Source organism: Hemicordylus capensis, chromosome 3 (assembly GCF_027244095.1).
Source record: "Hemicordylus capensis ecotype Gifberg chromosome 3, rHemCap1.1.pri, whole genome shotgun sequence".
NCBI lineage: Eukaryota > Metazoa > Chordata > Lepidosauria > Squamata > Cordylidae > Hemicordylus > Hemicordylus capensis.
Genome location: NC_069659.1, coordinates 276,395,296 through 276,539,474, shown reverse-complemented (window position 1 = coordinate 276,539,474; position 144,179 = coordinate 276,395,296). Strand labels below are relative to the sequence as shown.

General features: G+C 43.1%; 1 protein-coding gene across 10 annotated transcripts; it reads left to right on the top strand.

Moving 5' to 3' along the window:
• The first annotated feature begins 25,206 nt into the window (after window positions 1-25,206).
• SHOC2 (SHOC2 leucine rich repeat scaffold protein) lies at window positions 25,207-137,832 on the top strand. Of its 10 annotated transcripts, XM_053308631.1 has the most exons (11): window positions 25,622-25,831; window positions 26,684-26,713; window positions 70,902-70,964; window positions 75,024-75,991; window positions 84,383-84,520; window positions 113,527-113,657; window positions 121,209-121,397; window positions 124,799-124,921; window positions 127,620-127,757; window positions 129,318-129,435; window positions 130,687-137,832. In XM_053308631.1, exons 4-11 carry the CDS (start codon window positions 75,289-75,291, stop codon window positions 130,893-130,895), a joined length of 1,749 nt encoding a protein of 582 aa, XP_053164606.1. In that variant the 5' UTR covers window positions 25,622-25,831; window positions 26,684-26,713; window positions 70,902-70,964; window positions 75,024-75,288; the 3' UTR covers window positions 130,896-137,832. The 10 variants fall into 10 exon arrangements, with proteins under 10 accessions (XP_053164604.1, XP_053164603.1, XP_053164609.1 ...); XM_053308628.1 differs by lacking the exons at window positions 25,622-25,831; window positions 26,684-26,713 and adding an exon at window positions 25,212-25,332; XM_053308630.1 differs by lacking the exons at window positions 25,622-25,831; window positions 26,684-26,713 and adding an exon at window positions 25,466-25,535.
• Window positions 137,833-144,179: the final 6,347 nt, after the last annotated feature.

Below are 144,179 nucleotides of genomic sequence, written 5' to 3'. Positions count from 1 at the left end.
GCACTGTAAGATATTCCCCTTAGGGGTGGAGCCGCCCTGAGAAGAGCAGAAAGGTCTAAGTTCCCTCCTTGGCTTCTCCAAGATAGCACTGAGAGAGATTCCTGCCTGCAACTTTGGAGATACCGCTGCCAGTCTGTGAAGACAATACTGAGCTAGATAGTCTGACTCAGTATATGGTAGCTTCCTATGTTCCTATGTCACCGCCCTGAGCTATTTTTGGAAGGGCGGTATAGAAATCGAAATAAATAAATAACAACAACAACAACAATAAATAACAATTAATAACAATAATTAATAATTATTATTATTTAATAATAATATAATAATAATTAATACTAATTAATAATAATAGCAAAAACATTCAGATATTTATTAAAAAAGCAATGAGCATGTGGAGTACACAGTTAACAATCAATGGCAAGACACTTGGACAGGTTAGCATTAGAAGAGGCATTTTCCAAGGGGGCTCACTATCCCCTCTGTTGTTTGTAATCGCCATGACCCCACTTTCACAAATACTAAACAAAACAGGCCTCGGATACCAAACATCTAAAACACTGCTAAACACTGTCCGTATATTCAGTAGTGATATAGCAATGGAGTTTGGACTAGACAAGTGTGCTGCATTAATAATGAACAGAGGAAAATAAGAAAAACAGAAGGAATAGAACTGCCCAATGGAAGCAAGATCAAGAACCTGGAAGAGAAAGAACATTACAAATATTTGGGCATTCTCCAGGCTGATAACATCGCACACACTGAAGTTAAAAGAAAAATTGGAAGTGAGTACATCAGGAGAGTTTGAAAAAATCCTAAAGTCCAAACTCAACGGCGGGAACACCATACAAGCCATAAACACCTGGGCTATACCTGTTATCAGATACACTGCAGGAATAATAGACTGGATCCAGGCAGAGCTAGAGACGCTGGATTGTAAGACCAGGAAAATCATGACCATCAATCATGCTCTGCACCCCCGCAGTGATGTAGATAGGCTATACCTCCCTCACAGCTCAGGTGGAAGAGGAATGCTGCAAGTCCATCAAACAGTAGAGAAGCATAAAAGAGGCCTTGAAGAATATATCAAGGACAGTGAAGAAGATGCACTTAAAATGGTCAATAACATGAAACTATTCACCACCAATGGAAGAAAGCAGGCCTACAAGAAAGAACAAGTCAAGAACCGAGCAGAAAAATGGAAAAATAAGCCCCTGCATGGTCAATATTTGCACAATATAAGTGGAAAATCAGACATCACCAAGACCTGGCAATGGCTTAAGAATGGTTACTTGAAGAAAGAAACAGAGGGTTTGATACTGGCTGCGCAAGAACAGGCACTAAGAACAAATGCAATAAGAGCAAAAGTCAAAAAATCAACAACAAACAGCAAGTTCCGCCTTTGGAAAGAAGCAGATGAACAGTGGACCACCTAATCAGCTGTTGTAAAAAGATCGCACAGACTGACTACAAACAAAGGCATGACAAGGGAGCAGGGATGATACACTGGAACATCTGCAAAAAATACAAGCTACCTGTAGCCAAAAATTGGTGGGACCATAAAATTGAAAAAGTTGTAGAAAATGAAGATGTAAAAATATTATGGGACTTCTGACTACAAACAGACAAACATCTGCCACACAATACACCAGATATAACTGTAGCCGGGAAGAAAGAAAAACAAGTTAAAATAATCAACACAGCAATACCAGGGGATAGCAGAATTGAAGAAAAAGAAATAGAAAAAAATCACAAAATACAAAGATCTACAAATTGAAATTGAAAGGCTGTGGCAGAAAAAAAAGACCAAAATAATCCCAGTAGTAATTGGTGCCCTGGGTGCAGTTCCAAAAGACCTTGAAGAGCACCTCAACACCATAGGGGCCACAGAAGTCACCATCAGCCAGTTACAAAAAGCAACTTTACTGGGAACAGCCTATATTCTGTGACGATATCTATAACAATTGACAATAAAATTCTGGCATCCCAAGTCCTTGGGAAGGACTCGATGTCTGGATAAAACAAACCAGTCAATAACACCTGTCTGACTGTGTAAATAAATAAATAATAATTAGTTTGTGCCTTTGAGTAAAAATTCTGGATTGATTTGTTCTATGATCCATTTGTTTGTTTTTCTGGCTGTCCATGGTATCCTCAAAAGTCTTCTCCAGCACTAAAGTTCAAAAGCATCGATGTTTTTTCTATCTTGCTTCTTCCATCCATAGAGTGTCACGGGAAAACCCATTGTCCGAAAGTTTCTAATCTTTGTAGTGTAGACACATCACAGCATCTAAATATCCTTTCCAAGGCCTTCATTGCAACCCTACCAAGTGCTAGTCTGCAGAGTATTTCTTGACTGCTGGATCCTTTACTGTTGATGGTCGATCTTAAAAGGCAGAAGCTATCCACCACTTCATTGTCTTCATTATCAATTCTGAGGCTGGTTGTTGTACCCGTTGTCATTAGTTTAGTCTTCTTGACATTTAGTCGTAGTCCCATTTTTTCACTGTGCTCCTTAACTTTCATTACTAGAGCTTGCAGATCATCCCCATTCTCAGCTATCAGAGTGGTGTCATCAGCGTAGCACAGGTTATTACCAGTAAAGGTAAAGGTATTACCAGACTGGTTTTTGTATATTTCCTAGTGCATCAGCATGACTACTTACGAAGTCTGTGTCTCTGATAGGCAGTACCAGTGCCAGCCACAACAGGCCTTTTGCAGACTTCCCTTAGCAATGGTTGGGTGTGTGGCAGCCATGCTGGCAGCCAACCCATGGGCTCTGATGAAAACAATGGCAGCCGCCAGTGCAGGCACCAAGAAATGTTCCACACCATTGCTGCTGCTGCCAAGGTAAGCCTCCTTACAATCCCCATTGTAAACATAATGTCCCGACAACCACGGGATGCAACTGTGGGGACATTGCTTTATATGGAAAGGAAGCTGGCAGTGCGGTTGCTGAAGAACACTGAGCTGCCAACACTGCTAAAGTAAGCTCCCGTGAGGATCTGGAGGAGGCTTCCCTTGGCAGTAGCAGCAATGTTATGGAATAGTTCTTGGTGACTGCCACTTTTCTCACCAGGGCCTCAAGGGACAGCCATGTGCCCTTGATGGCCCTGAACTCTCAACCAGTGCCCAGGGCGGCCGACACTAGCCCTACCCCCTAATAATTTTGTTTTGAGGCATAGGTTGACAACATTTAATGTTGGGGAAGAAGAATGAGCAGGTGCCAAAAAGTGGAGTGCATTTATACACTTCTGTTTTGAAAACAATGCTACATAGGCTCTGCAGACTGTCACAGAAGAGGGTGTGTTTTCCTTCCTCCTATTGGTGTTTTTCTCACATTTGTATGTGTATTGGGCACAGAGTCTTCTGCAATCTGGGCCACAATCTTCATATAGTAAATATTGTTCTTTGACTTGGATGTCTACAGTTGAATGAGGGAAGGGAATGACACGGTCACTTTAGGGAACACAGTTTTCTGCTGTCCAATTAAAATCCACTTATTCTTATGGCATGATAATACTTCAAGCATTTGATTAACATGGCTTTAGTCTGTGACTGTTCATGCCACAATAAATCAAATACATATCTATGATTTGTACATTCAAACATGATTTGTTAGATTGTTTACAATATGTTTATGAAATTGATTGTTTCAAAGTCAGTTGTTGATTTTACTTGTGATTTTACTAAAATTAGCATTGTTTGACCTATATAAATCTTGATGTGTGTATATCAAAGCATAACCTTTAGATATTGTTTTTCCTGTCGCCTTTAAGGGGCCATAGGACTTGCTGTTGTAGCAACAGACCAACTAGCTATCTTTCTGGAGTTTGTAGGGTGGGGTTACATTGCTTATGATTTAATGGGAAGTCTTGTTTTTTAAACATTTCTTAAAAGCAGCATATCTCTCCTAGGTAAAACTTGAAAAACTGGTATCTTGTTCCTAAATTAGCTTATTTTAAAGTAAGCTTGTTGAAATAAATTGAATTTATTCCACCGAAATGAGTTTTAGGAATGAGCTGTAATATGCAGCCAAATTATATGCTTGTTTACTTGGAAATATGCTACTGAATTCAGTGGGATTTATCTTAACGGTTACTTGTGTTGTTTTAAAAACTAAGATGTGAATTGGAAGCTTCTTTTATTATGTTTCTACAATAATTGTTGAGTGACTCATGTAGTGTTATTGTAATTTTGATATTGTGATGGCTTATGGTGAAACACAATACAAATATGACACATTTATATTCTTATGTAAATGTGTTTAGGATTGCAGACCTAAAGATTCAATCTGCAATCCTATGAACTCATAGCTGGGAGTAAATTCAACCAAATTTAGTGGGACCTTCTTCTGAGCAGACATGCATAAGATTGAGCTGACCTAGTGTTAATTTATCACCAATAGGTATTCAGTACATCACCTAAAGTGGCTCAGGGGAAAAATGCTTGACTAACAAGCAGAAGGTTGCCGGTTCAAATCCCCACTGGTATGTTTCCCAGACCTATATTGGGCATCAGCAATATAGGAAGATGCTGAAAGATATCATCTCATACTGCGTGGGAGGAGTCAATGGTAAACCCCTCCTAACAAAGAAAAACCACAGGGCTCTGTGGGCACGAGGAATCAAAATTGACTTGACCGTACACTTTACCTGTAATGATCCATTATATCTTAAAGCTGTGCTCCCTGAATTAAATGGTGAAAAAGAAAAAGGTATCAACAAGTAGAGTGTATATAGACATCTATATATTTAATTCTCTAAGGCATACCCATGACTAATCCCATGTGTGGCAGCTCTCGCAAGAGTTCGTGAGCAAAAGCACTAGGGAGGAGGAGCCTGTGAGAGCAGAAGCACCATGGTGATTGGGCAGTGGGAATTTCATATGCAGATAGGGAGGTGGAGCCTGTGATGGTTAAGGTCAGTTGGAATTCAACTGTTACTGGTTGGAAGATGCTCTTCATTGTAGAGGAGAGGAATTTATAGATAGATAGATAGCGTGCAGTGGTCTGTGAAGAGAGGGGTCATGAGGGAGGAAAGAGCCCCTTCAGGAGAAGGAGGTTGCTCTTGTGTGAATTAGAGGAGGAAATAAGATCTGTTAACTCAGGAAGGGAGAGGGAGAGAGAAGAAGGGAGGGGAAGAAAGACGGAGGGGGAAAGCAAGTGGAGGAGACAGGAGAGAGAAAGAGAGAGAGAGAAGGGAGGGTGAGGGACGGGCCCGAGCCTGTCAGTGGCCTGAGGGGAATGAGCGGCCATGGTAGTGGTGGCAGCAGTAGCAGTGAGGAGGGGCCCGGTCAACTGCTGCTGCTCCTGTGGGGAGGAGCAGGAGCGGGGTTTGGGTGGGGATGGGGAGGTCTTGGGGATAGAGGATTGCAGTTTGGCCAACAGGTGCCTGCAGCACAATGGGAGAGACCCATGGGAGAGACCTATTCTGATAAATCATTAGGTTCTATGATGTCGTATGCTGTAGTCTTAAGAGCTTATGTATTTGGTGCAATGATATGGGTATGTTCCTGACTTTGTGTTGTACAAGTATTACATGTGACATCATCTGAATTTTATGTTTGAAATGTATGGCAGTGTCAGGAGTATCAGCAAAAACATATGAGAAATCATCATTTGGGTGTTCCATCATCTGTAATATGGGTTCCATGCTATTTGGGTCTAACACGATCCGTAGATCTTTCTGATGTGTTTCTAACCCAATACTGAGATTCCTTTTGTGACACATACACTTTTCCTTCTGCTGTACACCCTTTGTATCCAGGACAGGAATGAAGTATCTATTTATGGCAATAGGGGAACCTCCATATCCCCATAGGTGGATGTCTGAAGGCTGCAGGTGCAGCAGATCCGATGTAGTAAAGAGTTTCTTGTAAATCAAATGGGAAATGATAGTGTATGGAGCACCAGAATCAGCCAGCATCTGCACTTCATGGCTATCAAGTTTAATTTGACAGTGTGGAGAACCAGGCTCTGATTCTCTCATACTTAAAACACTGTCAGGAAACGGTTTGTCAGCCTCATCCTTATCATATGGTGAATCAGTAATGGAGTGGACTTGCAAACCTTATCAAAGTGTCCCCTTTTTTTGCACCTGTTGCAAGTGACCTTCCATGCAGGACAGTGAGCAAAATTGGCTTTGTAGGCAGAGTCTCCACATCGGTAGCAGTGGTAGTTGCTCCTCTCTTGTGCTGCCACTTCCTGGGGCAGGGCCATATGAGAAGATTGAGTTTGGAAAGATTTAGACTGAACAGCCTGGATTTCAGGAGGTGGTTTGGGGGTACTAAAGAGAGCAATTTGGCACAGTGAAGAGAACTCTCACCCTCCTAGCCATCTTTATAATTTTATCCAAGGCAAGTTTCCACTCCAATAGCAGTTTTTCACAGAGTTTGGAGCAGTTGTTTTCCCCCCATACCAATCTGATCCCTGATCAGTTCATCAGAAAAGTTGGCAAACTCACAGGTTACACTTAGGGCACACATTGTTGTGACATACTGATTGACAGATTTACCAGGCAATTGGAATCTAGAATACATCTTGTAACATTCAGCAATCACAGTCAAAGAGGGTTGAAATAATCATCTAAGGCTTGAAGAACAGCTTAATGAGAATTGGCATCCCTTTCCAAGTTGGCAGGAAAGGGCAAATGCTTATACATTCTTTGGCCTTCAGGGCCCAGGTAGTGAAGCAATATAGTCACCAGCTTTGCTGGAATAAAACCAGGGGTCTTTATAGTGGGAAGGTAATTGCAGAAATAGGACCTCCATTGTTTCCAAGGAAGAGCAGGTTATCCTGGAGTGGGCAAGAAAAAAGGTGGTGTTGGGATCTGAGCCATGCTGCAGTGGATTCCTGGAGTCCAGGATTGATAAGGGAAAAGTACCTTCAGGGGGTGTGCAGGTCAGGGAGCTGGAGAAACAATCATCAGCAGCAATAGTAAAAAGCAGTCCAGGAATGTAGCCCCAGTGATGCAATGAAATGAAGCTGCAGGAACATGCACAAGCTTTGCAGGCTCACACACTTACCTGGTTCAAAATCTCATCACGAAATGTTTTATAGCTACTTCCCTCACAAACATAAAGTAATCTTATATAGATCTAACTACTAAGAATTTATTCAGAAACAAGTCCATTTTCTTCTTCTCTTTCTCCTCCCTTTTTCTTTCTGACTCCACCCACCCCACATGATCTACAGGATCTCCACTGGGACAAACTTCTAAACAACAAAACATAAAAGATACTGGATAGAATTCATATGCAACGGAGCCAGAAATGCCTTTGGTATGACAAATGAGCCTCAAGAGTGACAGGGAATGGTTCTAAAAGTAATTAAACACAAACTAGCTGAACTAGCTGACACAGCATCTGCTGTGACAAACTAGCTGACACAGCATCTGCGCCACTAGTCTCTCCTCACCACTTCCCCCCTCGCTCCACCCCAGTCTGCTCCCCATCATTTTCGCCCGCTGGCCGCCTCCTCAGCCGCTCTCCCCCCTCCCAGCCCCCATACCCACCACAACAACCCCAGTTGCTGCGCCAACCTCCGCCCAGCCATTTTTGGGAGCCTGCTGCTGCCCCTCCCAGCCAAGCTCCTCTCGGAGGCGTGGCTCAATCTCCGGCTGCCTCCTCTCCTTTCGCCACCCTCACTAGCCATCCCCAGCCTCCGGAGCAGCACCCCCTCAGGCTGCCCCTCCGGGACCCCCCTCCGGGTTACTCCAACCCCCAACCGATGTTTCCCTCAGTCCCAAACTCTCACAGCGTGTCGCGAGAGTTCCACCACCAAATCCTGGGCATGCATGCCGGTTAAAAGAATTAAATATATAGATAATATTAAGAATGGTTGAATTCCTGGGCTAGCTCAACCATTATGTAAGCTTTGGCAGCAGGAGAAACCATACTGCATCTCAGTCATGTTAGGGAATCACTTTTGAAAGTGCTTCTTTCAGCCATGTTTGTTTCACGGAGTATCTACGCAAATAATGGTTATTTTTGTTTAAGTTATTTGGATTACTAAACTGAGTATACTATTAAGTGTGAAGTTGCTACCAAATTCTTTAAAACTCCAGTCTTGACATTAGACTTTGGGTCTGGCCAGGCCAAAAACCACCATAGTATTCAGAGGACACTTTGTGAATTTCATAGTGAAATTCAGGAAGTGTTCCCTGTGTCTGGGATAGTCCCCTATTATACCAGACCATACCAGGTGTATCTGGAGGTCTGATGCTCTGATTATGTCTATTGCCTGGCACCTGGGCCTAGAAGTCTAGTCTGGTTATCCAGTAGCATAATAGATGCTGTTGTTGGATCAGTAGGAGACAGAGATGGGCAGTATCTAAAATACATGTATTTTAAAATATGTATTTCCAATACTTTTGTATTTTGTATCTAAAATACAGAACATTATTTCCAGAACAGTATTTTGTATCTAAAATACATTTGTTCAGGTATTTTGTATTTTTAAAAATATATTGCCAAAACCAAAATATATCAGTCAATCTTTGCTTTGCTTTTTTTTTTTTCTGCTTCAGGAGCTGCCTTTTTATTGCAAGCAAACAGCCCATTAGCATCAGCAAGCTTGTATGCTCATGTTCATCAGTCAGTTGAACAACCCAGTCAGTCCTGTGTTGTCTTTGTAGCAACAAAACAAGCAAGTTCTTCGGAGGCATGGCCTTTCACTCTAGGATTCTCTGATTAGAAGTAGTATAACAAGGAGACAAGCAAGTGATAACTGGCTTGACCAATTTGAAATGTCCAGGCTAATGTCTTTCAATGATCAGTGAAACCCACATTGGGCTACAGACTCCACTCCCACCTCCTTGGAAAGTGGGCACCTTCTTTGACATGTGGATTAATTGAGATTTGCCTACACATTGTCCTTCTCTGGTGTACAGTACAGCAATCAGCAAAGCACAGTTAGAAAGGCAAGAGGTAAGTAATTGTTTTATCTTCTTAAAAACTCTATGAAAACACTTTGGGCTGTGGACTGGCTTGGAATCCAAGTCTGATTCCCAGCCAGCAGCTACACTGTTTGTCACGTGTGTGTTGTTGTTTTTTTTTGGTGGGGGGTGTTCCATCCCGGGTACTGTATTCTTTTGTAGGGTTATGGTGGGGGAGAGAATGGGAGATTTTCAATTGCTTCCTAATTGCAAAGAGGTGAGAGAAACTGAGAATCCTTATGTTTGTGTGGCTGGAAAAGTCATATGTTTTCTATGTGTAGGGTCCAGTACCTATCTAGTCCAGTGTCCCATTTCACACCTCTGAGAAGCTTACAGGCAAGAGCTGAGGGCATGCCCTCTCTCTTGCTGTTGCTCCCCTGCAACTGGTATTTGGAGGTATCTTGCCTCTAAGGTACCTGGAGCTGGCTACACACAGCCTTGTAGGAATAAGAGAAATGAGCCACGCAGAGCATCTGTGCGCTAGTGCACTCAGCCACCGCTCTCCCGTTCCTCCCCCCACCCGCTTGCCCATACCTCCCCTCAACTGTTGGCAGTTAAGGACTTTGCGCTGTCTCGTCTCAGACAGTGGAGGACAGACTAGTAAGTCAGAGGGCTAGAGGGTCAAGACATTGGTCATCCCTTCTCCACTGCTCTGACACTATCCCTTTGAAATGTAGATTGCTAATCTCAGGGACTAACTTCCTCCCTCTCTCTCGCTTCCCTACCTGCCCTTCTACCTTGCAACATGGCAAGCCTCTCTCCCTGCACCATATGTGCAGAGAAGATGCAGAATCCATCTGCATCCAGCTAGATAGATAGATTAGAGATCCTAACTCCTCACTTTCCTATCTAGAATGGAGTTCCTTAATAAATGCCTTATATATTGACTTGAAACTATGAATTGGCTCCAAGTTACTTTACTCTCAGCATAAACGCATGCCTAACTAAATCCGCTGTGTTGTGCCTCTGTGCACTCTGCTATAATGAGAAAGGGATTCTCTTATCACAGAGAATTTCCAACATCAACTGCTTGCCCATTATTCCCCCCACCTGCTTGCCGGTTACTCCCCGCACCAACTTGCTGCTCAGCTGTTTGTCCCCCCACCATTCGCTAGCCTGGCAGCTGCGGGTCTGGGGTCACACTGGGGCTCATTCAACCTGCGATTTGGCCAGCAGGTGGGCCTGGAGAAGGAGGCTGCGCTGCCCTTTCCTCCACCTGCTCGGCCATCTCCTCACCTCTCTGCACAGGCGCAGAGAGGCCTCATTAGGCTGCAGGCTGTGTTGCCCTCTCCGCCACCTGCTCGGCTGGTCTCCTCGCGAGGACAGCTGTAGTCGAGTTGCTTGCCCACTGTTTTCTCTCTCTGCCCAGCCAGCCACTACCACTGCCCACTGCTTCCTCTCCCCCCTACCCCACTCGCCCGCCTGTTCACCTTTTTTGTGCGGCCATCCTCCGCTTTATCTCCCCCGCCACCGCTTTCCTCCCTCACTGCTGCTTTCTTCCCCCGCCACCGCTTTCCTCCTCCCCCCACCATTCCCCCCCCAGTTTCCTCCTCTCACCACCGCTTTCCTCCCTGCCGCCACCACTTTCATCTCTGCCTCCCAGCAGCTCGCTCACAAACTCTTGTGAGAGCTGCCACACATGGAATTAGCCACGGGTACATCTTACAGAATGTTATTTATATAGATGCTTATATCTGTCATTGTAGATTGCTGAAAATGCTTTGCTATGTTTTTTGTGTGTTTCTTTTATGGGAAATGTTTGGGGAGCTGATCCTGTGTATGTTTTCTACTTTGTTGTGCTATTCCTAGTATGCACTATAGGCTATGTAGGCTACAAGATGAGTTAAGAGTCTAGTATTCCCCAAAACCCACTGGCGATGCTTAAGCCATCCTGAATGTTTGGATGTTGTGTGTTATCCCATTTTCAGCAGTGTCCAGCAGCAGAACAAACAGGTTGGGTGGGGGGAGGAGGTGACAGAATGGGCCTTTTTTTCTTAAAAACAGATTCCAGCTTCATATCAGAACTTCCCTCAATTCTAAAAGCCAATTTTGTCCTGGGCCCACACCCACCACTTTTAAGAACATCTTCAGCAGTTTGAAGAGTAGAAGAGAGCTTTAGATTAATTATGGATTTGTAAAGAACAGGTTTTGCTCTGTCTGAGCTTGGAACAGAATTTGAATTCCATTCCGAGCTCAGAGCAGAATGCAAATCCCCAGAACGTTCTGTCAGAACAACTGGGCAAGCCCCATTCCAAGTGTTCCAAGTGCCATTTTGGCAGGCTGTTTCCTCCCTTGCTTCCTGTTTTTGGCACTTGCTTCTTGTTGGAAGTGAAGGACTACGAGCTGTCTCTTGTCTCAATGACATACGAGGACAGACTAGTGAGTCAGAGGGCTAGAGGGTCAAGACATTGGTCATCCCTACTCTACTGCTCTGACACCATCCCTTTGGAATGTAGATTGCTACTCTCAAGGACACTTCTTTCCTTCTAGCCACTTCCTTCTCTTCCCTTCCTTCTACCTTGCAACATGCAAGCTCCTCTCCTCTGCACCATGTGTGCAGAGATGCAGAATCCATCTACATCTAGCTAGCTAGCTAGATTAGAGATCCTAACTCCTCACTTTCCTATCTAGAATGGAGCTCTCTAATAAATGCCATTTATATTAATTTGAAACTATGAACTGGCTCCAAGTTACTTTACTCTCAGCATACACGCATGCCTAACTAAATTCCGCTGTGTTGTGCCTCTGTGCACTCTGCTATAATGAAAAAGGGTTTCTCTTGCCAGAGAGAATTCCCAACAGGTTATGGGAGCCCAGTATTTTGACCTGCATGTACTGCAACTAAAGAGTTAAGTCTGTTCCAAGAGATCCAGTGAGATCTAGCGTGGACAATTTGAATTGCTAAACTACAGCAGCTGCCCTTTTACGGAGCTCAGTGAGGATGGCTACTTACCTAGAGGGAAAGCTCAGGCTGACTATCCTGAACCCAGACAATTACTTGGAATGGAAAACTCGACTGAGGATTGCATTGCGAGCTGAAGGACTACAGAAAGTCACTGAAGAAGATCCCCCCACGGATGGAACCACAGCTGCTGAGAAAACTGCTAAAGAGGCGTGGCAACTCAAGGATGCAAAAGCTCAAGCTTTGATAGCTGCTTCTATGAGTAAAAATTACCTTTTTACCATATGTGATCTTGAGTCCTCAAAGGAAATGCTAAGCAATCTAGATTCCTTGCATATGAAAGAGGGGTGGGCATACACCTTTAACTTGAGAAAGAAAATGTAGAATCTCCAGTATAAAGATGGAGGCTGTTTTGCCACGCATGTGGCACTGCTATGGGACTATTTTGCTGAATTTAAAGCTGCAAGAGAGGAATTTACAGAGAATCAGAAGCTGGAAGCTCTGTTCCTAAGCATGCCACCCAGCTATAGCAATATAATTGGCCAATTGGAAACCCACACCACTCTAACCTTTGAGAGAGCTGTGGAAACTATCTCTGTTGAAGCAAGCAAAGGACAAGTTTTGAATTCTCGATATGAAGGTGAATTGGCAAATAACTTTGCTCTTAAGGCAACACTTGGCCATTCCAGAGGAAACCCAAGGTGGGGAGGGAATGCTGCAAGAGGAAATTGCATGGGCCCCCAACATTTGCATACAAAAAGGTCTGGCTCCATTGCCAAGGGAACTCAATCCAAAGAGTGAGGTCACATGACCGCCAGCAGGGAGACTGTTCCTGGAATGAGGCCAACTAGGACTAATGCCTTTAGATGTTTTCTGTGCAACCAATTTGGCCACAAGGTGGCAAACTGTCTCAAGAATCAGACAAGGAAAGATGACTTTACAGAAAGAGATTTAAATAAGGACTTTAAGTGTGCTGATTCAAATAAGATTTTCAGTGTTTCCCTGTTTCAAGGAGATGGAAAATTCATATTAGACACTGGTTCCATGGTTCATATCTCAAACCACTTAGATTTCTATACTGAATTGTTTGATATTCCCGAAGAGATTGTTCATTTGGGCAATAATACTACAATTAAAGCAAAGAAGAAAGGTGAAGGAATTTTGTATTGCAAGTTACCCCATGGATCCATTAATCAATTTCTAGTGAAAGATGTTTTGTATATCCCTGACTTCTCAAGCTCCTTGATTTCAATATCCAAGCTAGAGAAACAAGGCTGTGAACTGTGTATTAGAAATGGACAATGTGTTGTTACCCAGAATGGAGAAGTTTGCCTTGTAGGCTCTGAATGCAAAGGCCTATACAGCATGCAGGAGCAATCTGTATCAAAGACAGACAGAGAAAGACCAGCCTGGTCCAAACATGAAGCATACCAGCCCAATGAAATGAACCTTGCTCAGTCATGCTCACGTTAACTGCTTGCAACTGTGGCATAGATGTCTAGGACACAGGAGCTATGAGTCAATCCAGAACATGAAGGAAAGAGGATTAGCTGATGGCATTGATTTTGTACCATGTGACATTGTGACTAACTGTGTTTGTTGTCTTGAGTCCAAAGCAGTTAACCAGCCATTTCCTAAGCAGAGTGAAAGGAAGACCAGAAGACCCCTGGAGCTGATCCACAGAGATATATCTGGACCACTACCAGGAACCATAGGTAATTTCAGATATTTTCTCACATTCATCGATGATTTTTCATGATACACAGTTGTCTCTCTACTAAAGGAGAAATCACAGATGCTCGAGAAACTCCAAGACTACGTGGCCATGGCAAACAACAAATTTGGCTGGAAGCCAAAGATCCTGCTCACAGAAAATGGAGGAGAGTATATGTCCAGTGCCACACAGCAGTTCCTGAGAGAACATGGAATCATGCATCAAACCATGGTAGCTTACAATCTGTCACAAAATGGAGTCCTCCTGGACAAACAGAACCCTCCTGGACATGGTAAGATGCATGCTTGCTGACACACACCTCCCACAGAAACTCTTGGGAGAAGGCATCATGACTGCTACATACATTCAAAACAGAATGCACACAAAGCCTATAGGAACAACACCATATGAACTTTGGCATGGTCATAAACTGTCCATGACACATTTGCGTGTCTTTGGAAGCACGGCTTACTCATACTTCCCAAAGGAAAAAAAGGACTAAGTTAGGGGCTAAGGCCACAAAAGGGATTTTTGTAGGCTACTCAGCACAATCCAAAGGCTACAGAATTCTGGATCCTGACAGCAACAAGATAACCATAAGCAGATCGGTGTATTTTGATGAGAATGAAAGAGCTACATCTTCAGAGGGGGCCTACACCGAAGCAAGCAACCAGACCAAACACCCTGACGACGGGATTATGCTTCATGATCTCAGGGGAATTGAGGAGGAGGAGACAGCAGATCCAGATCCAACCACGCTCGACACAGAGACCCTCAGCGATCCACCAGATGCACCTGAGATAATGGAAGGGTCCACAGAGGGTGAGGTGAGGCAATCAACGCGCGCAAACAGAGGTGTTCCATCCCCGAGACTGTCCTACCTAGCAAGAATGGTGGAACCAGAACCCTCATCATGGGAAGAAATACCCCAGCTACTACAACCAGAAGCCCAGAAGTGGAAACAAGCTGCAATTGAAGAGCTTGAGGCTCTACAGAAAAACAAAACCTGGACTCTTACTAAGTTACCTCAAGGGAGGAAAGTTATAGGCTGCAAATGGGTTTTCAAACTCAAACATGATGCTGATGGTGAGATTCAGCGCTACAAAGCCAGATTAGTAGCAAAAGGATATTCACAGAAATATGGAGAAGATTATGATGAAACATTTGCACCAGTGGTCAAACACACCACAATAAGGACTCTGTTAAGTATTGCTGCTAGCAAAGGAATGCATGTTGAACACCTAGATGTGAAAACTGCATTCTTGCATGGCGAACTAGAAGAGGACATTTACATGCAACAACCACCAGGTTTCTTAGAGAAAGGCAAAGAGGACCGTGTATGCAAACTGCAGAAGAGCATTTATGGTTTAAATCAGGCTGCCAGAGCATGGAACACAAAACTAAATGATATGCTGCTTCAAGCAAACTTCAAAAGAAGTGAAGCTGATCCCTGCCTGTACACGAAATGCAGAGATGGCAAATGGACTTACATTTTGGCGTATGTTGATGATTTGATTCTTGCCTATGAGAATCCAGATGACAGCAAGGGAATAAGGCATCATCTGAACAGAGATGTGGAAGTCAAGCAACTTGGCAACATTGCACACTACTTGGGCATTCAAGTACAAAGAGAGAAAGATGGAAGTTTCCTCATCAACCAAGAACAGAAAATTAAAGACTTGATAAACCTGCTCAGACTGGAAGATGCGAATCCTACACCAGCACCAATGAAAGTGAACTACATAAAGCAAGAATATCAAACTGAGCCACTATCTGACAACCATAGATCAGGGGTGTATCTAGGGTGGGGCAGGCAGGGCACGTTCCCTGGGCGCAACTTGAAGGGGGTGCCATTTTTTAAAATTTAAAAAAAAATTAAAAATGGCTGCTGAAAACAAAATGACCACTGTGCATGCTCAAATGGCCTATGTGAGGCCCTAGGCCATGCCAGGCCTCGCAGAGGCCATTTAAGCATGTGCGGTGGCCATTTTGTTTTCAGCGGCCATTTTTTTTAAAAAAATTATTTTTAAAAATGGCCACTGCACATGCTCAGATGGTCCCTGTGAAGCCCTAGAGGCCAGTGGGGGGAGGGGGAACCTTTGCATACCCCCCGGCCTTTAGGAAGCCCCCCAAAGGGGCTACAGGTAAGGGTTTTTTTTACATTTTTAAAATATAATATAAGTCACTGTATACATATTCAGATTGGCAGTATGTACAGAGAATCAGGGCTTGTGAATACTGAGCTGAAGCTTATGAGCTAGGATTGTATTCATTTCCTCTTATTTTGCTTCTTGTGATGAGTTAAATGTTATTTCTTAATAATATGGCTATTAATGGTGAGTTTGTCTTTCAATCAGTGTGAAATCCTTAGTATTAAGGCCCACTGTGAGTTTCTTGCTCTCTTTCTCTCATTTTAACTGTCTTTCTGAAAGACTAGAATATATTCCAAGCAGTGACACAGTTTACTCTGCATATACTTTAATTATTTTCAGAGTATTTGGGAAAAGTCAAATTCTTCATTTATTTTTAAAACTTATGTAATAGTGATGCTACAATGCATAGTAGAGAATTAGACAGGCACTTCTGTTTAGTTTTCCAAGTACACCTCCACATAGTATTTGGGTATTTCATGAGCCCCAGCATACTGAAATTTGTAGTTTTCCAGCATTTTTTGGTCTGGCTACATCCACTGCTAAATAGTTTTTGAAAGATTAAAATGAGCTTGACTTGTATTTTTGAGCTGATATTATGGTAAAGTTATCTGAAAGATGGGTGTCAGATGTTTGGACAGGGGGCGCAATTTCAGTGCTTGCCCTAGGCGCTATTTCCCCTAGATACGCCTCTGCCATAGATATCGTGAAGCATTAGGTAAGCTTCTATACATTAGTACACTCACTAGGCCAGATATTAGTACAGCAGTTGGCTTACTTTGCAGAAAGACTGAATCACCAACAGTCAAGGACTGGATGGAATGCAATTAAGAGACTTGCTACGTACCTAAAGGGTACTGCACACTTTAAGCTCAAGCTGCCAGCTAACAGTGAACCAAAACTCGAAGCATACGTAGATGCAGACTGGGTTGGAGACCTAACAGAAAGGAAATCCACCAGCGGTCACATAATTTTCTATGGAGATGGAGCCATAAGCTGGTCAAGCACAAAGAAAGACATAACAGCATCATCAGCCACTGAAGCAGAATATGTATCAGCTGCACAGGGCTGTCACGAGATACAATGGCTGTGTCAACTACTGAAATATCTAGGTATAGATGTACCACAGCCCATACCATTGTATGAAGACAACCAAAGCTGCATTCAACTCTCCCAACACGAAGATGTAAAGAGGCATACCAAGCATATTGATGTGAAGTATCATGTAGTGCGAAATCTGCAAAAGGATGGACTAATCAAGCTAATCTATTGCCCAACAAATGAAATGCTTGCAGATCTACTCACTAAGCCACTACCAAGACCCTGCTTTGAAAATCTGAGAGAGAAAATGAATCTTGTGAACTGAATCACGAGACATCGAGGGGGTGTGTGTGTTGGAAGTGAAGGACTATGTGCTGTCTCTTGTCTTAGTGACAGTGGAGGACAGACTAGAGAGTCAGAGGGCTAGAGGGTCAAGACACTGGTCATCCCTTCTCTACTGCTCTGACACTATCCCTTTGGAATGTAGATTGCTACTCTCAGGGACACTTCCTTCCTTCCAGCGACTTCCTTCTCTTCCCTTCCTTCTACCTTGCAACATGCATGCTCCTCTCCCCTGCACCATGTGTGCAGAGATGCAGAATCCATCTGCATCCAGCTAGCTAGCTAGATTAGAGATCCTAACTCCTCACTTTCCTATCTAGAATGGAGTTCTTTAATAAATACCATTTATATTGACTTGAAACTATGAATTGGCTCCAAGTTACTTTACTCTCAGCATACACGCATGCCTAACCAAATTCCGCTGTGTTGTGCCTCTGTGCATTCTGCTATAATGATTTCTCTTACCAGAGAGAATTCCCAACACTTCTGACTGGCTTGCAATCTCCTTGCTTCTTCGTTGGCTTCTTTCAACAACTTGCTTTGTATGATAACAAGCCAACCAAGAAGCAAGGAGATCGCAAGCCAATCATAAGCCAGTGCCAAAACCAGGAAGCAAAGGAAAACACCCCGCCAAAATGGTGCTTGGAATGGTCTGATTCAGAATGGAGATGTTCCGTTCTGTGCTTGAAACAGGGCCTTCATTTGAACAGCATTCTGTTTACAGGGCGGAACACTCAAAACAGCCTGTTTGAGTCAGAACACTCTGAACTCAGAACATTTTGCGCACCCCTAAGATTAATCCTTTCTGGTCTGTCAATATTATAAAATTGTGCAATTACTTCTGATCAACAGGGCAAGGTAAGCACTGAGCAGCATTTCATTGTATAGCCAGCACAAACATACTTCCCATGGGGTCCTGATCAACTATACAGGCCAGCTTTAATAGATATGGAAGCCTGCCCCCTTGTGGTCTCAGATATAACAGCCATCGTTCCTCAGATACTTTCATGAACCATAACAATTGCCCAGACAATTTATCTGAGTCACTTTTTGTGATAAATACATTTGAGGCAGCTGCCATATGAAGCAAAGATGCTCACTGAAGAGGAACAATTTTCATGTATCACAAATCAGCTCAGATAGAGACTACATGGAGCTGATGTTGTGATGCAGAAAAACATCTGTTTTGTTCTGATGGGCTGCTTAGCCCATTGGTCCACACTGGGCCACTTAAGAAGGCCTTAAGAGAAATATTATGTGATTTAGAACCCCACTGATAGTCATATATGCCATATTCTTCTCCTTGGATCTTGTCTTCCTGAGGGGACTGCTGGTCTTGTGGTAGCAAGCATGACTTGTCCCCATAGCTAAGCAGGGTCTGCCCTGGTTGTATCTGAATGGGAGACTTGATATGTGAGCACTGCAAGATATTCCCCTCAGGGGTTGAAGCCACTCTGGGAAGACCAGAAGGTTTCAAGTTCCCTCTCTGGCTTTTCCAAGATAGGACAAGATTTTAGGAGAGGAGAGCTGGTCTGGTGGTAGCAAGCATGACTTGTCCCCATAGCTAAGCAGGGTCTGCCCTGGTTGCATATGAATGGGAGACTAGAAGTGTGAGCACTGCAGGATATTCCCCTCAGGGGATGAAGCCACTCTGGGAAGAGCAGAAGGTTTCAAGTTCCCTCTCTGGCTTTTCCAAGATAGGGCTGAGAGAGATTCCTGCCTGCAACCTTGGAGAAGCCGCTGCCTGTCTGTGAAGACAATACTGAGCTAGATAGACCAATGGTCTGACTCAGTATATGGCAGTTTCCTATGTCCCTAAAGGTTGGTGAGGTAAGATTTACTTTTGCAGAAGCCATGCTGGTTCTCCTTTATCAGGGCCTGTTCTTCTATATAGACTCCTATATAGGGTCCGTCTAGCCACTGTTGTTTACTCTTACTGGCAACAGCTCTCCACGATCTTAGGAATGGGTCTTTCCCACCTGCTTTTGCATTCTCAGTTCAGAATGTTAGGGGACCGGGGAACTTCTGCATACAAAACAGTAGGGATGTGCCCAGAACCATTCCAGAGGCGGCGGGGGTGTTCCATTAAGGGCAGAGTAGGGTGCACTTACCCCTCCCACTGCATTTCCCCCACCAGTGCTCTGTTGTAGAAAAGCCCCTTGGGGCAGCAGCGTACCTCCCTGCCACCCCGTTGCCATCCTAGGCCAGAAGTACCGGGTGCGTGTGCGCCCATTGCATGCACCCATCGCGTGCACATGTGCACCTGTCTGCCATGCACGCGCAAGCACGTGACAGGCGCACAAGTGCCAGTACTTCCGGCCACTTACGGCTGAGGACAGCAACGGGGCACCAGGGAGGTGTGCTGCCACCCTGAGGGGCTTTGCTACAATGGTGCACCGGTAGGGAAATGTGGCGGGAAGGGTAAGTGCACCCTCCCCCGCCCTTAAGGGAGCACCCGCCACCTCTGAAAGCCAAAATGGCCCCGGTGGCTGAAACATTTTGGAGGCCTCTATAATGGCCTCCAAAACGTTTCGGGCTCAAGCCTACAAAACAAGTATTCTGACACTTGGCTATTGTCCCTCTCTGTCAGAGCTATAATGCAAATGCTGTGAATGTGCATCAAAAGGCAGGGTCTGCTTTAGAAATGTAAAACAAAATGTGGTTTCCAGTTATGATGTATGACAGGGCCGGACACTCTCATAATCGTAGGCCCCAATAGTTATAAATAAATATTTGCATGTAAGTAATTCTTTATTTATGACCCAAGGTCAGCCAAATAAATATTTGCATGGTGTACAATGTATATTATGTCCCATAATATGTCTCATGTGTCAGAATGGGCATATGCAGGGCTGAATACACAAGAAGGTGAAACACACAAGAAGATGTATTTGGGGGGCCTAAAACCTTTTCATTGGCCCTTGAGAGCTTCGTAGGCCCTAGGCACTGTGCCTATAGTGCCCAATGGATAATCCAGCCCTGCACGGCCCTCAACCTTGACTCATTGCCTTTTGTGGAGGTGAATGGCAACAAGCCTTCTGGAGCCCCTCCGCACCCTGGGCCCCTGAACTGACACTGATGTTGCTGAAGCCCTGCCTCCTTTGCTGCCTTGGCCCTCTTCCCTCTCGCTCACCTCAAGAGAGGTGAGGCTGGGGACAGCAAGGGAGGGTTAGCAAAGGGATGAGGTTGGTGAAAAAACCCAAGACAGAGGGCACCAGCAGGGGAGGAGAGGTGGGGTAGTAGCAGCAAGCAGGTAAGGTGATGCCTGGGATGGGCAAGGCATCTCCACCCTGGGATGCACTCACCTCCTGAGGCATCACCTCACCTGACCTCATGGGGAAACCACCCCTGGTAGCCCTTATACTCCTGACACCTTGGCTGTTTGGTTGCCTGCTTTAAAAAACACAAAAAACTGTCAAAGCTTCAGTGCCTTTCACAAATTGCCACCCAAGCAGAAGTTTGTCAGATGAAACTTTTCCTAGCTTGCAAATGAAATTATAAGAAAAGCTTTACCTGCTACATTTCTGCCTATCAAAGGCTGGCCTGTTCAAAACACAGGAGCCCTGCCAGAAACAACATTGGCTGTAGTTAGGAGACACAAGACAGTCAGCTGTGCTGTATACATTTGGCTGAAGACTCTACATTGCCAAACTAGTATCGTGGGAAAACAATTTATGACTTTTTCTGTTTAAATATTTAGAATCCTTTGGGGTTGATCAGTGTTATCCTCTCTCCCATCTTCTGGTTCTTTTTGCCTGTTTGTTGACATTATATTTTCATGATGGATTCAAAACAGCTTTTGCTTATGTAAGCATTCTCATAATCTAGTACTAAACACAGAAGGTTATTCTGTCAAGTCATTCTATACAATACCTCAGAGAAATGCAACATCATAAGAACAGCCATGCTGCATCAGGTCCAAGGCTCATCCAGTCCAGGCTCATCCTGTTTCACACAGTGGCCCACCAGATGCCTCTGAGAAGCTCACAGTTAAGAGATGATGGCGTGCCCTCTCTCTTGCTATTGCTCCCCTACAACTGGTATTTGGAGGCATTTGCCTATGAGGCTGGAGGTGGCCTATAGCCACCAGATGAGTAGCCATTGATAGACCTGTCCTCCATGAATTTGTCCAAGCCCCTTTTAAAGCCATCCAAGCTAGTAACCATCACCACACCCCGTGGCAAAGAATTCCATAGATTAATTACACACTGTGTGAAAAAGTATTTCCTTTAGTTGGTCCTACATTTCCTGGCCTTCAGTTTCATGGGATAACCCTGATTCTACTGTTGTGAGAGGGGGAGAAAAATTTCTCTCTGCCCACTCTCTCTAGTCCATGCATATTTTTATACACCTCTATCATGTCTCCCCATAGTTGCCTCTTTTCCAAACTAAAAAGCCCCAGATGCTGTAGCCTTGCCACATAAGGAAGGTGCTCCAGGCCCCTGATCATCTTGGTTTCCCGATTCTGCACTTTTTCCAGTTCTACAATATCCTTCTTAAGATACAGTGACCAGAACTGCACACAGGACTCCAAATATGGCCATACCATAGATTTGTATAAGGGCATGATAATATTAGCATTTTTATTTTCATTCCCCTTCCTAATGATCCCTAGAATGGAATTTGCTTTTTTCACAGCTGCTGCCTACTGAGTTGACACTTTCAATGAGCTGTCCACCTTGACCCCAAGATCTCTCTTCTGGTCAGTCACTGACAATGAAGACCCCATCAGTGTATATGTGACATTGGGGTTTTTTGCCCCAATATGCATCACTTTACACAGATGTTGTAATGTCACACTGATGTTCTGATGTTGTATCAGGGATATATTGAGTTATATTTCCCAAGAAAGAGTCAATTTGTAAAATATCATGAAAGTCCTAGACATTCTAGCTTTCTAAACACACATGACTTTAAGCATGGGAATGTTTAGGTGGTATTTAAATGTAAGTGATCCTTCTTGTTACCACTTTTTTAAAAATATCACATTGTGGAACAGTAATTAGGGCTTGGGTGAAATCTAGATCCTGCTTCAGTCATTGCTAATGACTGGGACAAGGATTTAATCTAAGATCACTGAATGTTTCCACTTTGTGAAAGTTATATCTTATGTTTGTTTCATGTTTAAACTGGTTTTGCTTTCTCTGCTTGCTCACACAAAGTCAGCTCTGCTCAAATACCTGTATCTTTACCTTGCCCACAATCTAAGGGTCAATCTAGGGATACAAATATCCACCACCCCCAGGAGTGTAACAAGGTTGGAGTGGGCCCTGGGACAAAAGTGAAGATGGGCCCCTCCTGCCCCCTTGCCATCTTCTTTGGAGAGGTGGAGGGAGAGAGTGAAGAACAAGCTTTTGCTCAGCTTATGGGCCCTTCTCCCTTAGAGGTGCAGGGACACTTGTCCTCCCTTGCTCAATTATAGCTACACCTCTGTTTTCCCCTGTTGATGGAAAAGCTTGCATTTGAGTGGGAAGACAGCAGTAGGAGAAAAGCTTAACTAGCTCTCCTCCACATTCTTCTGCTTACATTTGCAGCCTTCTAGGATGCTTTTGGCTTAAAAAAAAGTCTAAGAGTTTGGCCCAAGACACAAGCCTAGGCCACCAGCAAAGGGCATAGCTCAGGGATGGCAACTGTGAGTGGCCTGGGAGGAAAGGAAAAGGTTGAAACGGCTCACATACCCAAACATCCCCATCCTGTCTGGAGGTTGTTGACATTCCTTGGGTCTGGGCTGTATCACTTCAAAGGGCAGGTGGTGACTCACATGACTGAATGCTTCTTCTTCTTCTTCTTCTTCTTCTTCTTCTTCTTCTTCTTCTTCTTCTTCTTCTTCTTCTTCTTCTTCACAGAAAACCAGCATATCAGGAAAGGGGTAGGTCTATAATCTATATCCATATGGAAACTATGGGACCCATTTTACTTTATTGTATTTTCTATCATGAGCCTCACAATATATTAGTTCCTCCCTTTTAATCACAATTGTCAGGACAGTCTGAGGAATTTACGTTTCATTTCTGCTGTCTGATAAGCATGCACCTATGACTTATAGCGTGGCTAAATTTTGCTCTATAGCATGCAGAATTCATCACAAACTAAGAAAGGCTCCACCCATTTTGTAGACTTTAGTCAATTAGAGATACAACATGAATAAGCTTATGATCAGTTTTCTTTCTGGGGTTTGGTTATTCATATAATGGATTGTATTGTATTCTAGTCATAGACTGTAATAAGAATGAACGAATGAATATAGATAGATAGATATTTAAATGAAAAGCAACCATGGCAATTGGAGAAGAGAGTGGAGAGAGGCTGCTTAACCAGTTTCCTTCTCACAACTTGTCTCTCCGTTCAGTTGCCTTCCCAGACTGTAAAGCACTGCATGTGAATGATGCCAGACTGGAACTTTTTGCAAGGAAACAAAAATCCTATTTTGATATTCCGCCCACACTGGATGCCCTCATACTGCATGCACTAAAAGTGCGCTGCATACCAGGCAGGAATAGTATGGGGCCAAGCAACTGCAAATATAGCAAGTAAGGTCCTGCTGAATGAGGATGGACAAAAGAACAAGGTACATGGGAAATTGTTTGGACAATAGTTCCACCTGTTGCGGAATGCTGCAAGGAACGTAATATATGTGCTTGCAAAGCTGACTTCAAAGGAAACTGACTGCAAGGGAAGGTAAATGTTTCTTAACTGCACTGGACTGTGTAGCTTTACATTCTTGGATTAGAAAGCTATTCAATGTCTTTCTCTTATTTCATTAATCCATTGAGTTTTTCCACTACTTAAGTTATTTGTCGTATATTACAGTTATGCTGATAAGAACCAGTTAAAAAGCTGAGCCGTGTATACTAATATAATTACTATAATATTATAATAGTAATTACTTTTGATTCAGATATTGGTTTCATTTCAAGTTGAATTTCATAATCAATTTGTTCTGTTGCAAATGCTGATGCGTAATGATGCTTTTGCTTAATTTCATCAAATAGAATACATTCCAAACAATTTGAACATCTTTTTTTTCAATTTAATATGATTAATATTACAATTATAATGCTATTATATGTAGGTAACCACCTTTATATAGGCTCCATTTTTATTTCACAATGGTTCTTTTTTAAAATTAATATTTGTGATTTATTCAGCGTTCATGCTAATTTCCATGCTTGTTGGAAAAAGTAAATAATATCGTCCACTATCTGCGTACTACTAGGCAGGGGACATATTTACCCGCTATAAGAAATGAGCTGGATTTTGGACAGAAGTCTGAAAGAGAAAGGGAAAAGAAGCGTTTTCTCTTTGGCTCTTCATTGAAGCTGAGAAATAGCAGAAGGGAAGCTCAAAGGTGTCTTTTGATATTCTCTTTGAAAACGCCACTTGTTAAGTCATTGAGACAGTCACAACATGGCAATGAATTCCATACGATACTTCAATGACGTGTTGAAAAAACGGAAGACGTAACTGGAATATTCATTGTTTGATTTTATTGTTCTGTAAATTGTTTTCGTCTCCCACCGCCCCTCCCCCGCAAAGTGTGTGTTTTTGCCTTTTGTTTTGAATAAAAATATTTAATTTTGAACAAATATATTGTGTTTTCGGCCTTTGAATAAATATATTCTGAGTAAGCCTGGCTGGTTTATTCGGTGGTAGGGGAGTATGAACACAGTGCTTGCTACATTGTGCACTCTTGTGACCCTCACGACCAGCGGCCAGTAAGCAGCGCAGAATATTCTGTGTGGCAGCGATCATGCTTTGTACTCTTTGTGTGGTAGCTACTAACTAGCCCTGCATTTTTAAAAAATATCTACGTGATAGGAAGAGAGAGAGAGATGTTTTATTTCCAGTGTCGCTACGCAGCATACTCCTGTATCACCATATTTTAGCTTAGAGCTCTCACAAAGAAATAGATACTTTAAAAACAAAACACACACACACACAAATACTCCATTGACCGTCATGCCCCATTCTCAGAGATTTCCCCTTCTCTGTTATCAGTCTTCTGAACCCTGCCCGTCCGTTGCCAATAGTAACAAAGACTTTTTTTTGGCCCCGGCCAATATGGCGGCACCCAGACGATGAAGCCGGCGCGCCGCTCCACCTGCCATTCGCCGTTTCTCTATGGTTACCGTGGAGGTCTGTGGGCGGGGAGTCCCGTGACGGGGCTCTCTATGCGCGGTGACGGCGGCCGGCAGGAGAGGCGAAGGCGGCGAACGGTGATCGGTCGAGGGGGATGGCGGAGCCTGCCCGGTAAGAAGGGCTTGAGAGTGGGAAGAGGTCTGACGAGATGGGTGTGCGTCGAAGGGTTAGGGAGGTGTGCGGGGCGGCGGGAGCCGTCGGGCTGCAGCTGGAATGTGGAGGGAGGGAGGGAAGTAAGTGCGCTGGGCAGTGCATTTCGGGGGTGAGGCTGCTGGAAGGGTCGGGATATTTGGAGGAAGGCAGGAGGACCCGAGGTATGGGTGACACACGCCCCAGGAGGGGATTCCGAGGTGGGAGGAGAAGGGAGGGGAACTGGTGGTGGCTGCGAGCAGCTCCAGGGAGAGCGAGAGCGCAGGGAGGGGGGAAGGAGGCTGGCTGGCTGGCTGTGGAGGAATGTGGGAGGCAGACGCGGCTGGAACCGAGGGGGGTCCTTGGCAGCTGGGTTGCAGGAGGCGGGCGGAGAGGAGCAAGAGAGGCTGGTGCCGGGGCTGGGGTGTGTGTGTGTGTGTGTGTGTGTGTGCAAGAAAGAGGGCATTAGTAGTGGACACTGGTAAGTTCACAACGGTGGAGCTGCCAGGGAGAGAGAATGGGGCCGGCGAAAAGAGGCGGCGGCTGCTGTCAGCCCAGGGAGGCTCGGGGGACGCGAGTCCACCCTCAGCGGGCGAAGCGGCGGGGGCTGCGGCGGGGGAGGCTGTGAAAAGAGGAAGAGAGCAGCGCCGCGGGAGGCCGGGCCCGGAGTGTGGGGAGACGGGAGAGCCGGGGGGCGGGTGGGCGAGGGGCCTCCAGCCTTGCCTCTGCACCTGTGCAGCTGAGGGGGCAAAAGCCAGCGGGGGGCGGGGACGGCCGAGGCCCAGGAAGAAAGCCCAGTCGGCTCTAAGGGGGAAGCCCTGGGCTGCAGCTCAAAGCAGTGGGTGGAGTATGCCGGGAGAAAGGCTGGAGTCGGAGGCGGCGGCGGCGGCGGCAGTAGTCGTGAAAGGAGGGGAGGGTGTGCATATGCGCGTGTGCAGTGCTGTTTTGCTTTGCTGGCTGCGGCTGGTGCTGGTGAGAGCCTGTAGGTGGAGAAGCCTCTGCTCCAGACTGGTCTAGGGCTGCTGTTGCTGACAGGAGGCAGGCAGGGGTTGGGCCTAAGAGGCCACAGCAGAAGGAGAAACAGCAGAAACAACAACAACAGCAGAATGAGAGGTGGTAGTGAGCAGAAGCAGGAAGCTCCAAACACACAAAAGCACTGACGCTCTTTACTATCAGGTATAGCTAGCGTCGGAGATGCAAGGAACTTGGGTTAAGTGTTATGAAATAAAATGTCTAGTGTCAGTGAAAGTATAGGTTAGGTGTGCTTAATAACAGCTATAAACATAGTGTAGGCTTCTATTAGCGTTTTAATAATCTCGACACTCCTTTCTAGGGAACCGTCATCTCGGTGTTTTCAACTCTGGTAGGAGGCAATAAGTAGTATTGTATTTTTACGAGTATTATGCTTGTTGCCCTCTTGCTTTCCAACTTGGGCAGTATCAGCTATCCTAGCAAAACAGGTGGGATAGAGTTGTATTTCCTGTGTATTGCTACTGAATTTCTGCAGTCTAAATTGAATTGTTGTAAATGGGTCTCTTTGCTCCTTAATATATCTGCTTTTCCTTAGCTGCAAGCAAAAAGCAACAAAAAAGCTTATTTAAGAGCTTTTCAGTATTCGTAGTGACCATTGTTGTTTAGGGGAATAGAGCAGCTAAATTTTTAATACTAAATATTGTGTCTGAATACCTCTTCTTTCAAAAGAATGTGTGACTCTTTGCATATTTCACTGTTCCAGTTCTTTTGGAGCTATGTAAGATGTTACTGTTTTTAATCAGCTTGGTACCAAAGTTAAAAGAATGATTTTAAACACTTATAGTGGTGGTGTGATAAATATTACATAATTTGAAGCCTGTCTACTATGGTGATGATCACTTGAACAAATTTATATATAGAAATTATATTTGAATTGGTGAGTGCATAAATACATTTTAGTTTTATTATTTATGATGTAATCTTTATAAGAAAGTTAAAAGATGACTGCAGTTTTAAAAAAAGCCTGCATGCTATAATATTGAGCTAACTTCAGAATATAGCTTGAGATGGACTGAAATTCAGTTTCAGTAACTTCATGAACAAAAATGCTTCCATGGACAAATAGTAATTATGGGTGAGTGTTAATTGTGTACTGTAGTCTGTCTCTGCGTACTATAGTCTTCCTCCATAAAATTACTGAAACAACTTAAGATTGCTTTTTTGCAATTGACTTGGTGCTTTAGTCACAGGGGAAAACACACACCAAAGATTTCTACTTGTGTTGTGCCTTCATTGAATTTTTCATTTTAAACTAAGGAATTAAAAGTAATGTTGGTTATTACAGAAGTTATGCAATGTATGCAGCCATACTTTAGGCACAAATATTTTAATGATCTGTGGAGTTTTATCCAGTTATAAATGGCATAACACTTATTACTGTATTTTACGCTAGATAAGTTGAATTTTAAAAATGCATTGTTGGCATGGGTTTAAATATTTAGATTTTCTCTGTGATTGATCTTGAGCAGCCAAGCTCTTAGCAAGTAACAGCGCAGATTACCAAATAGATGGCAGCTGAAGTCATTTTGAGTTGTGATAATCATCACATGTAAATTGATTTTGTACTTATTGAGTTTCTCAAGGTAGAACAAGCAAAATGCTGTGGAAACGCATATGATTTAGGAAAGCAGTAGTGTTCAGTAAAAATATTTTGTGCTTGGACTTCTGTTTGCAATCGATTAAAATTGAGAAGCATGGTCAGAAGTACAAAGATAATACTACAGCATCTTAGTAATTCATAGACATAGAAAGTCATTCCTTTATATCTGTGCTATGGATAATGGCAGAAGTAAGGTTTGCAAACTGTGCTAGCTGTGTGTTGAACTACTTCTAGTTACAGTTTTTGCTTAATTTGCAGGTGTCATGGGGGAAATTATGAGGGGCATTTGTGCATATTATCTTCAGTTATATTGACAAGCAAGTTCTTGTATAAGCATACTAGATGGCTGAGTTTTCTGCCATTTATTTCTGCTACAATTTTGGGGTGTATTTAAATTTTATAATTCTTTTAGTGTCTGTGTGAGTAGACCTTTTGTTTCATGATACTTCCTTTGAGCCCTTCTGTGAAAACAGTGTTATTGCTTGACAGTCTTCATTAGTTTGAGGGGATTATAATGTGTATGTTTTGTAGGGAGGAGCGATATACATTGTATATTGATTCCATTCAGAGATTTGTTCAGGAATGATAGCATTTGGCTTAGTAAAGACTGTTGGAAAAGACAGACCTATATTGCAATATACTGTAGACATGTTTGCTTTAGCTTGTTTAAAGATTTAACAAAAGGTTGTTAGCTCATTTATCTGCTTTTGTCCAAGCAATCTATGGTAGTTTCAGGCAGATACTTCATTTGATATAGAATGAAAAGGGATGGCAAACTCCATTTACTCCCAGCTATAATGCTGATGATTTGCTCCACTATTGGTTTTTTGCTGCTTTCCTTTACTCCTCTGTCTAGGGCAGGACCAGGAGCTTGCTCAAGTACTATCATACAATTTCAGCCCTTGTCCCTTGTGCCTGCTAGATTAGAAAATGCCTGTGCAGTATGAATTTTGGCATTAGATGCTGGTTTATGGTGGTAAAACAAATATGCTGATTTCTTCCAATCCTAATGTTTGGACAATTTCTATGCTGTTAACAGGATATATTGCAGACAATGAGGGAGAATATAAATAGTTAAGGTACTGCTTTCATATGAATCATAGTAACTATTTACAGTAACAATTTTAAAATGTTGAAAGCACAGCTTTCTGTAAGATCAACTGCTGTTGGTAAAAGATAATTCAAAATAAATGTAGACAAAAGTATCTCATTCTTACAGTTTTGGTTCATGTTGTTTATCAGCAGTTTTTAATGTAGGCATCTTGTCGTCCTAGTGGGAGCACATTCTATGCCTCGACTTCAGCATTATTTGATTTCTGTAATATATTAATTTTTGTTCTTTTCTAGAGTCTTAGGACATTTAGCATAATAACATATGAAGAGGGACAGCTCCTTATCTGTCCTGTTGTTTGTCCCAAGGACCCTTACACACTGGATGGGATTTGCTCTTTAGTGCTCATATATTCTTTTCTCCTTTTAAAAACCTTTCCAGTCTTTCAGTTTTGATAGATGGACTGGAGAAGGGCCGAGGGGTGTGTGGGTAGGTGTGTGCGGCGGGGGGTGGGGGTAGGATAGGGATGGAGAGACTAAAAGGGAAAAGAATGTAGGGAAAATTAACCAGGAAACCATCTCATGTGTGAGCACCCAACCAATTGTCTCTGTGTTTGAATTATTGTGACTTGACACAGTGATTGTACTTCCTTTTTAAATTGCTATATTCCTGGCATTTTAAGAAACTGAACAGTTTTAGTATATTCCTGGAATTCTAAGGTAGTGTAAGAGGTCACAACATTGTTTATTTACCTGCACTACCTAGAACCCACATTCTGTCAGACACAGCTACAGGGGTATTTTCCAGTATAACACTCTTTTCAGCAGAATATCATCAACTGTGTTTTCCAGTCATGAAGAGGGTATACTAATTAGCAATTGTGTGTTGTTTTAGTGGTGAGCTTTCCTAATTTTTTTTTTAATGTTAGGGATAACATTGGTTCTCTTCAGCCCTACAGAATTCAAGAGAGCTTATACCACAAGGCAGTAAATATTGCATTATGAATTAGTTTACATGAAGTATTAAACTTGTTTGTGGGATGCATTTGTGGTATTTTGGAAAACTTAGTTTGTAATGTTTAAATGGTACGACACTTATTCTATAGCAAGTTTTTGCATTGGAATAGTTTACTGAAACTCCTGAGCTTAAGGGTCCAAAGCACTATAATGGATGCTTCTAAGAAAGAGCAGCTTTGTTCCAAAACAAGATGCATACCTCCCCACTGGAGACTTGGTTTTTTCCTTTTTCCTTTTTGCTTTTCCCCAGGATGTGGGGCAGGGGGCATCCTTATTTATTACACTTATATCCCACTCCTCCTCCAAGGAGCCCAGAGCAGTGTACATGGTTAAGTTTGTCATAACAACCCTGTGAGGTAGATTAGGCTGAGAGATAAGCGACTGGCCCAGAGTCACCCAATGAATTTCATGACTGAATGGGAATTTGAACTCTGGTCTCCCCACTCCTAGTTCAACATTCTAACCACTGCACCGCACTGGCTCTCCTTGGTGCTTTGGTATACAAGAACCTTTAAATATTTATCCAGTATTGGTGGTTTAAATTATACAGGCAGATGGAGACTAGGTATGTGCACGAACCTGTTCGGAATCCCTTTTACAGGCCTCCAAGCAGGTACGAACGGTGGGGGTGTGCATCAGACTTTAAGGGTGGGGGAGGGTGCCCTTACTCCTCCCCTTGCTTTCCCCCCTCCAGTACTCGGTTCCTGTAAAATCCACTTCTGGCTGAAGAGGGGAAGGTGCGGCAGGGAGGTATGCTGCCGCCCTGAAGGATTTTACAGGAACGGAGTGCCGGCTGGGGAAAAGTGTGGGGAGGAGTAAGTGCACTGACCACCCACCCTTTCGAACCAGCCCCACCCGGTTCCGTGCACATTCCTAATGAAGACTTCTCTTTTAGCACATTTGGGACTAATAGTACGGGGTGGGAGTGAGGGCTGGGGCCAACTTATTGTTTTGGACTGCTGGAAGGAAAACTACTGTTCACAACACTGTTGCCTAGTAATTAGTTAGGCCTGGTAAGGTATGTGTCTTGGGTTGAACAGAGATGGGGAGGTGGGGGATGACTCTGGGGCATCTATGCCAGTGGTGGTGGAGAATCGCTGAAGATATGGAGTTGGTAGGCTAGCAGGCCATTACAGGGGAAGGGAATTCAGAAATGTAATTGTTGTTTCCTCTTCCAGTAGTCCTACCATCTCTTTGACCTTGGAGAGCAGTGTCAACAACCCACAGAACCTCACCTTATTACTTTGTGCTAGGTCGGTTCAAAATAAATCTGAGGTCGTCCATTACTTAATTATGGATGAAGGAGTCAACCTGGTATTTATCACAGAAACTTGGTCAGGAGAGTTTAGTGCTCCAGTTTGGGCCCAGAGTCCCCTTCTCCCGGAGGGTTACTCCATGGTGGAGCAGGTGAGGGGATGTGGGCAGGAAGGTGGGATGGCTGTGGCATATAAGAATGCCATCTCCCTGTCCAGGATCCCTGCCATGGATTTGGCCTATTTTGAATGTGTGTACCCAAGTCTAGGGACCAAGGATAGACTGGGACTTCTGCTGGTTTACCAACCATCCCGCTGCCCAGCGGAGTCGATAATTGAGCTGACGGACCTGGTTGTAGGGCCTAGCCTCTTGATTGTGGTGGATGTCAATGTTCATTTGGGGACCGGGTTGTCAGGAGCGGCTCAAGACTTCATAGTGGCTATGACGACTGTGGACCTATCGCAACTGGTCTCTAGTCACATACTCGATTTGGTCTTTTGCTCTGATCGGGGTGGTGGTCCATGGGTAGGGACTCCTGCCATTTCCCTGTTGTCATGGACAGATCACCATCTGGTTAAGGTAGAACTTACAGCCACACCCCATCTCTGCAGGGCTTAAGGGCTTATTAGATTGGTCTGTCTGAAGAGGTTATTGGATACAATAGGATTCCAAGAAGCCTTGGAAGGGTTTAGCGTTGGCTCTGCTAGTGATTCTGTTGATGCCCTTGTGCAAACTTGGAATTATTATTATTAATATCTACATTTTATATCCTGCTCTTAGTCCAAGGAGCCCAGAGCGGCATACTACATACTTAAGTTTCTCCTCACAACAACCCTGTGAAGTATGTTAGGCTGAGAGAGAAGTGACTGGCCCAGAGTCACCCAGCAAGTATCATGGCTGAATGGAGATTTGAACTCGGGTTTCCCTGGTCCTAGTCCAGCACTCTAACCCCTACACCACGCTGGCTCTCACTAGAGCAGTAGACACAATCGCTCCTAAGCATCCTCTCTGGCATGCTTGAAAGACAGCCCCATGGTTTTCGGATAAACTATGGGAGCTGAAGCGGCGAGGTAGATGACTAGAGCATAAGTGGAGGAAGACTTGATGTGAATCTGATCAGGCATAACACAGAGCACATTTGAAGATCGGTGCTCTGGCAGTGGAGGTGGCAAAGAAGTGGTTCTTTTTTGCCCGCATTGCTTCCACAAATTCATATCCAGCTGAGTTGTCTAGGGTTGCGAGGGGGTTAGTATGTACTCTCTTGAATTTAATTTGGAACCATTGGTCACTTGACGCTCTTAATGACTTTTTTGCAAGTAAAATCTCTCCTATCTGGGCCAAGCTGGATTCCACAGTTACTACAGAGTCTACAGTGGTGGTGTTCAGCAACTCCTCTTGTGGGATTAGATTGGATCATTTTCAGTTTGTGACTCCTGAGGAAGTGGACAAACTGCTTCCGACTGTGCATCCTACAACATGTTCTATTTACCTTTGCCCAACTTGGCTTATCTCATCTGGTAATCATATTATCAGAGAGGGTCTGGTAAATATTATCAATGCTTCTCTGCGGGAGGGCAAGATGTCTCCTTGTCTTAAGGAGGCTATTATTAGACCACTTCTGAAGAAACCTACATTGGATCCCTCAGAGTTAGCTAATTACAGACCTGTTTCTAATATTCCGTGGTTGGGCAACATGATTGAGCAGGTGGTGGCCTCTCAACTCCAGGCAGTTTTGAATGATGCAGATTATCTAGATGCCTTTCCAACTGGTTTTCGTGTGGGCTTTGGGGTTGACACTGCCTTGGTCACCCTGATGGATGATCTCCAATTAGCTATTGACAGAGGGAGTATGACTCTGCCAATCCTTTTGGATCTCTCTGCGGCTTTCGATACCATCCACCATGGTATCCTTCTGTACTGCCTGAGGGAGATGGGATTGGGTGGCACTGTTTTACAGTGGTTCTGTTCCTACCTCTCTGATAGATTCCAGATGGTGGTGTTTGGACGCTGTTCTGCAAATTGAGAACTAAAGTATGGAGTTCCACAAGGCTCCATACTGGCTCCAATGCTTTTTAACATCTACATGAAACTGCTGGGAGGAGATCATCAGGAGGTTTGGTGTAGAGCGTTATCAATAATGTGATGACACCCAGATCTACTTCTCCGTGTCAACCTCATCAGGAAATGACATATCTTCCCTAAATGCCTGCCTGGAAATGGTAATGAGCTGGATGAGGGATTAAAAACTGAAGTTGAATACAAATAAGATGGATAGAGGTACTGGCTGTGGGTTGGGACCTGAGAGATGGTTTAGATCTGCCTATTCAGGATGGGCTTACACTCACCCTGAAAGATCAGGTACATAGCTTGGAAGTGCTCCTGGATCCAAAGCTCTCCCTAGTTTCTCAGGTTGAGGCAGTGGCCAGGAGTGCTTTTTACCAGCTTCAGCTGATATTCCAGATGTCCATTTCTGGAGGTTAATGACCTTAAAACAGTGGTACATATGCTGATAACTTCCAGGTTTGACTACTATAATGCACTCAATGTGGGGCTGCCTTTGTACATAATCCGGAAACTACCATTGGTACAGAATGAGGCAGCCAGATTGGTCTCTGGGACAACACAAAGGGACCACATAACACATATTTTAAAAGAACTGCACTGGCTGCTGATATGTTTCCACGTGAAATAGGTGTTGGTTATTAGCTATAAGGACCTTAATGGTTTGGGCCCAGGGTATTTAAGAGAGTGCCGCCTTTGTCATGAACCCAGCTGCCTGTTATGGTCTTCTGGAGAGGTCTGATAAATGGTTGTCACCAGCTCGTTTGGTAGTGACCAGGACCTGGCTTTCTCTGTGGCTGCTCCGGGGCTTTGGAATATGCTCCCCGCTGAAATAAGCACGTCTCCTCTTTTGTTTTCAGGAAGATTCTCAAGACTTACCTACAGTGGTCCCTCTAATTTTTTTCCATCTCTGTGTGGAATGAGTTTTGTTCTGGGCAACAGTATCAAGGCAGTGTGTGCGCACCTGCATTCAGAATGAGGCCTTCCTGATTCAACCTTAGTGGGATCTAGAATTAACTGAGTGGACATCCAAAAACTTGTGAGCGTGCACACACCTTAGAGGGAACAGTTCTCACTTGTTCTCACAGAATTTTAATTAGAAATATTTTTAATTATTTGTTTTGTTTTATGCAATTGTTTTTATTGTGTTGTGGATTTTAATGACTTTTTATATTGTGTTAAATTTTGTACACTGCCTAGAGATATACATATCAGGTGGTATAAAAGTAGCCCAAAATTACTTAGAACATAGGGGTTCTTTTTCCAGTGCCAGATAGTCTGGTGTTCCATTGCCATCAATAAGGGTTAGATGAGCCCATCTAACACAGAAGTGATTTTTGTATGTGTATCTGTGTTTGTATTCTTAAATAGTCTTTACCTCCTAAGAACTTAAACAGTCCTTAGGTGCTAAAGACTTTTAAAAGAATATAAATGCAACTACACATACAAAAATCACTTCTATGTTAGATGTGACTGGGGAAACTTGCAGTATGGCTACAACTCAAGAAATCTCCTGTAGGAAATGTTTCGTATTCTGCCTATAATTTATATGCAAGGGTGCCCCACTAATGAGTTAAGGCGAGGCCATCTCCTCAAGCAGTAGATAGGCAGAGGTGGTAGATTGTCCGCTTCTGTGGACCTACCCCTGGCTGCCTCACCATAACTGGATGTGGTGGAGTTCTCAAAACATTTTTCCCCTGTGATGTGCCTGCCACTGCTGTTGTTGAATGTTGCTCCTCCCACCCCTTGTGTCCAGTCCTCTGCCTGTTCAGGATGCAGAGGACAGGCAATTTTAAGCACCCAAAAGTGATTAAACACACTTCCTGCCACTCCAAATTCCACACCACCTACTTTTTGAACAGGCAGATAGTGGGATGCAGAAAAGAAGAGGAGGACTGAAGCAGCTGCTGCTACAACCACCAGATAGAGAAGGCTCACTTTGCCTCCAAGGGCTTGCATGGGTCAGATGGGAAGCTCCTGATCTGGCTATTGAAAGTCTTTACAAGGGTGTTGCAGGAGGAGGGAGGCTGCTTCACACAGCACCCTTACTGCTTCACACAGGATGCTTATAAAGGTAGGATCAGGACTCTGCATGAAGAGGGAAGGTTTCCAGCACAGCAGATGGGCGGGCACGCGCGCGCATGACGGGCACACGCGCGGTCACAACTTCCGGCCACTTCCGGCCGATGAGGGGAGCGGGGCGGCAGGGAGGAATGCTGCCACCCCGAGGGGCTTGGACTTTGAAGAGCGCCGGCGGGGGAAACGCGGCGAGGGTGTGTTTGAGTACACTCTCCCCCGCCCTTAAGAGCTACCCCCGCTGGTGCCGAAGAGTCTTCGGGCACATCTCTAGCCAAGAGACACCTCCCCTGCAAATTTGGTGAAGATCCGTTGGAAAAAAGCTTAGGTAGAGCAGTGGCTTAGGTAGAACAGTTTAAAGTTTTTATCTTTTGAACAAGGTTTTAAAGGGTTAGGGACCTTTTTTTGGACTGAGAAAGTGTTAAAATGATTTAGTAGTCCATTTGCATAGTTTCAGCCTTTTGACTGCATGCTAGAAAAGTGCCTTTTGTATGTTCCCCTGGGAGCCAATTGATTGTTTTACAATGGATCCCAAAGCTGGACTTTAAGAGGCCCACAGGCACTATAAGAGTTTACAGTGCCCACAGCACTGCCCACAATAAACATGGCAATTGACTCACTGCTGCCCGAGCCTGCTGCCCCGCTCCTGCCCATGACTCCCTTCCACAGCTCCATCCTGGTGTGCGCCCCTCACCCTCTTGGATGTGCTCCTCGCCCCAGGAAGCTGGCATTCTCTGCTGGCTGCCCTGGCCTCTGCCCCCCAGGACTCAGATGGGCTCTGCATATGTGGAGGCCATCTGAGCCCTGGGGGATAGGCAGCTGGCAGGGAATGCTGGCATGCCAGGGCTGGGAGGAATGTGTTGGAACAGGTGAAGGGTATTAGTGCTTATGTACCTGCATGACCAATAGTCAGGGATGATGGGAGTTGTAGTCCAGCATCTGCAGGAGGGCTGAAGTTGTGCAGCCTTGTATTGATGATAAATTGATTTCAGTCTTACCAGCATAAAGCGCAACATATTTAAACACAGTTTAAATGTATTGGCATTCATGCAGCCCTGTACTAGAGGAATGCTGTTGCGCTCACACAGGGGTTCCCAACCTTTTTAAACATATGCCGCCTTCTGTTCCAAACTCTCAGCTCAGGTACTCCAAAGAGATTTTTACTGTGCATGCATGTATACAAATTTAAATGTTACCATTAGGAGATAGGCTACTCCAGTCACTGGCTTGCATGCAGACTAAGTTACTCATGAGTACTCCCACTGGAATTAATGGGACAACTTTATCTGTCCCATTTATTTCACTGGGAGTACTCGGTGCTAATTTTCTGAAGCCTGTCAGTCAGGATGAGGAGAAGGGTATACTGAGCTTCAGCACGTAGTCAGCCGATCAGCAACAGAGGAGGAAGATCTTTACCCTTCTCCCTCCCTTTCCGCAGCAGACACATTGCTGAGGATGCAATGACTTAAAGCTAGCAATCCTCAGATGGGAACAAATAGTGCAGTTGCAGTGTGGGGAGACAGAATGGCTCTGATTACCCCTTGGGAGCCCTTCAAGTACCCCCTGTTGAGAACCTCTGCACTAACTTTTCTTGGGAAAGGAATGTCAGTTCCACACTAGTTCTTCTGTTAGGGGAATATGTTTCTGCATTATTATTTTTTTGCATCCTTGTTCGTGTACCAGAGAAGGCCATCTGCTATTGATTGTGGAACACTATGGTCCAGCACAACTTCATAAGCTCTTCAAACTTCTAAAGTGCATGCACCTTCTCTTGCTGCGCTACTACAGTACTACCTGGGTTTTAGTCTTGGGCACTGGCCCAGGACCATCAAAAGGACTGTGGTTAGAAAAAGATAACTCTCAGCCTGATTGCTAAGAAGCACTCTCTTGCTGCTACCACCAAAGTAAGCCTCCACACTACCCTTGTGGGGACTTATTCTAGAGGTGGCAGTGGTAACAGCTCTGAGCACTCTTCAGCAACTGTGTTAGAAGCTGCCATCTACCTAGAATTCAGTGCCCCTGCATCCAGTAACACAGTTGTGGGGACATTTTATTACAGGCAATAAAGATGGTAGTTCCCCATGTGGATGCCCTTGCTGCTACTGAGAGGGCCCACAAAGGCCATTGGCTGAAAACTATCACAAATCTCATACTGGCAGTGACTGAAGACTAAGTATTTGCACAGAACCAGTGGGGGCCGGTTCGACGGGGGTGGTGGCTTTAAGGGTGGGGGAGGATGCACTTCCCCCACCAGCACGCGATTACCTAAAAGCCCATTGAGGTGGCAGTGTACTTCCACACTGCCCTGTTTGTGTGCGCGATGTGCGCAGTCGCAGCTACTACTTCTGGTTATATCCGGTAAACATCAGGATGGTGTGGCAGGGAGGTACACTGCCACCCCGACAGGCTTTAGAGAATCACGTGCCGGTGGGCGAAATGTGGCAGCGGGGTAGGGGTGCAACCTCCCTTAAAGCCACCCCCTGCCATCGAACCTTCGATCCAGCCAGAGTTCAGACCAGTCCAGAGGCCCGTAAAATGGCCTCCCAACTGGTTCGTGTGCATCCCTACCGAAGACATCTGCTCACAAACTGGGCACTGTCTTAAACATGTGATATTAAATCACTTTAGATATTAAATCACAATTTCAATAATCATGACAAAGATTGTATTGCCATAAGATACCCTGGCTTCTCTGGCAATACAACTTCCACTACATGTACAGGTTGTTGTCTTTCCATGGATAAGTGCTCAATAAATGCTACATGCATTTTCTAAAATAAAGACCTTAATTTAAAGTTTTTAAGTTCTTGGGTGGAAAATGTTGTTTCTCTGGTCTAATTTTTTTACAACAAAAGACAGCTGTGACATTGTCGCTAACATACTAGCATTGCAACACTAAATCTAGATTAATGCATCATTTTAAAAATGTTATATCTATAAAACACTTGTAGTTATCATATGAACATGATAGGAACTTATTTCTCTAAGCAAACAGCAAAACTATCTTGCTGATCGTGATATAAAGTCAGATGACACATCTGCAGTATGATAATGGTTGGCCCCCCCCCCCGCATTTAGAGGTAAGGGGGGATCTTCTTTGTCTAGTTTTGCTGTGTTCCTTGTCTGCATTCATATACAGTACATGACTTGAAGCAGCATTATGGGGTTTATGCAGCTCCATGATATTTTGGTGGGTGTTCAGCCACATAGTAAAAAGTAGAATCTGGCATTAATCCACCACCTTCTTAGAATTCTTGTAGAATTAGCAAATTAAGGGAGGGAGTTCCTTTTGTATTTCTATAAATGAGGATTTGGTTTGTTGGGGTTGTTTTTTGTTTGTTTTTGTTAGTGGAAAGTGTTGTAATGGAGAACAGAACTTCTCGTATAAAACAGGGCACCATAAAGCTTAGGGACGACATCAGGTGGTTTAATATATAAACAGATACAGGTTTTTTTTTAAGTTCTGAGTTTTACAAATGGTGCTAAAAAGTAAGTTTCTAAACAAGGCAGTGTAAAGTTACCAGAAAAGTACTACATACAATAGTATCTTAGCTATCCGTGATTCTGAGATCACTGTAGAATGTGAAGAACTTGCCTGGCAAGCCCACACAGTTTCTGATAACAGGGATTTTTCAGCCCACATTAGCAACATACATTTGTTAGTTTGCTATCAGATTTTCTTTTTTCTTAGCAGTGTCTGTATAAACAAACACCAAAGTGAAATTGCTAGTCCTTCTGTCTACATTTTACCTTTTTACCTTATTACCTTTTAAAAAATGAAGCTTTACTTCAGTTTGCTTAATATCTAGCACAAATATTTATTATTATTATTATTTACATTTATATCCCGCTCTTCCTCCAAGGAGCCCAGAGCGGTGTACTACATATGTTTCTCCTCACAACAACCCTGTGAAGCAGGTTAGGCTGAGAGAGAAGTGACTGGCCCAGAGTCACCCAGCAACTCTCATGGCTTAATGGGAATTTGAACTCGGATCTCCGCAGTCTTAGTCCAGCACTCTGACCACTACACCACACTGGCTCACATATGCAGATCAGTTAGCATTAAGTTCACAGCTAAGGAACTGAAGATCTTCTGATTCATATTGAAAAGGATCTTAAGTGGTATATATTGCACCTAGACCTAGTTGTACAAATCTATGTGCCTTTGTAGTGTTACTGCTCAAGTAATTGTTTGACTTAGCTTGAGAAGTGAGTTTGAGTTTAATTTTTCCAAAGCAGGAAATGTTTCCAGCATTTTCATCTATTTTCATGATGATCTCATGTACAGTCTAAAAGTGTACCATGGGCACCATTTAAGCATTGTAGATCTAATTTGTTGTTTCTCTGCTTTCCATGAAATTGGCTCCCTTAAATTCTAGTCATAGAAACTATGTTGTCTGTACCACAGATGAAGTAGCTCATGTGTGCTACTTCATCTGTAGTCTGAGACGGTTGGGTTAGCAGCAGTTGGATACTCAGCTATCCCTTTTTTCAGTTGTCTTAGCTGAGCTGAACCCCCATTTTGTTAAAAAAAATAAATCAATTCTCACTTTAAAAAAACCCGTATTTGACTGATGATTAATAATACTATGTACGCGCAACCATCTTCTGAACTTTTCAGTTAGTCTCCAAGTGTAGGGATGTGCATAAAACCGGTTCTCCCGGTTCGGTTCGGGTCCGAACCGGGTCCGGACCGGACCGGGGTGGTTCGGTTTTGGTTTTGCCAGACCACCCCCCCGGTCCGGTTCGGTTTCGAACCGGTTCGGATCCGAACCGAACCGGTTCGGATCACAAAAAGTGGCTGGTTTTGAAGGGGACATTGTGTTCTACCTGCCACCCAAATTTCAAGTCGATTGGACCTTCCTCTGATTTTTTACAAATTTTTTTCAAAAAATTTTTGCCCATAACTCACAATGTGGAGCCCTTAGGGGCAAAAAAGCTGGGGTGGGTGGTAGCCACCCATGGGTGTCCTCCACCCCAAAAATCCCAAGGCAATTGGTGGCTCCTAGTATTATTGGTGAATTTCTGAAGAAAATTTTTTTTTCCCATTGGCTAGAATGGGGGTTCGGGGCTGCCCCAGACCCACCTCTGTGGGGTGGCAGCACCCCCAAAGTGGGTCCGGGGCCATGGCAAAAATTCCCTCAGTCCCTCCCAGCAATCCCCGTAGAGATAGGAGTGATGGTTCTGTTGTTTTTCTGAGGTATTCTGAGTGTAGATTCTATGATAGCTTATGAGATTTCCAATGAGACACCATGAAACCACTCTCATTTGCTATCACAGAATCCACACTCACTCAGAACACCTCAGAAAAACAACAGAACCATCACTCCTATCTCTATGGGGATTGCTGGGAGGGACTGAGGGCATTTTTGCCATGGCCCCGGACCCACTTTGGGGGTGCTGCCACCCCACAGAGGCGGGTCTGGGGCAGCCCCAAACCCCCATTCTAGCCAATGGAAAAAAAATTTTTCTTCAGAAATTCACCAATAATACTAGGAGCAACCCAACAATTGCCACCCCATCTTTTTGGCGCCTCTCTCTGGGCGCCCTAACACGTAACACCTAGTCAGTCCATCTTAATGCCTACCTACTACCACCACTCCTATCCAAGCAAGTAAGAGGAGGACACTCAGAGAGACAACACCCACTCTCTGATCTAACAAAAAGGCCACTGCTGTGCTGCCTGCCAGCACAGCAGCAGCAGCAGCGGAGCAGCACACTAAGCACAAGAGCAGCACACACAGAGAAGAAGCAGGAGGCGGAGCAGCAGAGCAGCAGACCTGCCGCTCTGCATGATGGGTGACGTGATGCCCAAAGAAACCACCGCCTCACTCAGTGCCTGCCACTGACTAGGCCCGACAGACAGAAGCCAGCCAACCTGCTCTGCTCTGCTCTGATGCTCCCCATGGATGATGCACACACACCCTACATCTGCATCCCAATGACCAGACCAGACCAGACCAAGTGCGCAGAGTCAGCACAGGCCAGCAGCCACCAGCCCAGCAACAACAACAGCTACTACTGCTACCACCACAACCAGTGTTGCCGCTACAATAACATTCCCAGTCCAGTCACGCGTGCCACAGCCTGAGCCTAGCACACAGCCAACAGCTGCTGCCAGCCAGTGCCTGGCAAGCCCAGCCAACATGAGGAGGAGAGAGCTAACAAGTAGACGGCGCACGCACATCACCAACCCATCACGACGGCGCAACTGCAAGGGGAGAGGGCACAATTACAGGCAGGAGGAGGAGGAGGAGGAGGAGGAGGCGGGCGAGGCAATCCTAGCACAGATTTGAAAGTTTAAAATCCACCAGGACATCTTCTAGAATCTAGACTTCTGTTTTTTCTACCACCAGCTGTAGTGTCTAGTTAGTCAGTGTGCTGTGCAGCTGAGCTGAGCTGAGCTGAGCTGCATGTGAGGAAGGGTGATTGTAGCTAGTTCTTTAGTTTCAGCAGACTGAGCATTGAGCATGGGCAGTGGCCTTGGGAAGCAACACAATTACACGACACTCACCTGCTGCTGCTGGTTCTAGAAGTTGCCTCTTCTCGTCTTCACCTCTTCGTGTGTGTGTGTGTGTGTGTGTGCAGTGAGTGCATGCCTTTTGCCTTGCTGGAAAGAAATGCTTCTCTGGTCCACCACCACATATCTGCTCAAGGACACAGAGGCCCAAGGCAGAGGTGGTGGCACCAGTGTGAGTGCATGTGTGCTGGTGGTGTTTGCCACCACAGGTGTTTTGTGTGTGTATGTGTGCGCTGCTAGCTAGGAGGAGGCAGGGAGGGAGGCTGGGAGGCAGGGGGGAGGAAAGGGGAGGGGGAGAGGGATGTAGAGGGGATTGAAGGGGGGAGGGTCCGGCTCAGAGTTGGTCAGCCACATATTTGTGCACACACGTGCTCACGTGTGTGCTTCGGTGGGAGAGACCAGACTCTCATCATCTGCCAGACCAGGGTTGGGGGCAGGTGAGGCGGTGGTGGGCTGGAAGGGAGGGAGGATGGAAGGTGGTGAAGAGGAAGGGGAGAGGATGAGAGGGGAAGGATGGAGGGAGGCATGGGGGGGAGGAAAAAAAACATGTAGACAGACACACACCACACTACACACAGAAAGCATCCACACACAGAGACAGTGCTAGGCATCCATTCACACAGACAGACAGACAGACAGACACACAACAGGAAGAGACAGACTGAGCCTGCACCACACACACACACACAGACCCAATTCCCCCCCTGCACAGTTATCAATCAATATGTTGTGTTGGCAGCCAGTTCATTGCTATTCTGATGGTTTTGGGTTTTTTGCCATCAGCCAACATCAACAGTGACCACAATCAAGATGAACATAAGATGATAATAATTCATTCGTTTCATTTCAAAAAATCACCCAATCATTTTCTCCATGTAAACCAAGCCCCCCACACATGATTTCTGGTGACATTTTCAATAAAATCAATTCATTTGGCATTCATCATTTTGTTCTCCCTTTGTCACCTTTTTTTCTTTCTTTTGCATAATTTTGAGGCTTGATTTTGACATGGGGTTTTTAAAGAAAAAATTATTTACATGTTTATTTACATACAGTATTTACATATCTACACTGCATTTTTGAACGTATACCCGCCGCTGCCGCTAAGTCTAGTACTCCGTGGGCTGTGCTACTTTGGGGGGGTGTGCCGTGCCCACGCCAGGTCCCCAAATGCTGACAGGTGGATAGATAAAGGGCCTGTGCTGGTCAGCATTGGGTTTCTTTTTAGGTGGGCGTGGGCATTGTAAACATCTGGCCAGTCGCAGCACTACAACTACTACTACAACTGCATCTCTGTGTGGGCACACTACACGCTGCGACTGGCTGGCACGGCTCAGCATCTGTCACGTCAGCTCAGCTAGAGGTGGAAGGGGGGAGGGTAGGGATAAGCACAGAGTTCGAGCCAGGCAGGTGACCAACCATGGGGCAACCCACGGTAATCACTCGCCCGTCTCAAACTGCAGCTTGGGGTAGCCCAACAGGGGGAGGTTCACCTTAAGGAAGACCAGCTGCTCCACCAGACCAGGGTCCAAGCGGGAGCGAGAGGGTGTCACCACGTCCCCGGCACGTGAAAACACCCGCTCGCTCTGGACACTGGTTGGGGGGCAGGAGAGGAGGCGCACAGCCACCACCGCCAGGTCCGGCCAGACTTGGCGGCGGCTCGCCCAGAACTGTGCGCAGTCCACGCCGTCTCCCTCCACAGGCTCCTCCAAGTACTGCGCAACGCATTGCTCAGCACTGGAGGGGGGCCTGGCAGGTCGAGCCTCCCGCATACCAGGCATGGCGCCATAGCAGAACCGCTGAAACCACTGGGCGGATCTCGAGTCGGTAGCAAATGGCTGCTGCGATGGCGCCGCCTGGGATGCCGCGCTGCTGGACTGGGAAGAGGGAGGGGAAGGGGAAGCTGACGCCGGCTGGCCGCCCATGCTGCTGCTGGGTGCGGGTTGGGCCGCGAGGGCTGCCCCCGCACCACTACCAACACCCTGGTCTCTGCGGGCCCTAGCGGCCTCCTCCTCCCTAACCTTCTCGACCAGGATGCCCTTCCACCTGGGCAAGTCGTCGGCACTCACGGCATTGCCCTTGAGGGCTGGGTGACAGAGACAAGCGAGGACATACTCCTCCCTGTCTCCCAGCACATCAACGAGCCGCTTGTCAACCCCAGACCTCAGCCTCCCAGCCAGAGCACGCCCCTCTGGCGTGGTCAGAGAGATATGGAGTCCACCCATCAGCTTCTCGAGACCAACAGCTGTGGGCAGCGCCTGGCTCAAGGGAGTGGTGTCGCCACACAAGCCCTTCGTGGCAAGCTGGAAGGGCTCGAGTGCCGACACCGCCTCGGACATCTGCTTCCACTCTGCGTTCGAGAAGTCGCAGACATCCAAGGACTCGTCCCTCGCCAGGGCGACAAGGGCTCTCTCCTGCTCCAACAGGCGCTGGAACAGGAGGAAGGTGGAGTTCCACCGCGTCTCCACATCCGTAGGGATGAGATGGCGAGGAAGGCCAAGGTCATCCTGCTTCTGGCGAAGCAGTCTCCTGGACTTCTCGCTGCGGTGGAAGTGGGCGGCCAGCTTGCGGGACTTATCCACAAGCGTGGCCGTGGCAGCAACAGCACCTGCGATGGGGCGGGCCCCCTTCTCCTGGGACGCCCTCAGCTCCTTAAGGCCAAGGGCGTCCCTGACGGTCAGATGGAGCGTGTGTGCCATACACCGTATGTTCACACAGTCCATGACTGTCTCGACAGCGGCGGTAACGTTGGCTCCATTGTCGGTGACAATGAAGCCGCGGGAGAGGTGTGGACACCCGCCAATCCACTCCTCTATCTGGCGGTCGAGTACGGCCGCCACCTCCTCCGCGGTGTGCGTCGTGTCCATTGTCTCCACGTGCAGGACGGCCCACCTGTGCCGTAGTGCATCGGGAGCCGCGCCGGACCCGGAAGCATCGCCCGCAGAGGTCCCCTCACTCTCCGGTCCCCACCAGTGGGCAGTGAGGGCCAGGAAAGAAGCGTGCATCCCACTGACACTGGTCCAGAGGTCAGTCGTGAAATGCACGCTTGTCCCGGCCGGAGCTGCACGCAGCTCGGCCGACACGAGCTCCCTGCACCGGCGGTACAGGGAGGGGACCACGTTCCGGCTGAACGTCGTCCTTGAGGGGATGACGTATTCGGGAGCCAGGTATTGGAGAATACGGCGGAAGCCGTTGTTCTCGACCACCTGAAACGGCTGGTCATCGGTGGAAATCATCTCCCCTATGAGGCGGGTGAGGTGATGATGGTCCACGCGAACAATACGCTGGCTGCCCGAGGACTGCGTCCACCGCTGGACGGGCAGTGTAGCCTGCCTGCTGGCTGGCACACTGCCGCTGCCCGCCCTAGTGGCAGATGCACAAGGCGCACTAGCACTGCCAGCCTGTCCCCTGAGACCTGGGTGGTGACGCTCTAGGTGTCTCCACATAGGCGTCGTACCCAGGTGCGCAGGGTCCCTTCCACGGCTGACAAGCATCCTGCAGTGGACACAGCGGGCGTGAAATGGGGCATCTTGAGGGACCTCAAAATGCACCCATGCACCACTGCCCTTGGCCTCCTGCGCCCTGGGCGCCGTCCTAGGCCGTTTCTCGCAGGGTGGCTGCAGTCCTAGGGGGGGGGGCGGCCGCCGCTGCCTGCCCACTGCTGCCACCCAACCCGCCCCTTCCGCCCTCCACAGCGGAGGAAGGGCCCGGCTCAACTGGCATCGGAGAGGCAGGCCTCTCCTCCACCACCTCGCCAGACCGCTCCCCACCAGAGTGTCGGGCTTCACGAGGGGGGCCCCACTGAGCGGCGAAAGGATAGGGGGAAGGGGCCCCAGAGGGAGGGAGAACCTGGCTGCATCGCTGCCAGCCGCACGGTCCTCACCGCCCTCTACCTGCTCTTCCAACTCCACAGTCTCCTCCACCTCAACAACTGGCGGTAGCTCAGCAGCACCTGGTGCCGCCGGCGAGGAGGGACCCGCCACAGCCCTAACAGTGCCTCTGCCTCTGCCGCGATTGGCGGCAGCAGGCGTGGGGAACTGAATCCTGCGCACCAAAGATGGGGCCGGAGCAAAGAATTCTCCAATGGGGAGAACTGGGGTGTCCTCAGGCTCCCCGCGTCCTCTCCCTCCCCGTGCCGCAGGCGCACCCCGCACCTGGCCTCTCCCACCTCTGCCTGCCAGCCTTGAGCGAGCCCTGCCCGCCACACGGCGCTCAGACATGCTGCTAGGTCAGAAGGAGGGAGACTTTAGGAGGAAGGCCAGACAGGGTCAAAAAAATAATTTGGAGGGGCTTAGGGGCCAAAAAAAAGGCAGCTGATTTGGAGGCGGAGGGGGGAAGTTTGTTTTCAAAAAAGGAAGCCAATTGGGGGGAAAGGAAGACTTTTTGATATGGGGGGGGAAGCCAATCGAAGTGAGGGGGAGGGTGTCCTTTTTGAATTTGGGAGTCAACCACCAAGCCAATTGGGGAGGTGGGTCTGGGAGGGTTTTTTTTTTAGAAAAATAGGGGGTTAAAGGGTGGAACCCCGGTGTGGGAGGGTGGCACGGGCAGTTGGGTGGAGTAGTTGTGGTGTGGGTGGCAAGTTTTTAGCTTTTGGGGGGGGGGTGGATGGGGGGAGGGCACAGCACCTACCGGGGGTGGGGGAGGGATGCAGTCAACGCTTGGGAACCTGCAGATCAAAGGAGGAAACCCTTATTTAGTGAACTGGAACACAAAGTGTGGGTTCTGGGGGGTGGTTCTCAAGTAATGCTCCTGTGGGGGGAGCATCAAACTCAATGCAGCCTATTTAGTGACTCTAAATTGCACACAACCAAAACCAGAACCCAGTCACACCAACACAGAGGTTGAACCCACCCACTCTGTGACTCTGCCTGCCCAATGCCATGGCAAGCAAGCAGCAGCAAACACTTGATGGCAGCCTCATGGATTGAACATCATGATCATCATCATACGTGTGTATTGGCCCAGCATGTAGTGGCAGCATCAGAGCCCAGCCAGGACCCCACTCAGACTGCCCCAGAGGCAAGGAAGCACTCTGGCATGGCATGGGCCCAGCATGTAGTGGCAGCATCGCATCAGAACCCTGGACCCCACTCAGACTGCCCCAGAGGCAAGGAAGCACTCTGGAAGGCACCTGTTCAAAAACCACCTGCAAGACGCATGCAATGCAACGCAACACACAGCAGCAATTTCTTTACTGGGCATGGGCATGAAGACACAAGTTTTACAACAGTACATCTCCTCTCCAAGGTTCCCTCCCTCCTCCCCACACCCAAATGCATTTCAGAATAGGGGTGTCCCTATTTAAAACCGCCAGCTAGGGAGAGAAAGGGGCAACAAAAGGTGCACAATCGCACACGCACTAACCCGTCTTCTTCCGGTCCTTCTCCTGCCGCTCACTGCTGGTCACGGATTCGCCGCCGCCAGCCAGCCACCCTGGGCTGAGACACAGCAGGGCGGCCGCACGAGGCACACAGGCAACCGGGGTAGTTCAACAACGATGGAGGGGCAGAAGTGAGGAGACAACACTATTTGTGTCGCTCAACTCACCCCCAAGCAGAGACAAAATCAACCAAAAACTATAAAAAGAAAAAAAAAACCGATGGCAGCCGCCAGGTGGGTAGGCTACTGTGTGTGGCTGCAGCTGTGGGAGAGGAGGTGGAAAGTGAAGGGGAGCAGAGAGAGAAAAGACTAAGAGAGAGAGAAAAGAGAGGGGGGCAGGGACAAAGAGAAAGAGAGGAGAGAGAGAGAAAAGAAAGAGAGAGAGAGGAGAAAGAGAGATGATAGAGAGAAAGAGGAGAGAGGAGAAGCGCAGCGCAGCAGGGAGGGGGGATTCAGGTGTGGGGGGAGGACACAGCAGTAGCAGCGGTCCAAAGAGGTGGGGGGAGCAGAGAGGGTGTGTGTGGTTGGGGCTAGTGTGTGGCAGGGGGCCTGGGGTAAGTGGAGAGAGTCGGGGGCAAGGAGGAAAAGAGGTGGGGTGGGGGGAGCAGAGAGGGTGTGTGTGGTTGGGGGCTAGTGTGTGGCAGGGGGCCTGGGGTAAGTTGAGAGAGTCGGGGGCAAGGAGGAAAAGAGGTGGGGTGGGGGGAGCAGAGAGGGTGTGTGTGGTTGGGGGCTAGTGTGTGGCAGGGGGGCTGGGGTAAGTGGAGAGAGTCGGGGGCAAGGAGAAAAAGAGGTGGGGTGGGGGGAGCAGAGAGGGTGTGTGTGGTTGGGGCTAGTGTGTGGCAGGGGGCCTGGGGTAAGTGGAGAGAGTCGGGGGCAAGGAGGAAAAGAGGTGGGGTGGGGGGAGCAGAGAGGGTGTGTGTGGTTGGGGGCTAGTGTGTGGCAGGGGGCCTGGGGTGAGTGGAGAGAGTCAGGGGCAAGGAGAAAAAGAGGTGGGGTGGGGGGAGCAGAGAGGGTGTGTGTGGTTGGGGGCTAGTGTGTGGCAGAGGGGTGTTGGGGGGAAGGGGAGGGGGCAACAACAAACAGCAAAGGAGAAACTGGAACAACTCGGGCAGCAGCAGCGATTAGGCTGGATGGGGTGGTTGGGGGAGGAGCTGGGCCTGGGCTAGGGTAGGGTCTGGGAGGAGGGAGGGTGGGGGGGGCAGGCAGGGGGGGGAGGAGGAGGAGGAGGGTAGCAAAATATATAAAGCAATATATATCAAGAGAACACAAGCCAGAAGTTTAAAAAAAAAATTAAAAGAAAGACTATAACCAGCAGAAAAAACTTGGGTGTGGGGGTGTGGGGAGGGGGAACCAAACACAGACTCTGAGGGGGGCCACTAAGTGAACAGAGACAATGAAACCACAATTGCTGCAAATTAATAATAGCAAATGAATAAGTGGAACCAAGCAAAGAAAACTGGACTCGGTTTGGCAGCAGCAAACTTGGGAGAAGGCTGGATGGGGTGGGGTTGGGGTGGGGTGTGGTTGGACTTGGAGGGGCAAGTTTGGAGCAGGGAACCAAAACTGATTATATGGGACAACAAGAAACAACAACAGAATCATCTGGGGGTGGGGGGGAGGGATTCAGGGAACCAACTCGCAGGGCAGCAGCAGTCAGCAGAAACAAACAAAATGGTACAATTTAAGCAAAACCAGCAAGCAATATATAACTGAAACCAATGGAATGCAATGTGAAAATCAAAAAGTTGGACAACAACAAGGCAGGACAAAGAGCAATAATTAATGGAAGAAGATTTAAAGCAATGAGGATGCAGTGGGTGGGAGTGGGGGAGGGGGAGGGTAGGCCCAAAGGATGAGAAGGGAAAGGGGGGGTGGAGGGGGGGAAGAAAAGCAGACAGACAAGGAACAGGGAAAATTAGGGGAAATTAAGAAGAAAGTAAAGTGAAGTAACACACAGTATACAGACAAGAGACAGACAGAAAGAGGAGACACACAGAGAGTCACAAAGGGCAGGTGGACAAAGGATTAGACAGAGCACACACAGAGAGACACAGGACACAGTCAGGACTCACAGAGACACCAGAGCAGCCAGCAAAGGGCAAGCAGGTCTCAGAGATGATCCCACAACTGCAGCCAAGAGAAGTTTCCAGAGAAGAGGCTTGGGTTTATATAGGTTTGAAATTCCCTCCTTTGGGAGCCCCCACCTTTGCACTCCCCCCACGGCCAACAGGGTGCCAGCTCTCAACAGTGCAACAGCCAAGCAGCCTACCAGACCAAAGGACTCATTCTGGCCAATCAAGGATCAATAGCGCAGCCAATACAATGCCTGGAAATAGCATCACAAAATGGATGCAAGGAGGAGCAAAAGTTTCGGGAAGGAGACACAAAATGGAGGACACACTTGGAACTTTAAAGAGACACTCCAGAGACTCAATTTCATTCCCGAACCGGTTCGGGAAACCCGAGCCGGTTCGGTACCGAACCGGCTTGAATTCGGTCCGGCTCGGTCCCCGGAAGGGCCCGATTCGGTCCGGGATTGAGCCGCCGGATCCGGACCGGTTCGGACGAACCGGTCCGGATCCGAACCGAACCGCACATCCCTATCCAAGTGTTTCTTATTTCTTATAGCACTTCTCAAATTCCCAATAATCTTTACTGCAACCTTGTAAGGTAGGTCTATGTCAGGGGCCACAAATATAATCACCACTAGGGGTGACATCACATTTCCCCCTGTGTTGGAGCTCATCAGATAGGATTGTGTACTGAGCATGCTCAAGATAGGACTGGATAATGTGACGGTAATTTCCTGTCACCAGAGGTGCCATAGTCCCAGTTCCAGTTCTGTTTTGCTCAAGCTAGCAGGACTGGGAGAGAGCTCTTGCTCCCCTCCCCCTGCCTTGAAACTCGATTTTCTGTCCTCTTACTATTTTTTGTCCACCTCTCACTATCTAGATTGTGCAAGGATGGGAAGGGAGCTGCTCTAATAATTCAGCCCCATATTGCCCTTTTAACCAACCTAGTTTTTCCAACCTAGTTTTTTCAGTTGCAATTTGGCTAATTGAATTATCTAAAATTCATTCATTTCATTTGCTGGGTTATTCCAACACTTATGGAGCTGGCTCATGCTGAAGAGCTCCTTAGGGGCTCCCTCTCTAAAGGTCCCCAGCTGCTGCAGGATCTGGGCAGTCAGGAACAGGATATGGCTGTTCCCCTCGAAGAGGCTAATTTGGTGTCTCCTGCGCACGCCATTTTACTTCAGGCTGCAGAGGCTATGGAACAACTCTCCAAAAAACCCTCTAAGAAAACCAAACATTGTGTAGATCAAACACTGCTAAAGAAAAAGCGTAACAAGTCTCTGTCTTCTAAGACAGAAAGCTCAGTGAATGACTCCTCATTAAGGCAATTTGCAGGAAATCGAAAGCTCGCGCCCTTTCTCACAAGCCGAAGCTTCCAGGGGCAGGCAACCAGCGCCTTTTGGGTGACTCCCTGGTGCTTTGCTCTCACCCCCAAGGGGCCCAGTACTTGAGGGGGAACTGGCTAGCCCTTGCATTCCCTCTGCCCTGCATACGGAGTCTCCATTACCTATTGCTCCAATTGGACTACCGTTGGACGCCTCTCCAGCTGATCTGGCACTGAACCTGGTACCCATAAGTGAACCAGCCCCAACTTCACATCCACCCACAGCACCAGCCCAGTAGACGGCACCTGTGCCTCAGTCCAGAGCGCCTAGCTGCCCAGCTAAATGGGGCAGAGGACATCTCTCTTCATCCTCTATGGACTCAAACCCTTGCAGGCACACAGTTCCCATCTCTAAATGGGCCTCTTTGCACTTACGTCTTTGACTTCCAGGTGCAGGAGAAAAGCCCACCATTCCTCCAAGGATTTTCCCAAAACGAAGCGCCCTAGGGGCTTACCTACCTATCCTGCTCCCACCCCCCAGTTCCTAGTCCCAACCCTGCCTTACCAGTGGTACCACTGCCTGCTTCATCAGCAGCACTGGCACCACATGCTCCTACCTTGCCTCCTATCCCTGCCTTGCCTTCAGCCCTGCCTACATCCCACCTTCCCCCCATTCTTCCTCAAGATCTCTCTACACCCAGACAGACCCATCTTGCCTGTATCTGATTTTGAGTCATCTCCTTTGGGTTTGGGGAACCCCGTGGATCCAATAGGGTCTAACAAAGAAAATGGGGAGTTATCTGAGGAAGAGGTTGCACCTCTAATTCCTGTTTGTTCTAGACTTTTCTCTTCAGCAGACTTTGAAGTCATAGGAACATAGGAAGCTGCCATATATTGAGTCTAACCATTGGTCTGTCTAGCTCAGTATTGTCTACACAGACTGGCAGTGGCTTCTCCAAAGTTGCAGGCAGGAATTTTTCTCAGCCCTATCTTGGAGAAGCCAGGGAGGGAACATGAAACCTTTTGCTCCTCCCAGAACAGCTCCATCCCCTGAGGGGAATATCTTACAGTGCTTACACATCCAAACAGACCCTGTCACACTGGATAAGATCTTGTATACTCTCATATGCGACCTCAACCTGCCTCTGCCTGGAGGCATCACAGCTCACTCCACTAGGAGTGCAGTCACATCTGCAGCCTTTGTGGCACATGCTCCACCTCTAGAGATATGCAGGGCGGCCACATGGGCCTCCATTACTCCTTTTATTCACCATTATAAGATTTCTTCATTCTCTACCCCACAGGCTGCCTTTGGCTGCAGAGTCCTTCAACAAGTAGTCTGATACATCCTCCCCTCCCCAACTAACCGTTCACCGCTTGCACAAGTCTCTATCTGATAAGCTCCAACATGGGGGAAATGGAACATTGGCTTGCCGCAAAGGGTTCTTTTCCCCTGTGTTTGGAGCTCATCAGGCCCACCTGGATGTATATAGTTCATTGTCTCCTATTCTTGCGGGGAGTAGCCTCGCCTGTTTTTGTGGGAATGACAGCTCTCAGGGCTTCAGCATGCAGGCTGTTTAGTCTCTCGATAGCTTATCCTTCTCTGTACTATGTTTTTCTCTCTCAGTTGACATTTAGGGGCTACTGTGTTTTCTCTTGTTTGAGTATTTTTTGCCTGGAACTACCTCTAGCATCATCAGCTCTCTCCAAAACGACATATCACGCTCTTCACAACGATCCCAGAACTGGGGCTATGGTGCCTCTGGCAACAGGAAATTACCATCACGTCCTGTCTCGAGCATGCTCAGTACACAACCCTATCTGCTGAGCTCCAAACACAGGGGAAAAAGAACCCTTCATGGTAAGCCAATGTTCCTTTTCATGCTGGGCTTACATAATTGCCAGAATTAAGTGAGTAAGGTGTGAGCCCTTCATACCTCACTAAATACTTATAACTTGCTCTCATTTCATACTGGTGGATGCAAGACCTTCCCTAAATTCCATCCCAAACCAAGAAAGTCCAAATAAAAGTCTACATTCTACTAACCGTCCTTCGCACACATACATTCCCCCAAGTCCAATTATCCATTAAGAATACAAGAAATGTCCAGCCTCATACATAGGCAGAGTTACATCACAAAGTGATGCTTATCACGATGGAAACCTTTGCACTTTCTCCTCTGTTCCCACCATAATTTCAAAAGATAAACATTGCGTGAATGGGAGTGTTTTTACTGGTAATAAACTTTGAAGTTCAGCTGGAGCAGTTCCACTCCAGCAAGCCAGCAATAATGTACTACACTGAAGAATTACTATGGTAGTTTATCTCATACTATAAGATCAATGACTTCTCCTGAATCCTATGATTAGCAATTTACATTTTAAAACCAAGGCTATAGCCTACACTCAGAAATCTCAGGTTATGTTTGAGGTACCTCTTTTATATGTACTCTTTTGTAGTTGGATCCTGGGGGAACTGCTTTTCACAAACAGGAAAATCCAACACATGAATGCCAACTGATGGATGCTAGAATACCAGCAGCCTGAACCTTCATCTGCCATAAGTTCTGACTATTTCATTTAGGTATTTTCAGTGCTAGCAAGACTTCTGTTTTCCGCTCCTCTGTTCTCAACTCATTTGTCAGAATGAATAAATTATCAGAAGGCAGTAACTGGTCAAATGAAATGCTTAATGAGGTTGGTGGCTCTATAGACTATATCTGGATGTGCAGTTCAGGGTCCATATCCAGTCACAGGCTAAGTGTCACCACTGCTGAATCTGGAGTGTTAGAAGTAATAATAAGAGTCCTACTTCTCTGAACAAACACAAGCCTTTTGGATGTTAAAAGTCTATTGGAGTAAAGGATAAGAAAGGAGGGGTCATCCCATGAAATTGATTGCCAGGAAATCTAGGACCAACAAACGGAATTACTTTTTCACACAACGCATAATCAACTTGTGGAATTCTCTGCCATGAGATGTGGTGACAGCCAACAACCTGGATGGCTTTAAGAGGGGTTTGTACAACTTCATGGAGGAGAGGTCTATCATTGGCTACTAGTCGGAGGGCTACAGGCCACCTCCAGCCTCAAAGGCAGGATGCCTCTGAGCAGTTGTGGGGGAGTAACAGCAGGCGAGAGGGCATGCCCTCAACTCCTGCCTGTGGCTTTCAGCGGCATCTGATGGGCCACTGTGTGAAACAGGATGCTGGACTAGATTGGCCTTAGGCCTGATCCAGCAGGGCTGTTCTTATGTTCTTATGAGGAAGGATGGAGAGAAGAAAGCAGCACTACATAAATCTGAAAAATCTTTCAGATACAAGCTTGAGAGGTGAAGTCCAGTAACCATGGAAGGCAAGATAGAGCTCAGTTGGCAGATAACTTTGGTGACTAAAAGAAGATTCAACCAGTTAGTTAAAATATTTAAAAATGATGATGATGTAATTTGTAAAAGAAATAGCAATGTTATTGAATAACATCTATAAGAAGGCAGAAAGTTTCATAAGATCCCAGTTGTAGGGAAAAATACCACATCATGCAGTAATTAGAGAGGACAAATCTGCCACTAAGCTGAGACTGGTATATGACACCTCTGCATGTGTCAAAAGTTGTTGATCACCTAATGTTTGCTTGCTTACTGGACCAAATTTCATCCCAGATTTGTTAAGAGTTCTCATCAGATTCCAATATCATCATGATTATAGGGCAGAAACTGTGATGCTACAGTCTGGAATAGTGCTTAAGATCGAGATGCAGTCCAATTGTTGATGTGTAAATGAATGAGAAAACAAATGATTAGGGCTCTGTTTGGTGCATTATCTTGTACATTTTTAACTTGCTGCTACAATAAGGTATCATTTAAGAGTATGCTAAAAACTTACCCTAAGATTTGTGAGATGATCAATACACATCTATTGCACATAGTCTGTGTGTCAATGATCTTGTGTGTGGAACTGATTATAGAGGAAGCATTAAATAGCAATAGGAAAACTGAAGAAATGACGGCAGTGGAAATGAATCTGTGAAACTGGACAACCAATTCTAAGGATTTACAAATACTCTGGAACAAAGGAAATGAGACTTGGAATTTTCTCCTGTTAGACTTTTAAGTCTGACTTGGAGAACAGTCTTGACACATTTTATTTTTTGAAGTCTACAGTGTGTTAGAGTTTATAATGCATAGAATACAAAAAATGGTTTGTGTTGCAAATGGGAGCATGCATCTTTTATCAGATAGGATTCTTCACACCATTTGTGATCACAAGATGGTATTATCGGCGAATTTCAACAAGTCAGATACCAGCCATTCAGTTACATTTATGTTGTGATGAGTGAAAAGGTGTATTTTTGTGGGGAAGGGTGGGGGGAGATGAGGCTTCCAAGACAAGAGTAGTTCCTTTTTAAAGAGGGTGACTCTTCTCCACTTTGATCTAATGGAAACAGTAATAGGAGCAAGGTTAGGGAAATGCTTGAAAACGTAATATAGGTAATGTTAAATTTTATATGTGGACAGATTCCATGACTGTTATCCACTGGATATGTTGCAAAGCCAATCCAAGGAAGCTATTTCTGGCCAGTGGGATTGCTGAGATCAAACCCTGACACATCCTCTAAGCTGGTTTAATTGTACAGGAACTGAAAACCCAGTTGTTATCCCAACCAGACACATGTTGAGAAGCTGATAAATTGTCAGCTTTGGTGGGAAGGACCTAGATAATTGCCACAATGGCCATGGAATGCTAAGATGTGGGGTGATGCTGTACTCTGAAGAGAGATGCTGAGCTTGAAGTGAGTGAACAAGTAACTCTGCAGTCAAATTTCATGTATACAGAACCAACAAAGTTAGAGTAGTTGATTTGGGAAGGCATAATAAATTGAAATGTGCTGAGTCACTGCATGAATACGGAGATCTTTTTAAAAACTAGTAGATTATCAGATAAATGGCAAGGTACATTTGCTGCTTAACCGATATCCAATACAGAGAGATACTGGATAGGAAGGGTTCAAATTGAGGCTTTTAAATTAGAACTAAATCAGCTAAGGTAGGGAATTTCTGTTAAGCTTGGGCGTGCTTAGTCCATTTTTGTGGAAGTCATTTATGACCACTCGGATACTCCCTTTCCCAATGAGAGTAGCGTTGCAGCTGTGATTCCACAATTCTTAGTAGGCGTGGAGTAGCCCTGCCTCCACAGCAGCACAGGTATTCTTTAGAGTGCCTCTCTTCAACGTACTGTTCTGCGCATTATGTGAGCCACTATTTTCAAAATTCAACTGTAGTTACAGTGTGCCCCAGCTGAGATTTCTCTCTCTGAATCAGCAATCATTTCCACTTGAAATCAGACTTCCACTCCATCAGCTACAAACTTGATACTCACCCAATTATAATTTGAAGTAATATATTAGGTATTACATAAAACTAGGTTCAAGTCTTAAAAGTTGTAAGGAGACACAAATCAGATGGAGCAAAGTGTTTGACTTCACTTTTCTGTTTGTTTAGACTGGCCAGATAGAGAAGAAAAACTGATAGTGAACTAGTAACTGCTGCTGCAGTGGGATGAAAAGTGCCATCTGCTCCCAAAATATGTTCTCTTATTTTGTAATGAGAACTTTCAGCTTCTTAGTTCTGATTTCTGCACTGTTTCAAATGCGAATCGGTTTGCGCAATTCCAGCACACTCACAAGAAATAGCTGAATGGTACTTACAAACATCAGAAAACAGAGCCATTTGTTCCACATTTTTGCAATATTATTTCACATTTGGTTTTCCTTATGCTGTAAATTGTCATGCTGTAACAAAATTATATATAAGCTTATAGAGCCAATTTCCACCATTCTATCACACTCTAGCATGATCCAGAAACATACAAGACACAGCTAAGAGGGCTTAACCAGCTTCTTTCTCTAGGCACTGGGACCACCAGGGGCAGATATAGCCCCCACGCCCATAGTATTCTTAAATTCGTCTCTTTGCTTTATCTCATATAAGTGAATTAGTCTCATTCATCCCTGTGTGGAAAAGTAAAGTGTTGCACTTGCAGGCAGTAGCAGGGGTTATTGATGAAACCTGGGGAGCTGCCAAGCAAAAATTACTACATGATTACTTTCCTGATAACACGAAGCACAGTTGGATACAACCCTACAATTCTGAAACTTCTTTCTGTGCCCCCTTCCAAAAAACAGGATCAAATTTGGAAGAAAAGGGAAGACATGATGTTAGGGATGTGCACGAAGTGTTTTATTCACGTCCAGGGTAGCAGAGATTCACTTTTAAAGGAGGAAGGCAGGTCTTACCTGCTCCTCTGTTGCAGATCTGCTGCCCCAGAGCAGCGCTGTTTGTATGAAGTAGCTGGGCTCTCTGTTTGCCAGCATCATTTGCTTAGGAATAGGAAATTGCCTGTTCCCAGCAAGAAATGGCATCTGAGCATGTGCAGATGCCATCTTGAGTGTTCAGTGTTGCTCAATGGACTCAGCCGTCATTTCCTTCTGGGAACAGGGAACTTCCTGTTCCTAAGAAAATGCAACTGGCAAACAGAACCCAGTTGCTTCATACAAACAATGCCACTCTGGGTAGTGGGGCTGCAATGGAGGGGCAGGTAAGACCTGCATTCCTCCTTTTAAAGTGCCTGCTTGCCCCCAGCCAAAACAATTCAATTGGGGCAGCTTGAATATGGTCCATTACATGGGTTACACTACAAGCAAAAGACTCTTCAATCATGCCACGGGAAATTTTCTCAGAAATGCAACACATCTTGTTGGCCACTGTTTGAAACACGATGCTGGACTAGATAGGCCTTGGGCCTGATCCAGCAGGGCTGTTCTTATGTTCTTAAAACCAGGGTAACGAACTGCACCTCAGTGGAAGAACAGGAAGTGGAGTTTTTAGACAGGAGACAGGGGCATTGCAACAAGACCATTAGGAGGAGACTGTCAAAGAGGAAGGTGAGTTCTTCCAGGAGGAGGAAACTGCATAGCACTACCAGAAACAGGAGAACTGGTAGTCGTTCTTGAAATACTGGAACAAAGAGATTGCTTTCAGTATTTTTCCAGATTGGCCACATATGTTGTAAAAGTAGACAACCAGACAAGCAAGGGAGTTTGGCAGCATGGCAGAATCTGTCTTGCTATGTAGGCTTCTTTACATTTTTTTAAAAATTACCTTTGCTATTTAGCAAGCAGTGGAAGTTGAAAACATTTGTTCTCATTTCAACCACTCAAGGCTGGAATATATTTTTTAAAAGCCATCACTGATTTCTTCAAGACAACCAAAACTGGACTTGGGATGAGGGGTGGGAAGGGTAACAAAACTCATAGTGAAGCTGTAGGAGAAGATTGCCAAACCAGAACTCTATTGTACAACAGTTAGGAACAGCTGTCAACATTTTGAGAAATAGATTACTCAAGAACCTTACAGCCTGATCCTATAGACGTTATTGCCCAGAACTAAGTTTCACTAAATTTAGTGGGGCTTTCTCCCAGGTAAATGTGCAGCCCTAAGTCTTGTGAGTAGCTGTGATGAAACCCAGATCTCCATCTTGGCTCTGAATGGGGACATTCTCACTTCTGTTATTGAAGGAGTGCACTATTTGCCTCTTGTTGTTAAATGGAATTAGCCATCAAGGTATAGTCTTAACTAGGGATGTGCAAATTGATTCAGGTACTAATCGATTTGTACCCAAATCTAGATATTTCAGGTGATTTGGAGACAAAACAAATCACCCCTGTGGTCCATTGGCTAGATTCGGGTACAAATCGAATCACGCCTGATTCAGTCCGAATCGATTCGAGATTCGGATCCCTCCTATTAATTCCCCCAGCTTCCCAGCTTTCACTTAAAAAAAAAAAAATGGAGTGGAAGTGGAGTTATGGAGCAAAATCCATATTTTTTCAAGTGTTTGGATTCTTTAGTGTATAATAACTTCCCCTCAATGAATCCCTATGAGGATTCATTACACACTTGCATTTCTTCTATTCATTTTGACTCTTTTCGTCAGTGCCAACTGTCAATTGTCATGTGCCAACTACACACCACTCCCACCCACAACAAGGCAGTGGGGTACTACTCAGTTTATATTCTAGAATTTTTTTCAAGTGTTTAGGCTCTTTGATGTTTAATAACCTTTCCTCATAATGAATTCCTATGAGGATTCATTACACACCAAAGAGTCTAAACACCTCAAAAATCCCTAAAATATAAACGGAGTACTTTGTGGTTGGGGGGTAGTTGGAGCATGGGATGCCCCACCCCCACCTGCAAAGCAGTGGGGTCAAAATAAACCAAAGAAATGAAGTTTTGTAATAAAGACACCAAAGAATCTAAACAAAAATACCTAAAAAATAAACTGAGTACCCGTGTGTGCGGGGGGGGGGGCGGCGCATAGTTGACATATGGCAGTTGACAGTTGGCACCATCCAGTGACAGTCAAAATGAACAGAAGAAATGAAGGTGTGAAATGAATCCTCATAGCGATTAATTATGAGGAAAAGTTATTATACACCAAAGAATCCAAACACTTGAAAAATAATGACTGCACATTTTGCTCCATAATTCCACTTCTATAAGGGCTAGAGCTTAGCTTTAAAAAAGGAAAGGAAAGAAAGAAATATGGGGATCCGTGTTAGGGTTAGGATATGGCAACTTCGCATCCCCATTGTTTTCCTATGGCGGAAATGTTCAGAATTGGTAAAACCTTTTTTTTTAAAAATCATTAAAAATCAACCAAGCATCCCACTGCCTTGAAATTTGGGTGGTAGGTGGCACCCATGGAGACCTACCCACCATCCAACTTTGGTGCCCCTTAACCTTGTTAAGTGGTCCGAATCCAAATCGAATCAAAGCAAATACAAATAGAATCTGGGGTGATTTGGAGGGAGTAGATTTGTATACAAAACAAATCAGGGGTGATTTATTTTTGGGCACAAATCAAATTTTTAAAAAACCCACGATTTGTGCACATCCCCAGTCTTAACCCTTTCCCTGAATTAGGTAAACCACTCTAATCCAGACCCATCTTTAGTTGTGTAAGTCAAAATTGATTCAGGAGGGGGGACATTAGATTTGGAGGGAAACACTAAATTCTGATTGGCTGAGACCAGTGTTTCAGAAGAGATGTGCTGAGCCTCCTTATTATGCCGGGAAGATGGGTTGAAGCCTAACCTCTTTAATTCTTGTAAAGGTTTGTGTCCAGAGACTAACAATATGTCAGCACTTCCCATCTGCTAGCTATTTTTCAAAGACAGATGCTATAACACTATTCACACTCTCTTAGGTAAGGAACTAACCCTTGAACCAAGGTAAAACTCAATATTAGTTACTGTTTTGTATTTTCTTAATTTCTCTGTGTGTGTTTTTAACTCCCATTTTCCACATCTATCTATATAATTCTCCTGGGTGTGCCTTTCGAACGTGCGTCCCGGCAGCCCAGCTGATTGGGACTCATAATGTCCCTCATTAATTATTATATAATTATGTAATTATGTATCATGTATTATTATTATGTAATTATGTGATTATTATGACATTATTATGTAATATGCATAATGTCGCGGCGGCGGGACTCGGCCCCGCCGCGGCGGCGGGACTCGGCCCAGAGATGCAGATGTTCTGCGCCCGGGCCCACTAGTTCTTTCTTAATTCATATACTTAGAAATGGTTTCAGTCTGGTTTTAAAAGGTTCCAGAGGGTTATTTGCAACACTCTTTGTCATATGACTCCAAAGTCATAGTGCTACTGAATGCTTTGTTTTTAGAATAATATCTTGTTTGCCTACAGCCAGGTTTTGTGAACTCTGGCCGTACAAGCGAGAGGAAGTCTCAAGCCAGTCTATTCTAGGGCTGTTGGAGCCGTGTCCAGGTCTGGTCAGTGACTCTAGATAAGTTTTCACCTGGTGCCAGCCTAGCTTGAAGGAGCGGAAAGTGCGGTCATAGCAATTTCTCTATGGAGGGTAGATTCTAGGAAAACCTACTTAGACTCTTCCCTACTGTCTGTCATAGTAACAAACTGCTACCTACTGTGGGCTTTTCCACACAGATAATAGTGAGCCTCTGGTGGGGGTGAGAGGTAGAAATCAGACACACAGATGTCTATTGCAGCAATAGCTGAAAGCTGAGAGACCTGACCAAGAATCTTGTCAACTACTTTTGCTCATCACCAGCCCATTCATCTTACAGGTTGCAGGACTTGATTAACAGGGTCTCAGCCCCACTGTGTGTGTAACAGCCCTTTTAGTACACATAACCACAATCTTTCAGTTTTTATATTTATAATCTTTATTATGGTCAAAGATCAGTCAAAATATTTCAATTTATGCAATACTCTCTTTTAAAAGAACTCTGGCTTTTACTTCCCTATGACCTATGGTTTCAAGGAATATATCAGCCTAATTTGTAGAAGTGAGCTTCCTAATTATTCAGGTTTATGAATGGCTGGGAGAAATCTTCAGCACATTTGTTTCAAGAATCCTTCTGTATATGTAATGTACTGAATACTCACCAACACTTTGGAACAAGCTTTCCTTCTTCCATTTATCTGTGTTGGAGAGAATGAGGACACCTTAAATACAAAATTAAGTAATGAGTGAACTAAAATATTCTTGTTGGTTCCAAGTGTAATGTAAATATCTGATCCAGAATATAACAGTTAATCATTCTGAGATAATCAAATGCAACAAATCCACACATCATCTTATATAAAGTAGCTCTGAACCTTCTATCATTAGAAAGCACCTTTTAAAAATCTGCTTAAGAATCCAGAGCCAGTCTTCAACTGCAAGACTGGATGGAATGCAACAAAATAAACTCAAACATGCATGTTACTAACACATGCAACATACACAAACCAGTGTGAATTAAGTGGTCAGACAGCCAACACCTTCAATATTACTATCCAGTATAACACAACTGATTTAGAGATGGTGTTCAGAATTGGAAGGTCCATGACCTTTTAACGCATTCACATGTTACAATATGCATACAGTGTACAGAGATAGTTATTTACAAATTATGTTCAATGCATGTACAGTAGTATGCTTCCTATCTATACCATGCATTTGAGGGACTTATACCCAGGTTGGTTTACTTTTAAAATGAATTCATATACAATTATTTACATAAAAATACATATTTATGGTCACCTGTACACACATACAGCATAATGTCTGAATATGGCTTTTATGTCATATCAACCAAATCACTATTTCCAAAACACTGGTGGAATTTATAGTAGTAAACTTTATTATTTATTATGTAATATGCAATTATTGTAATAATTGCATATTACAATGCAAGTAATAACTTTATTACTTGCATTGATAAAACCTTTTCTTTGAGATTGTGCTGCTCCCTGGACACTATAATTGGAAAAGATTTTAAGGAGACCTGTGAAAAGGTAAGTTTTAGAATGTAAAACCTGTAAATCAAGATGGAAGAACTGTGTTCATTTAGCCCAGGGAAAAATATTAAGGTGGGGAAAAATACCAACAATTTTCAAATTTTAGAAGTCTATTTTAAATGAGTGAAACGCTGTTCACCATATGTACTGAAAATAGTCTGAAACAACACGGAGATAGGAAGTCCTTCCTCCTGCTCAGCCTATATGAGTGGTCGAGTACTGGAACAAGCCTTTTGGAGAAATTGTGGCATCTTCTTCCTCAGAGATTTTTCAAGAGAAGACTAGGCAGTTATCTGCCTTCTTTGTTTTAGGTATCCTGTCTCAGCTCTCGAAATTATACTGTACTAGGATTAAGAGTAGAATTAAACATTACACAAATCACAGAACAGCTGCATCCCTGCTCCCCATATTGTGCAGTAAAATATGTGATATCATCATGCTTTATATGCTGCTCCACCCTTGCCTCACATAAACGGCTGTCAGAAGATGGCACAAACAGAAAATAGTGACATCGCATCATGTTCTATCTTATACAGCAAATTACTAGGAAAAGGAGAGATGGAGCAGTCCCATGATATCAACCTGAACTCCAATAGGAGAGGATGAGGAAAACTAGGAGTGGGTTGAAGCGATTTTTGTATACTTTTAAAAAGGCTTTGTGCAAAATTATATGTTGGTTTCACCGTAATCATGTAATGATCTTAACCTGTCCTTAAAGTGATGTTGCTTTCGTTCACACCTTTATTGGCCTGGATCCATTTTTTGTTTGTTTGTTTTGTTTCTGTTAGGTCGGTGAAAGTTAGTTCCCAGTCTCTGAATAAGTGGTCCTTGTCCCTATCTGTGATCTTGTCTGTCAAGCTCTTATTACCACCTGAGGAGAGTTCTGTGAATGCAGCTTTCTGTTCCACTTATGGTTTTCAGGACTGGGAACATCCATGCTAGTGATTTTTAGTGGAGTAGCATGCTGTGCTGCCTGTGCTTGTATTTGTAAAATGCATGTTGTGCTGGTCATGAGATTCCATCAACCAAATATATTCCATTTTAGCTAGATAAGTCTTGCCTCATCTATTTTCCAGTTAAAGTGGAAAGTATGTTGAAGTAATGGAAAGGTTGTTCATCAGGGCTTTTTGTGTTCCCTCGTATGGATTTATACAGTAACAGATATTTATGGAAGAGATTGGGTGGTAGGGTCAAAGAATGAAAATGAATGTTAATGATTAAAGAAGCATGCAAATGTGCGAGTACAAATGAAACAAAACTTTTAAACGATGAATTGCATGTAGGTTTGTAACATTCATTCCTTTTTCTTTAGAAGTTTATGAAGAACTAATCCTCTAATTTGTGCCATAGAAAAACAAATTGACTTTAAATCTAAACTTCAAGTTACTGCTTGATTTACTGGACTACATAAATTTAGTAATTTTAAAGTAGATAGCACTTGCACATTTTTGGAGAAGGAGTTCTGAAGTATATATCATCTAACAGGCATATGGCAAGAATGCCTGTCCCTCCCCACTTTTTTCCACATTAGAAATGTCACTGAACACATTTATTCTGTGTTCAAATGTGATGCATCATTCTAACAGACTTTGAAGAATCTGTTTGGAAACGATTCTTTTTTTTTTTAATCCACAGGGACAAGATCTTCTGAAGTTATTCTATCATAACATAATTGATTTTTTGTTGTTGTTTAAAACATTTCTATGCTGCTTTTCTGGGATTCAAGACAACTTACAATACTTTTATTTTACCAGAGTAAAATATAATATAAAATATAAAAATAAACACAGAAATAAAACAGTAATCCAGCTTTTTGGTGATCCTCTCCCCTCCTCAGCTGCCTATGCCTCCCGAAAATATATCCCTGAGGGTTCCCCACCCTGAGACATTTCAGGAGGCACAAGTGGCTGCAAAGAGAAGAGGAACTGCTGAAAATTGCACCCTCTCCTTATACAAGAAAAATCCCTGGTGTGTTGGCATGGTATTGGTCTTATCGGCCAGTGTTCCGATATACTTGCAATAAGTTACACTTTTAAAATATGTTTTAATGTGTTTTTAAAGCATCTTTACAATGTTATATTTTACTTAGAAATGATCCATCAGAAATCAAGATGCATCACGGTAATGAAACTGGTCACAGCATTTCAAATAGGGAATGGGAATTTGTATATTCCCTGATTCATTTGTCTTATCTCTTTATTCCCAGCTGGGATAAGACATACAAAACTTTTAAACTATGAAATGCATGTAGGTTTGCGTGAAGGAACCCTGTCAGCTTCCTTCCCCACATCTGAGAAGGAACTGACAGGAGGGGCATCTGCCATTGCAGTATCATAGCATTGCTATAGAGACTGATTATAGGTTTGTAGGGATGTCCAAACAGGCCGTTTTGAGCTACAAACAAAACACCCTTTAATTAAAGGGCCTGTTTCAAGCTCAGAACAAAATAATCCCATTTTGATTTGAGACACGTTGAGCACCATTTTAGAGGCCTGTTTTCTGGCACTGACTTCTTATTGACTTTCGGTCTCCTTGCTTCTTGGTTGGCTTAGGATCCTATGTGGGATTGTGGGAAAGGGTAAACATTGGTTAAAAATCATCCTCTTGCCCATTTCATTTGTGGGTTGGGTGGTAGGTAGCACCCATCATGCCCTACCACCAGCATTCATCTGTGTGCAGAATGAGTTTTGTTCTGGGTGGCAGTATCAAGGCATTGTGTGTGCATGTATATTCAGAGTGGAACCTTCCTGATTCAACTTGAGCGGGATCTAAAAATAACTGAGCGGATATTTTAAAAGTGTGAGCATGCACACATGCACACGCCTTAGAGGGAACGCTGCCTACCACCCAACCCACTTTTGTGTCACAAAACTCATTTCATGCATATCCCTATAGGTTTGCTTTCTCTCTCTACCCAAACAGTGAGTGAGCAAACAGCCATCGAGCTCTGCTTCATTTTCTTGTGCACATTTAGTCATGCTAGATGAACTGACCTTCTGGCTCTTTGCCCCAGCAGAGGGCTATGGGTGGTGGGAAAAGGAGAAGAAGGGGATCGGAAGTAGGGCTCATGTGTGCTCCCAGGGCTGCAGCAGCTCATGGCAATCTCAGGTGCTGCATTATTTGTGAGCCCATCCTATACTGTCTGGGGACTGTAAGACTGCCCTATTTACTCTTGGATTCAGCTTGATTTTTCTTAAATATTAAAAGTTCAGTCACGGTGGTGTGTGGTGATCTCTGTCTTGAATCCACCATTCTAATCACAGCCTTGGATAGTGAATTGGACACTTACCCAGAGCACAAGCGTGCAGGCCAGGAAACTAAGTAGTACTCTTGTGCACCTGTATTCTACTACCCACTGCCTATTATGGATGCTGTCAGGATCTGTCTTCTAGCCCTAGAGTTGAGAGACTTGAAACCCTTTGGTCCCAACATTCTGACTATTCTCTTAATAGAAGATTTATTGTTGTCTTAGAAGTTTCCTTCTGAACAAATAACTAAGTGTTCCTCTTTTGTTTGTTTATCATGGCCCATGATGTAACATTGTGGTCTTTGATGTATCCTCTACAGTAAAGTGATGTAACTCGCTTGAAGGAAGAGTTGAAATACTCTTGTTTGCACTCCTTTGAAAAAGGGTTGAATCTAGGATTGTCATCCTAGATTACATTGTAAACTCTAATAACTGGCAATCTGTATATTTACAGCTATTACTATACATCAGTTTGACTCTTTTGGTGGAAAGTATTTAAAAGCTTTTAACAGTTCTTGTATGAAAAGAAAAAGTACAGACTTACATACTTACAGGATTTTTATCGGCCGGGTCCCCAAAGCTCTTTATATAATGTTTTGAATCTTGTAAATCCATGCCTCAAAATTGCTTATAGCACCAGAAATACATCCCTCTTGGGTACTGCAGAAGTTTCCAAATTATTTTTCCTATTCTATCTCCTTTTATTTTCCTCCTCCTCCTCTTCTCCCCCAGCAGCCTCTGGGGTTGGCAAGCCTCCCTCTCAAATATACTTGGCAATATTAATTTCAGACCCACAATGCTGTTTTAGAAGAAGGGCTGCACTCTGAATCTACAAACAGTGCTAGTTTTAGCCATTTTCATAACAGGTTTGCAGCCTTTGGCATTCTTGGGTTTACAGCCCTATGCTCCAGAAGTTGCCTGTGGATTGCTTGTCAGTCCTCTCTCTTCCCCGCCCATATCCCACATCCTTCTTTTCCTACATCAGCATTAGAGAAGTAACCGGCATGTGTGAGAACTGAAATATATGGTGCTGTAGCATAGGCTTTCTATCCCCTTTAGTGCTGCTTCTCTCTTTACATGGTGGTCATGTTTGTAAACCACCCAGAGACATAAGTTTTGGGTGGTATAAAAATATGTTAAATAAATAAAGGTTTGCCATGGCTATTTTGACAATTGCAACGGTAAGCAAGTACTTAGAATAAAGGTGTGCACCTCCAAGTAATCCTAGATGTGTTTCTGGGATCTGGCACTTAAACATTGCTTCCTTCACACATATGCACTGCATGTTTGGAGTTGTCTCCTTTTCACAGTATTTATCTTCAGCAAACATGATTGTCATGTAAAATGAAGTGGCCCTTAGAAGTAGCATGTGCTTAGCTTTGCTTTTTTTAAAAAAAAGTTTCTGAATATGGAACTCTTAACACACACACACACACACACACACACACACACACACACACACAACCTTTACATCCCGCTCTTCCTCCAAGGGGCCCAGAGTGGTGTACATGGTTATGTTTATCCTCACAACAACCCTGTGAGGTAGGTTAGGGATACATGACTGGCCCAGAGTCACCCAGTGAGCTTCATGGCTGAATGGGAATTTGAACTCTGGTCTTCCCGGTCTACTCTAACCACTACATCATGCTGGCTCTTTTTCGCTTTTAAAAAAGCTAACAGCCACAAAAGAAAGTATATTAGTAATGTAGTAGTTTTATTCATTTAGGGTTTATGCATACTTCCTAAATGTAGACTGAACGGAGCTTTGGCTGTTGCAAACCACTGAAACCAGCAGCCAATAGTAAAACACTCTTTTTTAGAACATTTATTTCTTTGGTAAATGGAAGTTCTATATTATCATTACTCTTGTTTAAAAAACCTAATTCATATAGATATAGAGGGGTGTGTTTGTTCTTGTGTCAGCCTAGGTGTTTTGCTCTATATCGTCATACAGAGATTCTCCTTTTTCTTGTTTAGACTTGAGCTGAAAGCACTTCCTTGCTTTATCTCAAAATTAAATCAATTTTTACTTTCTGCAAAACATGATTTTGTGACTTTTGACCATCTAATTACAAGTAGAAAATTCAGAGTGCTGAAAGTCATCCAGACGTAACACTGCTTAGACAAGGCCAAAACTTATGTTCATAAAAGCATTTGGAGCTGAAGCAGTCAGACTTTGTAGCTGATAAGATAGGAGGGCAGAGGAACAGCAATTAATATGACCTAGGTAAATGTACTTCATTTCCTGGTAGATGGTTGCCATTCTTCTTATGGGAAAGCTTTGGGGGCCCATAGTAACGTTCCATTTAATTCCCTGCTGTAATGGTATTTAACCAACTCTCATCTTGTAAATCTTAATGTACTGAGACTAGAAAAGTGCTTCATAGTACTTTATTGTGAAAAGAGAGATGTATTGTGTGCATGTTTTGTGCTTAAGATATCTTGCAACAATGGAATAAGTACTGTTGTGTTAGTAGTTTCAGGGGTTTTGTGTATGAAGTGGTTACAGCTACAGGAGCAGTACAGCAAACTACCACATATAAACTGTATTGTCTCTGCATAGCTGTCTTCAGATGAAGATTTCGGAAGCTATGGGCAACATTTGTTGTGTAAAGTGGTAAGTGCCATTTTGAACAGGTCCTCTTGTCTTCAAAACTGGGCCTGCACTTCAGGAGCGACAGTAACCTGTGGAGCTAATTTTAAAATAATGTTGAAGAAGGATTATCTGTAAAAAATAGTGTCCTAAAGTTAGTTCTTCGTGTTTTCCCCTCTGCAGTTATCCTTTGCTGTCTTCCATATTCCTATTTCTGTTTCCCTCTGTTCAAGAGCTTTGTTACAGTAGGAAACATCAGAAAAACATAAAAGGATTGCCATCTCTTGGTTTTATTTTAGGATTTGTTCTAAATGTATCCTTGTTCCATGAAAAGCAATACAGTAAATGCTTTGCAGGCCATATCTGCTTAATGCAGGTCTCTGCAACCCCTTCTGAAGCCTAGAAAGTGTGGAATATAGTGAAAACTGTAATGTAATGAAAATTGTAAAGCTTTATTCAGACCAGCCCTCTGGTCTGGACTTAGCACTTCAGCCTGCCTTGGAGTACTAGTCTACTGGGTAGACCAGTCCTCTGAAGTGGGCAGACATGCTGAGTCTGAAAAAGAGGACTGTTCTACCTGCCAGACCCCAGTTGGTTGACCAGCTCTCCCCAGAAAAACAGTGTCATTTTGAGGCCTGTTTTCCCAGCGAAACAGGCCTCCAAATGGTGCTCAAATCACTTGAATTGATTTGGATGATCTGGGAGTGATTTGTCGAGACAGTTGGCCAAGCTGGCTGTTTTCAATGAATCAATTCAATGATTCTTCGATTCAATTCGAACTTGAATCAAATCACAGAATTTGATTCATGCACACCTTTAATAAGAACCATGTTATCCTTGCACCGAAGGAAATTTCATCATTCATGGGGATAAGGAAATTCCAGACATTTCATATTAGCATAGTAAAATTGGTAAAGAACTTAAATTCCTGTGTAGTTTGGAAACAATGCAACAGTCTGTAATGAAGAAATAGATTTATCTGTCAAATTTTTGGGTGAAGTATAGACGCAGAATAATTACCATAATTTTGTGTAGAAATGCTGTTGCGGGTATGTTTTTAAAAGTCGTTTTTTGCCGCCTGCGGCATTTACATGAGAATTTGGGGGCAAGCTGGAAAAGTGCTTCCACCGATGCGGCGTTTACATGAGATTTCTGGGTGGGATTTGTGGTAGCGTTTTCCTGGGCAAAAATGGCACCCAAACGGCATAAGAGCTACACTGCTAGTTTCAAGCTGACAGTTGTGCTAAAAGCAGAGCAGATCGGAAATAGAGCTGCAGCCCATGAATTTGAAGTGGATGAACGCTGCATTTGTAGGTGGAAATCAGAAAAAGATGACCTGGCAAGTATGCTGAAATCAAAATGTGCAAGGAGAAGTGGTGTTGTAGCCTGTCCTGATTTGGAGAACAACTTTGAGGAGTGGATTAAAAAGCAGAGAGAAAAAGGACTGCCAGTCTCTACTGTGAAAATCTGCCTACAAGCAAAATTAATGGCACAACAAATGGGAATAACTGACTTTAAAGGTAGCCTGTATTGGTGCTATAGATTTATGAGTTGAAAGAATTTATCTGTGTGCACTAAAACAACAATGGGACAACAGCTGCCGAAGAAGTGGCGGGGTGGGGGGGATCAGCATTTTTAAAGTTCGTTGCAAACGCTCTTGAGTGGGGAAAAATTTGTGCAATCACAAATAATAAATATGGATGAAGTTCCTCTGACATTTGATTGTCTCCCGAATAGGACTGTGAATGAAAAAGGAGAAAAAACAGTTTCCATAGTGACAACCGGAAATGAGAAAACATCTTTCACGTGCATATTAGCCTGCGCCACAAATGACAACAAACTAAAACCAATGCTAATTTTTAAATGGAAATATATCTCAAAAGGCTATTTCCCTTTGGATGTTGTTATACATGCTAATGAGAAAGGGTGGATGTGCGGAGACATAATGTTTGAATGGCTTGATGAAATTTGGCAGAAAAGGAGCTTTTTTCCCCAACCACGTGGCATTTTAATAATGGACTTGATGTGTACACACTTACTGGATTCAGTTAAAAATGAATACAGAAAGGTATCAGCTACACTAGCTGTGATTCCTGGTGGTTTGACCCAAATCTTGCAGCCTTTAGACTTATCTGTGAACAAGGCATTTACATGCGAAAACGTTGGGAAAACTGGGTGAGGAAAGGCCTGCATAAAGGTGGGGAAATGTGCAAAGCAGCCTTCGGTGAGATAGCAAAATGAGTTTTGGAAGCTTCTTCAGTGACTTCTGGTTTCACAGAAGCTGGAATTATACAATCTGAAAATGCTGCAAACTGATGCAACTGACATTTCACAAGAGGATGAAAATGATGAGGATGCAGACTATCCTGAAACATTAGATGAGACCTTGTTTAAACCCTTTTATTTCAGAGAGCGATAATTCGGACTTTGAAGGTTTCTTTTGAAATGCAATTTCAAGTTTATAATGTGATGTGCTTAAAAATAAAAAAGGTTTTCTATTAAGTGTAATGGGAAATTACTTCTGCAATGTGATGTGTTAACTTTTTAATATAAAAAAAAAGTTCAGCATTTGTCTTAATTTCATTTCATTGCATTCATTTCCTTTTGAGACTTTGGTTTGGGGCAGTATAAAAATCCATTAAATAAATAAATAAAATAAATAAATTGGGTTATGACTGACAAGGATATGGGATACCAGTGATTTATTTTAAACTTTGCTTTACAGTAGTAAAGTTTTGAGCGTTCAACACAACCACAACAAAAAGCATTAATGTCCCCCTCTAACTGCAGCGTTTACGCTGATGCGGCGTTTCTGCTGGCTTTCTGCAGTTTTCCAGCCTTTTTTTCCTTATTACGACGTTTACCCCAATTTGACATTTGTACCTCAAATTATGGTAATATTAATATAAAATTTATGTGTTAATTGCATCCCCTATAGGACAGAAGAGTCCTTGTGTGAGTGGAGGAGGGGAGTCTCTCAGAAAGATGGACATTTGTAAAGGTAACTTAGGGTTCTGAGCACTATTCAGGAAAAACAGCATAACCAATGTCTAGTGAGGTCTGACTTGCACAGTCAAAAAGCATTCATGATTAATCCCAGCTTGTTGCTAGCCACAGTGGGGAGTAAAATTCTTCTGACTTGCACACAGGCGTGGAAGGAGAGAGTGAGCGCTCCAAAGGCTGCAATGTTGCACGAAGCCAGGGTTTAATTTTGTTTCTTTATCTCTTTATCTCTGAACTGGGCTATGACCCTGTACATGGTGACAGTCACATGCAGAAAGAAGCTGTTTGGATTATGTGAACCAGCCCTTATTTTTTCCTAACATGCTCTTGAATACATCTGTCCTTTAACCTGAGCTGTTGTAATTCTGCTTCCAAAGCCAGTCAGCCTTTTGCATGTACTTTCATTTATCAACAAATATGTCAGTTGTGCTAGCATTTTTGTAATGTGGGTGTTATCAGATGGGAGCTAAGACAGTCACTCATAGCAATTTATGGCTTTCAAGATTTAACAGATTATGCAAAATTGCAATACACCACAAAATTGCCATGACAACAGCGACAAAGAACTTAAAATTGTACGTGCTGAGGAACCACATGGGCAGAGGCTGCTGGTGCACAAACTGTTTCCAATTGCCGGAGGAAAGATAATGCAAAATAAAATGATTGCTATCTGAATACTGCTTCACAGATAATTTGCTAATGTCTAAAGTGGACATACTGATTATTGTGGACGTCCTGATAAATCCTGTATGTCTCCACCTGTAACTGGGACTGAGCACAGTCTTCTGTGACACATTTTACTGCTACTTTCAGACAAAATTGCTTTTATTCAGTATAACTTGTGAATTGCAAATTTGAAGTCAGAACTTGAAGTTTGGCTTTCATGTTGTCTTTTAAAAATGGCTTATATTCAGTATGGATTGTCAAATGAAGTAGAGCGGTTGCTTGAAAGAATATGCGTGATTAGCCGTAGTTTAACTCAAAGAAACGTGGGGAGGAGGAAGCAGAAATATTATTGGTTAGAGTTGCCAAGGTCTCCTTTCAAAATGGCTTTTACATTTCTGCTGAATTGCTCCTTTGGGAAACAGCCAAATGTGTTAATTTTTGTGCAACAGTACCTAAATTTTGGGGATGTTTTATACATTAATGTTCCAGTGTAGTCATTTTAAATTGTCTCCTTATTGTATTCTAATATACACTTGTATTTTATATTTGCCAAGGTATATTGGTATACACTATATGTTGAGTTTGACAGATGGCAGATCCTCCTGCTTTCTTCAGTTGCCAATTCCCTTTCTATTGCTCCCTCCCTTCCCTCCATGTTTACTCCACTAAAAAAGGTCAGGTTGGTAGGGTGTGTATTTGTGTGGTGGGAGGGGGGCAAACAGAAGCACAAGAACAAGAGACTAATCTAGGGGTTTGGCAGAGCATTCTTCCAAAGGGTGATCCTTCTGTCACCCTCTCTAATACTTTCTGTAGTGCCTGAAGGTCCCCTGGCCTAGACCATAAAAGTACTTGATCTATATATGTGTTTTAAGATAGGGCTGAGGGAGACTCCTGCCTGCAACCTTGGAGGACCCACTGCCAGTCTGTGTAGACAATACTGAGCTAGATGGATCAATGGTCTGACTCGGTATATGGCAGGTTCCTATGTCCTAAGATGGGCAAATGGTTAGCTGTGTGTAGTTTCTGCAAAGGTGATGTTTGGAATAGGTACCATGTATTTGCCATACAATCTCAAATAGTAAAACAGCAAGCAAGAGATAAGTACCATGTATTTAATTTTTATCCGTTTTCTTCTTTCTGTGCACTAGGGTTCTTAAAAAAGAACACTAGGGACACATTAGAGGAAACTTGGTTTAATAAAAATGAAGATGGTTATTGTGCAGTAGAAGGACCCTTAGAGAAAAAAACTGGTTGTTCAGACTAAATTACTCAGTGAGTAGTCCAATTAAAATTAATGGGACAAGTTAGTAATGACATCTAATTCCCATCCATTCCCCATCTTTCTTGGTTTGCTAAAAGTGTTGTTTTAAGAGGCCCCATATAGCGTTCTACAAGAACATATCTCAGAGGAGATTAGAAGAAGAACATATCTCAGAGGAGCTTTCCTCTCTTCCCCACAAGCTTCAGTATTTTAAACACTTAAAATTTAGCATTCTGTACCTGTATTGCAAAGGCATGCTAAGATGAGGAGTTATAATTTGTTATAGTTCTTCATAAGATCTGCATCATTCTGCACACTAGATAATTTCCTAGAATTTGTTAGTAGAGATGTGTAAACGGTCTTGCTAAATCAAGTCAAGGGCAGTGGTCCCTCAATAATTTTCTTCATCTCTGTGCAGAATGATTTTTGTTCTGGGTGGCAGTATCAAGGCACTGTGTGCGCACATGCATACAGAGTGGGACCTTCCTAATTCAACCTGAGCGGGATCTAAAATTAACTGAGCGGACATCAGAAAACGCCTTAGAAGGAACAGTAGTCAAAAGTATCTACCCCAGCTCCCTTCCGCCCCCACCCACAAAGGGCAGTACAATGTTTCTGGAACCTCACAAGAAAGGCATGACGGCCATGCTCTTTTGCTGTTGACGGTCCCAAGTATCTGATACTTGGATGGAGGTCTACTGCTTCTGAACATGGAAGTTCATGTACTGTAGAAAAGGGACATCGGAAGAGATATCAGGGTTGGGACTGTGTCATACAATTTTTCAGTTGAGCTTCCAGTTTATTCTGTTGATAGCTACAAACTTGCAGAGAAGCTTGTAAGCTTAAGCATAGGATTGCATCCCAATATTCACCTGGAAACATTTTGGGGGTGAAAGTGGCATTGTAGGGTGGAAAGCAGGGCTGCTCAACTTTGGCCCTCCTACAACTCCCATAATCCATGACTATTGGCCACTGTTTTTGGGGATTATGGGAGTTGTAGTCCAGAAACATCTGGAGGGTAAAAGTTGAGCAGACTTGATGGAAAGCCTTGAAATTTTTCCTAGGGGGAAAAACAAAGCATGATACCCTTTTCACTCTTCCCCCACCATGTTCAGCAAATTGTTTCCCTTCACTGCTGCTTCTTTGATTCTGTCTCTTCCCCTTCCGCCCGCCGCTGTCTTCTTGGGTCTATGCTTCCAATCAGGCAGGGATCATGTAATAAAGCATTGTGTAGCACAAAGTCAGCAATATGGATATGGGCAAGATACTAGGAACCACACTTTTTTTGCTTTGGTTACCAAGGCCAGCCAAATGTTGTGTACTCATACTTATGCAGTTATCACAAAGCCAGCTTGAAGTGAGAGCAGGAAGAATTTCAGTTTGGCTCAAGCTTATTCAACTACTGTTTGCATCTGTGGAGTGTGACTTGGACCTCAGACCTTCAGCCTTGAATTCTAGCTCAAAAAATTTAATGACATTTTCTGAACAGTGTAGCTGAGAACTATGTTAAGACAGAAAAAAATATAGTGGCAATACATTCTGGTAGTAAAAAATAATGAAATTAAGTGTTGGAATTAGAAGGAACATAGAACGTTTTTCTTCTGTGCCATCATCAGCAAATACTGTAGATAACTTATCTTTACTTGACAGTAGTTAATGAATCACGTACAGAAGAAGCTTTACCTGTGGATGAAATTGTTCTCTCCCAATTTTTTCATAGTTGCAGTTTTCTTATACATTTCCACTATATGTACAATATACTTTTCAAATCTTCATTTTTAAAGGAATTGTTTGAACATTAATTTCCAGAGCATTATTGAATACCATCAAGGGAGGAAAGGTTGTTTTTGAATAAGACAGGGAGCCTTCTTGAAATTCTATTTTGGTTAATAGATCATTTTAAGAAGGGTAGGACTATTTCATCAGTTTATTACAGCAGTTCTATCTAATATTCATTAGCTGTATTTGCTGGAGAAACATTGTATGCCTCTTATTTTTTTGGAAAGTTTGAAAACAAAGGTGGTGTGGGGAATGCTTTGATGTCCTTTATACAATACAAATCCTCAACATGTTATAGGAAAATAAGTTACATGTGCGTTAATAACACCCTTTTCTACTCTTGTATTGCAGAGCTTTTAATAAGGATCCTCTGATGTTCTGAACTCCTAACTGGATCTTCTGATATCAAAACTGAGAGAGAGTACATTGGAACCAACATGTAGCACATGGCTGTTGCACCATCAGACTTGCTGCTTCAAGTCAAGGCTTTTTTCTTCTAAAACTCAATGTGCATTCAGTAGTGAATGAATCATTTTAGGACTTTTTGTTTCTTAGATGCTGAATAAGTTTTAACTATAAATTGGATTTCACGTGGTGTGGGTTAAGCTGAGGAACCATGAGTAGTAATCTTGGAAAAGAAAAAGATTGTAAAGAGAAGGACCCCAAAGTATCTTCAGCAAAAGAGAGGGAGAAAGAGGCCAAGGCTTCTGGTGGATTTGGGAAAGAAAGCAAAGAGAGGGAGCTCAAGACCAAAGGGAAAGAAGCCAAAGATGGGAAGAAGGACTCCAGCGGCGCACAGCCAGGTGTGGCGTTTTCAGTGGACAATACAATAAAACGACCTAATCCAGCTCCAGGTGCTCGCAAAAAATCCAGCAATGCCGAAGTGATCAAAGAACTAAACAAATGTCGGGAAGAAAACTCAGTGCGCTTGGACTTGGCCAAAAGGTCAATACACCTGCTCCCATCATCTGTCAAAGAGCTAACACAGTTGACTGAACTTTATTTATATAGTAACAAACTGCAGTCATTGCCAGCTGAGGTGGGCTGCCTTGTTAATCTGGTGACACTGGCCCTGAGTGAGAACTCGCTTACCAGCCTGCCTGACTCTCTTGATAACTTGAAGCAACTTCGCATGGTTGATCTACGGCATAACAAACTTAGAGAAATTCCTCCAGTGGTGTATAGGCTAACCTCCCTTACCACACTTTATCTACGCTTTAATCGTATCACAGCTGTGGAAAAGGATATCAAAAACTTGTCAATGCTCACCATGCTCAGCATACGGGAGAACAAAATCAAACAACTGCCTGCAGAAATTGGTAAGATAACATTTGAAATTTCTGTACAAAATTCTGAAATGCAAGTGAGCGTGCAAAGGCAAGTATTGATATACCTCCTCCCTGTTAGGGTTGATATTGTATGTCTGGATTTTAACCGTAGATTGAAGAACTGTTACCAGTGTCCTGGACATAGCCATTAGATTTCTAAAGCACTGGGCTATACATTAAAATGCTCTTTGTAAAGAACTGTGTTTTTCATTAGTTTGCACCCACTGTTTCACAAATTTATTCATCCTGAGTAGGAACCATGGGATGGACTCTGTTTTGTCTAGGAACCTGTTTCTCCAGGTTTCAACCACAAGCAGAGTCTCATACTCCTAGAAAAGAGAGCGTTTCTCCTTGCCTTCCCTGACTCATAGAAAGGCATTTAGGTAGGTGTGGGCTTGGAAGGAGAGACTAAAGGCCTTTTTGGCTTATAGTCAGGTAAGGTTCTCACTAATGGATGTTAAAGGTTGTATATCCATGCTGCTGCAGATTTAAGGAGTAATATGGCTTTGGTAATCATTCCTAAAAGGTATATCTGAAAGCAGAAGCCATTAGGAGTACTTTCTGGTTAAGAACTGGATATAAACAGCTCCTTGAATGATGACAATTTCAGTGTGAACTATTAGTTGTTAATAAATATGTCTGTAGTAATCATTTAATAAATATGATACTGAGTTGTATGTCAACACTTTTCCTCCAAGAATGGAAACTTGCTTAAGTAGCAAAAATTCATGACTAATACCTCAGATATAAATCTGAATAGATGAAATGTGTATTAAAAGCGCACACACACACACCCCGATGTTTCAGTGGCTGACATCCTGATCCTCCATGATGTGTTCCCAGTCTTACAAAGTGCTTCCAGAGCGTGAAGAGTGCTCTGGAGTATTAGGCCTCTTGTACAACAGCACAAGTGCAGGAGGACAAGGGTGTGTGCAAGGGCTGCTGCCCACACGCTCCACTTACATGCAGTCCTCATTAGTCAGGATGTCAGCCACTTATTTTGTTTTGTAAATCTATAAATTGCCAGTTGATATTGGAGAATTTTCCAACTTAAAAGTCAAAATGATGAAAAGTACTCCATTTCAGGAGGACACTAGTCAGTGGTATCAATCTAGTTGGTTGAGATTTAGAGAACACTTTCAGTGCTTTTGCACATTAGAACAATAGTAAAAGGGGTAGAAGATCGAATATAAAAACTTCAAGCATCATACAGAGTGAAAGTTCATGCAGTAAATTCAGTACAACTTAAATTTCCCCTGAATAATTTGTCCAGCTAACCTAGGACAAGAAGTTAAGATTGGCCCCTGCCCCTACAGGGGGTACCCACCTTCCTGTCTTCACCCTGCCATGTCTTGGCTAAAGAAGAACTATAAGGACATGGTGAAAACGAAATCAGTCTTGGCACTCTCTCACTCCTATGCAAATAATATCACCCAGTCCCCATGCATGAGAGTGAAGAGGCAGCTGTTACCCAGCCAACATCCCTCTCCTCTTGGAGGCCTGGGGACAGTTGTCCCACCTTGTTCAATTATAGCTACCTTCCTGTGTTGGAGCATGAGCCTTTGTGGCCACTTTGATAAATTTTGGGAGATGCTTTTGAGGAAGATACTGGAAACATACATAGGAGTCTAGAAGACGGCCTTCTGCTGTTTCTGTTGGAGAAGTACTAGAATTTTTTTTTTAGCCGCCCCATAATAGATTATTCTCTGTGCAGCTCACAACACATTAAAAACATCCAATAAAATCACATAAAACACAAAGCAAACACGTAACAAAAGCAAAATATAATACAAAACCATTAAACATTTTAAAAATCAATTTTAAAAATAAAAATTTAAAAATCAAATTTAAAAAGCATGAGTGGACAGAAAGATCTTTACCTGCCATCTAAAAGAACAAACTGATGGTGCCAGGTAAATCGTACTGGGGAGGCTGTTTCATAAACAGGGTGCCATCACTGAAAAGGCCCTTTCCTAGTGCCCACCCACTTCATCTTGTTTGGCAGGTGCACTTGGGCCAGGGCCTCCCAAAAAGACTTATGGGGCAAGGTGCTCTCTCTCGGGTAACCTGGTCCTGAGTCATTAAGGGCTCTAAACATTAAAATTTTGTACCAACTGCAGTTTCCGGACCATTTCCAAAAACAGCCCCACATACAGTGCATTGCAGTTATCTGAGCGGGAGGTTACCAGAGCATAGGTGACTATGGCCAAATTATCTCTATCCAGGTAATGTCACAGTTGGTGTATCAGCCAAAGCTGATAAAAGGCGGTCAGAGTCACAGAGGCCACTTGGGCCTCTAGCAACAATACTGGATTGATGAGCACCCATGGACTGCAAACCTGGTCCTTCAGGGGGAGTGCAGCCCCATCTAGAACAGGCTGAACATCAGTCACTTGGGCAGAGGAACCACCGACCAACAGTTATTAGGGGTGTGCAAATTGACTCACCATCAAATCAATTCTGGTCGAATCGGGCAATTCGCAGATTCAATCTAGAATCAAATCACCCTCAAAAGAGAGGTCTTTTGGATTGAGTCGCAGCATGATCACCCTCATCCTGTCCACTACTGCATCCAGGCACCGATTCAGGACAGTTACTGAATCACCTGCGTCTGATGGAAAAAGAGAGATATGACTGATAGGGGTGTGCATGAATTAAAATCTGTGATTTAATTTGAGGTCGAATTGGATTGCAGACCCCTTGAATTGATTTTTCAAAAGCAACCAGATTGGCTGCCTGCCTCAACAAATCAGTCCCGAATCACCCAAATTTAGGTGATTCACGTGCCATTTTGAGGTCCATTTGGTTGGGAAAATGTGTCATCTTGATATAAAATAGTTGCCACTATCTTCCCTTGAGATTAGCTCTTACTCTGTTCAGGTCTTCACTATGTCTTTCAATCCTTTGCTTTGTATTTAGATATCTTTTAAAAATTGCTCTCAGTGGGGTAATAGATGACATGATGCCCACCATGGCTCCAGAGGATGCCGCCAAAGAAGATTGGTTGTTTTTCTCCTCTCTAAGCTGTTTAGTCTTTTGTTTGTTTGTTTTACATTTTATATCCCGCTCTTCCTCCAAGGAGTCCAGAGCGGTATACTACATACAGTACTTAGGTTTCTTTTCACAACAACCCTGTGAAGTAGGTTAGGCTTCACAGGTTAGATGTCTTTGTGTCATCCTATGGTTAATATGGAAAGTCCTGCTAGCAGTGATTGCTGAGAATTATGCATTCCCTAAAGAAAACAGTGGACATCTCTAAGGTAGATTCAACCTATAGTCAGTATATCTCTAGGAAATCTTCCATTCCCTTGATGCTTCAACTATGAAGAACATGATAGAAAAATGTAAAATGTTAGTGACTCAGAGACCAAGCATGAGAATTATAAACAACCAGGGGGGAGTGTCTCTGACTGAATTCAAGGCATTCCTAGAATCTGAACTTTATTTAGGCTTACCTTATATTTTCCCCTTTTCTATTGTTTTGCTGTTATAATACACATCAAATTGATTTGTATGATTACAAGCCAACCAAGAAGCAAGGAGATCACAGCCAATCAGAAGCCAGTGTCAAAAACTGGAAAACAGCCCGTCAAAATGGCACTCGGAACACTCAAAACATTTTGAGCTAGTTCTGTCAGAGCAACCAGCTCACCCAGTTCTGATGGAATATTCTGGGGATTTGCGTTCCATTCCAAGTTTAGAACTGAATGCAAATCGTGTTCCATGCATATCCCTAGTTCAAATCCTCCCAAGTAATACAATAGAAAAAACCAAGGGCAAGGTTAGATACTGTACTTCAAAAAAATATTAAATTAGAGCTGGTTGGGGAAAGGGTAGCAAACTGAAAGAAAGAAAATGATTAACAAGAGAAGCTTAGGTGTGAAAACCTTCAAATTATGTCCTTAAGGATAGGATAGGATTTTTAGTGCTGAGGGATCTTGTCGAGGTAGGCTACTGTGCCCCAGAACTACATATGTGGACATCTCCTGCCTCCGTTTCAACCATATGGCAAGAATACGAATACGAGTATTTATATACCTCTTTTCAACCAAAGTTCCCAAAGTGGTTTACATACAGAAATTAATTAATTAATTAAATGGCTGCCTGTCCCCAAAGGGCTCAAAGAAACATAAGAAAGACACCAGCAACGGCCACTGCAGGGATGCTGTGCTGGGATTGGATAGGGCCAGTTGCTCTCTCCCTGCTAAATAATGAGAATCACCACTTTTAAAAGGTGCCTCTTAGCTCAGTTAGCAGGGGTCTAGAGAATGGTACATAAGAACAGTCCTGCTGGATCAGACCCAAGGCCTATCTAGTTTCTGACAGTGGCCCACCAGATGCCTCTGGGGAGCCCACAGGCAAGAGGTGAGGGCATGCCCTCTCTTCTGCTGCTGCTCCCCGGAAACTGGTATTGAGAGGCATCTTGTCTTTGAGGCTGGAGGTGGCCTACAGTCCCCAGACTAGTAGACAGTGATAAATCTGTCCTCCATGAATTTGTCTAAGCCCCTTTTAATGCCATCCAGGCTTGTGGCCATCACCACATCCCATGACAGAATTCCACAGTTTGATTTTGCACTGTGTGAAAAAGTATTTTCTTTGGTTGGCCCTAGATTTCCTGGCCTTCAGTTTTATGGAATGACCCCTGATTCTAATGTTGTGAGAGAGGGAGAAAAAATTCTCTGTCCACTCTCTCTACTCCATGCAAAATTTTATAAACCTCTACTATATCTCTTTGTAGTTTCCTCTTTTCCAAACTAAAAAAACTAAATGATGTAGCCTTGCCTCATGAAGAAGGTGCTCCAGGTCCTCATAAGGTAGTAGATGTTGTGAAAAAATGTATTGCTTAAACAAAAGTTCTCAAAGTGGTTTACATAGACTTGAGGTATGATTGCTGGACAGTGGTTCTGCATAACCCAGAAGCAGTAAGAGAGTGTGCAAAGTGGCTGCCTTGCTGTGAACCCACATGCCTAAATTGAGAAAGGTTAGGAGAATTTTCTCATTCCATTCTGCTGAATTATGGAACTAGCAGAAATGCTTTTGCTAGCTTCAAAGCCCAGCATGTTATGAGAAAATCTGTCTCCCATTTTGGAGAGGGGACTAGAAGGATTTTTGATGCTGCTGAGCTTTTGCGGGAGACACTCACTGCTTCTGCCTGTGCCAAAACCTAGTGTGACATGAGCCTCCCCTCCTGTAAGTTCTCTGCATTTGCAGAGAACTTTGGAATTATTTAGTGGTGACCACAAAGTATGGCTGACTAGAAACCAAACAAAACCAAAACCTGTGGACCCCTAATCAAAATTCATTAGATTGTAGTTATTTGTTTAGCAGTCCACAATAGAAATGAAGGTTTGGTCTCTCTAGCATAATGGCATTTTCAGGATCACAGGGCATACTGTGTATTTAAGATTGCTTTGTAATATCTTTGTAATATCTGGATGTTAGTTTTTTGAAAATCTTTTTGATTATAAATTTGAGTTTTAAAATCTTAAATACACTTATGGACACAATACATTTTTTTCTGCAGGCAGGAAACCTTGTAAGGAATTGATATATGCCATTGCTATAAAAATACATATAGTTCATTGTTGGCACTGGATAATAAGCAGCAGTCTGTTTATTACTACTAAAAAATTATCTGGGATTGGACATTGTGCTCAAATTGTCCAGATCTACTCAATAATAAAAGCTATCAACTGCTAGAAAACTTTTGAAAGGAGAGGACAGGTTTGGAAAAATGGCAAAGAACCTCTAGAGATGCTAATTGAAGCAAAATTTAACAATTGCTAATATTCATAATGTCCTTTTCTTTAACCCAGTAAAAGCTCTCTAGCCTTTCCATCTGGTATCTGGTGCAGGATTTATCATGATGTAAAGGATTTTAGAATTTTTGATCTGTTTTAAGCAGAGAACACAGCTAGTCAGGAGAGTTAATCCAGCAAGGAAAAAATCTATATTACATCTCATGTTTGCAAGCCTACATTTTGTTCAAGTAAATTGTGATAGGAAGAAATTCAAATCTCTGTTCATATTTACTGTCTCTGTCTTTGAAGTATACTTGATATGATGCCGATGATTTTCTTTTTGTAGAGCTATATTCATCTACTATTTAGAGCATTTTCTTTTAAATTCTGGATAAAAGCCATGTCATCTGTTCTCTCATTTGTGGCTGAAATTCAGTCTTTTAGATGAGTCAAATATAGAATTTCTAGCCCTGGGAGAAGTAATTGGTATCAAACACCAATGTGAGGCTGCACAGTTGTGGAGTGTGTATGTGAATGTATGTATTACATACTTACTAGCTGAACCCGGCGCAGACTATCTGTGCCTCTAGTCCCCCCGCTTTCTCCCCCGCAAGCCCACCTGCCAGTCCCTGCTTTCTCCCGCCCGTCTCCGCTTTCTCCCCTCCCCCCGCGGCTTTTCTCTTCCCTCATCTGCCCGCCGCTGCTGCCGCTTCCCCCCCATCCGCCCACCGCTTTTTTCTCCCCCGCCACCTCATCTGCCCGCTGGCCCGCCACCGTCGCTGCTACCACTTTCTTCCCCCTCTCCTTGCTCCTCACTCGGCTGGGCTGCCATTATTAATGCCGGAACTCTCGCAGCATGTTGCAAGAGTTCTGCCGCCAAATCCTGGGCACACATGCCAGCTAGGAGAATTAAATATATTGATACCAAACCTATATATTATTCTTATCTCATTCTTCTTGTTAACCTTATGGAACTTTAATTTTGTTTACTCTTCCACTTCCTCTTCAGTTGTATGATTAGTATTTTTATCAACTCAGTGCTGTGTGATGGGGACTTTGTATGCAATAGGATTTATTTATTTATTTTGCCAAACACCCTTCACCACATTGCATGAGGTTTTTAAAACCAACTTGTTTGGTGTTGATCCCTTAAGTTGGGGTTTGTTTGTTTTTTAAATGCTTACAGTGAAATAATGAGCTGAACAAAATTTACAATGGAAGGATGTTAAAAGCAACACAGTATACTTCATTCATCCCTGAGAATACTGGAAAAATGGAGTAGCTCTGTGTATTTGTGGGTTTACGCTTTTGCAATTTCCTTGAGTTCTACTAGATGCTTTCCTAGGAGTATTATAGGGAAGACAATAAATAGGAGATTCTTCCCTCCCTAAATGAAAATGTTATAATATAAAGTAACTTATTTGTATTTACACTTGGGAGAAAGTATATGTTAATTTTGGAATTCTGGGAAACCTTGGAAATAGCCTTTTGCAATATTTTCAGTATATGAAAAAAGTGCTTGTTTTTTGTGTCAAGTGAACTTTTCTTTCATTAGATGTATTTTTGTAGGGTTCAGTTAGAGGAAACAGAATGCCTAAATCAACTCAACATTTTCAGTTTGACCATGAGTAAAGATGGAAGACTTAATTGGTATTTTTGTCAGGGTTTTACCTTTTTTTTTGCAGTCCTAAACAGTTTATAATCCCTGTTAAAGGTAAAGTGTGCTGTCAAGTCGTTGTTGACTCATGGCAACCACAGAGCCCTGTGGATGTCTTTGGTAGAATAAGCCATCATAATTTGATTATATTATGAAATCTAAACCAACTGCAAACAATAATCATATTAATGGAAGAGTTTATGTATATTGAAGGAAGAGTTTTACAAAGGAACTCTTAAATTGGGACGAACTGGTTTTTAGGTGTTTAATCTAGTGAAAACTGCCCCTATAAATATGTGAACTCGCATAGTTTCAGGATTGTGTGTTCAGTGAGCTGGCCATAACAGCAGCTGATTTAGCACAAAAACAGTGGGAAGATGAGAAAAATACAGATTTTTCTAGTGAGAAGAATATTTGAATCATGCGACTATTAATTTAAAACATTACGTAAGGCAGAAATCTGAAAGTGGGGGTTGGGATTAAGAGTTCTTGCTTGGTACTTGGGAGTAGAAGTAAGAGCCAGCGTGGTGTAGTGGTTAGAGTGTTGGACTAGGTCCGGGGAGACCTGAGTTCAAATCCCCATTCAACCATGATACTTTCTGGGTGACTCTGGGCCAGTCACTTCTCTCTCAGCCTAACCTACTCCACAGGGTTGTTGTGAGGAGAAACTTAAGTATGTAGTACACTGCTCTGGGCTCCTTGGAGGAAGAGCGGGATATAAAATGTAGATGATAATAATAAAAGTTAAGGGCAGTCAGGAAAGGTGGGAGAACCTGACAGAGAGGTGAGCTGGTCATGGCACAGATATCATCTATGAAAACCTGACTTTGAGGCTGGTCTAATGGTCTTTGAGTGAAATCGATTCAGATTCTAGCATGGAGATTTATGGTACTTTCAGTCATTAGCGATACCTTTTTGTATCTGCATTCAGTGTGTAGTTCTAGGCAGAATGATTTTTCATAATATATTTTGGTGCCCTTTCAGGTGAATTGTGTAACCTCATAACGCTGGATGTAGCACACAATCAGCTTGAGCATCTTCCAAAGGAGATTGGAAATTGCACGCAGATCACCAAACTTGACCTACAGCACAATGAACTGTTGGACCTCCCAGACAGTATAGGTAAGTAAAGGCATGGTTAAAGATTTCTTACTTCCAGTATGTAAATCTTTGGTTAAACAAAATTAAAAATAATTTGCACTTGGTCTGCAACTATGTAAATAAAAAGAGTAAAATCCATTATATGCACTTGGACTATTGACTGGTTATGGTAAAGGACACTTTAAATTTTAGTTTTAAAATAGTTCAGTTGGTTCAAGGCACTAAGAAGTCATTTCAAATATTGTTTTCCTACATCAAAAATCACTTATTTGTAACAGAAATTGTGTAACATGTACTAGGGATGTGCAAACCGGTTCGAATTTGAACTGGTTCGGTTCGAAGGTTCAAACTCGGACCAAACAGGGCATTGCATTGGCAATGCTGGTCCGAGTTAGAACCGATCAAGCCAGGTTTGGTTCGAGCCAGTTCAAAGGTTCTAGAGGCCATTGTAGATGATGTCCTCCATTTTGTGTGACTTGTGTTCCTTGATTTCATTGGCTGAGCTCTTGCTTCCCTGATTGGCTAGATGAGTTTGGCTCTCTGGTGGGCTCTGTACTGTGCCAGTCCTTGAGAACTGGCACCCTATTGGTCAGGGGGGAGGGCAAAGCTGGGGTCTCCCAAAGGAGGAAGTTTCAAATCCTATTTAAAGCCAAGCCTCTGGCCTAGCAAAATCACTCTGGCTGCAGTGTTCTTTGGCTTCCTTCTGGCCTGCTGCAGCTATTGCTGGTGTAGTGAGAGTCTGTTTGGCAGACTGCTGTGTTTTTGTTCCCAGTTCTCCCTTCTGCCTGTTTTTCTGCCCCCTTTCCCCCCTAATGTGACTGGGTGTGTATTTGTTCTGCTGCTTTTATTTTTTTGCCCCCTGAGTGAATGAGTGAGTGTCTGTCTGTCTGTCTGTCTGTCTCTCTCTCTCTCTCTCTCTCTCTCTCTCTCTCTCTCTCTCTCTCTTCTACCCTCTCCTCTGGACCAGGGGGGCCCAGGCCCTTTGGCCTGAGGCCTCTCTCTGGCCCATTTCCCTAACCCAGTCCCCACTTCCTTCGCTCTTTTGCTTTTGGTAGCTGCTGCTTTTAAATCTGTTGGCTGAATTGAGACAGTGATAGAGAGTCGTCCTCCTCAGCTCAGCAGCCACTACCAGTTGTTTTAATTTTATTCTGGGTTCTTGTTGAGGGGCAGGGTTCCTTGTTTTTTCTGGAGCAGGTAATTTTCTTTGTAAATCCTTTTCTTGCTGTGCTTAGCACACTGCTTGCTCCAGAGTCCAGCATCTCTGTCCTCCCCTTTCCTTCCCTTCCCTCCCACACGTCTCCATCCCCACAGCCTTTCCCCCTCACCAGCCTTTTTATTTATTTACTCAATGTTTTTACTTTTAATTGGGGTTTTTTTGATGGGTGAAATGGCTGGAAAGCTTTTCATTCTGTCCTACCCTTGCCTGGCCTATGCCTGCCCACTTGCACTGTGCCAGCCTGCCACTGGTCTGGAATTCCTTCATTTTTCTCCTGACCAGATCTCCAGGACAATGAGGGGGGATAAATGATTACTTTTTGTTGTCCCTTCCCCCTTTTAGTGTTCCTTAAAAAGGGCCTCCTTTTGTGTTTGGGTGTGGGGAAGTATATTTTCTGTGTTTTTTCTTTACGGGTTGTTTTTTGTTTTCACAGATTGTTTCTTGTTTTTACAGGTTCTCCCTTAGTTGCTCCCCCCCCCTTGTGTATTTTACTGCATTGTTCTTTTTATTGTATTGTATTGTTGTGTGTGGAGTGGGTGGGTAGGCTTGTTTTTAAAAGGGTTTTCTTTAAATAGGGTTTCTTTTTTTAAAAAGGGTTTCCCCCAAAAGGTTTTTTTAAAAAAGGTCCCCCCCCCATAGGCTTTTTAAAAAGGTCCTCCGCCCAATAGGCTATTTTTATTTTAAATCTCTCCATATTTTTTTTAACATTTCCCCAACTTAAAAAAAAAAGCCCCCAAGGTCTTCGGGAATGTCTGAGTGCCATGTGGTGAGCAAAGCTCACAGCAGGGTGGCAGGCAGAGGTGGGAGGGATCCCCAAGCTGGTGCGTGAGGCGGGGGGGGGCAGGGGCGTAGCAAGGTTGGAGTGGGCCCAGAGACAAGATTTTAAATGCCCCCCCCCCTCACTGAAGCTCAGCTCATGAAGTAAAAACATCTTAAATGAGGCTGAATAAATGAGAGCCAGTGTGGTGTAGTGGTTAGAGTGCTGGACTAGGACCGGGGAGAGCCGAGTTCAAATCCCCATTCAGCCATGAGACTTGCTGAGTGACTCTGGGCCAGTCACTTTTCTCTCAGCCTAACCTACTTCACAGGGTTGTTGTGAGGAGAAACGCAAGTATGTAGTACACCGCTCTGGGCTCCTTGGAGGAAGAGCGGGATATAAATGTAAAAATAAAAAATAAATAAAAATAGTGGTAACAAAAAGCACAGTAAAATATCTATCTGTCTGTCTGTCTATCTCACCTATGTGCCACAATAGAACATCATCCTAAATTATTTTTTAAAAGGTTTTGTAAATTGTGGGCGATGCAAGTCATTTAATGGTACTAGAGAAAGACATGCTGTTCTGGTAGCTCCAGGTCTTAACACTCGCATCAGTTTTGGAGGATGATTACAACTGAAGGAAGCCTGGGCGGGTGTGCAGCTGGGGGAGTCAGTCATGTGACTTGCCTCTGGACCCCCCCCCAGGCAGTGGGCCCCCAGACAACTGTCTCCCCTTGCCCTATTATAGTTACACCCCTGGGGGGGGCAGAGAAGACACCATCCTGGGGTCCCACAGATCCCCATTGGCTAATTATTTGGCCCAGGTGAGGTGGTGGTACGAAGGTTCCCTATCTGGAGGAGCCTGCTGCCGCCGAGCCCAGGTCCTGGAGCATTGGCGGGTCCATCGGGTGGTGAACTGCTGGGGCTGGTGCCCAGTGCAGAGCCTGGTGGTGCGGGGGGCTCTCTTGACAGGGAAGCTCCTTCTGTGGGGGGAGTGGAGGGCAGGCGCTTGGTGGCTGGCAGTGCAGCCAGATTTTCCCTCCTCCTTGTGGCCCCTCCAACATACCTCTTGCCTCTCAGTAGGGGGCTCCTTGATAATACCCAGGTCATTGCGGAGTCCAGTGCTGGGTCCTCCCAGTCTGGCTCCGAGGGGGGAGGGTCTGCTGCTGATGTGGAGAAGGTGCCCCCTCCTCCAGTGAAGCCAGGTCCTCCTCCTCCTGTGCAGGATGGAGGTGGGGTGGGTGATGGCGGTGGGCGAGCACCAGCAGACCCCCAGGTCCACCATCGCCCAAGATGGTGCCCAGGGTGTCGGAGGCCACCCTGAGCAGTGATGTTTGGCGGCATTTTGAAGTCCCTCAAGATGCCCCAACCGCTGCTTGCTGTGTCCACTGCAGGGCACAGGTCAGTCGGGACAAGGATGCGAAGCATCTGGGGATGACTTCTATGTACCGACACATGCGATGGTGTCACCCAGATTTCCTTGACTCTGCTGGCAATACTAGTGTGCCTCGTGTGCCTGTGACTAGCACTGACAAGGGAGGTGCGCCAACTTCCATGAAGCAGGGCATGCTGCCTGTCAAGCGGTGGACGCTGCCGGCGGGCAAGAAGCGCCCTGGTCACGTGGACCCATGTCTCCTCACCCGTCTCATAGGGGAGATGATGGCCACTGACAACCAGCCTTTTCAGGTGGCCGATTCATTGAGAGAACTTATAAACAGCAAGTCCAAACACAAATTGGATTTTTGATGGCTGTATGAGTTCTCTCAATGAATCCCTATGAAGATCTTTACACCTACACACACAGAGAGAGAGACAGACAGACAGACAGAAAGACATATACCAGAGAAGTTACTCTGATAAGGATAGACTTGTTAAAAGGACAGTAACTGAAAAAATTTCTTGGGGGAAAAACTATGAAGTCCACCAGCTTGGGACTGTCTGGGGGGAGTTGTGACACAACCCACCATGCTCCCAGAACCACTTTGGGGTACCCTGGAATCCCCCAAAGGGAGGAATAGGGTTGCCTCAAGTGCCCATTATTCCCTATGGGAGAAATGCAAAAATTGGAAAAATCTTGAAAAATTCATTAAAAATTATAGGAGTGTCCAATTGTTTTGGTGTTCAGTGGGTGGTTGGCACCCCGGGGTGCCTACCAGCCATCCTGGTTTTGTGCCCCTAGGTACTCTACATAGGGAGTAATGGGTCAGTTTGAGTCTCCATTATACCCTATGTAGAACCGGTTAGAACCGGGTTTGAATTCGAACTGAACCAGGGGTGGAGTTCAAGCAAAACCAAACCTACCCACCCTGGTTCGAAGCTGGTTTGAATTCGAACCAAACAGGTGAAGCCGGTTTTGTGCGCATCCTTAACATGTATACCATGATACTGTATGTGATGATTACAAACGTGTGTAGTTCTCTATAGCTATGCATCTTGGAAAACTGAAGCCATTTCCTACACATGAATTTCTCATGTCATATGAATTCATGTTTTTTCTTACATGGAATTCTTTTAAATGGAATTCTAAGATGGATATCTGCGTTTTGTCACATTTATTAAGAAGCTTTAGGTGTGGGGTGTGTGGGGGGACTCAACAGCAACAAAATAAAGCAACTTCCATAAGGGCTGCAATAGGGGGTAGAGCTGAAGTTAAGACAGACCTTGACAATTTTTTTTTGGCTGTAGAAGCTATCTGCAAAATTTAGGAGTCAACCTCCCTTCTGCTCCAAGGTGTAGTAGACTTGCTGCTTGCCCGCAGCAATACCCACCGCTTCCGTGTGTGTGTGTGTACTGGTGGTGGTGGCAGATTCACTACTTACCCCCATCAATGCCCTTCACTTTGAGGGGCAGGGTGGGCAGACTCACTGTCTTGGTCGCCCCCATCTTGCTTGCTCATTCTCCTGGTTGTGTCCATCCGACTCTGGCAGGCGCTGGATGGATGCGTGAGAAGGAGTGAACAAGCAAGGAGGGACCATGTTGTGTTCTCTTCCTGGTTGTAACTCAACCAGGAGGAAGAGAGGGAGAACCTGCCCACACTTTGCTTGTTCAGGCTTCCTGGCCATGTTGATCTATTGTCTGGTCCAGGTGCCTCACTTTTGAGGTGCCATGGTGAGCGGATGCCTGGGAATTTTTGAGCCCTGATGTTTTGAGATACCTTAGTGCACAAGTGGCAGGAGGAGAAAGATGGAGTAGAAAGCGAGGAAGTTATGGAATTGTTTTTTTTTTTTAATTTGCTTAGTGGAACTGCATAGATAAAGTGCTGCTTCTATTTTTGGAGTGTGTGGGAACAAAGATCCTCAGATATGCATCTTCAGGAGGTACAGTGGTCTGCAGAGGGAAGGGTAGATGGATGAAAATTGCTCCTCTGTAATAGTGCTAGTGCAGCAGTAATCTGAATGTCAACCAGAGGGTCTATGTAGAATTATAATTTCTTCAAATACCAATGCAGTAATTTGTATTCTGTACTGTGGGTGTTGAAATTTTCTTCTGGTCTCAAAAAAACTTAAATGCAGGAAAACTTAAAGATCTGGAAGTGATCCGTTGTCATCATGAGAAATGATTTACTGTGCCTGCTCAGGGACTTTCCGGATGGATTAACTAGCTCCTCTCTGGTGCCCCTCCCTGCCGTTCATGTGCTCAGTGCCCTCCTTTCTTCAGCAGTTGGGCACTATTTTAATTCAGTTTCTTTCCAACCACTGCTGCATTGAGACCTGTGGGTTGTCGCTCCTCAGTTAGTGGGGGGGGGGAATGCTTCATTTCAGACAAACTTTACTGTGCTTATTGATCTGCGGACTGTAAGTTGACTACTCTTTGTTTTCTGGACATTGGACTTGGTTGCTTGGACTTCTTTCGGCTTTGCCATTAGAATGGAGGAAGCAGGGAATAAAAAGGCTACCTTTAAATGTTGCTCTCAGTGTAGAGCAAAATAACCTTCTACTGATGAGCGTGACCTTTGTTTGCTGTGCTTGGGTGAACAACATGCTCCTACTGCCTGTAGGATTTGTAGATCATTTACAAAACAAACTTCGAAGAATTGACCATTGCACCTCAGGGCGGCATTGTATGGAGACGCATTGCTGATGCTGAGGCTGGAGTCGACATCTAGATCGACGTCCATGGGCTCTAGATCGATGTCCATGGGCTCATTACTGAGATCAGCATTGACGGCTTCAGTGTTGGAGTCAGGGTCTGTGCATGCACAGATGCAAACCCTGGCAGCTGATCCTGAAGAGATTGTCTTTAAGAAGCCTAAGAGTTCTGATGCTGGGCATAAAAAACACAAATGGCACCATGTGTCTTCAGACTCTGATTCTGACTCTCTGCTACTGAAGAAATACAAGTCGAAGACACCGCGTTCATTGCGATCGAGGACTCCCTCGCCTTCAACCGTTCAGCATTGAGATGCATCGACATTGATAAGCTCTTTGATACCGAAGCCTTTGACATCGAGGGATTCCATGGGCTCCACCAGACTTCCATCACGTCCATCAACATCGGCGCCCTTATCAACCTCTTCTTTGATCTCAATGCCTGTCACATTGTCCACCGCGTCGGTATCAACAGTCCATTATCTGTATGGGTGGGGGGCATATTGTGGAAGTAACCAAACTCAAGGCTTGTGGACAGTGCAACCACAAAGGATGCACATCAACTTCCTGGAACTGATGGCAGCGTTTGTGGCTTTGAAGTCCTTTGCACCACTGATACAGGGCTCAGGTGTACAACTACAAATGGACAATACTACAGCAATTGCCTATGTCAGTAGTCGGGGAGGCATGGTTTCATGTTCACTATGTGTTCTAAGCACACAAATCTGGAATTGGTGCATATCCGAAATGTATTTCTGATTGCCATCTGCATCAAGAGTGTACTCCTTGTGAGTACATCTGGCTGCTATTTCAGCTAAGCACAAGGGTTGGCAGGGCAGGACTGCCTTCTCTCATCCTCGATGCAAGAAGTTTTTGTGTGGCATCAATAATCTTTACCTTCCTATATGCCACCCAGCTGAACAGTGGAGTCTGTCCCTAGTGCTGTCTTCACTAATGGAACTGCATTTTGAGCTGCTTCATAAAGTGAGTTTGTGATATTTTGATGCTCAAGATCGCGTTCCTGATTGCCATAGCTACTGCCATCGTGTAAGTGAACTGGCAGCTTTACGGGCAGATGCACTGTATACGCAGTTCTTCCTCAACTAAGTGGTTATGTGTACTGATCCATCTTTCTTACTGAAAGTGGTGCCCAATTTCCACTTGAACCAAAACATGGTTATTTCAGGAGCCTGAAATGTGACTGGAGCAGACCGTACATGCATTAGATGTCAGGCAGTGCCTTCTCTATTACCTACAGAAGACAAAAGACTTTCGGTGTACGAAGATTATCTTTGTCTTGTTTAAAGGCAAGAACAAAGGCGTGTCATTTTTGAGCCAGAGGCTCTCTCATTGGTTGGTAGAGCTCATATTCTTGGCTTACAAATTACAAAATCAACAGCCACTGAAGGTTGTAAAGGCATACTCCACGAGAGCATATGTGATTTCTGCTGCACACCTTTCTGGACTTTGTTCCAAGGATTTGTGTGTATCTGCTACCTGGACTACACATACCTTTCATAAAGATCTATGGCATAGACTTGCGTATGGCTGCAGAAGCTAAGTTTGGAAGAGAAGTACTGAAGAGAGTTCTGGAGTAGTGGAGTTGGTGGCTGCACCCTCGTCCAAAGGGGGAGAAGCTATATAGTCACCCATTTCTCATGATGACAAAGGATCACTTCCATATAAACAGGTTGCTTACCTGTAACTTATGATCTGGAGGTGACCTGTTGTCAGTCATGAGATCTACCCGTACCTCCCCGCTGCAGCTTTCTAAAGGTGAAGATACTTACCTGTTTGGACAGTTTGTTGGTCATGTCTGGGATCATCTGAGCGTCAGGCACTCTGCAAGAAACTGAATTAAAATGGTGCCCAACTGCCGAGAAAAGGAAGGCACTAAGCCCATGTGCGGCAGGGAGGGGCGCCAGAGAGGAGCTAATCCATCTGGAAGGTTCCTGTGCAAGCGCAGTAACTCACTTCTCATGACTGACAACAGAACACCTCCAGATCACAAGTTACAAGTAAGAAACCTGTTTTGTTTATAGATTCTCTCTTTGAACTGAAAACATGGAAATTGTTGGTTAAGGTGCCTACCTTAACTTCCATGCCATGTAAACTCATTCTGTATCTCTGAACTGTTCAGATCAGTTCAAAACAAACACTTAAAATTGCTATAGCTTGGCTACTTTTCATTATGCTACTTGGTCAGGTTATGCCCCTCACCAGGGAGATTCTCTGTGCTGAATGTGATGCCAATGAAAGGAACAAATGTGCTTGATTTTAAAATGAACAAAGTTTCAGGACTTTGTAATAACAGAACACTGAAATAACAAGATACTTTAAACTGTTGTTGTTCATATAGCTCCATAATTGAAGTTGTTCATATAGCTCCATAATTTCCATGATAGATTCCAATGCTGTAACACACATGGTTCATAAGTTTCAGATGCAAAGCAGGCAGAATTAGTAGGTTGGCTAGTTTCAAGATCTCTCATATGATTGTATAGAAGGGCCTCTTTCCTATGTAACTAATTCTGAATGTCATCCACTCAAAGTTAAACACTGTTTGGGCCAGTTTAGATGTAATGCTATACCATAGTTTAGCGCTATAAGAATGAGCTGAGGTGAGCCCCATGCTTCCTCTTCTCTTCCATCAGAGAGGAAGAGACTATGGGTGGATTCAGACAAGCATGGTTTATCCAGTCATAAACACACCCTGAGCCTATGTGCTCCCCTCTCCCTTTATCTCTTCTACTCATTTTTGTTGAACATTATGGTTTGTTGAAAGCACAGTTCTAAGAATGGAAGAGCTGCAGAGCTGTGGTTTCATCTATGGTACACAAACCACAATTAAACCAGCATTTGAATTCCAGTTTCAAATGCTGGTTTTATTGTGGTTCACAAACCACTGTTAAAGCACAGCTCCAGGTTTGGATAAGCTGCAGAATTGTGTTTTAAACAAACCATGATGTTTACATTGCAGCTCAGTGACGATGTTGAATAGGTAAGGGGAGAAGAGAGGACCTGAGTATATTCACAACCAAGTAAAGCATGGTTTATTTGGTTGTCTGAAACCCACCTAAGCCACAGTTTCCTCTTAGTATAAACTTGTTCAGCTCTGGTTTATTCTGCTTCAAGATAGAAGAATATACTTCCCCCACCCCAATCCTTATATGCTGCCTTTAAGCAAATGTCATATTCATATGCTGTCTTCATGTACTGAATATAACACAGGCCACCTGTTGAACAGTTACAGAGTCCTGGCTTTGATTCCCATCTCTTCTTTATTCCTCATAATCAGTCTTTCATCAAATCATGCCATTTATTCCTTAACATTATTCTAAAAATAAGGCCCTTCTTATCTGCCTCTTTGGCAAAAACACCCAGCAGTAGTGCTGGATGGAGTCAAGGGTCCTAGATAGGTCAACCAAAAACCATAGAGGAGAAGGTTGCAGTAGTCAGGGTTAGTGGTGTGCACAGAACTGCACCTCTGCGGTCCGGCACTGGGGAGGGGGCTCTTTAAGGATGGGGGAGGCGTACTTACCCCTCCCACCGCTTTCCCCCCTCCAGTGCTCCCATTTTTTAATGCATTTGGGGCGGCAGGGTACCTCCCTGCCGCCCCTTCCCCCGTTCCTCGGCAAAGGGCTTCAAAAGCCTGACTGTGCATATGCATCATGTCCGTGCGTCATGTCCGTGCGTATGTCAGACGTGTGTGTGCACGCGACGCACGCACATGACTCATACACGTGTGCGCGACATGCACATGCACAGTCAGGTTTTTGAAGCCTTTTGCTGAGGAACGGAGGAAGGGATCCCAAATGCGTTAAAAAACGGGAGCGCTAGAGGGGGGAAAGTGGTGGGAGGGGTAAGTACACCCTCCCCCACCCTTAAAAGTCCACCCCCCCCAGTGTCGAACCGCCGAACCAGCCCCAGGTCTGGACTGGTCTGGAGGCCTTTAGAATGGGCTCCGTACCTGTCTGTGCACATCCCTAGTCAAGGCACAAGATTATCAAGGTGGAAACTATGGTTATTAGAACAATGCCGGTTGGTCTAGCAGGTTGGACTGAGTTCAGGCCTGCTCCCTTCTGGCCAGTCCCTTTCAGATCTGTCCTACATGGTTGTGAGATCAGTCTCTTGCCTCTTGAGCACAAATTGTCTTTTGCTTAAAATATTAAAGCTTACATCCACATCACCATTAACAAAGTTTTACTTATTTATCCCCCACCCCACCCTTGCTCCAAAGAACTCAGGCTGGATACATGGTATATCCTCCTTTATCAACCCTGTGACATAAGGTAGGCTGAGAGATGTTGACTGACCCAGGGTTGCTCAGTTAGCCTCATGGCTGAGTGGGGATTTGAACCTTGATCTTCCTGGTCTGTGTCATGCGGTAAGCACTCCACTCCACTGGCTCTTACACACTAGCATGTTAAGCATGCACTTGTTGAGAACCAATGCTGAGCAAATATAAAATCTGTTTAAGTCTACAGATGTCCAACAGTAAAGGAATTAAAACTAATTAAATGCAATACATGTGGTTTTAAAAAAAAATCTAGGTAACTTAAAAATTAGATTTGTTATTAGATACAACAAAATTGGTAATTACTTCTAATATCAATATTTTATTATCAATAATATTATTGATATTGATATTAGCCAGTGTGGTGTAATAGTTAGAGTGGTTGGACTAAGATGGGAGGGTTCAAACCCCATTCAGTTATGACACTCACTGGGTGACTTTGGACCAGTCACTTCTCTCTCAGCCTAACCTACCTCACAGGGTTGTTGTGAAGAGAAACATAACCATGCGTACCATTCTGGGCTCCTTGGAGGAAAAGCGGGATATAAATGTAATGAATAAATAATAAATTTTTCTTTCTTTTCCATTTCTGTAGTATACCTTAATGTCTGGCTGCTAATATTTTCCAGTTTTTCAATTTATTTTTAAAAAATGAGGTACAATTAAACTTTACAAAATAAAATTAGAAATCTAAAGAAGATGAGCGCTTACCTTATAAACTCTGTTTTCTAAGAAACTCTTTACTGCCAACTAAATGGAAACAGTGCTCATAAAATAAGAAATTTATGGAATGAATAATCTTTCTAAAATGTTTTAATGACTCCCTGTTACTGCATGCTGTTCTTTATAGTGAATTATAGCCATTTAGTTAATATTTGTGCCAGTTATTGATTTAGTAAAAAAGATTTCCTGTGAGAGGAAAGCTTTTGTATTTCCACAAAGGATACATTTTTATTGTTCAAGACACAACAGCTTGTTGTGTATGAAGACAACACTCAGATGAGTCTCACAGAGCCTGCATGTGAATCAATTGCCATGACCTATATTTTCCCTATAGGCAAATCCTATGTCCTATCGGCCAGTTCCATCACCATCCAATGTTCCAGTTATCCTCAGAGAGACATCTTAAACAAAAACATTGCTTGAAAAGCATGTTGACCTTCCAGTAATTGTTAAAGTTCATCTAGAGATTACATCTTAGCAACCCCAGAGCCCATATCCACTAGCTTACTGCTGACAGAGCCCATACAAGAGTAGCATCAGCTCTGTTTATATTGAGAGTTTTAAACAGTCCAAATCCTTGGCACAAAATAATCTGTTTGTTAGGTTGAAGATGGAAGATGCATTTAACTCTTTGAGCTCAATATAAATGGGCACAAAGTACATTTCTAAATCCAGGGCATTGCGTACCTCCCCCTAGATACTTGGTTCTGCCTCCCTTTCCATCACCTATTCTGTTTTATGTCCCTAGAGGCTAAATGTATCTCCCTCCCCCCAGTGGGCTGAACAGCAGCTGTAGGAGAGGGAGATTTAGATTGGCTAAATGGCATGGGGATAAATGGTTAATCCCCCCCCCCCGTGTTGCTGAAGTGATCATATATAGAGCCCTTGACTTCCTTGACTCCTTTTAAAGTAAAATTCTGATGGCATATCTCCCATGTAGTTTGTCCTTTAGATTACAGGTTTAAATATAGAACAGATGAGTTTAGCTGGTAGTCCTGGATTTTGTGTGTGTGTCTGTCTGTCTGTCTGTCTGTCTGTCTGTCTCTCTCTCTCTCTCTCTATCTCTAAGTTAAGACAACTTAATCCTTTAAAAGAGTTTTACATCCTTCCCATAAAGAGTTGAAATGTAAATCTTCTTCATCAAACATAATTTGTCAGTCATGCACCTCTTGATTGTTTCTGGAGCTCCACACTATTCTTTGAACTCAACTGAGCTTTGTTGAATGCTCTGTCACACTTTCCCCCTGTGTTGCTAGACATGTGGATTTTAGAACCTACCAAAAGAGGTTTCATTCTTCGATTTAAATTTATGCCTCCTTCCCAGCCTCTTTCCTCATCGTTCTTCACATTTCCTTTAAGAAACTGGCAAGAAGTTGCCATAAATGTAGGAAACTCCCTCCCCTGCAAGGAAGCCATTATCTTTTTCTCCAGCTCTTTGCAGGAAAAGTTTCTATTCCCTTTGCTTCCTTTGTAAGAAGTGGGCCCAGCTGCATCCCATGATATACTTGTGAAAGCTAAAGAAATTCAGAGATGAACTACCTCAGGGCTGTAATTTATTTATTTGCTCTCATCAGTCACACTTCTGGCACTAAAAGCGGCGTATAATGAATAAAACATCAGTATTAAATTCAATACCATAAAATTCAGTCAGAACCTGTAAATACCATAAAACCAGTGATGGATTTAAAATCCAGCGCATTATCCTTACTCAGCAGTAGACTTCAAAAGCTTTGTATACTGTAATCTGTCATCTCTTTGTAAGCTGAATGAGGAGCAAATAACGAAAGCTCAGTCCAGGCAAGCCAGAGGTTCTGTGGGTAGGTGGTTCATCTGCTCAGGGAGATGGTTTTTGATCTGATCTGAATGGAGCTGATCTCTGCCTAAAGGATCAGATATGTGGTCTGAGAGTGATCTTGGATTCAGCTTTTGTTACTGGAGGCTCAAGTAGAGAGAGATGCTCTGTGAGTGCTGCTTCCAGCAGCTGAGGCTGGTGTACGACTGTGGCCTTGCTTGGACAGAAAGAATCCGCCTGCAGTTATCTATGCTCTGGTAACCTCAAAGTTAAGACTACTGTAATATATTCTGTTGTACATAGGACTACCTTTGAAGATCGCTTTGAAATCTCAGTTAGTCCAGAATGTAGCTGCTAGACTACTAATTGGGATTTGTCACTAGGAAGGCTTCTTACCCATGCTTAAAGAACTCTGCTAGCTCCCATATGACATGTCTTTTTTTTTGTCAGCTAGCCTAGAAATGATGTTGGACGGTATATAAATTTAAAAAGTAAATAAAATAATTTTATCCTTGATATCAAAAAGCCTGCCTTTTAAATTTAAAAAAAGTTATTCTATTGTCTAATTCAGACAGTTTTTTGCAGCAACCTCAACAGTGGCTTGATGTGGCCCACTTTGTCACTAGGCATACATGAAGCCCCCTTTATTTTAGATGTTTGTGCATGAGATAGTTAAGAGTTGTTCAGAGACTTGGCATTAGATGCCATCAGTATGCTGATGGCAACTGGTTATTCTATTTGACAAGTCTTGTCCTTACCCAGTCTGTGACAATGGTGAGTGCTTGGATCCAGTCAAAGTGATTGAAGCTGAAGTTTAAGAAGGCTAAAGTTATGGTTAATGGACCATATGATTTAGGGGAGACAGGCTGTGTTTTTTGCCCATCACTCTGGTTGGCAACCTCAAGGTGCTTCTGGCTCGCTGGGCCTTTGAGCAGAAGGGCAGTTGCCAAGTCCTTATTAGAGTATCCACAGCTTTAGTTCTGTTAATAACTTGGCACTTGCCATCCATACTTTCATCAACTTGAGACTAGATTACTACAGTATTCACTGTGCTTTTTCTTAAACCATTTCTTAACTTCAGCAAAATGTGGCGTTCTGACTCTAATAGTAGCAGAAGTGCCTAGAAGGACATTACAGTGTGCCAGTATCTGTCCTGGGTCCTTTTTCTCATCTGGGAAAAATCCACAGTTCTGGTTCTAACTTACAAAATTTTCAGCAGCTTAGGTCTGTATTTCCTTATGCATCATGTTGCATTCTTCTGAAATCCAGCAAGGGTGGCCTTTTCAGCAATGCCATCAGACAACAAGAATATGAAGAAGGGTGTATGACTTTTCCCTGTTAGGGAATACCCTCCTTTTGGAGACTCTCCAAAGTGCAAGCTGGGGATGTGAACAAGACCCACCTGTTTTCTCATCCAGGTGTATGATTGGCTGCATTCAGGCCATGATTAATGCTTCATTAAAAGAATGGTGGTCCTGTCTGCTTTGAAGCAAGGAAGTTGTATGGTCCCTTGGGCCCTAGTAATTGGTGTCAAGTATTGACCTGCCATGAACTTCGCCTTTTTAGACAAGGTATTCAAACATATTTCCTTTCCTGAGCCAAGGGATGGTTTAGAAGATCTCCAAAGTCCCCACAATCTCTAACATTCTATTATTCTACATGGTAGCAACCTAGCTTCAGACTCTGTTGGGTGGCATTGATTATTTGGATCTTTTTTGGTCTGGCTTCAGGCCTAGAATTTGAACAGACTTTTGCTTTGATGGGTGACCTACAACAAGAGAAGGGCAGGAGGAATGCTGTCCTGCTAGTTTTTCTGGACCATGAGATTGTTTTGGATTGACAGAAAAGGGGATTGGAGTCACTATGTTGTGATTGTTCCATTACTATCTGGCAGGATAGATTTCAGAAGGTCATGATGGAGATTTTTGCTCTGCATCAGGACCTTGTGCTATGGGGTTCCACAGACATTTTTGTCTCCTGTGCTGTTCCAGTATCTGTATGAACAGATACATGTCCCTCCTCCCTTGAATCAGAATTTGGAACCATCAATTACCCATTGTGACATTTTTAATTAGTGTTTTGTGGATACAATCTCTCGTATTCTGGCTGACTTAGACCCCACAATTATTGCAGAGTCTAATGTCCAGCAACTCCCCTTATGTGGTTATGCTGGATCAATTTCCGTTTGTGACTTCTGATGGTGTGGAAAAGCTGGAGCAGTGCAGCGTATCACCTGTTCTCCTGACTCTTGTCAGACATGGCTTATACTATCTGGCCAGCGGGTGTTGTAGAAGGCCTGGTAGAGAGAAGGCAGGGTGCCTGCTTGACTTGAGGTAATTATTAGACTTCTTCTGAAAAAGCCTGCATTAGATCCCTCAGTTAAGCAACTGTAGGCCTGTCTCCAACCTTTCATGGCTGGGCAAGGTAATTGAGAAGGGTGGTGGAGTCCCAGCTCCAGACAGTCTTGGAGGAAACTGATTATCGACCCATTTCAATCTGCTTTCAATCTGATGGACTGGATGAGGGATAACAAATTGAGACTGAATCCAAATAAGATGGAGGTACTTACTATGCAGGGTCAAAACTCAGGGGACAATTTTGATCTGCTGGTTCTGGATGGGGTCATACTTACCCAGAAGGAACAGATACGAAGTCTGGGAGTGCTTCTGGATCTAAACCTCTCCTTGGTGCCTCAGGTTGAGGCAGTGGCCAGAGGTGCTTTCTATCAGCTTTGGCTGATACGCCAGCTGCCTCACTTTCTTGAGATAAATGTCCCCAGAACGGTAGTACATGTGCTGGCAACCTCCAGACTTGTCTAATGCAATGCACTCTCTGTGGGGCTGCCTTTATACATAGTCCAGAAATTGCAGTTGGTACAGAATGTGGTAAGCCAAGTTGGTCTCTGGCTAAATGAATCCACTTGTTATTAATTTGGCTAAGATGTTGTGGGCCAGTGAAACTCAAGGTGAAAGTCATCAGAACCCTTTCATACATGTTTTAGTTAGACATATGCCATCATCTAGTGGCCACCACTGCTACTTTTCAATATTGGATAATATTAAACCAACCCTTTATGCTTAATGCATAAATTAAATATCATTGACTATATTCAATCATGATAGCTTGGTTCAACATTAAGCAACCTGTGCCTTGATTTTTGGATTACATCTTATTTTGTGGCAAGTATTAGAGAGTACAGTGGGAATTGCAATAGTGGATGAATCACACAAATTCTGGAATTAGAAGTCTGTATTTAGAATGTATTTAGAATGTACAGTGTTTAGAAATGTATCCGCTAGCTTGAATACCTTTAAAACAACAACAACAAAAAGTGCTCTGACTCTCTATCACTGCTGAACTAAACTGTGGTATAACTTGATGAGCGTACCTGGAACTTCCAGGCAGTGCCAAGTTGCAACATGTTATTTGCAATACTCATGAATTTCCATGCATGCATACACACACACACACGCGCGCGCACGCACACACACACACACACACACACACACATATATATATAGAGAGAGAGAGAGACAGACAGACAGACAGACAGACACTTAAAAAAAACTTGGAAAACCCTTTGATTGTAAAAATCTACAAACGTCAAAGTGTGTTAGGCAGGCTGAGAGGCTTCTTCTGAACTGTCCAGGATTGATTGTTTTGTATTGCTGCAACATCATTTAAGGCAGGAGGATGTGATTTTTAGACAGACTATGAATGAATAAAATTGTCATAACCATCTGCCTCCTGTAATGGGAAAGCTGGTTGCGTTATATACCAAAGGCTCCACATTTAAATTTGGTTTAAACCAGGGACATACACACTTGCAAAATAATAAAAACGAATAATGGATTCGGTAATAGAAGCTGCTATCCAATAGTCAGTGAACACCTCTGAAATTTGAAATATTTGGAGTTAGGCAATAAAAAAGGGATAGTAACAAAACATAGTACAGTCCACAAGGGACAAACATAGTACAGTCCACAAGGAGGCAAGACTACAGCACCTGGGGCTTTTTAGTTTAGAAAAAAGACGACTGCGGGGAGACATGATAGAGGTCTATAAAATCATGCATGGCGTGGAGAAAGTGGAGAGAGAAAGATTCTTTTCCCTCTCACACAACACTAGAACCAGGGGTCACTCCATGAAATTGATTGCCAGGAGGTCTAGGACCAACAAACGGAAGTACTTTTTCACACAACGTGTGATCCACTTGTGGAACTCTCTGCCACAGGATGTGGTAACGGCCAACAACCTGGATGGCTTTAAGAGGGGTTTGGATGACTTCATGGAGGAGAGGTCTATCAATGGCTACTAGTCAGAGGGCTGTGGGCCACCTCCAGCCTCAAGGGTGTGCCTCTGAGTACCAGTTGCAGGGGAGCAATGGCAGGAGAGAGGGCACGCCCTCAACTCCTGCCTGTGGCTTCCAGCGGCATCTGGTGGGCCACTGTGTGAAACAAGATGCTTGACTAGATGGGCCTTGAGCCTGATCCAGCAGGGCTGTTCTTATGTTCTTATGTTCTTATGATTTTAGCTGATGCCTCAAGTGACTATTTTCTTGTGCAAAAAGATGCTATAAAATGTTTTGTAATGATACAAGGATCTAGTATTTCTTAAATGATTTGTCACACTATGTTCTGCATTAGTAGGAGATCTGTATGAAAAAGTGTAGGGTTACACTTCACAGTGTCACAGTCCAAGCAATTCTCAACTTAAGGCACTCCCAGTTAAGGCGAACAGCACTTAAGACATTTGTAAATTGCCACTTTGTTTCAGCTTTACATTACTTGCTTTAGGGGGAGAGGAGGCTTTGCTAGATGGCTGCTGGTGCATGGACTAGAGGAGGCAGCGCAAACAATGGTGGCTCAGGCTAATGTCATCAAGACTGGTTGTCCTGGCGGCAGCTGCTGTTATCTGAGGCTGCAAAGAAATTGGCTGCCTCACCCATCCAAAATGCTCTCCCTGCCGCCACCACTGTTGCTGCTGCTGCTCCTCCTCCTCCCCTGGGCTCAGCTGCTGTGCTGTGACAGTGAGAAGGAAAGAGCCTAGCTGAGGCTTGCTCAGTTTAGACCCCCTAGCTGTTCTTGGATTACAATGTCCATAATCCCCAGCCACAGTGGCCAATAGTCAGGGATTATGGGAGTTGTTGGCCAACATCTGCAGGAGGAGGGCCGAAGTTGAGCAGGCCTGGCCTAGCCCATTCCCAACCCACACATAGTTTCCTGCTCACCCTTCTTTCTTCTCTGTGTTTGTTTTATTTATCTATCCATCATATTTGTACACTGCCCCAAACTTCTGTCTCTGGCTTACAACATCATAAAAAAAAGTTTAAAAAGAAATAAAAACCTCAAAACAAAACTAAAACCACAGTCTAGTTAAAAAGCTTGGATGAAAAAATGTATCTTAAAAGACTTTTTAAAAGTTGTCAGAGATGGGGAGGCCCTTATTTCAGCAGAGAGCGCCTTCCAGAGTCTCGAGGCAGCAATAGAGAAGGCCTGGCCTCGTGTAGTCCCTGGGACGCTTTCCAGTTTAAACTCCACACAGGAGTAAAATGCTTCGGGTTGGCAGGATCATATTGAAAATGATCCCCAGAATCTCAAACTCCTACAATGGGAAAATACATCCACTCTTTTGTGACACACATGCAACGTTGTAGCACTATATTGCAAAGAGAAAATCCGAAAGAAGGCATTGGAAATATGAATGGCACCTTGCTGTCAGCGCAAGGACTGCGGTGTCACAACACAGGAAGTATAAAAGCACACTTAGCAGATCTGTAGTGACACTGTTGTAGAGTTTAATCTGGAAAGCATCCAGATGAGCTAGTGACAGCTGCAGACAAACCTCTCCAGATGATCTCAATGGGTGATGGGGCTCATAGTGAAGAAGATGTTATCTTAAATTCAGGTGGACCTCCTTATTTATTTATTTGTTTATTTATTACATTTATATCCTGCTCTTCCTCCAAGGAACGCAGAGTGGTGTACTACATACTTAAGTTTCTCCTCACAACAACCCTGTGAAGTAGATTAGGCTGAGAGAGAAGTGACTGGCCCAGAGTCACCCAGCAAGTGTCATGGCTGAGTGGGGATTTGAACTCTGGTCTCCCCAGTCCTAGTCCAGCACTCTGACCACTACACCACGCTGGCTTTTAGCGTATCCACATTGGCTCTTATTCGTTATCCGCGGTTTTGCATATCCGTGGTCGGGAAAATGACATCTGACCTCAGCATATGTGGAAAAAAACACCCCATATTGACCTCACATATCCGTGGGTTGGGGGTGGCTGAAAATGACCACAGAGGTCATTTCTGGCCGCCATTGTAAGATGCACGTTTTGAGTGGTATAGAAATTTGTTAAATAAAGTAAATAAATTTTAGGAATCAGAGCCACAAAAATGGTTCTCATTTTAAAAAACAGTGTGACTTTTGACTGATTTTCAGCTGGTTGAGTGGTGCAGTGTGACTTGGGGGAGCAGCAGAGACAGGTAAGGAGCTCCTCCTGTGAAAATTGGCTGATTTTCGTCCAAAAATGGCCGACTAGGAACTTAACCCCCATGATCCCATAGAGATCGATGACCTGATATTTGCGGTTTCCATATCCACGGTACAGCCATGGAATGGAACCCCAGTGAATATTGAGATCTACCTGTACCCAGGGCCTAAGCTGTTTAGGGCTGCTGCCGAGGAGGTGATGGAGTAAAGCTACCCAGCTACCTCCCTTCCAGTGAGAGAGATCCAGAAAGGCACTGGGAAAGGAATGGGTGTCAGGGTGAGCAACTTCTCAACTTTCCTGCTGCATGTCTGTATGGTCATGACTGACTGACACACAGCCAACTCTGAGAGCAGTAAGAAAATTAGGGTATCTGGCCTTGGTTCAGGAATGAAATCCTCATTTATAACATTGCTTCCTGTGCAAAAATAAGTTCCAAGTTAAGGTGATTGGACAACACAGTGTTGAGGAACCAATTGGTTCTTAAGTCTGAGGAATGTCTGTAGTTAAATGTCAACTAAAAAGACAAAATTAACACTTGCTATATTGCTTTTGATCATTCTTGTGTAAAATTTTTTAATGCATCTTATAAACTGTCATTCTTTGGATAATTTAATGGCAATTTTGTTATTTATTCATAAGGCACCCTGAGACCTGTAACCCATTTGGGGTTATGTTATGGGATATAAATATTGTTAGAATAATTCAGAATAATTCATCATGTAGAATTACTGCTGTTTTGCTATTGGGGTGGTGGTGACCTGAATACTATGTATATGGAGACGATGTACAGGTGAAACTCGAAAAATTAGAATATCGTGCAAAAGTTCATTAATTTCAGTAATGCAAATTAAAAGGTGAAACTGATATATGAGATAGACGCATTACATGCAAAGCAAGATAAGTCAAGCCTTAATTTATAAGTCAAGCCTTAATAACTGGTCTATTAATGGTCATAGGATAGCCCAAGTAAACTCTTTTAAATATCTAGGAGTGGTATTTCATTCTTCAGGCTCACATAGCCCCCACCTTAAGTCTATTCTGATGACGGCTCAGCATACTACTAATCTTATGACTTGTTTTTATTACTTGAGGGGAGCTTCTTATATCCCCGCAGCCATTAAATTATTTGTTACCAAAGTCCATCCCCAATTGTTGTATGGTGCCCAGTTAGGACCGGTTAGAAATTTCTCGTCTTTAGAAGCTCTGCAATCTAAATTTCTGAGATTGATATTATCAATCCCTTGCTGTGTCCCTACTGTTATGTTGAGAAGACGGGTGGGCTTGATTAGAATGGTAACCTGTTACTGGAGAATCATCATCCTGTTTTGGTTAAAATTTGTGTTCTCTTGTGTGGGCCTGGACTCTCTTATAAAAACTGATTTGTTCAGGTTTAAGTGGTCCACCCATATCAGTGGCAAACTAGCACATTATGGATTCTCTACAGAGGAAATCCTTAAAATGGGTTATGACCGGGCCAGGATGGAAATCAAGCAACGTATTATAGATCTAGATCTTCAGGAGTAAGTTGCTCTTTTGCCCAGGAATGTTCACTTGGGTACGCAAACAATTAGTTCTAACCCCGCAAGTTATTTGTGTCTTGTTATCGTTCCCAAATTTAGACGCACTTTGACTTTAGCGTGTATGGATGTCCTTCCCTCAGCTGTTTTGGAGGGTAGATTTAAAGGTACTCCTTTTCCCACCCACCTATGTCCCTGCAGTACAGGCCAAATGGAGACCAGCGCACTTTTTTTTAAATATTGTGATTTATATAGAGATGCCCGTTTCAGATTAATCTTCCCTTTGCTGACTGATTTTATAGGGCATCCTGATTATTTTTATTTGAAGTTTTTATTAGCCAATCCTGATGAGAATGTTATCAATAGAGTGGCCAGGTACTGTTATATAATTTGTAAAATCCGTTCAGGTTTTTAAATGTTTGATCTCGATATATTTGTTTTTTTGTTTTCTGGGTTTCATGTGTCTGTTCTTTTTTGTGTTTTCGTAGTCTGGTTTATGACCGTAATAAAGATTGGATTGGATTGGCAAGAACAATAGACACAGTTCCTAAACTGCTGTGAGCAAAACCTTGTCCTGGGCAAAGGTTGCAAGCATCATTGTGACCTTGGTACCTAGACTGTTCCTGGATTACTCATGCTCTGCTAGAAGGTGGCTAAGCATCTTTTCTCAGTTTGTATGAAGCCCTTAGGGCCTGTCTGTTCTGGAACAGTTTAACCTGTTTTGCTTGTTCTGCCCTATGTTGCCAGCTGCCAGATTCATTTGCTTGTTCTGCCCTATATTGCTAGCTGCCAGGTTAACTTCTGGAGAACCTTCCATGTTGACAAGGTCTCCAACTCTGCTCCAACAGCAGGTGTTTGTATTGAGTCTACATGGATGCCATGATCTCTGGTTCTGAAAAGTTCCATGACAGGAGAGGGTAACCATGACAGTAAGCAAGGAGAGGGGATGCTCAATAGGCTATCTGTTGCTGGGTGTGTGGTCTTTGAGGTCATAAAGACTAGAGATGGAAAGTTCTTAGGGGCTCATATGACAATTTGAAAGAATGCTCTCTTTGAAAAGCCACAACTAGAGGCTATTGGCTGTCTTTTGCCTTGTATTGAGAGGATGGCAAACGACTGTGTAGTGGTAGTAAAGTCACTAAGTTTGCTTATAGGTTTTTATGAAAGACTCAAGTTGTCAATAAAAATTCAGTGTTTTATTCAGACTAAAACATGGTATAGTATGCTCTGTTATGTTTTCTAGTCAACAGTGTAAACATTAATTGCTGAATTTGGATTTATCCAAACTTGAGGGTGAATTAACTGCTTTCATAATACTCTGCCTTCAACTTGCTTTCTCTCATTAGAGACATTGCAGAAGTAAAACTGGCCTACCATTTTATTTATTTTTTTAAATGTTTATTATTATTTCTTTCACTTCCCCCTTGCATTTCTTCAGTTTAATTATATATGCAAATAATGAACTTGGGAGGCTCAAGGTCTGTCAGATCTGAAGTGAAATAAGGCCACCTCAAAACTAGGTAGTGGTTTTTACGTACTCATGAACTCCCTAGGAATTCAGAAATATGTTTGCAATTTAAAAGAAAAAAAAATATTTAAAGTGGCTTAGCTTCCAGGAGACTGTGGAATATTGAGGACATAGAGATTATAGAACACGAGTTACTTGAGAGGGGAAACATTTATCTCTGTTGTTAACTTTTGCTGGGGGAGGGGAACAGGGACATGTTGCTGATGCCCAGTCACAGCTCTACTAAAATCCTGGATTTCTCCATTGTTTTCATTTGACAGTTGTCACTTCTGCCCAGGAGAGGAGAAAGAAAGGATCTACAGAAGGTTGTGTGGGTCTAGTTAATTAAGAGCAATAGAGTAAAAAAAAATTTTGAGGTGTCAGTCAAAAAAGTAGGGGAATTGAGGAGGTGTGTCAAGGTCTTGACCAGACTTGGCTGCACGCTATCGACGTATAGTTTGACGAATGTTGTTTTTCAGCAGGGAGTAGCCGACTGATGACGTGATTTATAGTGCAAGCCACAAGAGCTCCCAGCTGGCAGGGATTTAAGGCTTATCAGCCCTCTGCAAGAGGCGTTTGCTTTTCCTAATAGTCTCCAATTGATCCCTGCGTCTCGTGACACGCCGCTGTTGGGGGGGTCAGTGGGGGTTGGTTGCATAGCTCTTCTTCCGATTGGTCTTTCACGATTTCTGCTGCCTCAGGTTGTTGTGCCTGCTCAGAGTCATTATCCACAGCTGTTTCTTGAACACTGACAGCCGGGCTCTGCCCCTCAGACACTCCTGCATCGCCTAGAAAGTTGACAGCTTCCCCTTCCTCCTTGCTGTCAGAGATCGAGGGCGTGACAAGGTGGTGGGTGGAGAGAGAATTGGCTGGCTCAAGCCTCTTACAACTGAAGCAAGTTGTTCTAGTAAGAACTAATCAGCCTACTTTCTTTTCATTGTCTCTACAACTGTACCAAATTTGGTTCAACTCGGTTAGAGAGTCCTCAAGTTAGTGCACTTGAGCCTCACAAGTTTACGTGTCTGCCATCTTGAATTGGGGTGGATGACATCATCACAATCTCTGCTGTTGAGGTGTCCCTATGTGTCCCTACAGCTGTAGCAAATTTGGTTCAAATTGGTTAAACAGTTCACAAGTTCGCTCACGCCTCAAAAGTTTATGGTTCTGCCATCTTGAATCAGGGTGGATCACATCATCACAAACTATGCCATTGAGGTTTCCCTGTGTTTCACTCACTGCAAATGTACCCAATTTGGTTCAAATAGGTTAGGCAGTCTACAAATTAGCCTGCTTGTGCCTAAGATATTCATGCAGTCGCCATTTTGAATTGGAGTGGATGACATCATCACACACCATGTTATTAGGGCATCCCTATGTGTCCGTACAGCTGTACCCAATGTGGTTCAAATGAGTTAGGCAGTTCACAAGATAGCCCACTTGCGCCTCAAAAGTTTACACTTCCGCCATCTTAGATTGGGGTGGATGACATCATCACAAACTATGCTGTTAAGATGTCCCTATGTGTCCCTACAACTGTACCCCATTTGGTTCATATTGTTCCAGGCGTTGTGAAGTTGATAGGCGGAGGACACACACACAGAGAATGCCGGGTGATCTCATAAGCCTACTGGAAAGTAGGCTAATAGATCAGAGTAAGTATCTGAGAGGGAGGGGATTGGGCTTGCATGCCATGAGTCCCCCCCACCTTTTTATAATAATTCTCCCCTCCTTTTACTCTGTTTCTGGAGGAAAGAAGGGAACAATGACATTTTCCCCCCTTTTCAAGTCTTCAGATTTCCCACTCACTATATAGCAAAAACCAAAACCAAAAAACCCCTATGGGGTTGTGGGTCTGGCAGCCATTCCCAGACTTGAATAGTGCTAGATAGTGTCGCTGGAGCTACATAGCAGTCCTCCAAGGAAACGGGAGAGAGAAAAGGTGTCCTTTTTACCCCCACCCCACCCCCATATCATTAAACTCTCCCCTCCCAACCCTGTAGGGTCTGAAGAGTAGACTTTAGCAAATATTTGGCTAGCTATTCTCATATTCTATTTGAATAGTTGGGACTCAGAATATCTCTGAATAGTATTTGTAGGATCCAAATATATTTGGAATATATTTGGAGGCTTCCCTCCCACCGCTCTTTTACTGGCAAACATGTCTCTTTAAAACTGCCAAAGGGAGGCAATGAAGTGATGTCCATATATGAAAGATGCTGAGGGGCGGAGAGATTCCTTTGAAACTGACATATGAAGCTGGCCAGTGACTTCTGCTCTGCCTCTCTGTTCCCTTGGGCAGGGAACGTAGAAAGAATATATCATGCTGTGTTAGCTCTGCCTCCCTGCCTTCTGTGAGCTGCTGAGCTGTTGCAGGCATCATGCTCTTAGAAAGGAATGCCATCCCTGCTATTTTCCTTCCCTTCTACCTGAATAGAAAACAAACTACCTATAAAACTTTAAAAAGGGTTTTCAGCAGAATCTTCTGCATCTGTTTGCTTTATATGTTGCAGACAATAATGCTCTCAGTAGAGGCTACCATCTACTGTAAATTAGGGACAAATTTACAAATCTACAAATTTAGGTTTAGCTCCATAGCCAGATAGTCACCACCAATCCTGTCTCTTTCCTCAGATCCTTTTCTGGCACACAGGCAGCGTACTTAGAAGAGATTTCTGCACCTTTCTACTTGAAAGATGACAGGCTTCGTGCACCCCCACTCTTTTTAAGCCATTCCACAAGGAAATGAATTTCTTTGTGGCATGCATTTTTATTTTACGCATTATTTCCTATGCACGAACATTTGGACAACTGACTATTCAGATCTGGATACAAAAGGGTGTGTGTGTGCAATCCGAATACAGGATTCAAAAGTACATGCTCTGAATGCCCAATCAAATACTTCCCTTTCCCACAGGTCTACTGACTACAAGGCCACTGTTTTAGTCTGGCTAGAGCATTTCCCTTGAGGCTGGGATATACTGTAACATTTTGTTGCAGGTGTTACTTGTTATATTTGAAGTATGTAAGTTCAGTGGTGTTCACTTGTTGCAGCTATTTAGTTAGGCACTTAAAACAAAGAGGGTTGATTTTATCTTTCTTTATGCCTAATACTGCATAGTCTAAGGCCGTTGGGATTTCCATTAATTTTTTTGTTTTTTGTTTGGTCATTTAGTAGTCTCCCCTGAAGTAGCCACCTGTCACTTATGGCCTTTTTTGGCTGTGTTGTGGTGTTACATAAACACTCCTAGAACAGTGATTTAGTATGTTTTATGAGTGAGAACCTTGAGTTCCCAGGAAAGAGAGAGGAGATGTTTTGCAGAAGGGTGGTGCAGAAGCTCTGTCTTGTAATTTATAGTTATCGCTTCTGTGCAAACTGCTCTTCTTATTGGCCTCAGAAATAGTTGAGCTTGTTGATAAAGTGAGTATAGAATTGTATATTAGAATGCCTATACTAAAAGCATATTACCATTTGTTAGAAGTATGTTTCTTAGAAGGAAAGACTGAAAATGGCACCTGCAAAAAGAATGAGATTATTTGAGGAGTGGAGATTTTGTTTATATTTGATAATCAAAACAAATTATAGTGTATATGCTTTCCAGGGAAATATAGGATAATTATGGGACTCGGGCAGCTGCTCTTATGAAGTTCTACTTGGTATCTAGAATTTTAGACAGCATAAATGAGTGGACATTTTTGTAGAGGAAAACCTTTTGGGAAGTACACTGCTGAATACTGGTTTAAAATGGCAATAGACTGGTATATGTTCCATCTTTAGCGTTTAACATCGTAATATTTTCTACAACACTTTTGTTGGTGGTAGTAATATTAAATAGTAATACTTGATTGGACTGTAGCTCGGTAGCAGAGTACATTTTTGCATGCAAAGGTTCCTAGGTTCAGTCCCTGATATCTCCAGATAGGGCTTGGGAAGTCCTCTTCCTGAAACCTTGGAGATCCTCTGCCAGTCATTATCGACAATAGAGCCTGAAGTGCCAGTGGTAAATAGAAGGCAGCTTCAAATATTCATATACTGAATATTATTTCTTGCTTTCTGCAAATAATGGATTGGACTCCCCAATACCTCCTCTATAGCAATATGTATTTTGAATCATTTCCTGCTTCTTGGCATTTTCTTATTAAAAGCAATGATCTTTACTAAAATGAAGAATAAGGCCATTAGTTTCAGTGTTCTCCTGTGGTCTAAAAACGTGAAGTTGCTGGATGTTTCTATGAAATGAAAGTGGAAGTGCACATAATCTTAACAAAAGGACCCTAGTAAGAGAACTGAACTTTTTTTTTGCAGCTAATTGTAAGTTGAAACGATTGATACTGTGTAGGTTTGCCTAGAAATAAGTTCCCCTGAGTATATTGACTAACTCCCAGGTAAGTGTGCCTAGGACAGCAGTAAGTTGGGAGTAAGTCTTATTAAACTCAGTGGGAGATAACCTCTGAGGAAATCAGCCTAGAACTGTACACTAGACAGGCCTGCCCAGAGAATTTATGGGGCTTGGGACAGGTAGGGACATAGGAAGCTACCATATACCAAGTCAGACCATTGATCCATCTAGCTCAGTATTGTCTACACAGACTGGCAGTGGCTTCTCCAAGGTTACAGGCAGGAGTCTGTCTCAGCCCTATCTGGAGATGCCAGGGAGGGAACTTGAACCTTCTGCATGCAAGCAAGCAGGTGCTCTTCCCAGAGCAGCCCTATCCCCTAAGGGAAATAGCTTACAGTGCTTACATGTATTCTCCCATTCAGATGCAAACCAGGGTGGTCCTGCTTAGCAAAGGGGGCAATTCATGCTTGCTACCACAAGACCAGCTCTCTTTCCAGGTGTGATGTTGCCCCTCTAAAAGAACTCATGTATGTGTATACAGAGGTGGGGGACCATGAACTGAAGCGAGGGCAGTAGTGGCTGGTGGGGACTAGGCTGGGGTGGGGGCAGAGGAGAGCCCACTCACCAAGGCAGGAGCTTCCCCATCCCCCGCAATGTTTTTCTCCATGCTGATGGGGGGAAAGCCCGCTGACATGGAGGAAAGCAGGGAGGCAGGCAGAAAAGCAGGGGCCAAAAGGAAGAAATCAGAAAGTGGGGAGGCAGCAGAAACCAGAAAGGGGACGGGGCAGGGGGAAGCAGGGGCCAAAAGGCAGAAAGGGAGAGGAGATAGAAAGCAGAGATCAGAAAAAGAGGGGCAGGGGGAAAGGAAACAGAGAAGCAGAAAAGAGAACTCAAGGGGGAGAAAGCCAGGACTTTCATTCCCCCACCAAACAAAACAAACAAGTTACCAGATAAACTCAAATTTACCAGTGCTCTGGGCTTTGGAGGATTTGCTGGCTGCTTGTACTGTTACGTTTGGGTTTCTCCAGTAGCTTGTTTCGTGGTGGTGGTGGGGGTCACAGCCCCTCCTGTCCTTACTGATGAGCCTCCATTGGGTAGGAGTGGGGGGCTTGCTTAGTGGAAGCCTTGGGCAGATTGCCCTAGCCCCACCTCCCCCCAACTGGCAGTAGGCTTGACTGCTGCAATTTGCTCTATGTTGGATTGTCTTTGTACACAGTCCAGAAACTGCAATCGGTGCAGAATGTGTCAGCCAGATTGATCTCCAGGGCATCCAAAGAGACCATTTTGTTTCTAAAAGAACTCCATTGGCTACCAAGGTTTTCAGGCCAAATAGGAAGTGCTGTTTATTGCCTGTAAAGCCCTTAATGGCTTGGGCTCCTGGTATTTAAGAAAGCACCTTTGCTTTTAATTTTATGCAAATTGCCTGGAGATGATTTATATCAGGTGGCTTATAAATCTAATAAATAAATTATCTACCATGAATTGTGTTTTCCATACTGCCATCAGCATCCACAGATAGAACCAGCAATCCTAAATGTGATTTACCTCCTATTTATTAAAAATGTCCATTTTTATGTCCAAATGTGCCTCATGAGTTAGTTCTAAATTGACCAGATGTCAGGGCTTCCTGATTATTTGGGAATGTCATCAGTTTTTTTAAAAAAATACGCTCTGTGCAGGTTTTAGTGGATGGGTAGTTTGTCTGTGTGACATTATTAGTTCTGAGATACGTACATTTACAACCAAAGGCCATGTCTGGATGTAGAGAGCATTAGGAGATGGCATCAGGTTTTTCGTTAATTAACTCGTGGCACTCGGCCAACTTGCAAAAGAGAGACATTTTATGTCCGTCTTTATTGTGCAGCTTTTGAAGGCTGTTAATCCCCCCCCCCGCCCTTTAACAGAAATGCTTATCTCTGTAATCTAAAATGTGTAAAGTGGTTTAAAGTACTGTTGTGATGAATGGCCAGTAATGTCCCCCCCACCAAGTCTGAGTTGTATGCTTTTAGAGAATTGCTATGAAGCAAGAGATGAAAGCAAAGCCCAGTTATGGAAAATAATCCATAATATTCTGAAATACTGCTTCGTTCATTGGTGTTTTGCATTTGTATCCGTGGAATATTGTTGCTCAGATGATTCATTGATATTCTTATGGAAAGGATTGTTTCCCTTAAAAATAGAATTTCAAGTGGCAGAAGGATTAATTATTTGCTGCTTAATTAATACAAGTCGATGAGAATCCTCCCTTGCTTCCAACTGCTAAAGAAAGTGTCTCTTATCTTGTTTTGTTTTTAGGAAATCTGTCCAGTCTGAAAAGCCTTGGTCTGAGGTATAACCGGCTCTCAGCAATACCCAGGTCGCTAGCACAGTGCGGTAAACTTGATGAGCTGAATTTGGAGAACAACAATATTTCTACTTTACCAGAGGTGAGGCACTCAGCAAATGTAAGTGGGAGATGTAAGGAGCCAAAGGTAAAATATTTTTGGTACGGCATCGAAAAGTAAACCCTTGCTTTTCTTCTGAAAGGGGGAGCATTTTATGAAGAAGAGTGTGAATTTTACTGATGTTAAACAAAACCATTAAGCTTCATATTAACCTGAGCTTGTATGTGTGTGTGTGTGTGTGTGTGTGTGTGTGTGTGTGTGAGAGAGAGAGAGAGAGAGAGGGAGGGAGGGAGGAATGGGGAAGTGGTTCAGACATCATGGCAAAAGATGGCTTAGTGCCATGAGTACAAGCCTTAGTGAGCATCAGGCTCACATTACCTCCCTGCTAAAGCTTACAACCTTCACTTCAGAATAAAATTAATTCCCTGTTGTATAAACTCAGGAAACTGTAGTTTGTTCTAACTATAGGCAGTTAAAACAATCCAGGATATAAGTAACTATGGTTTATTCTAACTATAGTGTCTGGAACCCATACATAATGGAAAAATAAGCATAAACTTTAAATCTCCTCATCTTCCATGTGAGAATGGTATGGCATTAGATCATGACTTACCAGGATTTATTCTTATAGTGCACAACTGAATAGTTTAGCATTATGTCTGAATCAGTCCAGAGAAAGAGAGAGACCATTGCCAACTTTGAATCATTTATATATAGAATAGTGGAGATATAAAATAGTGCCATTTCTTATGAATGGCAGTTCTGGTTTTTTGGTTTTTAAAAATGAATAATGACCTATTTAGTGAGTAGCACTGGAATGAGACTAGTTGTGTGTTGGGCCAGTCTAGAGCTGAATAGCAGCAGGAACCTACTGCTTCTAAGTACTTGTTTCAGTAAGCACAATATGTGAAGATGATCAGTTCAGACATGCAGAGCTAGGATTGTATACTAGTTTCATGTGATGTACCCCACCCCCACACTTTGCATGTACAAGGAGGAAGGACAGAATCTGTTGTGATGTCTGCAGGAATACTCCTGCCTTATTCTGTCCAGTGTTGCCAAATAAACCAGAATCTGAAGCTGGGGTTTCCCTTGCATGCAAGGGGAGTGTGTGGGGATGTTGTGCAAAACCAGGATTCAGTCCTGTGTGATCTCTGGACTAGGCCAAGGTGTAATCAAGGCATCTGGAACTGGAGCTTAACATTGTTCAGTCTATGGGCACTCCATGTGTAACTATGAAACATAAACATAACATTCATAGACTTTCTTCTCTGTATTCCAGTCTCCCCAAAATGATAATGTAAAAGAGGAATGTTATGTGCAAAGCAGGTTGCAGTTTTCAATGTTCATGATGTTTGACTGTACAAACAGTTTATTTTGCTGTCTCTGAAAAATTGTTTACAGTGTCTGTACCTGTTGTACACCCAAAAGAGCTCTATATGATGTTTTCAGCTTAATGTTGTATGATTAATTTATACTGGAATTAACTAAAGCACTGGAATTGGTATTAACAAAAAAATTATCTGGAAATCGCGATGCCAAATTGAGCATATTGGATCTAAATTGATAGCATTAGCACTGATTGGGGATGAATGATTGAATGCTGCTTGAAGAAAACATTGCACTGGGAGAAAGTTGCCTGGAAGCTTTTAACAACAAAGCTGAACTGCCCCTCCCAAGAACATTATGAAAGTTATTGAAGGGTAATTACATATACAAAGAAGACTGACTGGAAAACTGATTGCTTTATCGTAAGATAAGTTGGCTCAAGGTCTAAGACTCCCTTAACAAATAAAAATTGTTTTATTCACAAGTGCTGGTTTGTGTATAAGTTGTAATTGTTGCTGAAAAGAGCCACTTACATGTTAGTGTAGTGGTGTAATCCATTTAAATCAAGCCTCTTTGGCGGCAGAAGAAAGAAAATACATTTGCAAAGAAAACTGCAGAATTGCAAAACATAGCCAAGCTCACGATGATGCAATGCCTAATAAACATTAGCTCCTAAAAGACTAGTTTGGGAGAGGCAGCTGTCCAACAGTAGTCATAAATAGTGGGTGCTTTGTTTCTTTCCAAAAGATTACATTATCCAAAGTTTTCTCTGAGCCTTTCTTAAAATGTTTAAAATTCAAAATTATGTGAAAATGGCTTATACTATTTGTGTGACTGACTATATTAGCGCAGCCTTGGGCAGCTTTTGAAAATGCCAAGAATCTTTTAATTTGTAAGTAGTGACAATGTTCTGTTGTAGTCTTCAGAGTGAAGGACTCCATAATAATCAAAACACCCAGGACAGGATTTTCTCTAAAGAAGCGTGTTAAGTAATTATTAGAGTTCAGTATGTCCAGAATCAATGCATCTTTTAGAGCTATATTATTTAGGATTTAAGCAAGATTAATGTTTTTGCTGTGTATTTTTCCTTGGATAAAGGTATAGGTACTTCAGTTAGGTCATTGTCCACACAAAAGGGATGATGAAGACTACTGCTACCGCCACCAATATTTATATAGTGCTCTTCAGCCAAGTTCTCAAAGCGATTTATATAGAAAAATAAATAATACAACATTAAGATTCTCCCTGCCCCAAAAGGGCTCACAATCTTTTTTTTTTTTTTTTAAACAACCACCATAAGACATACCAGCAACAGCCACTGAAGGGATGCTGTGCTGGGGCTGTGTAGGGCCAGTTGCTCTCCCCATCATGATGACCATGCTAGGATGCAGGTTTTATATGAAAATTTTATATGGAAATTCTGCTTTTCCCCAAGACAGTCCAAGCGCTACCTAAATATTGATAGCAATCTCAACTTGCTCTGTTTTGGAGAGGTGCCATTTTTGTCAGGAGTACATGTAAGAAGAAAGAGTTTAATACTCCCAGCCCCATCTAATCTTCATCCCACTTCCTCCCTGTGGATGCTGTTTACAAAGTGGGTGGGGAAGTCGCATTTGTAGGGACAGAATTCTATTTAACTTCATGTGTCATTTGTTCCTTAGCACACAGAAGACTTAACTACCTGTCAGTATTCTGTCCACAGGCATTAATGGTACAGATGGCCCTTGTTATCCGTGTGGGTTCCGTTCCCACCAGTTTCTGTGGATAGTGAGAACTTGAAGCAATGGGAATTTGGGAGTTAAGTTCCTGGAAGTGGAAAAAAGGTAGAAATAATAGAAACAAACCCACCCCCAATTTGGCCTATGTTTCCATGAAAAACCACAGGAATTTTTTTGAACAAAAAAGCCACAAAATGGCTTTATTTAGCAATGGCTCCATGGATAGGTGAATTTTAAAGTGTGTTTTTTTTTAAACCACATATATTTAGGTTGGGTCTATATAGCCCAACCATGGATAGACGAAACTGAGTACCATGGATAACAAGGTTATTATGCATACCACTAAAATAACTTCAGAAGGATGGCTTAAGCTTGGCATTGTAACAAACCAAAGGAAGAAATTTAATCTTCATTTAATAAATAAAATTATGCATTGCAAAGTATGTATTTGGCATATTGTCAGTCTGGCTCCAGAGGCTTTACAGTCTTTCCTCATGTGTAAAAACACTTGGATGGTGAATTACTCTCTTTGAATCCTTTTATGTTTGGATAAATATTTATATTCATTTGTTATAAAACTGCAAAAAAAATAATATAAATATTGGGGATAAAATAAGCATAAAACATGCTAATCTCAATTTCACTTAGAGTATAGGTACCTTAGCTTCATTTACAATGTCTTCAAAGTAGGACAGCCACCCAGTTAAAGAAATCTTGCTTGATTAATTGTATGAATCTTAGATGCTTGCTTTATTATGCATACAAATCAATACTTTTGAAGAAAAAAGCATGCTTATCTTTAGATTATATGTGCCCTTGTTGTACAAGACACAATCATAGAAGAGGGATTCCTTTGTGTGAGGGAAAAGGAAGAATGCGTCTTCTAAGATAGTGACTGCCACACAAGGTTTTTTAAAAGGTTCTTGTATTTATAACAATTAACAGTTTGCTGAAGATCCACCTCATTAATCCAGTGGGGAGCAAGAAATCTTTTAATCTTGTTTACTTAGTATTTTAAACCTGCTTTAAAATACTCCCGTTTTAGACTATAATGGACTATAATGGCTAGAGCTATTTCAATAGATAATTTACCATGTCTGCTACAATCTCATTTGATATAGATTTTATGGAGATACTGGTCTTTATTGAAAAGTAGATAAGCCACTGAAATGTGTTTAATTCCTAGGAGGATGCCAAGAAATAGTTGAGGTGAGCATGAGTTTAGTCTCTGAAAGACTACTGAAACTATATATTCTCCTGGAGAACAAAGAGGGCATTCTCAGTCCTTAAGGATTGCACCTTCACTGGAAGGAGGCAAGATTTGCCCTTTTGACTCTTCAGAAGGGCAAGCCTTGGTGGAGAGCCTTCCTTCCTCTCAGAACAGTTGTGTTTGATGTCAGCAAAGTAGGGTCTTGTGTTGGGCTCAGTAGAGCCTATCACAGTTTGGTTTCCTAAAGTTTTTCTTTCTCTCTCTTTTGTTAATTCTTTGCACCCTTTGACACATCTATGTGGTGCTGATGTCACATTCTCTGAACATCCCATTTGTGGGATGCTGTATATGTCAGAGTGTACCAGGCAGGAATGAATCAGATGCATTTGTAGCACTTGATTGAGGAATATGTACCTGTTGAATTAATTATTGGATGCGTCCCTCTCCAATCCCGTGTTGAGCTAAAAGATCAAGGCAAAGTGAAGGTGCATGTAGCCTAATTTGTAAAGCTAGTATAATATACCAGACTGTACAGTCGTTGCTGCTGTTTGTAGCTTGACACATTAACTTGCAATTTTGGTGCTCTTTGGATCATGAGTAAGTGCTAAATCTAAGGGATGCTCTAGTTACGAATGCCTTAAAGATCCTCATCCTTGTCCATATCCCACAGCGTGAGCCACCTTCAGGAGTTTACATATAGCATACATGGTTACAGTGCCAATAAGAGCATGCCAGCAAGCTTTGCCTGTTGCAGCAGTGCACCCCGCCCCCAGTCCATGAGTGCAGTATTTGTCTGCAAAGACACATGCTGTACCTAGGGAGAGATCCTCCTTGGGCACTCCAGCATTCCGGACTAAAGGGAGGCTCTCCCCCTAGGAGCAGCATCTATCTCTGCAGACACATGCTGTATCTGTGGAAAGTGGAGGGTTGGGGCTATGAATCACATTGGCATGGGGACTTGCCACCACATTCCCATTAGTGTTGTAACCATGTACAGTGGTCCCTCGACTTACAAACTACTCGACATAAGTATTTTTCGAGTTACAAACAGCAGTTTTAGATCCGGTTTTAGATGCGGTTTTTTCGACTTACAAATTTTTAGATGGGGTTTCCTCGACTTACAAATTTTTAGATGGGGTTTCCTCGACTTACGAATTTTACATGCGGTTTCCTTGACTTGCCTGCCTGTTTACTGCCTGTTTATTCTTGAAAAGAAATGTTCCTGTGCAGTTTGCAAGCCTTACTGGGGGTCTGGGTCTTTTTTCTAGGCTCCGGAACGCATTAATCCGTTCCCAATGCATTCCTATGGGAAACCGCTTTTCAACTTACGAATTTTTCGACTTACAAATGTGCATTCGGAACGGATTAATTTCGTAAGTAGAGGGACCACTTCAGTTACATGATGACTGCTGAGGGTTACAGATAGTTCTGTGCCAGACTATAGCTCAGATAGGTTTCGGGTAGCAAGGCAGCACGGAAACTTAAAACATCTCCATGCTAGACACATACAAGGCAGCTTGGTTTGAACCACGGTTTGAATCGAACCAGCCCAGCCCCAGTTCTAAGAACTGGTTTGGGGGTATACTTGTAAAGGGGAATCCCAAATATGTCTCTGGAAAGCATATAGAATTGCCTTTGAAGAGAAGTTTTGAAATATTGGCTGCTTTTTGTGTGTCACTCACCAACTCAGTCTTTGCCAGGGCAATATACATTTGGATGGGATAATTGTTGGCATTGGACTAAAACATGTCAAAAGCCGTCAAGGTTCACTTGGGAAGGTCACTCTTTCAACAGCCGCCCTAGGAGACTCATCCTTTGATACAATCTAGCTCATCCAAGTTTGTGACCTGTAGCATCATAGGAATGCCTGATTGCTACATTGGGATGTAGACTTGGGCTTCCAATCCTTCCAAATGATACCACCTTGTTGGGCTCTAAACTCTCTGGGGTCCTTAGAGCAGAACTTGACAAATAATGATTATTTGGAGGACTTGTGGTTTGCAGAGTTTGTGGTCATTCTGCTCAACCAGTCCAGAATGGTCTTCTGAATGGTCAGCCAATCCATCACTGTATTCAAACCATTCACCTCAGGGGTTTCACCTCAAGCAAAGAAGTTTTTGTCTTTCTGAAAGGGAGACTGAAAAAACATTTCTCTTCTTGCTGAATTGTGCCTTTGCTGAGATATTATCTGTGTGGATGAGCACGTAGCTCTTTTGATGTAGGTCAGGGATTCTTGCAGTCACCTGGGACTCCACCCTAAAATAAGCTGCTTTTCTACATCCCAAAGGATTAAGAATACCCTCTCCAGGAAAAAAATGAAAAATTATTACAGTGGATTACTTCTTGGGAAAGGAAGGGTGGTATTTGATCTGTTACTAGCGTTTTGGGCGGTATACAAATATGTTAAATAAATAAAAACAAATAAATACTATCAGTTCATCTTTCCAGATGATGGGCACCCACAGAGAGGGAGGTAAAGCCACCTGGAATGTTTTTCTCCCTCTCCCTCTCCCTCTCCCTTATCTGTTCAAATCATCTTATTGTTTGAGCTGTTGCCTGAGGTTTAGCCATGTTGGCATTGTGCTAAAAGATTTTTGGTACCTTTTTGGCACCATTCCTGTTCTTTCCAGTTCAGTCCAGGAGCCCCATCCTTGCAGAAGAGTCAAATGGGTATCCAGTGTGAAGGGTAATTCCAAAGGATTAAGGCTACTCTTATTCCTCTCTGAAGAACAACAATTTATGCTAATAAATTTCAATTTTTCAGCACTCTTCCTTCTCATTGATTGAGTTTGTTACAGTGCAATGTATTATAACTGCTCAGCTAACTAGACATTACTTTACTATTCAGAATTATCTCTGGGCTTTCATTTTGCCTGATGGCTTCAAACATTACTTTGTATGTGTATTTTGAAAATGATAAGGTTGTGCTTTTAAACGTGTTGCAGCAACACACATACAACTCCTCTATAAGCAGATGCTTCATCTTTATATCAGGTTTTTGGACAGCTCTTTATGTATAACCCCACTGTACTCATGCAGTTGTCATGAGTGTAAGCTCCTGCTTGATTGAGTGTTTCATGTGTGCTTTGGAGTCCTTGGGAACTTTGGATTGGATTGGTGGTTTATACAAAGGATAATGTGTGAAGTTAATGCAGTGTTTGTGTACATAACTGAACAGAAACTTAAGTAGTGTGTATATCCTGCCATATTAAAGTTCCGAATTAGCTGCTGAAATTGGATTGTATGCAAGAGTGAAAAAATACCAGTTCAAATATTTGGTGTCCAGAGTTCATGCAAATCTGCATAGAGTTACATGCATTTTCCTTTCTTCCTCAGGGTCTCTTATCCAGTCTTGTGAACCTGACTAGCCTAACTCTGGCAAGGAACTGTTTCCAGTCATATCCAGTGGGTGGCCCTTCACAATTCTCTACCATCTATGCTCTCAACATGGAGCACAACCGCATCAATAAAATTCCCTTTGGGATTTTCTCTAGAGCAAGAGTGTTGAGTAAGCTGAACATGAAGGTAAGGCATTGTTATCTTTTTGGTGAAAGGTAAATGGTAATTTTTTCCCATTGATAATCAAACTACCATATTGCCACAGTAAAATTGTTATCATGAATAATTAAGTGGAATCAAATAAAGGGATGCAGATAACTTGCATACCTGGCATCATAGCATGTGTTTTCCAGGCTTAATTGTAAACTAACCCTCTAATCCTGTGTTAGTGAAGTTGTAAAGCAAACACATATGAAAAAGTGTTTGCATTTTCATATGCCTTGTACTTTAGATCAGATACGAGTACTGTAATTTAAATTATTGGCATACATCTTGACTAAGGAAGTGCTGGTGCAGCAAGAAGATCAGAATAAAAGTGCTTCCAAACTTCCAATACTGGTATGCTAGGGACATTATAGGCCAGGCTTCCCCAACCTGTGACCCTCCAGATGTTGCTGAACCCATAATAAGCTACAATAAGTTGTAGCTGGGGGTGATGGGAATTGTAGTTTGGCAACATCTGGAGGGCCGCAAGTTGGGGAAGCCTGTTCTAGGCTAATAGTGCTAGTACAGCACTCAGGGACATACATAGTTTCAGGTGGCCCAGAGGGCTTCCTGTGGAAAGGAATTAAAAACCACCCTTTCTCTGGTGCACTGGTGCAGTTAGTCTAGAAGCACTGTTGTTCTGATCCCCTTGCTACACCAGTGCTTTCTTAGTCAAGATGTTGGCCATTGTTTGGAGCACTCACAGTTTATGATTGATAGGGATTTGATTTGAACATCTGCCTCTAGAAGTGGGCCAGGAGAATTGTCCCTTACTTCCCTTTTTCATTGCTGCAGTGGCAGCTCCTGCAAAAGTCAGGGTAACTCTATTTTTCATGGTCAGCATTTCAAGCTGGCTGAACCTGAATGGCAGCGTGTTCATCCCCTTGCTCTTTTCCACCCTGGAAAACAAATGCATTGGCTCTCACAAGGAGATAAGCAGAATAACAGACTACTCCTGCAAAATGTACTGATGTTCTTTTAATTTCAAGAGATGCTTTAAATATTGGTAGTTTGAAAAACAGAATAGTTTGCCTTGCTGTATTTCAGGTGGTGAGAGATATTGGACAAATCTTATCCTAGCAGAGGGTTTCTGGAACATATATAAAACGTTACAAATATAAATTAGACTTCTGGATTATTAGCTCTTAGCTTTGTAAATTTGTTTTAATAAAGAATTTTTTAAAAACTACAATATTGCCCCCCAAAAATCATATTTTGGTCTAAAGCAAGCTTATACTTGAATAAATATTAAATTGTTCAAAGCAATATTTTAATGCCATTTTGTTTGCAGCATGACTGAACACACTTGCAAGCACATCACTCCTTTCATTTAGTGGTGGCCTAAAACAAAGAGCTAAATTCTGCCAACTGTGTTAAATGCTGGTGTTTGTAATACAGGTGGTGAGTCCCCAGTGACGGAGAACTGGTTCTTCTGTAACGATTAGTAGTACTTTCAGTTAACATGAAAACTAGTTACAACCTGCTTTAAAATAATTAATGCTCTCTGATTAGGTCACAAATACTTCAAATAATGCACAGTTGTGATCTGATTACCAATATTTTACTATAAGCAAAGTATAAGAGCATTTAAAAAAAATAACTTGAGCAAAAAGAACTTCCATGTGAGACCATTTCCTATCACACTGACCTTCGTGCTGTGCAGTGTTATGCTTTTCTTAGTGCTGTGCGGGCCCTTTAAGAAAGATGGAATCCTCTCTTAAGAGCTCTAGTAGGAAAGTCCTGGAAAGGGATATGCTTCCCAGCACTCTGTGCATGCCTTCCATATGTTGCAGGGGCCTCCACTTCCCTTAAAGAAGGCCTCAATGACACTGGGCACAGCAGTGCACAGTGAGAATGGTTGTCTCTGCAATTGGGCAAGGGGGATCCTTTGGCTATTGTGCTTTGGCCAAAGCTTCAGGCAGGCCCAATAAACAATTATTCAGGGAGCTGCACTTAAAGCTGATAGAGGCTGCCACAGGCCCCTGGGCCTTGCAGTGATCTAGATCTTGCACGCATATTGGCTATTCTTTTGCACAATATTTATAGTTTTTAAATAATATGTTTTGCTTAAGAAGTGGTGGCTTTTTATTAAGGTTTGCCAACAGCACTGTCCTTTCCCTAGCAGCAGTTGCAGCTTAACTTTATAAACAGCAGGATCAGCCTTTTTAAAATAGATATTTGTGTGCATGGGGTGTGTGTGTGTGTGTGTGTGTGTGTGAAACAAACAGCAACCCCCAAAACGGTGACAAGCAGACAGGCAGTGGGGCTTGGTGGAGATGAAAAACCTATAGCTGTTTAAAACACAATAATTAAGAACTCCAGTATTGGCATGGCATTGCTATGGTAGGAAGAATAGCCTCACACCTTTTCTTTCTCTCTCCAAAGGATTGTGTGATAGCATGTTTGCTGCAGTAGATAAGTGCTTTGAGACTCCCCAAACAGACAGAGGTGAAGAGGAATTATGTTAGTCAGCAGTGATGTCACAGGAACTAATAGGTTTTCATGAAGTATGTAAATTAATCACACACACACACACACACACCCCTTTCACAAGAGAAGAATGGAGTGGGGAGGATAGACGTTTACATTTTATAGACTTGTGAATAAATGGATGCTATGAATGTACCAGATATAAATAGGCAATGATATGGGGAAAAGCTCTCATTCAGAATGGAATAAGGGTAAAATATTGATTTTATGAGGAAAAAGTCTAAATGTTCTTTATTAACATTATTTATATGCAATCTTGCCTGATCTCAAGATGGCACACAGCAATTAAAGCAATTATTACCTGTGTTCATTTCACTTAAAATTATTATAAAATAATGGCAAGCTTATACCTGACCCATGGAGGTTAAAGTAAATCTTCCTTGCGTATTTTCTAGTTGCTGGCAGTTGCAATCATGTTAAGGTAGATTTAATAAACATATGGTGGATTGATCCAGTGATACGGAATCTTTTGAACTGAATATTGAGTAAAATGATGGAAACCATGGGCATAGTAATTCTACCAGATCCTTTAGTTATAGTCTTGAGCTGTTTAGAGCTGTTAGTCTCAAAAAAGGGTATTGAGCCCATTTGCCATTTAATAGTAGCAACAATATTAACAGCCCAGCACTAGGAAGGGGGAAAAAGATCCTCTCAGTGAGATGTAAAGTGCAGGTCTTTACTGAAATGTTCGGAAACTTACTATGTTCCACCTTTCCTGACTTATGTGGATATAGCTATATCAAAAATATGAAAATGAGAAGTTCTCATATTTTCTAGTTTGTGGTAACCAAGGTGATTTTGTTTCTCACTTGCTGAAACTAATTTCATCTCCCAAGTTGTTGTATTTACTTTTTTCAACATCACTCCTAAGCCCTGCTTATGTTAAAATACAGGACAATCAACTGACTTCCCTTCCCCTGGATTTTGGGACATGGATAAGTATGGTAGAACTCAATTTAGCTACAAATCAACTCAACAAAATCCCTGAAGATGTTTCTGGACTAGTTTCCCTAGAGGTGAGTAGAATGCTACACAGGGTAACTGAGCAGTTTTTTCCAAAGAAATTTGTCCCATTCTGAAGTGATACTTCAGAGGATTAACAGAAGTGGTAAATATATATTGAAATAGCAAATAGGGGATCTTGGTGGAATGAGTGCTGGGCTATACTGAGCTTTTGTATTATGTCTAGACAGTTGTTGCTCTTAGTCCTACCTAAGGAGATAAAAGAGCATTATACCTTTCATTTGTAGGGGTGTACACAAATCGATTGTACCCAAATTGAATCACCCCCGATTGTTTTGGGGAATCCCCCCCACCGAATCACCTCAGATTTGATTTGTACCTGAATTTTCCAAATCAGAATTGATTCGGGGCAAAAAAGGGGTCCTGGGGGCAAAAGAGTGGGGTGGGTGGTAGTGCCCAATGCATTGGTAGTATCCAATGCACTAGCTCCACGTGGGGGGCACCAGGGTGGCCCAGAGCGGATTGTGGTGGGTGGTAGTGCCCAATGGGTGCAAGGGAGCTACCAGCCATATATCAAAGGAATTGGGCAAAGGGGTGATTTTTAAAGAATTTTTGAAGTTCGCATGACTTTGGGGGAGAAAAGGCGTTTCAGGGGCAGAAGAGTGGGTCAGGTGGTAATGCCCTAATAGGTGCCTTATACTACCCAGATTTCATAGAAATTGGTGAAAGGGGTGATTTCACCGATTTCACCAGGGTAGCCCAGAGTGGGGTGTGGTGTAGTGCACATAGGGTGCCACCCCCACCCCCCAAATGACAATCACATGGGGCACAGGGTTTTGTTGTTTCTGACGTGTTCTGAGAGTAGATTCTCTTGTAGAGAATGAGAGTGGATTCAATGACAAACCCTGGTGCCCCCCAAGTGGAGTTCTGGGGCTGCTGAAATCCCCATTATTCCCTGGGGTGGAAAGCTTAACGATGCAACAACTCAAAAATTCTTTAAAAATCACTCCTTTGCCCACTTTGTTTGAAATTTGGGTGGTAGCTTCCACCCATTGGGCACTACCACCCAATCCACTTTGGCCACAAAATGGAGGTCCAAATCTCCAGATTTTTCAGGTCCAAATCTGGGGTGATTTGTTTTGTACCTGAATCTGGACAATTGAGGACAGAGATGATTTGTTTTGTCTACAAATCACCCAAATCGGCCAGATTCAGGTACAAATCATTTTGTACCCGAATAGTTTCCCATATCCCTAAATTGTTGTCTTATGAACAAAGCCAAGGGAGATTAATATCAGGAAAATCCAAGTGTCCTGTCCACAAAGCTCTTGTCAAGGCTGTAAGCAAGGAAAAAGCCCAAGTCTATACCTATATTCTTCATTATGGATTCAGAAGCACCAGGAGGGTACCTCTCAGCCCAGGGGTGAGTGCTTTGCCTCTCCAGGCTGTTTGTACTGGCTCAGGTTGCATAACTATACTGCTTTGGTCCAAATGAAGGCTTTTTCTCTTTTGTACCAAATGCTTTTTTTCTGCAACAGTCTCTCAAGTTGAAGGCTAAATTCCCATATGGAGGGAGGCTGAGGAAAAAGAAGGGAAGCTTTTATTTAGGAGAGTTTTTCATGGATTATTACAGCATGTGGTTCTTGAGTTCTTTACTCTGCATGCAGAAAGAAGAACTATGTTTGAGGTTATATATCAACCTAAAGAATTAAGCCATATAATATAGAATATGGTACATAAAGAATATGGAATCGGAAACAAGTATGTACACACACACACACACACACACACAATATTCAGGAATTTTGTAGGAGAAACGTAAAATGTTTCCTGGAAAGGGTATGTGTGTTCTCTAATGTGTTTTGCTTTTATTTTAAATGGTTGCTGAAATTCTTTGGTCTTTACTCTCTCTCATTCAAACTGGAATTAAATGTTTCCCCACATTTCCCCCACAAAATTTGCTAAGGTGTCACTGAAATAAATATTTAATGAATATTTGAATATGAAATTTCATATTCTATGAAAGCATAACATTTTTCACAGGTATTTCATGGCTATTTTAAAAATAATTATAAACTAGCTGACCTGGCGCAGAGCATCTGTGCCCCTAGTTCTCCCTGTCTCTCCTCCCCCATCTTCATTTCTTTCTCTCCCCCATCTTCATTTCTTTCTCCCCCCCCACCGGCCCCCTTTGCTTTCTCCCCCCCCCCACCGGCCCCCTTTGCTTTCTCCCCCCCTCATCCAGCCCCCTTTGCTTTCTCACCTTGCAGCCCGTTTTCCCTCGCTGGCCAGGCTACGTTTCCTCAGCGGCCGGCCATCTGCTGGCCTGGTGGCAGCCACTTCTCCTCAGCCGACCACCTGCTGGTGGCTGCTTCCCGTGCGCAGCTGCCTACCGTCCTGGTGGCCACCACTTCCCCTGCGTGGAAAGGCTGTCTTGGTGGCCGCCGCTTCTCCTCCACACCCACTTTTCCTCCCGTCCCCGTCGCTAATCCACAGCTCTTGATTAGCGACGGGAGTGTTTAAGAGGATTAAATATATAGAAGATAGTTGAAAGCTTGTGTTTTTTCTTGCTCTTTAGACACTAAATACTGTTTCCTTAAGTGGTTTACTATACCTATTCACTGGGACAGATATGGCATTTTAAGTTTGCTTAACACTCTGTGGATTTTTTCACTAAGGAATACTTTACTTGTATGCTTATACAATAATAGTTGCTGGTTTTCTAAACATTCTGCATGTGTTTTCCTTTAGGTTCTTGTTTTATCAAACAACCTTCTAAGAAACCTGCCTCATGGCATTGGAAATCTGCGGAAACTAAGAGAACTGGATCTAGAGGAAAACAAGTTGGAATCCTTGCCACAGGAAATTGCATACCTGAGGGAGCTGCAGGTGAAACAATCATATGGAGAGAAAACCATAAAATTCAATTTTTTGGTTGGGGAAAAAAAATACTGGGCTGGATCTAGAGTACAGGCAAACCTCTTTATCTGTGGTTTCAACATTCATGGTTTCGCATATCCATGACTGAGTAATAGGCACCAGACCTTGGCATACGCGGTGGGTGTGGGGGGGTGGGGAGAGACTTGCGTATCCGTGGGTCAAGGGTCGGCCGCAGCCATACTTGTAAAGGGGATCTGGCAAGGATTCCCCTTTACAAGTAAAGGGCTTGGGTTGGGGCGGGGGCGAGGGGGATGGTGGCGGAGGTACCTTCAGTATGGTGGCGGAGGTGGCTGCAGCAGTAGATGGCGGCTGAGGCAGCAGCAGGGACTCTTGCCTGTCTGCTTCTCAAATGACTGTGTGGTCGGTCTGCAGCCCATTTCGGGTCTTTCTATGCGTGCTGCTGCTTCTTCTTCTTCTTCTTATTATTATTATTATTTCTTGTTTGCACAGTCAGACAGGTGTTATTGACTGGTTTGTTTTATCCAGACATCGAGTCCTTATTATTATTATTATAACACCCACCATTTTTGGCTGATTTTTGGCACTGAAGGACTGCTGGGGACCCCTGGAGCATGGCAGGGCACTTTTATTTGCATTTTAAGGCCATTTTTGGCCAATTACTTTCTAAAAAATCCCACCATTTTCACCCTATTTCCTCCCTTAGGTACCTAACCCCATGATGCCATTGCCCAATTTACTCAGTATTTGCAGTTTCGGTATCCGTGGCACTAGCCAGGAACAGAACCCATGCAAATACCAAGGTTTTCCTGTACCATGAGTGGAACGCTGTTTTCAGAACAAGGCTTTCTGCCCCCTTTTCCATATTGCAGACCCCTGTATCCTCAAGTAAGCTGATCTTGAGGATCCAGTACCCTCCAAAAAGTTGATCCCAAGAGCCAGTATGGCATGGATGAAAGGGGGAGTTGGCAGGAATTGTGCACCCCATCTTGTTCAGGTGGAAATGCTGTTCTACTCCTCTGGATCCAGCCCACTCTAAGTCCATGTAAATGTTGCCTGTATATACCACATGAAAACTGAATCCTTATTATTGTCAGGTTACTGATTTGGTAGTTGGCATGGTCGCTTTTTGTTGTGATCTGATCGCTATGTGACATTGCCAAGTGGGGGAGTGTCCCTCAAAGGTGCTGAGGGTCAAAAACCTGAAAGTGTGCTTGGATGTAACTGTGGGAAGTGTACTTCTGTGGAGAAAAGATCTCCTGTTGTTCCTGAGCAAATTTGGTAAGATCACTTATTGACGAAGCTCGTGCTCTGGGCCTAGGTGGCCTGATTTTGCTTTTAAAAAGCCAAATTCTGGCTTATGGCCCATTTGACTCACGAGTATAGCCCTTAGGTTCTGGCAACCCTGCCTGGGCCACGATTTGTTGACCGTTGGTTGGGAAAAGCTGCTGTTCTTGTAACGGAATAATTTCTACCTGCTTTTGTTCTAGATGACTTTTGTGATTGGAGCTGCTGTTAGTTTAATGTTTACCTATATTGTTTCTCCGCCAGAGACTAATCCTAACAAATAATCAGTTGAGCACTCTTCCTAGAGGAATAGGCCACCTCACCAATCTGACACATCTGGGACTTGGAGAGAATTTTCTTACACAGCTTCCTGAGGAAATTGGTAAGATGAACATTTTCTAATCAGAAAATGTTGCTTGTGCTAGATGAGTTTTACTTAACGTTTTTCTTTCTTGTTTTACTTAACGAATGTAATAGCGTTTCAACAGGCCCTGAAATACTGGAAATGTGTTTGAAATATGTCCCCTACTAACTGGGCAAAGAAGCACCTTTCAAAATGGTGGTTCTCTTTATACTAAGCAGGAGGAGAACTGGCCTTGTTCATCCCCAGCCCAGCAGCCTTCTAGTGGCTGTTTTCTCTTTTTAGACTGTGAGTCCTTTGGGGACAGGGAACCAGCTTCTCCTTCTTATTTTTCTGTGTAAACTGCTTTGAAAACTTTTTGTTGAAAAAAGGTATATAAATAATGTTGATGCTGATCAATCTGCTTTCGCAGCTTTTCTGTGTAGTGCATATACAGTGGTCCCTCGACTTACAAACTACTCGACATAAGTATTTTTCGAGTTACAAACGGCAGTTTTAGATCCGGTTTTAGATGCGGTTTTTTCGACTTACAAATTTTTAGATGGGGTTTCCTCGACTTACGGATTTTACATGCGGTTTCCTTGACTTGCCTGCCTGTTTACTGCCTGTTTATTCTTGAAAAGAAATGTTCCTGTGCAGTTTGCAAGCCTTACTGGGGGTCTGGGTCTTTTTTCTAGGCTCCGGAACGCATTATTCCGTTCCCAATGCATTCCTATGGGAAACCGCTTTTCGACTTACGAATTTTTCGACTTACAAATGTGCATTCGGAACGGATTAATTTCGTAAGTAGAGGGACCACTGTACTACATTTCAGTTGCATGCTGCTTACTGGATTATTCCAGGGTTCATAGTTTAAACTTTACCACATGTATACACTCATGGAAAATATTCAAATAGTCTGGTCATCACCAAAAGTTGTGTCTTAGCTAGTAAGGAAAGAAAAAAGATGATATAACTTACAGTGCACTGATTTGATGGGGAAAAGTCAGTAGCTTGGTTCTCTCTAGATTTTATACTGATTGATTTTCCCCCCCTTTGCATGTCAATCACAGAAAACTGCTCTAATCAGAGAATGAGAAATGTGTATTGAATTCAAGGTGCCTGTTTGGGTGCTCTGGATAGAAGAATATTCATGTTTTAATAACTTGTTGAGGAGAACAGGTTATGCATTAAACTGTCTTAATGAAAACTTCTTTCTAAATAGTATAAAACACTTTCTTCCAAGGATATGTTTATTTTTATTCTAATTATAGTAATTCTTGTTTCATGCAGGTCCACTGGAGAATCTGGAAGAACTATATCTGAATGACAACCCCCACCTGAACAGCCTTCCTTTTGAACTGGCACTCTGCAGTAAACTTGCTATAATGAGCATTGAGAACTGCCCACTCAATACCCTTCCAGCTCAAATCGTTGCAGGGGGACCTTCCTTTATCATCCAGTTCCTCAAAATGCAGGGACCATATCGTGCCATGATCTGATGGATATCAAGTGTACAAAATACAAATGGCATTGAGGGTTTCATTGTGTATATAATTTCTAGGCCACATGGTGCCAGGATTGGATAAAAATTGTCCCATACACTGTACAAAATGCAGACAGCATTATCAGTATTGTGTATGCATGTATATATAATATAATATATAGATTGTATATTATATTATATATAAAACAAATAATATAAAACAGGCAAATTTTAAGACCACATGTATGTGTTTCTGCTAATAGAGGAAGTATAGCCATTTAGATTTTTTTTCTCTCTGTAAAATGCTTGTCTAAGTTTTCTTTGCTGAATTTGACGGATGTCTCTGGAGATACCAGTTCACTGAAAACAATTGCCAATAATTACTAATCAATTTAAGTGACATGAATGGAGCCCTCTTCCCATGGAAAAAAAACACGCAACTTGGTAACATGAACTTTTCTTTATCGTTCCCCTCTGCACACATTGTCTGTGTCAAAAGCCCTCTGGGATAATTTTTCTCTAGTTGGGGAGATACTTTAACTTATTTTAAGATTTGAAACAAATAGTGTTGTATGTTGTTTACAGTCAGAGTAGATCACTGGATTTTTATTTTTTGTTTGATTTGCTCTGTATTAATCATATCTAGAATTTATATGCTTTTGCTGAGGGCTTTTTATTGACTGATTTATATTAAAACAAAAACATAAGCATCTGGTAAATAGGAAAAAATCCTGTCCAACAAAAGCTTGAATTTTAAATATTGCCTCCCTAAATTATCAGTTGTAGGCATATCATATTTGAACCAGGTTTTTTTTTTAATGGTTTGTCTCATCTAGCACAAGCAACATTTTCTGATTAGAAATGGAACAGATCTGTTGAAAAGCTACATGTTCTGTTAAGGTCTAATAGTGCATTGATGAGGAAAATATATATGATGATGATACTGTCCTAAAATACAATGGGCAATTGTAAGGGTTTCTCCTGGTCTTTGTACAATTAATGAATGTGTCTTTCTTTGAAACACTGCAGTATATGTACGATTTTACGGTTGATTAACAATGTTACTCTGGTTTTATATTTTGACTTGCCTTGTGCATCCTTCCATTATTATGGAGCATCTGCGTCCAAGCACAATATCTTCATGCTGTGCTGTTTTGCTGCTGAACTAAATGCACTTTTCCCCACAGTTGGGACACTTGCTCAAAGTAATCAGTTCAGTACCATGATTTATTCTCTTAACCTCATCCTATCAATCTCAGTATTAAAGACTGGTCTATTAAAAAGGACACCCATTCAGTTGTGTTTAGAACTTAATTTCTCTTTAGAAAAACAGTAAAGTGGTTCATATGCTGGTTTTACTGTCATTTTTGTGGCTGTACAAAGGGCTAATAACAATGCTGCGGTGAAATAGACACATGCTACTACACTTGCAGTGCCATTTCAAGTTTGATTTTTGGAAGCTCATAATAGCAGTTACATTCCATGTATTTTTGTTTTCCATGTCCATTCTCTATTGTGGGTTTGCTTCTGGACTACTAGAATTTAGAGAATGCTGTCTCTTTTGAACAAATTATACATAGTAGTAGGCCGAAGAATTGTTTTCATCTGTTGGAGGTTTTACCAGTTTTATTTGTAACATTAATATATATTTCAAATGCACAATCCAGAGGTTGTCAGGCCTGTCTATTCTATTGAAATCAATAAGATTTAAGCTTCAAGTTGTTAAGGCTGCAATCCTGAGCACACTTACTAGGGAGTAAATTCAACTGAATTTGGAGAAGCTTGCTTCTGAGTTGCCAGTGCTTGTGATGGCACCACAAGTCTTATTGATTAGATGGGCTTCAGTGTCCTTGGCTTTCTTTGGGTTGAGTCCAGCATAATTTTCTGCCTTGGTTTACTTTCTCAGAGATAAGTTCTAGCTTGCACTCTGTCAGGATTAGTTTTAAAATATATAAAAAGGCAAGTAGAGATATAAAATCGTTAAAGGACTTAATCTGATATTAAAAACTATTCTAAATGTCACTGGATTTATAGAGGAATATTAGTTTCTACCACCTTTGAGAAATGTCTAACAGCTATTTCACTTTTATTTTTTGTTTATAAAAATGTATAGTTTCAGCTATGCGCAAACCTATCCATCTGAGTATTAAGATGTTAACATATAAAGATGCCTGTAGTGGTGGTTTTATGCTGCAGCTGTAAAGTTGTCCCATTGATTCAGTATGGGGTTTCCTTTTTTATTCATAAAATTTGTTAATGTGTCTCTATATGCCATCCACATGCACTTTTATTTCAGGGCAGGAATACCCTTTACAAGTCAGTTGTCTCTATCTGTTACTTTAAAGCCAGAGTTTAGCCATGTATTGGAAAATCTGTTCCTGGCTGAACTGGAGAACTCTCTTTGGAAATTTTCACAGGGCTGATTTCTGGAATTATGGGTAAATGAAGTTGGGCGCCATTTTTGGAACAGATAGTTTTGTCTGTAAATATATTAACAAGATAGTTCATCTTGCCAAGGATTATATGACGGATACTGTTTTTCCTCTCTCCAGAAAATCACCTGCATGTTAAAAACTGATTTTATTTATTTATACACTTCTTTAAAACCCTAGATTTTGTTAAACCAGTCCAACAATTATCATCCAGAATTGAATGTAAACAAATGTCAAAAACAAATTCTTGTGTTAAGTATTGCTCTTCAATGAGAAATACTCCCAAATCCCACTTGAGTTAACTTTTTGTTCTATAAGCACTACCAAAGGGATTGGGAATAAATAAATTCTGAGCTAAAAAGAATTCATAAAATATTTTCACAAAATGCAGATAGCTATCACTCATTGACATCCTAACAAAGTGTGCATGTGAGAAGGGGCTGTGGGAACATGCCAGGATCCCTTGCACAACTCTCCCAGTCCCCCGCACATGCATTGTTGTGCAAGAGCTATTAGAGCTTGGTGAGCTGCCTGCACTCCAAAAGTGCTTTGTAAGATCCAGGGAAATGTTGCTGACTCTCAGCAGTGTGTTTCAGATCTTATAGAACACTTCTGGACCACAGGCGATGCTCCAAACTCTAATGGCTCTTGTGCAAAAATACGTGTGCCGAGGGCCTGGGGAAGTTGTGCGAGGGCTCTCATCTCACCCCCACAGTGCATCCTTATGCATGTGTTTCCTTAGAATGTCAGCCACTGGATTTTAAAACTTGATTTTTTAATTATTCAAATCCATTGTGTGTCCTGGCATATCTTTACTTTCTTTGGCTGGACAATGGATTTTTACTTATTTAACTACCTAAATCTAGCAAGGATGGTTGAAGAATGAAATCTGTATCAAAATTGGAGCAGAATTCTAGGCTTTATGTTGTACTGAGGCATTGTTAAGATAGACGAACATATATCCAGATACTGTTTGGCAGGGAGGGAGAATATCCTTTTAAAGCGCTAATGTATCCCTTGCTTTTGTATACTAGTGCTTTCCTGATTCAGTTCTGTTTTTGTGATGCTTCAAATATTTGTGACAATCTTTTCAAGTCCACTTCAAGAGTTTCGATGGAAGTCAGTTTGTGCCCTCCAGTGTTCGTCATGGAAACATCTGCAAATCTGTTTGGAGCACTCCTAGTGGATTGTTTCTTACAGTATCACAAATGTGTGTTTCTGGTACAAGGACCCAACTGGCCACCTTGTGTGTGTCTAAGAAACCTCTGTAGTCCTGGTATAGCAGCCGCAATCAGTGCTGCAGTTGCTATACTGTCCTCAAACTGCTGTAGACTATGAATTATGTATTGAACTATGTTGTACAATGAGCCTGCTCATTTCTAGCAGAAATAAGGGCTGTATACATAGCCCATAAGGTTGTCTTTAATGGATCAGCCCCATACCTCTGTAATAAAACAGCAAACAGGATTTTAGTAGCAAATTACACGTGGTACAGAGTTAGTTGAAGTGCTGCTTTAGCTGTAGCAGCACAAGCCATCCTTTGCACCACTGAAGTAGCCCTTTAAATTAAATGCTAAAACATCATTTGTCCAACTCTGCTACATTTAGAGGTAATATGGGAATCTAACCTCAATTTTTAAAGATTGTTTTATATTGAAATATAAAGGAGGAATTAATTGGCACTACAACCTACTTTGAAACAAATCTATATATCTATTTACAACACCCATAGATTCTAAATGGCAGTTAAAATGCTGGGTGGCAAAGGGAAGGGAAAGGGTTGGCTCTGCAATTGGCCTTACAAAGACCTTTGCCTCAACTTCCTTGAATGTTTTTAAATTCATTTTCTGCTAAAATATGTTTGCAGTGTTTTACTATTTGATGTTTTGGAATCTACTTGTAATATGTATTTTTGTGATATTTAGACTTTGGGGAGGGAGCTACTCTCTGAAATGGTTTAGCAAAGTAAATTTCCAAGTATCACCCTTGACCAGAACAATTTTTGAAATTGGGCATTGGAATGGTTTTGTACTCATTCATAACATATCAAAGGAAACAAAATGCCTTCCTGATTTTTCATGAACCTGAATGCAGCAGAGCATTTGTATAGTCAATATTGCATTTCCATTATATCTGTAATCAGCATGTCAGGACTTGCGTTTAATTAGGTATACACTTGGCAGTAATTTGCACAACACACCAACTTTAAAAGGCACATGTAGGACAATTACTAACAATATCTGCAAAAGAACATCTGATTTTTTAAAAAAAATTCTACAAAGATCTGAAGATTCTGTATTTTGATGTTTAGGTCTTAAGCAGGACAATGCAGGATTCTGCCTGTGGAAGAGTGTAAAGAGTCTACAAAAATATACTTTCTGAATTATTGTAATGTTGATTGTTATGTCTATAAAAGATTGCCTTGCTTTTTTATAAGTCATTCTGTATCAATGTATTCATTATAAATAGTATATTTGTAAATGAGCTGCCACTGAGTCTTTTGGGCATTTTCTAGTGGTAATCAACTTGGCTTGTAAATCTGTGCTGTATCACAAATGACTGAAAATTAGATTGCCATTATAGACCCCTCTATCAAAAGTTCCTCACTCCCTCCATTATAAAACAAAGTTTAGAGAATATTGACCTTTATTTCCAAAGTTGCATGATTAGAACTGATCTAAAAATAAACAAGTTGTATAAGATGCAGAACTTTATAAAGGAAATCTTAGTTAAAATCCTTTATTTCCTTTTTGTTCCAGTAAATCATAATGTGCAAACAATTGGAACACTCAGTTCAGTAGATGGAAAAAAATAATCTTGATAATGGATGTTGGTATGCATTGCATTCTGTATTTCATATATAGAATGCAATGTGCATCAAATATGGAGCAACCCCTGGAGCTAATCAACTTTACTACAATAAAACATATGAGAACTGCGGCATCCTCTGAATACTTGCAGATCACATATAATATCTCATTCCAGGTAGTTTGGGGCTGACTCATATTACAAGTTGGTGGCTTTTCTTGATGAAATAGCTGTGGTTACAACCAGACCAGACCTCCCAGAGGGTCTTGAAAGTTTTTAAGATCTTACCACATGGTAAGATTTTAATGGTACAGGAGAAGGGACCACAATTTCTCTGAAGAAAAGTGGTTATCTCTACCAAGAACATAGATTCAGTTCAGACATAGCAGGCCATGTCCTGTGCTGTGCATAAAACATGGTGAGCCTTGTGCTTCCTCCCCTCTGCTGGTAAAAGGAGGAAATTAGAAGCTGCCTGTCAGTTTCAACAAACCAGAGTTTGCGGTTTCATCTGAAATGAGAAAACTGACTTGTGTAAATGATAGTTTGTTCTCAAACCAGGGTATTAAACTGGAGGAAGGCGGAAGCATGTGAGCCCAAGACACGCCACAGCCATGCACATAAACCATGGTTTGTCAGTGTTTCTGAACTGGGCCAGTGTTCTGGTGTGGTATAAAGTTCTCAAGATGAGAAAATCCTACCTTTTTAAAGAGCCATAGCTTCAGAGAACTCGAAAATCATATGAATGTGTTTTTCATGGCCACTTTTAGTTATATTTACACCTGCCAAGGTGTAAAACCAGCCAAGAGTGCCTGCTATTAATAGCGTCGCCTTTGCTCTCATTCTCTGTTCTGCTCTAATGCTAAGTCTGACCACCTTGGTGACCTTTTGCAAATCACTTCTGTTGATTTTCCTCACTGGTGTATAATCAGAATAATGCAGGGCTGCTGTAAGGATTAATTAAAGCTTATCAAGGACTGGGAAGATGAGTGCTAAAGGCGAGGGAATTATATCAATGTAAAATAATCCTATTACAAAATTATACATTTGGGTTAAAACGATCAACATGAGAAATTACCCACTGCAGTAATTTATTTTCATGATTAAATTAGTTACAAATTACATTATTTTGGTCTATTTTCTGCATTGAATAATGGGGAACTGATGAATAGCAAGTTCAGGTTCCCATTTCTGAAGGCCTGAGGACTTATTTAAGGGTTGGATAACTCAGTTCCAAGGTACTTGGGAGCTGCTTTTTTTCTTGTGCCCATGGAAAATCATTGCTTAGGGCAAACTGATCATCTGATGTGTTTGCCAAGAGCAGAATCTGTAGTTCTGCATGTTGCTGCAAGCCACCATTGTGTGGGTTGGATAATATGCAAAATTGCAGGTTCTCCCTGTAGGTTTATATCATCATTGTGGTTCGTATTCTGGCCAGTGCTACAGATCTTGAATGAGCAGTTATTGTGGCACCCTTCATTCTGATAGGACTGCTTCACACACACAAAACTTGCTATATAAATATCTATTCAATGAAGGAAACTGCACATGCACTCTTGCATGATGCACATGTGGTAAGACATGTATTCAAGACAGGAAGACTACTTAATTTGAATTTATTTTATTGTTGTTCCTTGAATGCCTTCAGTAGATTCTTCTGCATTTCGTTTTCATGATGTTTACAGGTGACCAAAACTATAAATTGGTTTTCTTTAATCTGCCAGTGTTGTTTTTGATTCCTTTACATGTATCTTACTAGGATTAAACACTCTTTGCAGGCCATATTCCTTTCTAGGACTAAGTGCACATTACACTTGTCACAGGGAGCAGCTTTCCTGTGGTAAGTGATCTCTGCTGCAACTGGAACATGTACAATTACTTACTTTGTGTATTCTAGGAACCTCCATTATGAGTCTGCGTGCTTCCAGTCAATATTCCTAACAGACATGGGCAGCGTCAGGCTTGATCTAGCCTAACCCACTGTACAGTGTGTGTGTGTGTGAGAGAGAGAGAGAGATGGGGGGGGGAAGCAGCTATAGCTGACAGAGTTCCCCTTCTAGCTCTTTTTCCATATCTCTCTCTCTCACACACACACGCGCGTGTGCGTGTGTTTGGAAAAGCAGATGTGTGATTGTGAGCAGCAGAATTGGTGTATGGGAAAGGATTAAACAGCTTCTCTTCAACCATACCTCCAGTAAAACTTGCAACCTTTCATAGCTGCTTTTCTTTTTTCTTTTAATCAGACTTGTACATGCCTGTTGTGCAATGTCCAGTATCATCTTTGCATGTTGTAAGATTATCTTGAATTTATCTTAGTCTTGATGGTAATGGTAACTTGTTGAAGAAAACAAAACCTACTTAACACCTCACAGGCAAAGCAAACAAAAAATTATAGAAAAAAGTGTGTGAGAGGAGAAAATTGGATGTCAGCTGCCTGAACAGAATGAGCTGGTGTCCATTGAAATCTAAGGAACTGGCTGATGATCACTGGCTTTTTTCAGAGTGATTTTGCAGTAGGCGAGTTGTTTGGATAGGAGGAGGCTTGAAAGCTGTGTTCATCAAGTAATGGTGCTTTGGAGCCTTAATCTTGAAGTGAACAGATGGTTATTCCAGACTGTGCCATTTAATTATCTTCTTGCATAGCTCACAACTATTTTCAAGTGGACTGGCTTTTAGTGTATCTCCAAGATCTGTCCAGTCTGATGCATTTCACTAAAATGGAGGCTGTCAAACTGCACAGACTATATTCTTGTGCAGTTAACAGGCCTTCAACTCCTGAGAATATCAAGAGGACTACTTTTCATCATGCCTCTGTTTTTGGCCTGGTGCTGTTACATCTGCAAAGCCTCTGTGTTCCCTGATATCCTCTTACTTTCATGTGATTAGCACATGCTTTAATTGATGTGATTGGTTCTCACAGGAATATGTGGATTTGTACTGGGAAGGACTAAAGAATCCAGTTTTTAAAAGGAAAGTATGCATATTGACGGAATTGGGTCTTTTTAAAAAGCTGGTTTCTGCTATTTGCAAACAAACCTTATTGGAGAAAACAATACTTTTTGGCCTAGAAAGAAGAGTGGGAAGAGAGGAGTAAACATAGGAAAGGGACGGAGAGCCAAGGATTCAAATGTTGCTTGACATACCTAAAGTGTCACACTTTATACTTTAGAGGCCCTATGCAATTCTTATTTTTTCCAACATTTCCTACTATTCCTCTGCCATCAGGCTGACAACAAACTTCCTTTTAAAAAATGGAATTACACATGTTGTGTAATTAGGTAAAGATAAAAAGTTGTGGGAGGGCAGGGGGCTATACAAAATTTCTCCTCAAGCTGTGAGGAGTCCAAGTTAGGCTGCCACAATCCGCTTTTTAATATGAACAGATTTACTTTTCCAAAGGAATATATTGGGAGAGAACAAATCCCCGCTGGTATGTTTCCCAAACTATGGGAAACACCTATATCAGGCAGCAGCGATATAGGAAGATGCTGAAAGGCATCTTGTATTGCACGGGAGATGGCAATGTTAAACCCCTCCTGTATTCTATAGGGATGTGCACGGAACTGGCTGGCACAATTTGGCCCAGACTGGACTTAAACCTGATTGGGCAAGTTCGGTCCGGCACCCCCTCAAGCACCTCCCACCTTGGTTTGGCTCAGTCCAGGGGGCTTCGTGGACCTTTAAAAAAATTATTATTCCCTTTGGGGGGAGTTCCTTGAGGTGCCGCGGTGGAGGGGGTGTCTGCGGAGGTTCCCCCTCCCCCCGCTGGCCTCAATGCAGCCTGAACTGGCCTGTTTGGCCGGCTCTTTGGCCCATTCGGATCCTCCGCCTCGGTGTGGTGGCCATTTTGGAGGCCACCACGGTTGTGCAATTGGCCTCTGAGAGGCCTGGCATGACCCAGGCCTCTGAGGCCAATTGCGCAGGCATGGCGGTGTTCAAAATGGACACCGCACTGAGGGAGAAGGCCCGAATGGGCTGGTTTGGGCTGTATTGAGGCCAGCAGGGGGAGGGGGAATCCCCGTGGACAGACAGACAGACAGACACACCGCCTAAAGGAACTTCTCCGACGGGATTAATGGTACATTTTTTTAATAAATGAACTTTCACGAACCCCAAACAGTCGAGGGATGTTCGGCCCGAGGTCAGACCGAACAGGGGTGGGTTCGGTTTGACCCCGGACTGTTGAACCAAACTGGCTCGACACCGAGCCAGTTTGCACATCCCTAGTATTCTACCAATGAAAACCACATGGTGCTGTGGTTGCCAGGAGTCAACACCAACTCGACAGCACAACTTTACATTACAGTCTCCCTACAAAAAGTCTTGAGCAGTCTTAGGCCTTCAAGAGTGCGTGACTAGGGTGGGACCCAATAAGGAGTGACACTCTGACAACAAGGATTTATTAATAATTGGACTGGATGATAACTAAAGAGGCATCAACAATTGCTGCTTTCATTCATGTAAAACCCTTCCCCAGGAACTACAGGAACCTTGCAGTCAGATCCAAGCACTTGAACCAAGCACCTGACACGTCTAGCTAAAGTAGTCCCTATCCTTCCTACTTACGTCCAGGTAAAGAACTCCCAGTTGATTCCCAGCCCAAGGCTGTTTGACTCCCTTTGTCCTACAGTAGTTGCTGATCAGACCTCACTCACAGGCCACCAGGGAAGAACGGAACTCTAACACACCTGTCCCCCACTCCTCTATCAGCTGTTGTCCAGTAAAACACTGCCCCTCATGCACAGGGATCTGGCTGTCCCGGGCTTTCTTCCTTATTGTGGAGATGCCCACTTTCCAAGCAGTTACTCTTAACTGAATCCTAGTCCTCCCTCAAGCCTGACTATCACTACAAGGGACTACTAAATCTCAAATATGAGGTGTCCCTGCATCTTATGCATGTTGCTCACTACTGTCATTGTGCCCTTTGCAAACTGTCCTTCAGGTTCCCTTGCTATCTGATTACTCTACTGCAGGCCTGCTCAACTTTGCCCCCCCCCAGCAGTTTTTGGACTACGACTCCCATAAGTCCCCAGCCACAGTAGCCAATAGCCAGGGATTATGGGAGTTATAGGACAACATCTGCAGGAGGGCCAAAGTTGAGCAGGCCTGCTCTACTACCACCATGAAAACAGAGCAGTCAGGTGATCACAGAGAGTAGCTCGTAGTTCTTCGGAATGCTCTGGAAGACACTCTAAGGCTGCTCAACTATGCCAGCCCTGCTCACAAGCAAGCTCCATTGCTTTCAATTCGACTTACATCTGAGTAACTATGGATAGCATTATAGCCTTAGGCTTTGAGTTAAGTGGTTCGCCTGCTACACAATGGCTTGGTTTATCCATCCAGGCAATCATCCTTTTCACCACCACCACCACCAGCTGAGGTGCCACTCAATTCTTCCCTAAACAAGCCCTTGTTCTATTTCTCTGCCTCTTTGGTTCTAATAGGTTCCTAGAGGCAAGGAGGATTCACTGCAACAGTTCTAGCCTAAGCTGTGATAACTCTAGATTGGAAGATTGTGTGGTAGGTGCAATTTCAGCTTTTTAAAAAATCCATAAACAAGACAAACAGAACAGGCTGTAGTACAAATGTTTAGGGGGAGTAAAGACAGTAAAAAAAAGTCAGACGCCATAGCATGTTCACTAAAAGTTCATCCAAGAAGTTCCTTAAAGAAGTTGGTGTGAGTGGATGGTGGTTGCAAGGACGATTCAGTACTGCTGATGTTTGAAATCAAGTTAAACCATAATGCAATAAAAGCATTTGAGTTGCTGCAGCCTTGTGATTATCTAATTTCACTTGTCATTTAATAGAGCATTATACCAAACTCTCTGATACCATAATTCCAATGACAAATGATTCGATACTCCCATCCCCAGTTTTAACTGTCTCTTAGTGCATAGCAGCCAATAAAATAACAATATCCTTGTGCTATTAAGTCATTGTGAGGGTTCTCAAATATAGATAGAAGCCTGTGGGCTTCTCAGAGGCATATAGTGATCCACTCTGTGAAACAGGATGCGGGACTAGATAGGCCTGGTCCAGCAGGGCTATTCTTATTAAGTGCCATAGTGCAGGATTTGGTATTTCCTGCTTCGTAATTTTCTTAAATTTTCTCAAAAATTCTTCCCTAAAAGGTGTTTTAAAAATTGCTGCTCCACCACATCATAAAATGTGCCTCTGCTGTCCCTTTCATTACATCCTCACCAGCAAATGGTTTTGTTAATATGGTCCAGTCTGAGAGAAATCTAGTACCACTGTGAGTGAGTGTGAAGGGTTTTTCCCTTGATCACAGATGTCATTTCAGCTTTGTCTCACTGCAGTTTGGTCCCAGTTCTTATGGTGCTATTCTGGGTGCCAGCATCTGCTACTTCACCACTTCCTGTTTGTCCATGGAAAATATCCCCTTGTTTGTGGAAAATAAATTGCAATTTACTGAGAATGGTGGTAATCTTTGGAAGTGATGTAGCTTGTCTTGCTGTTTACTGTAATAAGACACCAGCTGCTCAAGAAGTGAGCATGTTATAAGATACAGGTTGGCTCCCTTACCATGGAGGGCCTGATTGGGCAGAAGTCTGCACATGTAGAGCTCCAACAGGAGCCCTTTCACACATTATGTTCAACAGATGTGCAATCTGCATTCAGTGTACACACATATGGATCTATATGCATAGAGCTGGTCTTGTGGTAGCAAGCATGACTTGTCCCCTTAGCTAAGCAGGGCCCGCCCTGGTTGCATATGAAAGGGAAACTAGAAATGTGAGCACTGTAAGAGATTCCCCTCAGGGGATGGAGCCGCTCTGGGAAGAACAGAAGGTTTCAAGTTCCCTCCCTGGCTTCTCCAAGATAGGGCTGAGAGAGATTCCTGCCTGCAACCTTGGAGAAGCCGCTGCCAGTCTGTGAAGACAATAATGAGCTAGATAGACCAATGGTCTGACTCGGTATATGGCAGCTTCCTATGTTCCTATGTTCAATGCATGTGCAGTAGTACACTTCCTATCTGTGTTAAGATGTGCAGCAGTATGTTGGCTTAAGAAGTGCTGCATGTCCACAGGTTGCCTTTAGCACCTCAGGGGTGATGACCCATTGTGCAGTCGAACAGACACAGAGGGGAAGGATTTTTACTTTTCCCCCTCCCTACAAAATCCTTTTGCATGTACATAAATATGTTCCTGAGGGCCGTACAGCCTTCAGGAACATATTTATGCAAATGAGAAAGGCTTTTGGAGGGAGGGAAGATAAGCAAAAATCCCCCCAAGTCCAGTCTGAAGCCTTCAACACAGGGATGCTAGGGGGTCCCTGCCAATCTGCAGCCCTTCTTTAGCCACTGCATTGCTGTTCATCACAATGGCCCCTGCATGTGTAGGATCAGTGTGCCTAGACTCACTTTTAAAATGAATGCATGTACAGTCATTCACACACTCATGGGTACAGAAACCTTTATGCGTGTACAATACAACTGAATAGGGCTAGTTTTGCTGGATGGTGTATTTGGAGTCCTCAGAGCCTCAAAATTTTTGATTTCAGAATTCTTATATAGAGTGGGCCTTCTCCTTCTCTTGGCTCTCTCATGGCAGCCTCATTAACCCCTACCATCAGACACATATGTGGCAGCAACATGATATCATGGTCCTTAGTAATTTTCCATTATCACTACAGAGTGTAATCACTGTCCCTCACACCTTGGCTCTTTTAAAGTGGTGCGGAGTTTCTTTTCCCCACTGCCGTCTCCCTTTCATTTGGCTTCTTGTAATATGGGCCTGCCACTGTCTTTTCTATGTCACTCCACTTTCCTTATGTGCTTTAGCCCATCTAGACAAATGGAGGCCATTTGTATTTGTGTGTCAGTTCTCAGCTTCTGTTTTTGGTGCCCATCAAACCCGTGAGAAGACAACCATGGAGTGGCACCAGCTGTCTGGCTGACTCAAGAGCAATTAACTGTTTAAGTCTGCACAGGTAGCAGTTTGAAAATGACCCCATTTAAAACTATGAATCTTCACAGGATGCTGAGCAAGTGAGTGGTTTGGAATGAGGGAATACTGAAGTTACTGCTAAGTTTAAGATTAATT

What these genes read in the sequence shown, in the direction of transcription:
- SHOC2 (XM_053308629.1), top strand. Translation starts at nt 75,289, where the DNA reads ATGAGTAGTAATCTTGGAAAAGAAAAAGATTGTAAAGAGAAGGACCCC. An exon ending in CATACCTGAGGGAGCTGCAG is followed by an intron (nt 127,758 to 129,317) that starts GTGAAACAATCA and finishes TTTCTCCGCCAG; the next exon opens with AGACTAATCCTAACAAATAA. An exon ending in ACAGCTTCCTGAGGAAATTG is followed by an intron (nt 129,436 to 130,686) that starts GTAAGATGAACA and finishes TGTTTCATGCAG; the next exon opens with GTCCACTGGAGAATCTGGAA.